This window comes from Lathamus discolor, chromosome 1 (genome assembly GCF_037157495.1).
Source record: "Lathamus discolor isolate bLatDis1 chromosome 1, bLatDis1.hap1, whole genome shotgun sequence".
Taxonomy (NCBI): Eukaryota; Metazoa; Chordata; class Aves; order Psittaciformes; family Psittacidae; genus Lathamus; species Lathamus discolor.
Genome location: NC_088884.1, coordinates 126584942 through 126729120, shown reverse-complemented (window position 1 = coordinate 126729120; position 144179 = coordinate 126584942). Strand labels below are relative to the sequence as shown.

The 144179-nt window shown below is 41.5% G+C and overlaps 4 protein-coding genes and 2 long non-coding RNA genes across 9 annotated transcripts in view; 2 read left to right on the top strand and 4 right to left on the bottom strand.

The window, feature by feature from the left end:
- The window catches only part of LOC136007353 (uncharacterized), an 8341-nt gene extending 7189 nt beyond the window's left edge, over positions 1-1152 (bottom strand). The window contains exons 1-3 of the long non-coding RNA XR_010609649.1: positions 1077-1152; positions 609-672; positions 310-506 (exon numbers count right to left, since the gene is read on the bottom strand). This is a non-coding gene — a long non-coding RNA (uncharacterized LOC136007353). The remainder of the gene's footprint in view (positions 1-309; positions 507-608; positions 673-1076) is intronic.
- Positions 1-12124, top strand: part of SCRG1 (stimulator of chondrogenesis 1) — a 25051-nt gene extending 12927 nt beyond the window's left edge. Inside the window, exons 2-3 of the mRNA XM_065665246.1 lie at positions 10261-10523; positions 12070-12124. Of these exons, the coding sequence (XP_065521318.1) occupies positions 10261-10523; positions 12070-12124 (318 nt within the window). The remainder of the gene's footprint in view (positions 1-10260; positions 10524-12069) is intronic.
- A 3432-nt stretch (positions 12125-15556) lies between these two features.
- SAP30 (Sin3A associated protein 30) lies at positions 15557-22780 on the bottom strand. 2 transcript variants are annotated; one of them, XM_065694518.1, is made up of 4 exons: positions 22141-22754; positions 20689-20811; positions 17987-18085; positions 15557-15886 (listed from the first exon to the last, which is right to left on the bottom strand). In XM_065694518.1, the coding sequence occupies exons 1-4, from the start codon at positions 22456-22458 to the stop codon at positions 15764-15766; spliced, it is 663 nt and encodes a 220-aa protein (XP_065550590.1). In that variant the 5' UTR covers positions 22459-22754; the 3' UTR covers positions 15557-15763. The 2 variants fall into 2 exon arrangements, with proteins under 2 accessions (XP_065550590.1, XP_065550598.1); XM_065694526.1 differs by lacking the exon at positions 17987-18085 and having other exon boundaries at positions 22141-22780.
- An 11844-nt stretch (positions 22781-34624) lies between these two features.
- LOC136021884 (uncharacterized) lies at positions 34625-36837 on the bottom strand. Its single transcript, XR_010615936.1, has 2 exons — positions 36304-36837; positions 34625-35638 (listed from the first exon to the last, which is right to left on the bottom strand). It is a non-coding gene; the product is annotated as an uncharacterized LOC136021884 (long non-coding RNA).
- HMGB2 (high mobility group box 2) lies at positions 36470-38808 on the top strand. 2 transcript variants are annotated; one of them, XM_065694537.1, is made up of 5 exons: positions 36470-36628; positions 37065-37235; positions 37393-37538; positions 37627-37801; positions 38264-38808. In XM_065694537.1, exons 2-5 carry the CDS (start codon positions 37086-37088, stop codon positions 38420-38422), a joined length of 630 nt encoding a protein of 209 aa, XP_065550609.1. In that variant the 5' UTR covers positions 36470-36628; positions 37065-37085; the 3' UTR covers positions 38423-38808. The 2 variants fall into 2 exon arrangements, with proteins under 2 accessions (XP_065550609.1, XP_065550617.1); XM_065694545.1 differs by having other exon boundaries at positions 36484-36544.
- Positions 38809-49093: 10285 nt separating this feature from the next.
- GALNT7 (polypeptide N-acetylgalactosaminyltransferase 7) lies at positions 49094-122841 on the bottom strand. Of its 2 annotated transcripts, none has more exons than XM_065694507.1 (12): positions 122708-122841; positions 91008-91465; positions 72563-72729; positions 66557-66687; positions 66267-66346; positions 64161-64343; positions 60607-60724; positions 58501-58623; positions 57564-57782; positions 55443-55541; positions 54000-54128; positions 49094-51341 (listed from the first exon to the last, which is right to left on the bottom strand). In XM_065694507.1, exons 1-12 carry the CDS (start codon positions 122831-122833, stop codon positions 51204-51206), a joined length of 1971 nt encoding a protein of 656 aa, XP_065550579.1. In that variant the 5' UTR covers positions 122834-122841; the 3' UTR covers positions 49094-51203. The 2 variants fall into 2 exon arrangements, with proteins under 2 accessions (XP_065550579.1, XP_065550572.1); XM_065694500.1 differs by lacking the exon at positions 64161-64343 and adding an exon at positions 63812-63994.
- Between the last annotated feature and the right edge of the window lie 21338 nt (positions 122842-144179).

The following is a 144179-nucleotide window of genomic DNA, read 5'->3' as shown; positions in this document are numbered from 1 at the left end:
GGGCCATTGCTGGCTCATGTTCAACATGGTGTGCACTAGGACCCTCGGGTCCTACACTCCAAAGATGCATTCTAAGTTGGTTCCCAGCCTGCCCAAGTGCATGGGGTGCAGGACTTTGCACTTGCTTCTGTTGAGCATCGTGCTCTTTTTGACAGTCTATTTCTCCAGTCCCTTTGAATGGCAGCCTAACCTTTAAATGTATGGTTTCCCTCCTCTGCTCCTGTTCTTTGAAAGCTTCCTGAGGTTGCCACTTCCTCAGTTCTCAGCCATCTCCCTCCCCTGTTGTTCCTTGTTTAAAGCTCTCCTCACCAGTTTGGCCAGCCTGTTGACAAAGATGTTTTTGCCCCACACAAAGTTGATACTTTCCAGTTGTGCTGTACTGTTAGTGACCACGTGGATGAGCGGCAAGGGTAAAAGTCTGAGGTCTGGACAAGCCTTTACAGTCTCTCTGCAACACTCCAGAGCTGAGTGCCCAGCAAGCAGCCTTGAGCAGCATCAGAGCCACCCTGTAACAGACAAAAGGCAGTGCCCCGGTCAAGGACTTAAAAAATCAGTGTGCTATCTGTAATGCTTTTAGTGGTGAAAAAGGAAAACTAAATCAGACTTACAACCAGCAGAAGTTTAGGGCTGGGGTTTTTTTGTTTGTTTTGCTTCTTCAGTTTTTGTCTTTAACTACAGAGAAATTAGCACAGGTGTTAGAGGCAAAGGTATCTCTCTGTTTTCTATCAGACTCCTGGCACTAACCAACTTCAGCAGCTGCAGAAGCAGCTGCACACACTCAAGGCCAGGTGCCTTGACGTATTAACAGCTAAATCCTAGCAAAGCGGTAAAAAATACCCCAAACAAATCCAAATAACCCCCCCCCCAAAAAAAAAACACCAACCAAACAAAACCTCATAACATTCTGAATCAGCAAAGAATCAGATCAGCCATGGATTTTTAGGTGTCAGACAGCCAATATCTGTGATGGCTGCTAACTGGGAACAGTTTCCCAATTTAGACAATTTTTTCCATAATACATTCGGATTCATTTGCCAGCCTGAGACACCAGACTTTATATTTATACAAAACATTACCTCTTTCGGCCTGTCTGGAATTGATAGTCCATAGCATCAGCAGGTTCTCGATACATTGCATCCTCTCTGCCTTCACAGAAAAGCAGCAGCAGCCTGAGCATGCCAACAGACCATTGATCTGAGGAAATACACTAGAAGATTACTTTGATTACCCCAGTGCTTTGTGTTGCATATTTTAACCAAGCACAGGCTGCAGAAAAAGTTGAGAAAACTAACATCAAAACCAGGAAACCAAAAATCAGAATGAGAAGAAACAGAGGAGCTCTGAGACTCTGGGAACAGATGCTGGAAGCAGCACCCAAAACTAAAGGGAAGAGACAGAAGAAATGTTGCATGAACAAGAACTGCTGTCTCCCAATTTCTTCAGAACAACGAACAGTGCTCCAGAAAACTCAGATGAATCCCCCAGGCTAATGCAGGTACAAGGTATAAAGCAAAGTATCAGACGCAGGAACTGCAAAGGCAATGATAGAATATTTAACAGCACAAACATTTCCTGAAAACAATCGTCAACAGAACAAAGAACGCAAAATTAAAATGACACAAAGTAAAAGCACGAAAAAACCTGTTTCAAATACTTCTTCTGACTGACATTATAGACATTGAGTGATGGAAAGCCTGACATGAGGGGTGCAACGCAAGTTATGTTTGTTTTACATGTGTGAATATTTGCAAAATGAGCATATAAGATCTTTATCCTTGCTTAAATATCCGTTCTGCTGAAGAGTGACTCCAAGGCACCCACTGTGATCCTGTAAGCAGTTAACATCTTAGCTGTGCTGGCACTGTCATTACTGCAGCATTAATTCTCTGAGGTCTTTATGTATCCCTACAATACTTACTTCAATTCCCTTATAATCTTCAAGTACAGAAGACTTTCCCACTGCGTCATCCTTCAAAATCAGGTTCTGAGGTTCCTTATAGATCTTCTCATATAAACACTATGTCTTAATGAACCAGCTGACTTGCATGTTAAATGTTATCTTCTAAGCAGTTTTAACGTGAATGAAGGATCATCAGTATTTCTCACTGTCAGCCTGAAGAGATCTGAGGTTGATACCAGTGGTACAGTAAGATGCAAAGTGATTTTTGTTTGCAGAAAAAAAGCTAAACCTCCGTGGCTCACATTAAAAACACAAAGCACATTTAAAATGTTGAGTAGTTAAAAAAAAAAAAAGAAAAAGTGAGATTATTTTCCCAAGGCATGTTATACAAATTTAGTCTAGAGTAATGCTGTATGTCAGAGAGCACCACACGTTTGCAGCTGCATTTCTGTGCTGCCTTTTCTTTCTTCTTTCTCACCCTACCAGGGGCCGTTCTCCTTTGGAAAACTACTTCTCTCCTACAGATTGCTGCTGCTGCTACTACCCTGTCACCACCCCCTCCTGCCTCCATCTGCCACTGCCTCCTCATGGGCCGTCACTTCTTGCTGGCTCCAACAGCTCCAGTCAGGGGAAAAAAATAAACCAAACCACAAGAAAGGACCTCTACTTTGCATCTTACCCCTAATATTCCATACCTCTTTAGACAGGAATAGGGGTGTGTGTACTTCTAAACCACGGTCTCTAAGCATAAGGAATGGAATGCGATTCATGATTCAGTGACTGAAAACATCATCCATGGAGCTATGGGGGGAGAAGGTAAAATATCACCAGCTAAACATCAGCTTTGTTAGAACTGTCTTTTCTCAAAATGCAGCAGGGCGTTTTCTGCAGGAAATATCCCACACGCACTTCACTTCATAAACAAAACTATCAGTACGCTGGACTGCTGTCCAAACAGGGCTCTCAAAATACCTTCTGGAAACACGGATTACTCCCTGGAAAACACAAGAGAAATGAAATGGACAGGAAAGGAATAATCCTAATGCAATTTCATTACATCTTCTCATAAAACCTTCAAATTATTAATACCAAAATTTATTTGCAATTAACTAAAAAGGCATCCAAATTCAGAGCATCATCACAATATGCTCTCATTCCCTCCTCCGAGTTCTAGCCCTGCTTGCAGCCAGTCCTCTGTTGATGTACAACCACACCAGGCTCACAGCCTCCTCCCGCGGTACAAGGCTGCTCTGGAACAGTGTGTACTCCCAAAGGCATTAGGATAATCTCGTTTAAGGCAGGGACAGCCATGGCCAGGATCTGCACCAGAAAAACACTTCTGTTGGAAAGGAGAGGCAGCGCCAGGCATTTTGTCAGCCTGGAAAGGCAAGAATCTCCTGTTCTGACAGCAGCTGCCCACTGCTACCTCCTCCCTCCTCTTTTAAGTCACCATGCCTGCAAGAGAAGTGGCAAAAAAATGTCTTGCCTGACATTTCCAATCTGAATTAGAGGCAGAGGTACAACTATGCATCCTGGTTTCTGCTGTCCCAGCTGCCTGTCTCCAGCAGAGAGGGGGAATGCCCAGCTGTATGGGACCACTGTGAGTAGGTGGGTGCAGTTTCAAGAGCTTTGCTTCTAAGCATCTGTGCCTTTCGCATACTCTGCTTGCTGAGACAGCAGAAGATGGGATGCACATTTCTTATAGATGCCCTAGTTCACTTCTGGCATATGATAAATCCAACTGAACAAGCCCTAAGACATCAAATTATAAACTGAGTCAGCGTCATGGTTTAACTGTTAGAGCTGAACCCAGGACAGCCAGCTAAGCAGAGGCACCTTTTTGTACTCCTAACGAACCTCTGTACTGGAAGCAGCCCAACAGATAGAAAAAAGTAAAATTCTTATGAGACAACATCAGAATCAGAATGATGTGAGCCAGATGAGAACCAGAAAATGTGAGAATTACAGCTCAACAGCTGAAGTGCAACCATACTTCTCTATTCACATCACAAAATAGATCTAGGAATAGAATTAGGGCCAAAATAGCAAGACAAATATGAGGGCACACACTTCACCCTCAAGATCATTCTCTCATTAATACATAATACCTCAATTCCATCTAAGAAACTCGTTATGTGTTTTCATGGTACCAGATTATTTAATTAGCTATATTAGACTAAAATTACTTCCTCTGTAATACCGTTCAATGTAATGCTTTACTTCTCGATTAAACGGTTGGTCAGTAAGGAACTCAATGTGTGACACTGTTGAGTATACTGCACTAGCAGTCTCGTTAAAGTAATTATAGTTTTTCCAATCTTCTCAGTTTCAAAAACCTGAAAGAATCCCAAAGTCAGGAAGTAAATTATTGCCTGAGGTTGCTCTTCTCTGCCCAGTGCAAGATAAGGCATCTGTCCAGCAACCATGTTGTTCTGCCTATGCATTCCTGGGAGCCATCTCCTTCCTGCTCTCTCCAGCCTTCTTATGCTCTACAGCAAGACACCTTCTGGATGATATGCTTTGCTCTCTGAGAAGACACTTTCTCATCTTGGATGAACTAATTGCTTCCTGCTGGAAAGATGTTGATTTTTTTGCCCCTAGTCTAGGTTGCCAGTGACTGAAAGAGGTAGGTCTTGAAGCCAGCCCATCCTCTTGCCCCTCGGTGGACAAAAGAGCCATCAATCGAAGGCAAAAGTCAAGACAAACAAAGAGCTGTTTGTACAGCATCTCCCATCAGCCCTCCCTCCCTCTTCTCATCCCCACCAGCTCTAGCTCTCTCTGGACACATCTAAAAAGATACAGCTGCCAAGAAAGTGGAAGGGAGTGAAGCAGAAGAGAAAGGTATGTCTTGTTCCTGAAATTATCCTTGTGCACTTGTTCTGCTGATATTAGTTACAGAGTCCAGCATTAGAAATATATATGGGAACATGCCGAAGATTTGGGAGAAGCAGATCTATCGTAGGCAAGAGATGCTCTTCAAGACAGATGCACAGATACAATCCAGCTAAAGAGAATTCTTTTACTATCTTGCTCTTATTCAAAGGTGGATGCTACATAGGAACATCTGAAGTCATTAAATATACTATATTGCCTTCCAGTGCTCAATATTATTGCAAAATTGGTGAATATGGAGAGAGGTACATTCACATGAATTGCTGTCTTTAAGAAAACGAAATGGGTTTTAATGAGAACTCACTTTCTGGAAAGAATCATGGTATTGATGCTAATTACAAAGCAGTAATTCACTGAATTCATCCTCAGTGGCATAGTTGCTGTCCTTACAATGCACCAACTGTTCAAGCAAAACAGATTTGAGGGATTTTTCTTTTTTTTTTTTTCTTTTTAATAGAAAAGAACTTCTTCATAATATTATCAGTTATGCAGCTCTTGTGTAATGATTTCTTCAGGTTGCACTAATAAACCCAACTATTATGCACTAACACACAGGCATTTCTGAAATGGAAACTTGACAAACAATAAAAGACATTTTATTTTGAATAGATATCTATTTTTATATCTTGAACTCGATGTGCATTAAGGAGTAAATACATATTAATTTCATGTTAAGTGCAACTTGTTAACCCAGCACATGCCACTGCACAGACTAAAAGATCTTACACCAAAAGTGTACTAATTACATATTCTTTGCTTTCAGCATCAGGCAACTGGAGGAGATGCAGCCTGCTTAATAATGCTGAAGGCTATATTTAATGGTTGATAGACCAGGCTGTAAATCTTTATCTTTTTGCAAACATGCAGGATCTCTAGAGATGCTGAAATACACATTTCATGCCATTTCTCAGTTTTCACTATTTCTATCCCCTAACACCTGAGCTCCTACTAATACCATGTGACCTTTAAAGGGCAGTACATCTTGTGAAGTATTACTCTATTGTTCTTGGCCAAGAAGGCTGAAACTTGTGTTTTAATCTTTGGTCTTTTCTGACTACCTCTGCATCTAGCAGATCCAAAGACTATATAGTGCCAAATTGCCTGGCAGAGTAATTCAAACACTTTTAGCTGAATGAGCAGAGGGTAGCACTGATTCCTGACTCACTGTGCACATTCCAAAACTAAGCATTTTCCTTTACACAAAACTCCAAATTATTTCAAAGCACTTGTATTCCCAGCTGCACTTGGTCTCCAACTTTACGTACCCCACGTCAAAGTAACTGAAGTAAGTAATTCACTGGAAAGAACTTATGCAAATGCAAGGAGATTGTTTTCAGTATTTTCAGATGGCTTTACTCCTGATAGAATTTCAAATAATATAATCTTGATTGAGCAACCTGGTCAGGCCTAGCACAATTGGCATTGCTACCTTTTCAGAAGGTTTTATACAGTAAAGAAATGAGAGAGGGCGCTTGAGGCAATGAGGCTTTGAGTCACCTTAGTGATTGTATTTGTTCACCTTAATTCCCTGATCTGTTTTATGAGAAAAGACTGTTTCTGTGGTATGCAAAAGCAGATAAGGTCTTTAATGTGCATTTGAAATAAATATGCGTGTACTAGCTCTGTTATTTACCCAGGCAATTGGTGACATTCCATCATCTGTGCAGTCCTATTTGAGAAAAGAAGTCGCAGCAGTTTGTCAGAAAAAGATGCCGCATCTGAAAGGTCTTCCGAGTTTATCAGCATCGATCCAGTGCAGGGAGATGATGAAACACTTCAGGTCCTTGGCAATCTTTCATCTGCAAATAGGGAGGGTTCTCTCACAGGGAAGAAATAACCTTTTGGAGAAAGGTCTTTTAGTCAAAAGATTCCTTTTGGTTATGATCTGGGGGGGGGAAAAATAAGCAGAAATAAAATAATAACAAAAATAAATATTTATTCTGAATAGCAGCAATGCTGAGCATCAGTAAGATGCTTAAGTGACCTGTTAACAAAGCTGTGTAACCACTGCTCACCAGCATACTGACTTTGCTAATACTGATTTTGGCAGTCACCCACATAAACCCTCTCAACGATGCACTACAGCAATATCCTGTTATATTCCAAGGAAAGTAGTGAGTTACCTTAAATCATAGGTAATGATTTTTTAATCTAGCAATTTGACAGTTTACAGAAAATCTGCCCATATTCAGGACAGAATGAATTCCTACAGATTTTGAGCAAGCAGGCAGGCAGCTGGCAAGAGACTCAAATGAGCATTCCAGCTGAGCTCCAGGTAGGGAAATATCACCCATATCATTAGGAATGAAAACAAACACCAAAACCTTACATAAGAGCAAGACATCATGAACACCTCGTCCTCAGGGGAAGAACTCACAGAATAATCTAATCACAGGAAACAAAGGCATGAACCCCCAGTTTCCTAAAATATCTCTTTCATGGAAATTTTCTTCCATTAAATGCTTAAATAATTAAGCTCAATTATTTGAACAGAAGAATGTTAAACTGTATTCCCTGACGTTGGCATTTATCAAGGTATAGTATAAACAAACTTGCTTTCTACAGGCATTAGACTTCTCTGAACAGAACCCTCATAACTGCAGTGTTTATACTCCTACAAAATAAAACCATTATTATAATACTATAGATTCTTTACTCAAGACTAAAAAACAACATTAGGCAAAGTTAGAACAATGTTTACATTATCTGAGAAGTAGTTTTGAGGTCTAAACCTAATAAAGACAGTATGTTATTCAATACTGCACTCTAAGGTAATTAAAAAATAGATCCCCAAGGCCCCATTACTAGTGGTTTATAGGCATCTCCTACTCAAAAGTTCACATACAGGTTCATGGAAACTAAAAGGAATTATTCAATGAATTTTGCTTCTAAAACGGAAGTTAAAAAATACACAAAGGCTTATTTTCATTTTTTAATATTTTATTTGGCTACTGGTGTTCAAAAAACAAATTTGCTCAAAATCCCATGGAAAAATATAATTGAAGAGCATCAAGGTGTCATATTTTATCCCTGGTACAAACTTAAATTCCCAGATTTTCTTACAGTCTCTGGCATGTCATTCACTGGCTAAAGAAATGGAAGACTGGAAAGACAGCTATGGTGGTGATATAACTACACAGGAAAAATAACTACAAAAAACAGTAAAAGTATACATATAATAGCTTTTTGTTTGTTTTTAACGGTGATCTCAAGAGCTGAAAAAAGCAACCCAAGTGGGACTCCATTAATTGGCCTCTATAACTGGCGTGCCTTATATTTTTTCTTATCTAGATAATAGTTCTGCCATCTTGCCTTTGGTCAGACATTGCCTTATGCCAGGTTATTTCTGGGTTAGTCTAGAGCAGCCTATTCTTCAGCCTCACAATAAAGACTACAGCCATCCTATAAATAACACTGTAGTGTTAGGGGATTGACACCAAAGTGCCTTTGTGTTCGGGGATTGTCACCAAAGTGACACCAAAAGGGTGAAGGGCAGCACAGTCTTCCTTCATAAAATGGTTAAGCTTGAAAGTGACCTTAAAGATCATCTAGTTCCAACCGCCTGCCACAGGACGGGACACCATTCACTAGAAAAGGTTGCCCAAGGCTCTGTCCAACCTGGCCTTGAACACTTCCAGGGATGAGGCATCTACAACTTCTCTGAGCAACCTGTTCCAGTATCTCACCACCATCACAGTAAAGAACATTTTCTTTATATCTAATCTAAATCTGCCTTCTTCCAGTTTAAAGCCATTCTCCCTTGTTCTGTCACTACATGCCCTTTTAAAAAGTGCCTCTCCAGATTTCTTGTAAGCCCCCTTTATGTACTGGAAGCTGCTCTAAGGTCTCCCCTGAGCCTTCTCTTCTCCAGGCTGAATAACCCCAGCTCTCTCAGCCTGTCTCCATAAGAGAGGCACACCAGCTGTAGGTAGTCTCCTCTGGACTCGCTTGAACAAGTTCACTTCCCTCTTGTGTTGGGGGCCCCAGCACTGAATGCAGTACTCCAAGAGTGAAGTAGAGGGGCAGGATCACCTCCTTTGACCTGCTGGTCACTCTCCTTTTGATGCAGCCCAGGATACGACTGACTTTCTGGGCTGCAAGCGCACACTGCTGGCTCATGTTCATTTTCTCATCGACCAGCACCCCCAAGTCCTTCTCTGCAGGGCTGCTCTGCATCTCTTCTTTGCCCAGCCTGTAGATGTGCCTGAGATTGCTCCAACCCAGGTGTAGGACCTTGCACTTGGCATGGTTGAACTTCATAAGGTTGGCATCAGCCCACCTCACAAGTGTGTCAAGGTCCCTCTGGATGGCATCCCTTCCCTCCAGCGTATCAACTGAACCACACAGCTTGGTGTCATCGGCAAACTTACTGAGGGCGCACTCAATCCCACTGTCCATGTTAATGACAAAGGCTTGAGGCTGACACAAGTACTGTGAGGAGCACTCAGGGAGAGCTCACCATCACTTTGTGTTAGTTTTCAGAACAGAATTCCTATTTAAATTCAGTAAGATAATAGATCCCTTACATTCAAGCATGAGGAAAGGTAAAAGCCCCACTCTCTTTCCTAAGACCAATAAAGTCTAGGTTGAAGCATTGCTCCAAATGCCAATTTAAAAGTGAATACAATTCAAAGGTGTTATCAGAAGCTCTGTGGCATGGCCAGGCTCTGTGCAAAGCAGCACAGAATAGCACAGCAAGCGTTGAATAAGCTCATGCAGATGACAGAAAGCCTAGTCACTGACAGGAGAGTTTCCTAAGGGATAATTTATCCCACCTTTTACAAAGCCAATTAAATCATAATGACCTCCTGCAGCAAGACTCAACTAAGTAGGTTGCAGTACCAAAAAAAGATAGAAAACAAGAGAAGAAATTCTCAGTAATGCAGTTATCATACCAGAGCCTGCAGTCCAGGACAGTGGCACCTGGCAGCCCTGCAGAGAGCTTCAGCTCTCCTTGCTGTTGTTAATGCTTCAGCTTCTCCAGCAGCCCATGTTGGAACATTCAATCAGCATACAGCTTTTCCACAGCTTTGATGGGGAAAGATAGTATTATTTCTATGTGAGTGATTCTTGTTTGGAGAAGCAACACAGCGAGGAAGGCAAGGAAACACAGCCAGACCTTTTCCCCTGGTTTAGTAGCAATCGATAGAGTCACTCACACCACCGAGAGAACACGGTCAGCTCAAAGCAATTTTCTCAAGGTGAGAGGCCACAGAAACAACAAAATTGCCAGCAACAGAAGCTCCAATTCCCAATGAAAGGATTCCCAAGGTTGTACAGAACGCAATGAATATCAGTTCTGCTGCAATATTATTTACCTCCTAGGAGAAAACACTCTCCAGCACTCAGGCTCAAACGCCTCTAAAAGTTCACAGGAAAAAATGACAACAGAGAGATGCAAGCCAGAGAGCAAACTGGGGGATCTGTTCAGCAGCTATACTGGTGTCACGTACCTTATTTCTCTTTAGCACCCTGCCACAGGAAGCTTGGCAAAAATGAAGATGGTCTCAGTGCTGCTTCTGCTGAGCACCCTCCTGGGTACCCCTGCGGCACCTTCCCGGCATCCTTCTTGTCACAGGAGAGCCCTCAAAGACCACAGCTGTGACAGCATCCCCAACGGCACAGAGAACCTTCGCCAAATCGATGATGGTCTGCAAAATCACTTTTGGGAAGGGAAGGGCTGTGACGTGATCTGTTACTGCAGCTGGAATGAATTGCTCTGCTGCCCGAAGTAAGACCACACTCATTTTATATAAACCCGCACTGCTCTGTGTGACTGCTCATTATATATCCATCGTTTTACATGATGGAATAAGCAACCATTTTAAAGAAATGCATCACCTCACATGGTTTGAAATAATATTGAGAGAGCCAATCACCTACTCCACTGACAGTTTTCAGGGTTTTTTTTCCAGGGTCTCACCTAGGACTTGCTTATGGTGTAAACCTCCATATCCTATTATAGGGGACTTCAGCATTTAAATCACCCAACTTTTTACTCTTCCGTTAGATCTAAACTGAGCATGAGAACTACACCAAATCCTTATTGACAGCACTTTGCAAAGATTTCAGGACCATAAACAAAACTATTAGATTTCTGTTACACATTAAGGAACTGTATCGCTAGTCTAAGGCATATGCACATATGTCAGTTGAATATATGATTCTGTAAAGACAGCTGTTTAAAGTAGGAAAGCAAAAAAGGAGAACAGAGGCTCACAAACAAATGCCTTCAAGGGAGGGTAAAGATTCAGCTTAAGAACATAAACACTTCCCCAGCTTGCCGGCACTGCTGACAAAGCTGAATGGTGAAGCTCTCGCTGAACATGGGTTTTGCTGTTGTTGTTTTACAGAAAGAATGTACGTCGCAACAAAATTAATATTAAGTTAATAAACACCACCAGCCCATACTGGCTTGAAGTAATAAAATGTATTAAGATGTATTATGCAATTCAGCTTTCCAGCAACATCTTGTATTCAGGAAATTTAGATTAAAAATATCAACACTGCAAAACTTACTAACGCTTCAGGGACACTAGAATGTAATGGCATTATGCAGGCAAGCAAAAATTACTTTATTCTCTTTTTGTGCTCCTCTTACTACACAAGTTTCTGATGTCCCCTAAAATCCAATAAAAGGCAACTTTCCAGCACACCTGTAGGGGACTACGTCTGAACCAAGTGAGAATGACTTCTGCAGCTACACACCTCATGTTCAAACTGAACAGTTTAAGTTTCTCATCTTTCACTTTCCCTAAAACCAGCTATGGTATCCTCACCCTGAAGCACACTTTGGGTGTCTAGCTTCAATCTCTGAACTGTGAGCAGCCTAATAAAGCCTCTTACTTTGATACAAATACATAAGGTTTTACTTGAACCATCCTGAGGTACAGACAACCTACGCTGCAGGACTACTCTCAGGACAAGTTGCACTAAACAGTATGCATGTGCATGCTTTCGGCTGTTTTTATATAATATTATGTTTTTTATAAGTTTACTTTCTCAAAGATAAAATTCCAGGGTGGAGTCTGCGCTGTTCAGGCAATAAAAAGTTTTGCCATCTCTTCCAGATCAGGCCAGCAGAGGTAGAAATGCAGTATCTATCTACATCTAGACCTGCGGCTGGATGTGCATTGCTGGAAGTGCAACCCACAAACACCACAATCTTATGTATACCCCATCATAAGCTAAAAAATCAACAACTAGACATGGATGCCACATTAAAGCTCTGATAAGCCAATGATCTAATTATTGAAATATCTGATAATATCTTTCAGGGATATTTTCTTTGGACAGAAGATATCTTTTGTGATCCCCTGCAACAGTCAGTGATGGATATCAAGTCTGCCAGTGAAGACAACAGACATCATTCTACAATCACATAATAATGCTTTCAAGGGGGAAAACAAAACCACCACCAGAATAAAACTTCATTCTAACCACAAGACAGTGCCTCTTTTAACACTGTAGAAAAAAATCTTTTCTATACCTTTTCATAATCTCAAATACGTAATAAGTTCTCCTTTCAAATTTGGTAGCTGACTTAAATTTCCATAATGGTGTAAAAGACTGTACAAGCTTGTAATGCTTTCTAATATTCATCCCCCAGCAAAAAGCCTAACTCTTGTTACTCAGCCCAACATTCTCAACAAGTCTGGATGAAGAAACTTCAAGCCTAAGCCTTCATGTCATTAGGAAGGTGACTCTTGTAGCAACTCACTGCTGTACAGCTTCCTATTGCTTTGCCATCACACACTTAATGCTGCTTTAAGCTGAAGCTACTCTGTCCCCGGCACTTCTGCAGACAGGCTCCCACAGTCTGTCGAAACATCTTAAAATTACATGAACCTACGAAAGGCAAAATTTCACATTTAAAAGTTCCATGGGGTGAAGGTGTGGGGGGAAGTAGGCAAAATGCACATTACTAGTACACTAAAGCAGATTTATATGTGTAACTGGTCACCTGCATTAACTATGCACTCTGTAAAACCTTAAATGGCTTAACATTGAGCATTAAAAATGCTAGGACACTTACAATAGCATATATATATATATATATATATCCAGAAAGACATCTAAAGACAGGACTAATTTAGTCTGTTAAGGCAACATAAAAATCCACACTTAAGCAGCTTTTTAAATCAAGCCTTGTTTGAAATACAGTACTCCACAATTAAGTTTTAATGCTGGCTTTTTATTTTCGGGCTAGCCCTGTAAGGCAACAGCTAGGGAAGGGAAGACAAAGAGGTATCTCAAAATATTAGAAGCAATCATCTTAATGTTTAAGAGTTATCATGATCTAGGCTGTAGATAGTCACCTCTCAACGCCTATCAACACCAACTGCAGTACAAGAGAAAAACTGCCAAAAGTTTATGTCCCTTTGTAAGTTTAAGGAAAACCACCTGAACAAGGCAGGCTTATAGGCAATAAACCCGGCTTATTGCTTTACGTACAAAAACTCTTTGGCTATCAAGTCATATGGAAGGTGTGTAGTACTGAAGCAACTATTTAGTCTTTTCCAGTCAATAAGTGCACTATTTATCTAATAAATGGTTACACCACAAAACCTGCTACCACCAGCTTAGCAGACTTATTTCACATGCAGTATGAAATATCACAATGACTATTTTTCTTCCTCTGTTAGTAAACCAGGGTTGGATGGTGAGGGAGGGAGGTGATTATACATAGCTAATAATAAATGTTTCAAGTAAATCTGTGCATGCTATTTTTGCCAAGTAATTTTTAGGCTACTGGCTGTTAAACAAACAGTTTGTGTCACCAGTCTTTTTAAGCCTGGTTTGTGTAATTATTCTCAAGTCTTTTAGGCTTCCTACCAAATCATCAATTAAGGGTAAAAAGAACCCATAAATCTGACAACCCACAGTCAAAATATCCAAAGTCAGTGCTCTGCTAAAAAAACCACACGGTATCTGCTCTTGTGCAAAGTCCTCTATAACCTTCTAGCAGTAACAAGGGCACATAACTTCTATCGGTTGTGCCATCTAGTATCTACATGAATCATGTCACATATGCCTGGCATTCACAGCTTTCCAAAGCAGCAGTAGCAAAAAAAATAAGGCAGATGCAAATCTGGGTGGTAAAGTCAGTAGGCGGTTCTCAGTCACTTTCCTTCCGCCACTCCTGGAAAATCCATAATCCACTGGAGCAAAATTCTGCTGCTTTCCACATGTGGCAGGCTATGGTCACTTCAGGGTACTACCTTAAGACTGATTTCCCTTAGAAACTTGCTTTTGTTTCTCTCCTTTCCTCCCAAAGCTTCTTCTATGCGTCCTGCCAGGCCTAGGCAAGAACACTCACCCCTGCCCGGCACTCAAGAGAAAAAGCTTTTGTCCTTTGGATGTCCTACCCATGGCCAGGCTCCCCTGGCTGTTTATACTTTAAATGTGACAAGCTGAATTTGTGCAGATATTTAGCAAACTTCACAGTCTCTCTAGTGAAATGGGCACTACAACAGGTCTTCAAAGGAATACCAATTTTAGCTGCTACTAGCGAGGTATCACTAACTGCCTTGAACTGCAGCCAACACTGCAGAACTTTATTGTGGAAATATATAAGACACTGCAAGTGAAAGAAATAGGGCCACTGAGAGCTACTGGGAAGGCAGCCAGTTTGAGGTTAGGTTTTATGGTTTATCATCATTCAGTTCAATGCAACTGTCACAGGTTAGAAAAAGCAAACTGCAGCATCTTAGTTATAGTGATGCCAGCAAAATAGTGGTTTTCAAAACACAGGATTAATATTGAGCAAATTAAACCACACAAATACAGCTTTTTCATTTTTGCCCAAATTAAGAAAAACCTTTACAACATTAGATTTGGCTAAGAGTTGCAACAAACGCTAACTGAAAAAGCTGAAACTGTGTTCTCTTCTGCTTTAAGAACTGTTTCCCTTCCACTTTTTCTTCAATTTATGTGTCATTTAAAGAAGAAAAATCATATTCCATACATCACACATTTAGACTGGTACAACAGTTAAATGACAATAAAAAGTCAGTCATAATATTCAACATCAGACTTTACTAAGATATTCAGTTAAAAGCAAAAGTATTGCTGGATATTTCTCATATGTGTTATCATAAGTTTTGTTTGGTTTTTTTGGTTTTCTATTTTAACAGGCCTGAGCTAATGCATGCAATGAAAAAGAAACAGCATGCCTATTAGAAGATACTATATTGGCCCAGCACAGACTCTGTCTTCCATTCTCCAATTAAGTTCTTAGCAGCAGTCTATCTAGATGAATGGAGAAGTCAGCAGCTAAAGGATTTCTTAACCAAGTGGAAGGATTTCTCGGCACAGTAAGCTGCAGCAGTCTTTTCATGCTACTTATAGCTTTGAAATTTGAGAGCTGCATTTTTTTCCTCATTTTAATATAGGAGCAGGAAGGTCTCAGTGCTTGGAAGCACATATCCCAGCAGTGACAAGATGAATACATACACCAGAAAAGCCCCCATCAATTCTTGTTTCAAGGGGAAAAATAAAACGTCATTCAACCGCTTCTGCCCAGCTAACAACTGGAACTGTCATTTAAAGCCTTTTACCTTAGGAAAAGGAACCTATTGCCAAGTCTGCTACAGCTTTGGGTTTTTTTAAAGGCATTGCACCATGAGAACTTGAAGTACATTCATAAATATATTCTTGGCACACTTTAATTGAAAAATATTTTAATATTATTACATAGTTAGTCAAAGCTTAACTATTAGGTACAAGTAACTCAGTAAGTTACAGACACACCCACTCGAGCAATGGTATCAGTGATATTTATTTAAAATAACTTTTGCTGAGGAAATTTGTTTTCGTAAGAGATGGTTTTCAAACAAATCAGCAAGGTTATGAAAAATAAAACAGAGACAAAGTCTCTGGGGAGAAAAAGTTACAAAGAAAGCTTCTGCATATCAACAAAACCTCAGTCTTTTGATTTGCAGCCTGAGTCTCAGTCCCAACCTTTTCCGTCTAATGAACCCCACTATCCATCTTTAGATCTGGCTTGTTCTTTTCATTCTTCACCGAGTAGATGAAATATGTTAAGGTGTCCTTTTCATTCACTGGAATTGTCCTAAAGTGGCAGCCAATTATCTACAAAGGAAGAATGCAAGGAAATTAAATAACCACTCCTATACGCAGTAACCAAAGTTTCAGACTGAAATTGAGTACATTAAACTTTAAAAGATTAATCAAGCAGCTTAAAAAAAAGCTACCTCTCTTCAGAAGTCCTTACAGTAGTAAAAAAGATAAACAGGAACCATTTTATTGAGAACTATGAACTAAATATAGCAAATTGTACACCCCAATTTCCAAATTAAGGGGGATGGAGCTCTCAAAACAAGCATAGGAGTACCGTTACATCTGTGCAGTTTAGCTAAAAAAACTATAAAGCAACTAATAACTGCAGAATATCAACAAAACAACAGCACAGAAATGGGAGGCTACTGCTCATCACTCAGGTTGGGGGGCATGAGGGTATGTCTGTACCAAGTCACAGACAGAAACATCCAAGACAATTCAAGAATCTTCAGAATTTATAACTGAACATTCAGATCTTCAAAATACTATCACTGAAAATTCACTGTGCTGGAACACTAAAATATGATGATCTCGAAACAGTTTTTGAATCATTTTTTTTGTTATTCCACTCCATTCCAGAAGTCTTTCCCTTCAGCACAGTGAACATCAGCTCTAAAAGACAGCATGCAAAGTATTATACCTGCCCAAGTCTCTATTCTCTGGCTTTTTGCAGAATATTTTGTTAGACTGAAATTAGCAAGCAAGAAACATGGAATTGCTCATTTAACTACCACTATATACTACTAGCTATATAGGATATAGGTATAAAAGTTTAGCCTAATTAGCAAGTTAGGAAGCTTTCTAAACCCCATCTTCCTGAAAAAAACCCCAAAAAATAAAGACATCACAAAGAAGTAGTTTGACAGAGTCCTTTGAAGTGAACTTTAAGTAACAGCCAGAGGAGTGTCTATGGTATGTTAGGACAGGTTAGAAGGAATCACATGGACCGTAAACTACACAAGTTCTGCGGCTAATGTTCACAACAACCTGCACGTCAATCAAACCAAGCACATGACAGAGGCAGCTTTGCTGGTGCACACCATGCAGTAAGAATAACCCAGCACAAATATCTAGAGATACCTAAAGCAGACACTTAAAAATGCCAGCTGTGCAGAACAAAAACAGCTTGTGCTTTTCCAAACCACGTTACTGCTACTTCAAAAGCTAGCTGTACCTCAACTCGCATATAAGAAAACAGAAGTCTGATTTGATATTCTTACTCATAGTGGCAGCAGCTCAGCCTTGAGATCTCCCATACATTTAAGAATCTCGCCTTTAATCCACACAAATCAAGGGGCAGACCAACAAAATATCTGCACTGGAGTATAACTGAGTACCTCTGCACATAAGTGAAACAACAGTAGCTATACTTCCCTTTTAAGAAGAGGATAACCAGCTGTCATGGCTTAAACCACGACGCCAGCTCTCCCACATATTTACATCAGTATGCTGTAACTGCATCTTTGCAGCGCAGAATTCCTTAAAATTATACTTTTAAACTGCAAAGATGCTTATGTGCAGCTGTACTCACACAGCTCCAGCACTTTTAGGAATCTTAATGAAAACCCTTTATTTTGTAAAGTTCCATTTTTCTGATGGCAGATCCCAGTGATTTTAATCAACAGAATTAATTAGCAGCAGAACCCTGTTTTTTTCAGGTTTATGTACTTTACATATACAAAAGAACACGCTTGCAGTAACTAGCTTTCTAAAGCAAACTCTGAACCTTGCTAGAGCTTCACTACCACCTCTCAGTTTCTCGTTCTTTCAGCAGGACACTTCAGGTGAAGGTGTGACTGATGCACAGACTGTAAATGCATGATTCTACGATATTCAGGGACATGCAGATCATCTTACTGCTTTAACTCAACACTTCATGTTTTTAAGCAGCACACACTCCTTTCGGAAGAGTCCCGCCTCTGGAAAGAACTTTTACTTTTGATTTACTTGGCTCAAGAGCTGTGGCCAGTGAAGGAAACTAGATAAGCAGTTCCCTTTTGTTCTCCTAAAAGCCAGATTACACATGCTCTTTATGCAAGTATCACGTTGTATAGAAAACCACATGCTATGGCAAGTTGCATTTTCTATTATGGAACAAACCCTCATACGTACTTCAACAAGCTGTGCTTTGTTAAGTCCTGGTCTGGTCTGTAGCTTGAAGTGTCTTTTGTACCTTCGAAGTGTGTTTACTTGTAACTGATATAAATCAACCTAGAAGAAAAGGAGGGGGAAGGGGAGGAAATCTAATGCAACTGAAAATGATTCAACCATTAATAGTTTGCCTCTCAAAAACATTTTGGAATCTCACAGACACACAAATGAAAACAGTCAGCCCAGCAGATCTCATTTTGACAAAAAACAGACTCCACCCTGCACCTTCCAGCAGAAAGGATAACACCCCAGCCCAGTTTAAAAGCGTTTTATCGTTACCAAGCATGGCTCTGCTGCCCTTCAGCAGTGGACAGTATTCAGAATACACTGGGTTTTCCATTTGTTCCCCAGTTCAACCATGACAACACAAGACCCAGTAAGAGCTTTCATACATCATCTATGAAGATGCTGATTCAAAGGAGGGCCCTATATTGTGATTTTTTTTTTTTTTTTTTTTACACAAGTTCCATGCAAGTTATGGCACATCCACACCATGAAAGAGCATGTATTAGAATCAGGAAAAAGTCTAGAGTGCAAAGTTTTTCTTGGCTTGAGGTAAGAGAAGAAAACAGCTGCTCTTGCTCTCCAAACGTACTCCTGCTATATAAGCACAACGCAGGAGTTATGCGCACGGGTGTAGCTGGCCAAACTGTTTTTCAGCGCAAGTGGATAGTTGACAGAATTGCACAAGGTCCTCTTAGGGATACAAATACACAACCATAACCCAGTACTCTGCCAGTTTTGAATCCCATGAACTCTGATCAACAGTCACTTCTCCCAGCAACAGCTTACCCTCTTCCCGCCCTCCTTGATAATGGAAGAGAGCTTAACCAGATGACTGAGTGGGAAAGTAAGCTGAGAAAGCAGGTTGAATGAGAAAGTCTGCTAGATCAGTGGCAATTACAATAGCATTCTCCAAACTGACTGCACTAAAGATTGCTTTTGCTTTAAATTCATTTAGCAGTCTCACCATAGAACACTTAAAGAAAAGCAGTGCTACTGCATACTTGGTAATCTGGCCAGACTTAATGGGATGCAGCCTTCCATAACAGAGGATGGGTAGGTATCTTTTGGTGCTCTAAAGCTTACATGGCACAAATTCCACTTCCCAAGTCACAGTGGGGAATCCACACCCCAGAGGATCACACAGAAGAGTACTGGCAGCTTTCCATCAAGTCACAGAAGATACCGGTACTGCAGAAGCCTCTTCCCCTCCTGTAGGAGCCACTTCTAACAGGTAATGAGATGGAAACAGGAAAGCTTTACAAGTCTTCAGAAGAATACTTTACTTTTTCCTTAGTAGACTGGATAGCAATTGAAAATAAAGAAGATCAAGGGACAATGGGCACCTAACACATGCAGTAATCGTGTGGGATGAACATACTGCCCTTATCCAAATGGCCAGCTGAAACTCCTCAAAAATACTTCCCACGCAGTTTTATTTCCCTCAGTAGTGCCATTAATAGAAAAAGCTTGCTTTCTTGTCCTAGAGATATCTATCAGTTGTGACATGTTTAATAATTCTTTCATGAGAAAACAAAACAGGCTTGCAAGAGAGCTGCGATTACCACTGTGCCAGAGAGCTACCTGAAGTCACACAGAGCATTAGCTTCAAACAGAACTCTCAAAGAAGCAGTCCCAGATATTTAACAGACAAACAACACAGCCCAACATCAAACTACTCCCAATCCCCTAAAATCCTCTTAGCTGGAGCCTTCAGACTGGAGCCACGTGCCTTTAGACACAGATTCCTCTACAGAGTTTCACCACTTATGCTGCTGCTATCTACAGATGCTCACCATAAGGATGCCATTAAATTAACACTTACGGAGCAATGTTTGAATGCTTTAAAAAGCTCTCTCAGAAAGGACCAGGTAGGCATGGCAGCCTCTGCTCAGAATTACCACACTGAAGAGCACCTGCTAAGCCAGGCTGTAGCAGAAATAATCCAGAGCACGTGTAGGCGAAAAAAAAAAAAAGGGAGCCTTTGGTGCAGCCTCTTCTACTGTGCTCTGAGAAAGGTTTTAAACTCTAGCTCACTTTTTTAACGGGTGAAGTTTTACCGGTCTGCAGTGGAGAAAACAGGTGGGAAAACCACCACCTTCTTGTCTAGCACAACTCCCCGAATGTCTCTTCCCCCAACAACAGGATAAAACACAGACTTATTATCATTGTTAAACTCTATGTTTAAGGTGACTAAGGCAACAGAGTAACTGCAAAAGCCATCTCCAACACACTGAGCACAGAGTAAAGGATCAGAGGGATGGGGCACAGACAACATGCCAAGCCCCACGTACAATTCCCTTCAAATTGTCAACTGCTGTGAAGACAGAGTTTGTTGTTATGTGGCAAAGCACCACTCTGGAGAGCACCAAGTAAGCACCAAGAAGAAAGCTGGAAACAGCTGTTTTGTGAGAGAACTAGCAGACACTTAAAAATCACATACAGACTCTTGTTCATTCTACTATGCACAATTAATACAGAAAATATACTGGAAGATTTTGTTCTATTAAGAAGAGTGAATCAAGAGTCTTTCCCACACACCCCAAAGTAAAGAGAGCTGTAAGAAAGTGGTGTCCGTGTGGACTTGGTAGTCGTTAACAACAAGCTTAACAGGACAGTTAGGAAAAAATAAACATCAAACCAAACAACTACTTATCTACCTCTGGAGTGTCGATGTCTTGCACGGGTGAGTCACCATCATCATCGCTGCCTTTCCTCTTTCTTCTATTTCTCACACTCTGAATTAAGTTTTTGTGGAAGTCACAAATATACAGATGTCTTGCCTGGAAGAGTAATTCGGCGTCTTTCAGTCAAACTCACGTCAGAATCTCCCACTGACAATATAAATGCACATACAGAGACAACCCTTCAGCAACCGCAGTCACATTAACTGCGTTGAGAAAGGTTTTCTACCGGGTTCTGCTCAACAGTGTGCTGTGCCGCAGCTCACTGCCACCGCCTTGGCCAGGGGAAGCCGAAGTGCTGCAATCTACTGGTTCAGCAGTAACAGGCTGAAGACACACACGCGTACAACCCTCCCTCCAGCCATGCACCGCAACTCTGGGATCGGGAAGCAAACATACACAAAACAAGCTTTCAGGTGTTCTTCGGAGGATAAAATGCCGGCTCCCATTTCCACCTATAGCCTCCCACCTCTTGTTTCACTTCCACTACCTAGGCCAGATCAAGCAACACACTTTTTTTGGGTATTTTTCCCTTTCCTTTATCAGTTTCCCTTTGCGGGTCTGCACACTCCGGAGAGCTCTTCAGCACGTACCAACACCGAATTTCACGGCAAAGAAAGCACGGACCCCGCTTAGGGATTGCGTCTGCGGAGCGAGGAACTCCCGGCCCGGGGTGGGGCAGTTGCGGGGGGTCCGCGGGCCGAGGCGCGGAGTACTCACGTCCGCTACCGCGCATTTTAAGCGACCTTGCCCCCGCGCCTGAAAAGCCTGTGGTACGGGGCCAGAGGAAGCACACCTCCGAAACGGGGTGCTCCCCGCTCCCGTGCCCGGCCGCGCCGCGCCTGATGGCTGCCGAGCGGAAGATACAGTGGCAAGGGGAGACGTGCAACATTGCAACACGAGGCGGAGCAGCCGAGCGCTGCGCTCGCCAGGAACAGACACAAACTAGCGCGGCGGGAGCCATGCGGGCTCCGCTCCGGGGAGGCGGGGCGCTGCCCAGCCACGCTGCTTCCCGCTCCAGCTGCGCGGGGGGAAGCGCAGCCCGTGCCCCCGCTCCTGGGAGCTGGAAGGAGACCCCAGGAGCAGGCAGGAGGGGCCAGCGCTCCCCCCCGCTCCTCCTGCAGAGGAAGAGCGCTTTCAGGCCGCCCTGCTGCAGCGCTAGCCAAACTCCACCGTGCTACGGAAAAAGGGGCGAAAGGGGAAACAACACTTCCCCGCCGCCAAAAGCCAAAACCAAACCTAAACTTTATTAAAAGCCCCCAAACCAACTAAGGCATGGGAGCACCCGGCCGGAGGGAGCGGGGACTAGGGTCGGACCCGCCGCCGCTGCCCAAGCACGCACCGCCGGGACACACCGGCCGCTTTTGTCCGCCTGCCCCGCCGCAGCCCCGGCCCCTGTGCGTGGCATCCTCCCCTGCCCGGACTTACGCTCTTGTCCAGCTCGATCTTCACCTTCTTCTGCGAGATGCTCTTCTGGATCCGCTTGCTGAAGCTGGCGTTGCCGGCGGCGCGGCCGCACCGCTCCCCCTCCTCCCGCAGGCAGCACAGCTGCCCTGCCCCGGGGCCGCCCGCACCCGCAGCGCCCACCAAGCCCGCGGCGGCGGCTACGGCCGGACCCAGCCCCGGCGGCGCTGACGGCGGCGGCACCTCCACGGCGGAACCCGCACTGCCCACCACCGCGGCGGCGGCGGCTGCGGCAGGGTCCGCCCCGCGCTGGGTCACCTCCTCGGGGGCGAAGCCGTTCATGCCCGGCGCCACCGCCGCAGCCGGCGGGAAGCCCAAGGGACAGAGGCAGGATCCCGCCCCGCACCGAACTTCCCCGGCGAGACGCCGCGGCCCGGGGAAGCGCTCTCCCGCTCTGCACCCGCTCGCCCGCCTCCTCTCAGCGGCGGCACCGGGGTGCAAACCCGGCCCCGAGGGCGGCCAGCCCGCACGTCGCGGGAAGGGCTCTCCCCGCAGCTACCGGAGCGGCAGCGGCGCCCCGCGGGTCGCCCCACTTCCTCCTTCCCCCCCTGTCATGTGGAGACTCTTCAGCTGTTTCCTATGTAACAACAGCAACCTGCCCGCCGCTCCGCCCCGCCCCGCCCGCCGCGCATGCCGGCTCCCCGCCGCGGGGCGCCACGGGAAATGCAGTCCTGCCCCACCGGCCCCTCCGCGTCCGCCGCGGCGGGAGAACTACCGCTCCCGAGCTGCTGCGCGACGCCGGCGGGAGCGCGGGCGGGCGGGAGCGCAGGGGGCGCGCCGCGCAGTGCCGGGCTCTCGCCGTGCCGCTGTGCGGGGCTCAGGCCGGCGGGGCCGTCCCGCCCCGGTGGCGGCTCCGTGCTCCTGTGCGCCCTGCCCCGCGCTGCGCACGCTGTGCCCCGCCGTGCGGAGGGCGGCAGCGGCTCAGCCCACTTTTTAAAAGGCCCCGTTCGTTCTCTTCCCCTCCGTTCCCCCCTTGTCGCTCCTCCCCAGCGGCGCAGCCGTTGGGATTTGAAAGGCAGCCATGCGGAGCGCTCAGCCCGGCCGGAGGCGGGAAGGAGAGAAAGGCGCCGGGCGGAAGGCAGAGGCCGGGCATTAACCGGCTCTGCCGCCCGCACGGCCGAGCGCGTAAACGTGCCTCCGCCAAGGGCGCATCGGGCGGCCGCGCTTCCCCTCGCCCGGACTCTGGCGGTGCTCCTCGCCGCCTCCCCCCTCTGCACTAGCTCCAGCTCCGGTGGTTCCGCCCCCCGGGCCACTTGTCCAGGATTTTCTACGAGTTGGGGTTTAATTTCTTGTCGTCCCTTCTTGCCTCGCCGCCTCCTTTCTTTTACACTCTTTCTGTCAACCATTGCCGGAAAGCGGGTCCCGCTGCGCCGATCCCGCTATCACGGGCAGCTCCCTGGGAGCCGGGTCGCAGCCCCCGGTAGCTGCTCTGAGTCGAGAACAGCCCGAGCTCCGGCCTTTGTTAAATCTGTTTTTAAACCACATGCAACGAGGGGTCCGCCTGGCGTTCCTTTGGTAAAGATCTCTGGAAACAAAGAGGAATTGCGAGTTTCCACTTTAGTCATTTAAAAGAGCTTTTTGTTACTAAAGGTGACTTTTAACAACAAAAAAAGACTATGAATGCAGAATCGTTTTCGCTACTAGTGAACGAAGACCTTGCTGTGCACACGGCTAGCTAAAACAGATACTGTGAAAATACTTGTAAAAGCAACTATTTTCCGTTTTGAGAGTACAAAAACTACGAGCGAGATGCATTGGCATTAAGCCATGTAACGATTCAGCTGTCGACAGCAGAGCGGCAGAAGCAGCAAGCTGACCTTCTCTCTTTCTTCCAGCGCTTTCAAAGCAGACGCAGTAAAGGGTGAGGTTTTGCTTTCCTTTTGAGCGGCCGCAAATACTCCCTTAAATCTCAGAAGCGGCATCCGAGCTGACCGTACTCGAAGCGTAATGGTTTAATCACCGAAATATTTGACCATATCGCTTGGCCTGCGTTTCCAGCTTGCAGGAGGAGGAGAGAGAAGTAGTGGGGAGGCCGGTGAGTGATTCGAGGAGACACAGATCCTGCGTAAGCCAAAGTTCTGCGTGAGCCGGGAACGCGATTATAGCGCAGTTTTGGTTTGTGCTGCAGATGGCTCCTTAATCTGATTGCATAACCTGGTATTAGAGAACAAGGGTAGGTCCCGTTTCACTCACCCGCCGTTGTAGCTGAAGGAAGGATACAGTAACTGAAGCTAAACTCAGCATAAAGTCACTGGCAGCAGTTCCCTAGAAGTCACGTTTCAGGCATTAGAGAAGGGAATTGTGTAAGAGGTGGGAAAAATACCGAATCCGGGTTTGTTTGATTAAAGACCATGTGGAGTGCCTGGGTTTAATTCCACGCTCTGCTGCTGTGCAGTCTTAGGCACCAGAAGTTTAACTCATTTTATGTTTCTTGTGATTTCACACTTTCAAAAATATAATAATGTTAAAAAAACCCAACAAAAAACCCAAACCAAACTCAAACCCTACAACAAATCAGTAACAATGATAGTGGGCCTTAAGGAAAAACATAGGAAGCATAACCTGGGAAAAGTGGGACAAGGGTGAGTTCCAGGAATTCTTCTGTGGAAATCTGGATACTGAATAGCAATTTCTAGATTCTTAGGCTATGTCTTTAGAGGTCCCCTTCATTTCTTCAGACGTATTTGACCTTACTGCATGCATAAAACATGTCAGTCTGTGTCTGGCTGCTGTGATTTGCTGCAATGGGAAGATCACTTGCGCATTTTAAATGTTTCTGATCCTCTTTGTACAGTTTATGAGCGGTTAAAAGCCTGATTATGTTACCCAACCATGCTTGCCAGTATGCTAATTTTTAAGTGGAATTTCAAGTAGAGGAGTATCATAGTTTCATGATTAGATCACAATAAGACAGTTGTGGGGCTGAGAATGATGGTTCTGCTTCTGCAGTAAACTGTGCATTTTCACACCTGTGCCCTGTCCTTCTTTGTGCCTGCAAAAGCATTTCTGTGGCTGCACGGCAAACTGGATTGTGTTACAACTAGAGCAGTGACAGGAAAATCAGTGAAGTTTAACCCTGTTTAACCATCAGTCGCGTGATGTCCCAGGACACAGGAAGGTCCAGTGGAAGGGCAGGACTGTGTGACCCATTCAGGGGGATTATTGCCTCATTTGGTATGAACCCCTGCTTACAGTAACAAAGAAATCATGCCACTTTTAGTCTTTGTCATATGTGGGATCAAAAAATACAAAGAGCTGCGGGCAGAAAATACAAAGGGCTGCAGCTAGATGGGCTTACCAGGCAGTATCAAGCTTACTATAGGTTGGATATGCAAACTTTCATGAAGCTTGGGCCTCATGAGCTAAAAAAAGATCAGTTGTCACAGAGTTTGTCATCTAAAATTATAGTTTTATAACATAAGCTCTAGTAGTGATTGGTAGAATTATTCAGGTACAACTAAAACATATAGGGAGAGATTTTAAATAAACATAAAAATACGCAGCATTGCAGCAATACACTGATTAGATTAAAACATTAAATATTAAACCAGTTCAAAGGCAGCTACAAACCGGAAACTGCATGAGATATCAGTAGCACTTATGGGCCATGCACACAAGCAGAACTGAATCATACGGAAGGCAACAGTTATCTGCATCCCTCATAGGTGCCAAAACCACAGCATGTACTACTTGAAAGTGGTATGCAGTAGGAGCAGGAGCTACAGCATCCCAAAAAGTGTGCCTGAATCCATAGCTCACATGCTCTGAAGCTGGAGGGACTCAGTGGCCCCTCCTGGCACTGAGGTGGGCCAGGCACAGGTGGAGCTGGGCAGCTTGTGCCACTCTCAGATGCCATATGTGCCATATGTCCAGCTCCTGTTGGCTCTTGACTGATGTGTTTTGTAATTTGAGAGAGAAGAATGATACCAGACTCATCACCTAGGATATACTGCAGGCGTGCTGCAAACGTATTATTAGTAATTAATCTTGGAGTGCAAATGTGGCTTGTAACTGTGTACATCTTCACATGATAAGGTTCAACTGGGGATGACTCTTCCACAGCACACATTAGCGCACTTGTGTGCAGCACCTGAAATTATCTTGTTAGCAAATAATAAGAAACCTATTGGTGTACCTTTTTTCACAGCAAATACGCATTTTCTTTGTTTTGGATTGTAATTTGGATTGATTTGGATTTTTCAAACGTAAAATAAAGTACTTTTAAAATTCCACAAATTCCACCACATGCCCTGATGGTTTTGATAAAAGAACAACCTACTTGATAGGCATTTGTGGGCTGTGATAAAGAACAGTGACTAAACCTCTCCTTCCTTATCAGAAACAAGTCCTATTCTTTTTATTGGTCTCTCTTTTTTTCTGATTTTTGAATTTCTGTTTTTCCCTTCCCACTCCTGCACCAACTAACTACTACTGCCTCCAACTAACCAACTGCCTTTAACCAACTAACTAACTGCCTCCTACTGTTGCTCTACCTCCAATTTATCATACAAATCTCTTAAAGCATAGAGCCCAAAGAACAGGAATATTGGGACTTACAGACTGTATATTTTTTCACTTCTTTATATGTTTTACACTAGGATAGTAAAAATGTAACTTCAGGTAGTTAATTGTATAATAAAACTTAATCTGCTTTAGCACACATAGAGGTTATTGTAATACAGTAAGAGAAAAAAAATCATGCCTTTAACCAAAATAGTGATATTGGTGCCAAACTGGTATTTCCAGGTTTTCTGAGTAAATCCAGCTGAAGCCAATGTTCCTTTTCTAAGCATTCTGCCTTGTACAGTGGAAACTAAGGGTGTATGAAAGAGTTTAGGTAACACAGGCTGTTATGAAAAGATTTAAAGCAGTAAACAGGGTCCAGAACTAAACACTGTATTTTAAGAATAATCTAGGTGTTACGGGATTAAAACCAATAAGCCTGCATACTGTAAAAGCTTTAAAGCTTTGTAATACATGCCCCTTAACAGTTTGTGCCAGTTCACTTTTGCAATAAGCCATTAGTTACAGGAGGCATCAAAGGGCCTTCTGTTAGAAGGCTTCATTCTTACAGGCAGAAATAACAGAAACTTTAGATGTTCTTTGTTGACAAATGGTTGGTGGGGGAGTTATTTAACTATGAGATAAAGGAGATACCTTAGATATGGCAACTGCCCAGAACCAGAGAAGCCAACCTCCAGCTTTGCACTGGGGTACTCCTGAAGTTTCAACACCCGTCTTCTAACTCCCTCTTCTCCTCCAACTCCATCTTCTCCTCCTCCCAAGTTCCGCTTCTGCCAAGTTGAAAGTGTACATCCATCTGCTTGTTTCAGAGACGCTGATGACTTGTCCATCTAGATTGCTTTGATTAACATTTTGTTTCACACTACATGAGATCTCACAGTCAGAAAAAAACCAAACGAAATCATTGTTAGTGCTTTTCTAAAATGTAATGCAACTGTCTGGAATGTATAGTGGAAAAGTATCATAGAATCATAGAACAGTTTGGGCTCAAAGAGCCCTTCAAATCTCATCTAGTCCAACGCCCCTGCAATGAGCAGAGACATCTTCAACTAGATCAGGTTGCCCAGAACCACATCAGCCTGGCCTCGAATGTCTTCAGGGATGGCACATCCACCACCTCTCTGCGCAACCTGTTCCAGTATTCCACCACCCTCATTGTAAAGAATCTCTCCTCTTTTAGTTTAAAGCCATTAGCCCTTGCTCTATCACAAGAGGCCCTGCTGAAAGGTCTTTCCCCATCTTTGTTTTAGGCCCTTTTAAGAACTGAAAGGCCACAATAAGGTCTCCCTGAAGTCTTCTCTTCAGGCTGGACAACCCCAACTCTCTCAGCCTTTCCTTATAGGAGAGATGCTCCAGCCTTCTGACTATTTTTGCAGCCCTTCTCTGGACCTTCTCCAGCAGGTCCATATCTTTCCTGTACTGAGGACTCCGTAGCTGAAATCCTCAGCTGTATCACCTCTGGAGATTTTGAGCAATAATGCAATAAAAAATTAGCTATGAATAATAGACCGATGTAGTATATTGCTTAAGAGATATTTCTTAATCCATTGAATATAAATAAAAAGCTTGGTCAGCTTTGTTTGTTTTAGTTTTGGTTTGTTTTTTTTTTTGTTAGCTGTAACACAAACTGTCATATCTTCTCAGCAAATTTTGCTGGTCTCTAATGCATTGCTGATACCACAGAAAGCACTGAATACTCTTTGCTGCAGTCTTGTGAACCCCAGTTTTCTCCTTACAGAAACTCAAGATTTGACACTGTCTTTATTCACTTGCTTTTTGAGTTGAATAAAGCATATCACACGACCTTCACAGTTTTGTCAGAGCCTAGAAACTGCTGTGGTGCTTTGCACCATCATGTTTTCTTCTGATCTGGATTCATTCTACAGAAAGGGAAATGGGAAACGTCTGTAGCCCTGACGCTTCTTCCAGTGTCCTTGTCTTTGGAGTGCAGTATCTCGCAGTCTGACCCAGCTCTTGTTGATGTTTATAGCAGGTTTTAAGTGCCCCTTGGAAGCACGCTTCCTCCACCTGAGTCCAGAATGCATCACTTAGAGGGTCTCTAGAAGGCATTTGGTTTCATCAGTGAAACCAAAAGAGAGTCCAATACTAATACAGATATTTTTATAAAAATAAAATGAGTAAAATTACATGTGGGTTTGGGGTTTAAATGTTTTCCTGACTTCCTGCAGAGCTCATTCTATGCAAAGCGTATAGGCTTGTACTCCAACAAATTGAAACATCATCATAGTTTTGAACTGCAGTTGGCTTTTGATGATGTTACTTGACAGTAAACCCTTAACTGAGAAATGCTATGGGAAACAGATCAGATAAAATGTTCTCCAGTCTCAGCTTTCATATTACAAAGCTTTCAGCCTTTATGGCTGCAAAGGTAAGTAAGTTTGAAATCCGGTCAAGGACATACCTAAAGCATAGAACACACAAAAAACCACTCCCACCTTCCAGCTTCAACATTCTGGTTTTTAAACAGATACAGGTTTAGAATTTTTCTTTTTAATCCAAGTTTGCTTGTTAATCTTTATTAACATTATTAACACCATAGATGTGACCCAATTCTGCTATTAAAGCTATCCACAGGCACTAAAAGATCCTTACCTCTCTCCAGAAGTGACTGCTGGAGCACGATTTTACATGATCCTGTAAATTATGTCATAATTGGGAAAATAATAATGCAGATCTTTTACCTCTTAAACAACTTTAACTTCTTTGTTCTGCGATTATCTCTTTGTAGTTATGTTATGAGAGCCTGTCCCAAAATGAATCATATCTTTACAAAGTAAATGTTTAACTACAGGAAAAGGAGAATGAAGATTTTATGCTTTTAATATTTATGCGCATGACAATAATTTAACAACATATAAATGCTAATTATTAATATAAATTTAGTGATGGGAGTGGACTCATCAAGATAGATAGCTTCTCAAGAGTTTACACTGAAGTCAAGAGTTTAGAGGTTTTAAGGATTCTTGTTTTCAACTTTTAAAAACTGGAAAATACATGGTTTAGGCTGCAATTTAGTCTTTTGGTAACTTCGAATAAGCTGCCCTTTCTTTGACATGAACGACTTGACATTTTTTTGTTTATTTCTTCCAATGCACAGCTGTGCTGCTCCCTATTTCTTTTTCATTTATAGTATATGTTTATCCCTGCCAGTACTTGTGGAGAGCTTCTTCTTGACTTCACACACGCTCAGACTAAATGATGAGGGTTAATCATGGGCCCAAGGGTTTATTATCAGACTTCCTTAAGATTTACTCTCACCTCCCAACAGTTGGGGCCATGAAGTAGAAGCATTAGCTTTGGTACTACAGACAAACACATTTTCTAGTAGCACAAGATCTCTGAAATAACCTTCCTTATTACTGTAAAACATTTAACAGTATGGAGTAGGGTATACAATGGGATGTTCTAGAGAAACTATACTTTTATATCATTAGTTGCTGGAAAATCCCTCAGCGTCTATGACAATCAACTATTTCAAAATTTCCTGTGTGTTTTCTTACTAGTCTCAGATTACCTGTGTATCCCATGATCATTCCTCTGACACGTATGACAGCACTATTTGCCAGAAATAACAGAATAGATTACTCTACCAAGACAATGTCTACATTAGCAACAGCACATGACCAAAACTTGAGACCCGTTTAAGTTTAATGAGACTCATTGAAATTCATTTAAGTTTTCCACCACCTGCATGCGAGGCCAACGTGCTAATGGGTATCACAGTGCTCAGGAGGAACACGGCTGTTAGCAGTCAAACCTGCTCTTGTTTCTGGCTCTGCAAGATAGGAGGGCACTACTCCTCCTTCCTCTTGCAGCTTGTGGTACACATCCTTGTCAACTCACACTATCATTTCTCTTTCCTAAGAAATTTTAGACCTACAATTATATAGGAAACAGCTTCTGCCACCAGGTTCAGCTTGTTTTTTAGGTTTCTAGCCCTCACAACCACACAAGAAAGCAGTCCCTCAGACTGGACAGGGTACAAACAAAACATTCTGGTTTGCTCTGTAGAAGTTTCAACATTTGTAAGTCACCATCGGTTATGAAGTACTTAATTCTGGCAGCATGAGCACCAGCGGCTAGCCTCACATGGGTGCTTGGACTATTCGGGAGATGGACTGGGACTACATTCTCTTCCAATCTGCTTGCTGGATGCCCCACCTCCAGGGCCAGACACAGTCCAACCCTTTGTCTTACTGCTTAGAAGGAGAGAAAAAAACCCCCATCCTAGAACTATGTTCTCCAATTCCCAAATGATACAACATTAGTAATTACATTTTACTTTTTAAATCATGTAAACCACCAATGCTTACCAAGGCTGTAAGAGTTTAGCGGGTGCTAACAGAAGGGTAAAAAGCTTTTTTCTCCCCCATTTAAACTGATTTCAGAGTGTAAATTACAGCTTTTTTTTTTTTTTTTTTTTTTTTACATTTTAAAGCCCCTCTACACTGCCTGTGAAACTATCTAATGGATGAACAAAGGCAAATTACTGCTTTCTTCTCACACCCGTAAAAAGGGATTAAGAGTATAGCAAAATATAAAGGAGTTCTATTAAGATCTTGAGGCAAAAATGTTACATGAGTATTACTTTGAATGTAAATAAGAAAGTAAGTGAAAGTTAAGTCTAGGAATACAAAAGTAAAAATATATACGTGTGTGCATGTATCTATATCTATCATCTATCTATCTATCTATCTATCTATAAGCTTGTAAACCCAATGCAAGAAAAGTTCTTGTCAAATTAAGACTGAAAAAGTTCAGTTAACAATTACTGTGACTAGGAACAGCTGGTGATCCTAGTATTATCTGCATTAGTATCAGGAGAGATTTCTTGTACTTATTTCCTATCATATAACCACTGCAGTTTCGGTCTCCACTCCACAGATGTCCCAGGTAGTGTCTAATGTAGGACACCTTTGTTTCAGGTATTTGGTACACAGCACAAAGTCAAAACAAGTTCCTGAGCTTTCATTCTAAACCAGCCTGCCACTTGCCTATGAGCTGCTTAACTGGTTATGCAGGCTTTACAAGAGCCTGCATAATAAAACTACAATGTTTAAAGGGTAAATATATATAGAATTTTTACAAAATACTTATTATTTGCATGCTACAGCAAAATGGGAAAAGTTCTGTTATCTTAATGCAATTCTTTAAGACACTGACAGAAATATCAGTTTTGCAAACTTTTGGCAGCTGCAGTTATATATGTTTTTATCAAAGTACAAAGAAAATAAATGCTTATAACTGGAACACTACGGTAACATAGTTTCATGTTGAACTTGGGTAACCAGTAGCCTAGGTAGATCTGTTTTTTCAGCAGCTTTTCATCCTAAAGCTCCTACCATATATCTATTATGAGATGCTCAAATAAAATAGGCCAAAAACATAGTTGCTGCCTGTAGACTTTGAAATTTATATTAAAAAGTGGGGGGTATTTTTGTGTTGTTTTTTTTTTTTTTTTTCCTTTTCTTCTAAATAGTGACCTATTTAAATGCTTTTTGTATCTTGGATTTTAATCTTTTCCTGTATAAAAAAAAATGCTGATCAAAGCTAAATTTGTTCTTTCTTTCATCATTTTGCATTAGTGAAGCTAGGTGACATTGAGAGCAGCTAACTCTCTTTCATTAATCATCTGTCAAACACTGACTTCTCAGGTCCATAAGAGAGACCCTTTCAGCAGTAATCAATCCAGACTGATCACTTTCCAATGCAGAATTTTACTGCCATTAAGGCTACATTAAAGAATATTCCGTACAGGAGCTTGGGTAACAGCAGAGTCTCTGAGTAAAGACAGTAGAGCTTCTTCATCCAACCGACTGAATTAGAACTGACAGTGCCACCATATGATACACTTACACTGGAATGGAAGTTTGGTCAGGGTTAAGGTCCTGGAACTGTAGTTTGCAATTTCCTCAGCTGAACGGTATCTGTTGCAATGGATCCGCTGATGGAAATGTTAATTCAAATAGAAGGTCTTTATTTGTTACTTTCTTCCCCTGCTTTGTCCACCCTGACAAAAGTACCCAGAGAAGCTGCACACAGAAGCCAGGAGATACAGTAGGATGTGAAGTTTTATCACTCCAATCACACATTTTTGTTGTCCGTGACATACTTTTTTAAAAATCTATTCCTCAGCTCTGTAACCTGGTCTCAGCCACCTCGTCTTTTCCTTTTACCCACTGTTTCTAGTCACTACACCACTTATCTCTCCTCATATGCAGTTTACTGAGGATTAAGTGAAGTTTACAATAGTGCCCAAAATTGTAATTGTGGAGATTAGAAACTCCAAAGGGCTCAAAGCCAGGGAGCTATAAAGTTTAACAGTCATTTCATGAGTTGAACTATTCAAGCAGAAGTAAGCTTCAAGTCCTGGAGTCTACAGTTGCCTTTCCCACAACTGTCATCCACATGCGGTTAATAAATTAACCACACAGACTGACTGAAGTCAATACTGCACAGAGCACTGCTTTAGAGGAGTAAGAGTGACTGAATCTCTCGAGACAGAATTTGTGGTTTTGTCTGAAAGGGAACAGCGCGGTGTAATGAAAAAAAAACAGTGACAGCTTATTGTGGAACCAGGCGCACAGAGAAGCGCTTTCCAGGCATGAGGGTGCTGGGAAGAAGGCTTTGGGACTGACAAGTTTCTAACATCGGCATTCTTGTGCGCAGCTTTCAGCATAGGCGCTGCTGTGGAAAGATTCCAGTATCGTGTTCAAGCGTGGAAAATTTTCAATACTGCCTTCCTTGTTGGAGGACAGATGTTAGAGTACAACTGCTTGGTTTGTTACGCTGCCCTGTGTTGCATGACATTGCATGACATAACCCTCTATGTATATATGCAATAGTACAAAAGCTTTCTTTCTCAGAGAAGAGAATCTAGAAAAAGAATATCTTTAAAAGAACAAAGAACCCCATTTCTTTCTTAAAACATCTGATTAAATCATTTGAAAGCCGAGTCCCCCTTTTTTCCCCATAGCAGTAATTAGATTTTCTCACCCTACCTGCTTTTCCAGAATTATTTTTTTCATATTCTTGGAGCAGATATGAGAACAGATGCAACAGGGGAAGCCATACTGCAATTACATCCCATAATTTCAAAAGACCGTTTCAAAGTAATTTTTTCCCCTTGTTGTATTAATGTTAAAAGGAAGAGTAAAATATGTTAATAAACTTAACATGAAGCTTTTTTTTTTTTCTTTTTTGTTCAAGAACTGACAGAGAATGGATTCGGAAGGATAAAATGAGAAAAATTCTTCTCTCCTTTCAACTGTTAAAAATAATTCCCCATGTGTGTGTGTAGCCATCCTGATAACTTGTCAGTGACAAACTCCCATTGGTTGCAACTTGCTATTTTAGAAGCACAGACACTGAGAAAACTTTGTTTCCTGAAAAACAGCAGCCCACTTCATTATTTTTCCAGCTGCATCAGTGATGATTCAGAAGTGAAACCGATTTTGATGGAATTAACCTACACCTTTAAATAGCTGTAAACAATGCAGATGGTACCTATGAACTTGTTTGAATGGCATGGTACAGGTAAATCTGGTGGACAAAGAATGGTTTTACACCAGAGATAGTAATAGCTATTCCATACACACTAGAGTTGCAAGATTTTACCATCTGTTACAAAACTGCTTTATAACTAAAAAACACTCTGCAAGAAACTGTCATCTACAGGTGGTTTACCACAAAGTGAATGAGTAACCCATCTGGCAGCTTAATTCACCAAGCAAAATAGTGCTTGCCAAGTAATGTATGAAGTAAATGCATTTTAAAGCTACATAACAATTAAAATAACTCCTTCACAGAATTCAGTGCCACAGAACTGAGAATATGAATTTGCTATTGAGCAGCACTGGAATGGTTTTCAGTAATAAAAAAGCCAAAACTGGAACATGGAATATCCTCTGTAAATATTTATTTTAGAAGATAAGTGTAAGCTTTGTTTGTACATTAAACACCATCAAAAGGAATAGCCACAGAAGGCAGCCAATACAATAATTTGGATAACTGGCTTCTGACAGGCTTTGATATCTGCAAAGGCACTACATCTCTCTGTATTGCTCTGACCATTTACCTCCTAGTTACCCACTCTTTGTAGCAGATTCTAACTTTTTCCTAGTTACATTATGCCTATTAGGGCTGCAGTTTGGGCAAATACATAACGCTTAAAATGAAACAGGGATCAAGGAGTCATTTACTACGTTAGTGAACTACTCTATGTGAACACATCAACACACAAGAAAAAAAAAGGCAAAACATCAACAGACAGCTTGAAGGACTGAACCCAATAAGTACTTCTTATTCAGTGTTGCTTACACTGAGCAAACCTGGAATTGGGGGGAGCCAACAGATCAAGATACTGACTGCTGTCACACCTGAAGTTACTCAACACACTCAGATATCTTAGGGATTCTTTCTGCTTTCAGGGTTTTGTTTTGGATTTTTTTACCATTGAGCTAGGATAATGTGATTAAAACTCAACTGAAGTCATGGCCTCTTCAGTAGTTATAACCTGCTTTTCACCAGTGCTATAAACTACACCTGAAAAAAGCAAGAGTGTTAGAAGGTGCTCAGATGACTAAGGGTATTTACCTAAACCGATGTTAGCTAGAGAACTGGATGAAAGCAATCAGAAGAAAACCAACATCAGCAAAGCCCATATCGTGTAAACCAGGGTCAAATCACGATAAACTGAACTGACTGAATGACTGTACGTAAACTTCGGTTTTATCCCCAAATCGAACGGGCCAGGTTCACTTAAGAACATTAACACAGACCACAGGCGTTACAGCTTGGTCTGAGCGTTGTCCCCGGGCTCTCACTGCTGCGGCTTTCCCTTTGCAGAAAGCACAAAACACGGAAAGGCGACACTTTCCCTTCCCAACACAGCCAGCCGCGGCATCTTCCATCAGACCTGCCAACAAGAACGGAAGGAGCAGGCAGTCTCTCCACACCAGGCCTCTCTGATGGCCGGGTGCTGCAAGCCGGGCCCGGCACCTCGGCAGCACCCCGAGCCCTCCCTGCCATGTAACCCCGTGCCTCGCCAGCCGTTACCCCGCGGCGAGGCGGCTCGGGGCCGGGGGTTCCTTCCATCAGCACCCCGGAGCAGGCCTCGCTCGGGTAGCTCACCCAAAGTTAAAGCCCAGCTTTACGGCTGTGGCGGCTGCTGCTCGCCAGGCTCGGAGAGCCCCGGGACCACCGCTCCGCCCCGAGGGGAGGGAGCTACGGTGGCTCTCCCCGTCGCGGCGCGCCCGGCTACTCTCCGGGACAGAAGAAGCATAAACGCCGAGACCGGGACAACTGTCCTCCTCCGCCGGCAGGGCCAGCCTGGGCCCCGCTCGCCCTGCCAGGGCCCCGCCGCTACCCATCCCCTTGCACGACTACCCCAATCCAACGCGCCCCACCGTCCGCCTCACTCCCTTTGTAATTTTAAACCACGCTACAGCCTCCCGCTCCGCCCAATCAAACCGCGCGCAGACCCCAGCGGCCAATCGCGCGGGCCCCCGCGGTTTTTTAAACCGTCCCTCTCCCCCAATCGCCGCCCAGAGCTCTTAGTCCCGCCCCTTCCACTATCCTCACCCCAACCGGTTCCAACGAGTATGAGCGCTAACGACCCCCTGCGCTCGACCTAGCCGAGGAACTGCTCGGCCACTGACGTCAGAGCAGCAGCCAGCGAATCCCGGGCAGCTCTGTCCCTGGTGGGCGGGGCTACAGGCAGTTTGAACCGGTGCGGTAGCCAATCCGCTGTGGCAGGGGGCGGGTCCTCAGGCGCCGCGGGTCAAGTTGCTGTGGCGGGTAGAGCTGTGGAAAACAAGAGGCTGTAAGTGCGCCGCCGGGCAACCATTCAGCGGTAGCCGCGCAGGAAGCACAGCGCCTGTGCCGCCAGCGAGCTCATCCCACCCAGGCAAGGCCCCGCTCAGCCCGGCCCGCGGGAGGGCCCCGGGAGGGAAGGAGACGGGGCGCAGGGGAGGCGGGAGCGCCGCCGCCTGCCCTGGGCGCGGAAGGAGCGCGGGGCTGCCAAGGCGGGCTGTGCGGGCAGGGCTGAGGCGGGGATCCCGCCGGGCGGGGGGGCCGGGCAGGGAGGGCGGCCCCACCGGGGCGGGCTGGGGCGCGGGCGGTGGCTCCGCGGGGGCCGGCAGCGGCGGGAGGCGGGTGGAGGCGCCTGGTGGCGGGAGGGACCGCGGGGCGGGCGGGAGGGAGCGAGGTCGGCGGCGGGGGAGGGGCCGCGGCCGCGGGGGTGTGCTCAGGCGGGAAGCGCCGGCAGAGAGGCGGGAGGCGCGGCTCCGCCCGGCGCTGCTCACGCCCTCGGGCCGCCTCTCCGGTCCTGCCGCCCCCCTCAGGGACCCTCCGCCGACCGCGACATGGGCAAAGGCGACCCCAACAAACCGCGGGGCAAGATGTCCTCGTACGCCTACTTCGTGCAGACCTGCCGCGAGGAGCACAAGAAGAAGCACCCGGACTCGTCCGTCAACTTCGCCGAGTTCTCGCGGAAGTGCTCTGAGAGGTGGAAGGTGAGAAGGGCCGGGCCGGGCTGGGCTGAGCCCTGCCGGGCCGGCCCCCGCCTGTCCTGCGAGCTGCTGGCAAAAGATCCCTGGTGGCAGCTGTTGCTGAGGTATTAGTGGGTCACCGGGCGCTTTATCTTACGCTTTTCCCTCCACGTGTCTGCAGACAATGTCTAGCAAGGAAAAAGGGAAGTTTGAAGAAATGGCTAAAGGAGACAAAGCTCGTTATGACAGGGAGATGAAGAACTATGTTCCTCCCAAAGGCGAGAAGAAGGGAAAGAAAAAGGACCCCAATGCTCCTAAAAGACCACCGTGAGTGTTTCTGTGACCAAAAAAAGAGGAAAAAAGTATTATTTCTACTAGTCTGGCACTTAACTTTAATCACTGTCTCTTATTTTAGATCTGCGTTCTTTCTTTTCTGTTCCGAACACCGTCCAAAAATTAAAAATGATCATCCTGGCTTGTCTATTGGAGATACAGCAAAGAAATTAGGTGAAATGTGGTCTGAACAGTCGGCCAAAGACAAACTGCCATATGAACAGAAGGCTGCAAAATTAAAGGAGAAATATGAAAAGGTACAGTGAAAGTGATAAAATAATGGCTAAAGTTGTAGAGGTGAATGTGTGACTTTTGTTTTCCACCTAAACCATGTATGGCTCATACCTACATAGCCTTGTCAGGCTTTAGAGGGCAGGGTATGATGTGAGAGGTGTCTGGAACCCTTGCAGTGAACCTGGATGTGTTTTTTGCATGCCTAGGGATTTTACCCATAAGATGCTTTACTTCCAGAAGACAGGACACCTGCTTGGTAAATTACACAGTCATGCTCCAAACTGCTGTGGTCATGAAATTCTTGAGCTGTCCAGGTCATGTGTTTTCTTGCTAAAAGATTTAAGTGTGAAAATCTCAAGGCTGAAACCTTGCTTTACCGCACACTGTAGTTGATCTGCACAGTAAAGTAGTATTAAATTACTGAAGCAGTACAGACTTGTCTTCAGAACTATATTACCATCAACTAAACAGCATTTTTCTTGCAGGATATCGCAGCATATCGTGCCAAGAGCAAGAGCGACGCAGGAAAAAAGGGCCCAGGTAGGCCTGCAGGATCTAAGAAGAAAGCGGAACCAGAAGAGGAAGAGGAGGAGGAGGAGGAGGAAGAAGATGAAGAGGAGGAAGAAGATGAAGATGAGGAATAAATGAATGTCCCGCTGTAAAGATTTATGCTCAAAATCCAATATTTTGCTAAGAATGTGAACTCAAGTGCAGCTCATTGTTAGCTTCAGTATAAAAATCTGTACAGAATTGTGTATAGGTAATGTGGTTCTTTGTAGGGAGACCTCTATTTTTAATGTAAGTAGTAGCTGAGGGCTGCTACGGTTCGGTTAAAAATTAAAAAAGAAGAAAAAGTTGTGGAATGTTTCTGCATATTTAATGGTTTTGTTGAAATTCAGTGACTGATAGCTAGGTGTTTCTTTATAGCTAAGTAAAACAAAGGAGGTAGCTTAATAGCTGATCTTATATTTTGTAGTATATTACATTGTATTACTTTTTTAACAGTTTTGTAATAAAATGTTGTACATGATGATTGTTGCATTATTGATGTTTTAGAGCGGCTGGCTGCCCCTAGAGCACTGCAGCCCTGTTCAGGGAAGTGCTCTGTGTTCTTGCACTTGTCACAAAACTGACAAGTGTCTGGGAGCATTGACTCCTGGAGTCTATACAGGAACCTGAACGTTTCAAGCCACAACTCTCTCCCACATTTACTGCCGTTAGCTGCTGTCGATGTTTTCCTTATGCTAGCATTTACTTAGACCACCTTGTGAGTGAAAAAAAGTATCTCTGATTTCAAGCACTGAAGTTGCTGATAATTTTTCATGGATTGTTTTTCCCAAGCTACTGAAGCAAAGATCATTGAGTTTTGCCTTGGTGTGTTCTCTGAGAATTGTGAATCTTGGGAACTTTTTCTCCTAGAGCTCAGGACCACAAGCCTTTTCTGCTGTCCATACCAGGACAGGAACGTTGGCTGTTAGACAGATGTGGTTAGAGGTATGTCTTCCCAGATGTTCCCTGCTCCTTTCGTCTTCCCCTGGCCCCAGTATTAGTGGCTTCTCATAAAATACACAGCTTGCAGAACAGCATGACAAATGTTGGAATGTTATTTCCACACATGCCCATAGATTCCTGCAGAAAAGGGAGGAGGAGGTAGCATTTGTAAAGAACATGTGCTCCTGATATGCTCCTGTTTGTGTTGGTAACAGTATTGTCACATAAGATTTCTTGGTTTTCAGGGATTTTTTTACTCAACCTTTAGTATGTTTAAAAGTCTAAATCTAGATACCTAACTGTGTTTGCAAGTGGGAAATGTTAGGTGCCACAGCTAAACTAACAGCTTAAGTTTAGTTTGCTCAGATAAATACTAGGCAATAGCTTTTACCAAGCCTTTGAAAGCCCAGCAATGAGAAGTGTTTAATGTCTAAAGTAGTAAGTACTATAAAGAGCAGGTTTCCAGCTTTGTTATTTAACTGTCTCCCTATCGTCCATCAACTTCTGAAAAGAATCTGCTTACAGTCATTGTGCATGTGTAAGATAAAAAGTGGTTTCCACACTGTAACCATGGTGAATGTCACTGTGGCTGGTTAACAAGAGCATAGCACTTTCTGAAGCAGGAGCCTGGACATAAACACTGTGTATTCCTGAAAGTATGGAAATAAGGTAACTGTATAGGCAGTGCAACCATTTTCATACTAATATAGGTACTAATCTTTGGAAGCCTTGGAAACCCAGAGTTGCTTTTTCCTCCCCACCCTGCTTCTGAGATACAGATACTTACAGTACTACCAGAAAGACTGGCTGCTGTTTCACTACTTGGCCTCACCGGAGGTACCCTGCACAGGCGGGATCAATGGCTCTGTTTTGCAAGCTCAGCTTTTGGGAAGCCGCAGGTGTGAACTGGCGGAGGCAGCAGGTCTGTGTGCAGTACATCCAGTGCTGAAGAACATTTTCTCTTGCAGAGAGCTTGCAATCCTAGGGCACCTTTATCCTTAATTCAAAGACTCTTCCAGATAGAGGCAATTCCCTGTCATGGTATGTAGCTGAGACTATGCCGGTCTCCCTCCCTTTCAGCATATTCTGTTCAGGTTTCCCTGTAGAAATGCACCACCACATCCCCTCAGCTCTCAGACTCCCTCCCCAAACAGAACAGCAATGCTTCAAGGAGTCTTTCTGATTAGATTTAAATAATTTGCAGTGGAGCAGTGGCATCAGAGTGAATTGGCTAATTTGATGATTACATGAAATGTTTTTTACTTCTGCTGAAGTCCTTTTAAATGGAAACAAAATACAACCCTTCAAGTGTCCTAGAAAGCTGCACAGGTTATGGAATTTTAAATATTGTGTCAGAATAAGAGCACATCTAGAGGTAATTCAGAATAAAGGAGCTCTCCTAATATTTTCCTCACTGAGGTAAAATGGCTTCTAAGTAAGTGCTATTTCATTTAGCATTAATTGGCTAATTTTGTTGCAGCACAACTCCTGCACAAATCAGTGCAGAACCACCTAATATTGCCACTCTGCTGTGCTATGTCTTAATGATGTGGGTTACTTTTGTTTGTGATCTCATTTACAAATATATCCCGATTGCTGGGGCATGCTCTATTGCAAAAATAGCCCATTACACAGCTCTGCTAGCCTGACCCACATCATTACACAGATCATTTTGGGTGCATGCCACGTCAGCATGAGCTGCAGCAAGCCACGGCAAAGCTCTGCATCAGGCTGATCTATCAACCAGGAATGATGTCATGACTCAAGATAATCAGCAATTTAAGAAGAAAATAGTATTTTGTCCTTTCGATAAGAAGGATGTTGAATACAGATTAAAGGCAAATGGAAAAGAGCATGTGGAAATTCCTACTTTCAAATTAAGCTTTGAAAGGTACGCTATGTCAGGTCAGGGGGTTCAGAGAATGCCCATCTGTGAGCACTGAAAGAGCTAGCACTGGAAAGGACTAGTAAGTGATCAAAGTGTAATGGGAATGTTCAGAAAAGATAAGGCCTCAGGAGAAAAGCCAAATTAGTTTTTCACATCCGTGTTCAATATGGACAATCTTCCCAAATGACTCACTGGAAACTTTTCACTGGAGGTGAACTGGGAGGTCTGTCTCAAATAAAAACTAAAAGCAATGCCTGAAATGGTTGCAGGCATCAGGGAGACTGATCACATTGCACTAAAGGTCCAGCATAGAGGCATACGACCCAGTGAACCAAGCCAAAATACCACCAAAAGTAAGACTGAGGTGGATAAAGAGCAGGTATGAAAGAGTAACAAATGTAGGAACTCAGTCTTTAACAAGTCAAAGTTATTTCTAAACCAGAAGAAACCTGCACCTCAGCAGGCCAGGCACAGCAATGTATGGCAGGGAAAAAGAGCATCAGAGCAGCTTGAGAAAACGGACAGATTAATAACAATTTACAAACACATCCGTGGTGGTTTAACCCCACCCAGCAACCAAGCACAACCCAGCCGCTCCCTTGCTCCCTGCTCCAGTGGAATGGAGAAGAGAATCGGAAGGGCAAAAGCGAGAAAACTTCTGAGTTGAGACAGATAATAAAAGTATGAAAAGGTAAATAACAGGGAGAGAACTAAAACCCAAGAGAAACAAGTGATGCAAATTGAAAACAGTTGTTCACCACCAACAGACCACTGCCCAACCTGTTCCCATGCAGTGGCCCTGCTTTCTACGCATACCATATGGTATGGAATATAGTCAGTGGGGGTCAGCTGTCCTGACTGTGTCCCCTCACAACTTCTTGTGTCTCCTTGCTGGTGGGGTGGTGTGAGAGGTAGAGAAGGCCTTGACTCTGTGTAAACACCGCTCAGCAACATCTAACACATCAGTTACCAACATTATTTTAGCCCTAAACCCAGCACACAGCACTGTACCAGCTACTAGGAAGAAAATTAACTCTATCCCAGCTGGAACCAAGTCAGCATTAGAACCAGGAGGCCTGCCAAGCTCTCCTAAGGACAATAGAAGCTCAAGATAAAGTAGCAATGCCTAGAGAAGATTTCAGGAAAATAAAACTACTTCTTTTTTCTTTTTTAACCTTGTAGAGGAGCTGCAGGAAGTTTTCATGACAGCAATTTTTAATTGGAGAGGCATGGTGGAGCATCTGTCTCAAATCCAAGTGTAAAAGGTTCTGAAACAAAATGACAGGACAGATGGTATTCATCCAAGAGTTCTAAGGAAACTTAAGGATGAAATGGCTGAACTATGAACTGTACTTTGTATTTTTTCACTTAAAATTGCCTTAGTTCTATGGGAATGGAAGGTCACAAATATGACACTGATTTTTAGAAAGCATTCTGTGGAGGTACGGGGAACTTCAGACCAGTAATATCCATATGGCAGGTTGGTAGGTGCCGTGGTACGCTGAGAGTTGTTGTCCAAATGGCTGAACAGGACTGGCAGTTTCACCAGAGGAAATCCTCTCCCGCAGACATGTAAATATTCTTCAAAGAAATCAGTGAACTTGAAGGTGAAGGAGATCAGGTAATTCTGGCCTCCTTGAGTTTGGTCTGGCCCACTCATGAAAGAAAGAAGTTGTCTTTGAAGGCCTTGCAGGGATAAACAGCTGGTTAACAATACAGGAGCAAAACAGGAATTAGTCATCAGTTTCACCAGTGGAGGAACATTACCTGTGAAAACCCATAAATTATTTTTGGAGATGAGGTTTGTGACTAGTGGTTGCTTAATATATACATCAGTGGCTTGGAAAAAACCAGTGAATGGTGCTGCAAGAAAGGTGAGAGCTAACAGCTGAGAACTGCAGAGCTAGCCTGCAGCCTGAAGTGACAGGATAATAAAACCAGCAGGTGAAATACGGTGTTAATACAAAGCATATTACGCATTAATATGTGCTTCTCCAGCACATGGGAAGGGGAAAAAGCAGGCCGAACATTTATGTCATGGGTAATGTGGGTGGACAGTAAACTACATTACGTTAGTCTGGAGGAGATGCTGAACCTGTAATAGGTGATTCTGTGAAGACATAATAGATGGTTGCTAGAAAACCAGATATCTAGCATTCGCTAGGCGTTATTAGGGAAAGAGTTAAGAGCAAAACAAGTATTTAGTATTTCCTTACCATCTTCCTAAAGGAATGTACAGATTCATTGTATTTAGATCAGCTTAGGACAAAGCCTATTTACAAAGTTGTTCTTATTTTCCCAAACTAAAACCTATGGTTTGAAGAACTGTAAATATATTTAGAACAGCTACAGAGCAGGGAACTTTCTGCAGCATATGCAGGCTTTAGAGCTCAAAAAAACACAAGAGAAATTGCAAACGGGTATGGAGAGAAAATCAGAAAAAAATGGAATTGGAGTTTTATCTTTAGCTTATGATCTATTGAACTGTTTTGTAAGTGTATCACAGGCATCTTGTATATAACATTGGTAAATAATCTAGTACATACTGCTCAGTGATGGATTATTTGCTGTGATGGTGTCTGTCACTGTTCCTGCTACACTTGCCTTACCATCCCTAGTGTATATTTATTCTTGTGTTTGTTTTCTCATTTTGGCTTGTATTTCTTTCCACATCTTGAAACAGATAAGTGTTTTGCCAGCAACCCCTGCATTTCCAGAATTGCTGGGCCTCTTGTATGAGCTGCATCATAGCTCCATCTGCTTTTCCATGATTCCATTTGAATCCAGTGTCAAGAATCCCATAACGGAGCCCAGATGTCGAGCTCGCTGCTGCATTCTCCAATGCACGCAGCCCTTGAGGGATGCATTAACTCTGCTGACTGTTATGGGATGCGCATGAGATTCAGACCTACCCTGTCAAAAATGTGACTGCCTATACAAATTTCTCTTCATCAGTGCAATTAAGTAATTGTCACATGCCAGCACCAATTAGTAAGTGAATCTGTACTTTGCTCTGACTATCCTGATATCCTGAGGTAAACTATCCAACTCTCCTTAGTGTTGGAGAGGGTCTTGATGTTCCAGGACTGAACATCATTATATATTATGTTATATTAATTATATTATATTATGTTATAATCTATATATTCAGGAAAATCTTTACAGCCAGCGTATCTGGTGCTCCACCTAGAAGCTGTATGGCTATTCTCAATGTTTCCTGGCCCAAACATCTAATGGTAAAATTTGTACCCATAAAACAGTTCTTCAACAGAGATACAGGGGTGGTGTTTGTGTGGCCAAGACCACATCCTTCTAAAAGGCCCTTTGAAAAACATGCTGTGATGATGTTATTGTCAGTGCTGCCACCTTGAACCCCGTTCCTGGCTGGCTGGACCCAGCACTGACCTAGAACTGAACACTGCTTTGAGAATTCAGACCTTTAGCAAGCCTTCATAGTTCTGCTCTAGCTCACTGATTTGTCTCAGCAGAGGAGCGGACTGCAGCACCAGCGTGCCTCTTCGCAAACCTTGAAACTTTCTGCATAATCAGATCTGACGGGTGACCGAAGCCTGCCTAGATTCAATCAGCAGTTGGACAAATTCTGAACGACCAAATAGAAAACACCATCTCTAGCTCAGAAAGTGCTTGAGTTGTATACTGCCAGAAGTAGGAACAATGTTGGACAAGTACCCTTATGTTTGCTCAGTTCTTATCCTAAGGCAGGGGCTTTTTTCAACTTTATCCATTAGACAAAGGGTTCTGATATTTCTGAGCGTGTACTCCACTCTTCTCATAGTCATCACATGGAAGATAACAGGATACTATAACAGGCAGAAGAACCAAGCAGGAGTGGTTCCTGTCTCCAACTGGGAATGGCCCAGTTCAACATTACTTCATCCCCAATTGCTCTAATACCAGCAGTAACCAGACCGCACTCTGCTATAAGGTTACAGAATTGTTTTGTGCAGCAGCACCCCACACCATCTTACCTTCACTCCCAGACAGCAAGACAGGCAGCTTTCCCTTCCATTAGCTCTGTTATTAGAGTTTCCTTGACATCTTCAGGACAGGCAGGACTTCGGGGCATTCCTCAGTGCCATTGAAACAGCAGGATAACCAGAAATGCTTCTAGAACTCGGTGTGCTTTTTCTCTGGGTCAGCTCTTCTTAAACCTCCCTTCCTATGAACCCACAAGAATCCTCCAGAAGGGTTCTACTCTCATCCAGTTCTACTTTTGTTCATTGTTTGTGCTGCTCAGAAATAAAGATACAAAAATGCAATTGTGGCTGCCTGTTGTGCAGCTGTGATGGCCCTGGGGACGCTGGCAAGGGGCTGTAGCCATCCTGCAGGCTCAGGCTATCAAGACACCAGTGCGTGGGGCCTCCTGAGCGTACCACAGAATAACAGGGGGCTTCTCCAGTGGGAAGAGATGTGTGGAAAGCATGGCTCATAGAGGGCACATTTCACCCAACAGCCCGCAGAAATGCGGGTACCAGCCTTCATGGCTCTGGACCAGTAAGGCTCTTACCTGTAAGTGCCAGTGCTGTATCTCAGAGAACACGCGCGCACCCACAAAAGACCCAGAGTACTTCACACTCAAAGATCCACCACCATTTAATATCAGGGCTTGTTCTACAAGAGACTACACTATTTTCCTGTGGAAACCCTTCCGAACTTTCAACAGAAAAGGCTGTATTTTGTTTCCGATTTCCACTCTAGTGCCCTCAAGTGATTCAGAAAGCCTATTCAAAGCAGGACTAAGACTCGGCTTTAACAACTGTCTGGGCATGCTGCCTTTTTGACTGACACACACTGCCACCAGCAGCCCTTTCCAAGAAACTGAAGTATCGTCTCTCCATTAATTTTCCCTTCCCCTTTCAGAAGCCCTGGGATGCTCAGCCAGAGGGCTGCTGTTGCCATTATGTGCATCTTGGGCATTAGCTTGTTCTGTTCTGGTTTTATTGTGAGCTAGTGCTACGCTGCTTCTCTCACCTTTCTGCTCCTTCTTGTGCAGGAAACATTATTCTTGTGCAGGAGACAGTACTCTTGCAGAAGAAACATCACCGAGTTATTCGAACTGGCAGCCCACCAGAGGCAGTTCTGCGCTCACACTGAATGACTGCATCCACGAGACCTGTGGGACCTAGCTAGCCCTCAGCCCGGCTGTACTTGCACTCCACCTTGGACGGGGCATGGTTCTTATCCCTAAAGCAATCACATTTCTTTTCAGTAAAGCATATTACTGGGAAAAGATGTCTTCTAACATGCAAACATACCTCTTTATCTGGGTGTTTGAACAGCTCTAATTCCTGTTTACATGCTTGGATCCTTGTCACCTTTGTCCACCTGTTAAGGAACAACCAGTCAGTTAAGGTCGTTCAGACCATAAGCTATGCCACTATTTTGCTGAAGAGTCTCTGTCTTGGCACTGTTCGGAACAGCCAGAGAGCAGTGCAACATGGAAAAAACCCTACGAGTTGTGCAGACAGCTTGTTTTTTCTTTTATGAGGACCCATCTTACATGGTAATGGGGAATAATTAATCTGTTTCCCAGTGCAAAGAACGGATGTTTTTAAGATTTAAAAACCAAAGGTTACTAACCATTAACTGGGTTAATGAGATGTATAATCCACACAAACACTTCTTCCCACTTCTGCTGTGCTCCACACTAGCTGAGGGCACAATGAGCAAGGCAGCACGCACCAATGCACACGCTTGTGGCAGCAGCGTGTGAGAGAAGATGGCCAGAGGCTCCCCGCAGTGAAAGGAGGGCCAGAGTAGCTTAGGACTTCAGGGGTCACTCACAGTTTGTATACTTTTTGTTCTTTAAACCCGAAGGGAGGCAACATATTTTGATAGCCTATCGCTTTTTCTAACTAGACTTACTCTATGTAGAGAGTCCTCCTGTATATTGCCAACCAAGGCGCACAACTACAGGAGTTCAGAGGAGGCTTGCAGGCCAAGTCAATAAGAAACAGAAACACAGCTAGTTTGTTTTTCCCAGGTTGTTTCTTTTTACCTGTTACAACTAATGGATCTAAGCTCACCGGCAGGGAACAATTAATGCTTTTACAAAAACAACCCAGTTTGTTTTCAGTGATGTAGCTAATTTCCTCTGCACTGCCTGAAATTCCCCTCCTTATTCCCATGCCTCCACAGATCTTGCACAGCTTGATCATTTTTAACCTAAAGAGGAAATTGCGCTTGATGTACAGCAAAATCTACCAAAGCACCTTTTGTGGTTTTATAGGCAGAGGTATGTTTTTTTCTTTTCTTGTGAAAAGTCTCACAGATCAGACAGAAGCATAAACTTTTTACATCCCTGACATCGTGGAATAGATCTCAGGCTTCTTGGTCTAGTTTCAGAGTACTAAGTTGTTAACTTTTGGCTTTAGGGACTGTGACTTGGAGGCAGATGGTAGGGAAGAAGCAGATAGTAAAGGAGATTGACTGGCATTAGGGAAAGAATTGCTTCTAGGATGCCATCAATGGGGACAATATCTCTGGTATTGCCCAAAGGGTTTTGTTGGTTTTCCTGGTTCTAGGATCCTGGTAATGAAGAAGGATGTCCCCTCCCTTCCTATCAATCCCTGTTTCTGTACATAAAAGGATATTCCTTCCATGAACTGGCTGCTACTATATCCCCAGGGTTTTGCCAAAGGAGTCTTTAGAAATGTGAATACGCAATAGTGTGCTGACAGACATGGCTGGGAAACAAGAATACCCTATGTGAAAAAGTGCTGTAGATTTCAGCATATAGGTTTGTTCTTAGGCCAGAACTTGCCCCAGTTTAATTGCTTACTCTTTTGCTAGGAAACCTTTACAGAACAAAAAAACCCCAAGAAAGTACGTTTCACAGAATCACAGAATCCCAAGGGTTGGAAGGGACCTAAAAAGATCATCTAGTCCAACCCCCCTGCAAGAGCAGGGTAACCTACAGTACATCACACAGGAACTTGTCCAGGCGGGCCTTGAATATCTCCAGTGTAGGAGACTCCACAACCCCCCTGGGCAGCCTGTTCCAGTGCTCTGTCACTCTTACAGTAAAGAAGTTCTTCCTGATGTTAACGTGGAACTTCCTATGCTCCAGTTTACACCCATTGCCCCTTGTCCTATCACTGGATATCACTGAAAAAAGCCTAGCTCCATCATCCTGACACCTACCCTTCACATATTTGTAAACATTGATGAGGTCACCCCTCAGTCTCCTCTTTTGCAAGCTAAAGAGACCCAGCTCCCTCAGCCTCTCCTCATAAGGGAGATGTTCCACTCCCTTAATCATCTTTGTGGCTCTGCGCTGGACTCCTTCAAGCAATTCCCTGTCCTTCTTGAACAGAGGGGCCCAGAACTGGACGCAATATTCCAGATGCGGCCTCACCAAGGCTGAGTAGAGGGGGAGGAGAACCTCTCTTGACCTACTAACCACTCCCTTTCTAATGCACCCTAAGATGCCATTTGCCTTCTTGGCCACAAGAGCACATTGCTGGCTCATGGTCATCCTCCTATCCACCAGGACCCCCAGGTCCCTTTCCCCTTCACTACTTTCCAGACGTTTGATAGAAACACGTTTGGTGGTGGAAACAGAAACAGACCAAGTTAAAACATAGAGTCAGAACATTACCAACTAGTCCTGCTCTTCGGTTCTACGTTAGAGAACACTCTCAAATTCATTTCCTATGACCATATTAAATCTACCTAATTAGATCAGGGCAGGTGATACAAAAATCCAAAGGCATCCATGCGGCAGCTGTCAGTGGGAATTTAATTTTTCATTTCACTGGAAAAAAACCTGAGTCCCCACAGATGTGACAGAAGGTGCCTAGATAAAAATTAAAATGAAACACTTTAAATCTGTAAGTTCGTAACATTGAAGTTGTCTAAATTTTGAGATATGGGATTGCCATAAAAGTAATAGTCCAGTTTTACTCTGTAAAAGTATAGTAAACCCAAAAATCCAAATCTTTTATTTACTTCACCTAAAAAACAAGCAGCCCATAGGTAAGATATACATAGGTTTCCCCAATTTATCCCTAATAAATTTTTTAAAGATTTATACAATTTCTACAGAAACATACAGTGTATCAAAAATCTGCATAAATCAAATTTATAAAATATGTAGAAATGCATAGTGATATTATCAACTTACAAAGCAAATATGGGAATTATTTTTTTCCAAGCCGGCTATAGTAGGAAAAAGTCATTACAGCAACAGCTTCTTATGATCTCATGTTTTGTAAGGTTTCAGTCTCACATACAGACTCATATTCACATACAGCATCAGCGTTCAATGAATTGCACAAAATACCCATTTAAAATGCACACCTGCACAATTTATGTGCCACCATTCTTTCTCTTATGCATAGTCATATGATTAAATTAATCTACCCAATACACAAAAATTGAGTCAGTTTTCATACACACAAGGAACAAGTACCGGCACACCCCCTTATTTTCCTTTTTTTCCAGTTTCTCCCTCCTTTATTTTCTATTTTATCATAGCTCTGAAAGGACAGACGAGAAGTTTAAAGAAACTAGGAAAGATCCCAAACTAATAGATCAGTGCAGACAGCCCTATTATAAAGATCAAAATCTGTCACCGAATATGATACATAACCCTTGTTAACACCAATGGAAGCTGCATGCAATGCTATTCTAGACTTCAGGGAAGTATTTAGTCATATTTAATAGTGTGACACGTTCTAGGCATGACTCTTATGAAACCAGTACACTGATGTCAACATTTAAGTCACAAAATCTGGAATAAGGAAGTGAGGATAAGTCATTTCTCCTCCACCTCTCTGCTCATTCAGAGTAAATATTTATACTCCTAAGGGTGTTTGCATCAGCTCCTTTCCAGAGCATTTTTGGAAACTTCTTCACATTCTGGTCTGTATACTATAGCACCAAGTGGTTGTATTTTGTGTTTGTAGTCCCTCAGGAGAAGTTTCCAATGACTTCTATTCTTCCAAAAGAAGAAGAAAATTAGTATGAACAAATGCGGTTTCAGGATTTCCATTTCTCTTTTCAGATCTAAATCTGGCATCCAAACTAGTTGACAGATGTCCTCATAAAGAATTACGCAGCTGTGTTAAGATGCGGGATGCTTTTTCCTAATTCAAAGTTTTAGTCCACCTCTAAGTGATTTCCATTTAAAATAACAAATCAAATGAAGCATTGGATTCTCTCTAAGTTTTACATAATTGTGCAGCTTTATTTCTTTGTTTTTTAATAATTATTTTTTATGTAAGGCATGGTTTAAACAAGCAAGTTAGTGCTTATAAATTCTGAACTGGAATTGCGAGGGTGCTGACTTCCAACAAAATGTACCACATTAGCACTAAACGTGACATTAAGCTCTTCTTTGCACCGTACAAAGTGTCCAGTCGAAGTAGAGCAGCCGAACTGGCAACAGGAATTTGTCTTTGATCACACAGTAATGACACGGGGTAGTATGGCTGGTCCCTACCCCTGGTGACAGCTCAGCAAAATCCATTGTTTAATTTCCAACAAATGCTTTTCTTGTGAAGGAGAGAAATGAAAGAGGCACTAAATATGTTGAAATTCACCTTCCAAAAAAGCAGCATGACTGTGAGAGAAGGCCACCCTGGCTAATAACCTGTGGCAGTGCTTAGTAGGATGTAAAATTAAATAAAAATATACAACAGGTTGATAATCACCAAGTTCTATGAAAATCTGGTTACTCCAACCTTTTCAAGTGTGTGTAAAAAAACTGCCTTCAGACCCCTGAGTGTAATCCCAAAGAAGACAACAACGCCTTTAGCTATGTTTCTGTGAAACATAGCTAACAGCACATTAATTTACCAACATCTTGAAACAAAAAGATGTAAACATCTACAGAGTTTAAGGTAAAGCAGTTTTGTAAACATTAACTGCGGATGATAATGTTATTGTAATAATCACAGTTCCTCTATGTCCTTCATCCAACCCAGGAGGCTCGCAGCTGTACAAAGTTAATAATTGCAGCAGTTTTCAGGCTATTTTGAGTCCTGTACAAATTAATGTGTCAGTAGGTAGGTTTTGTCTCTCTACACACTAAGGATGTTGTTCATTTCCCATTTTTGTGTTGCTTTACTGGAGTCGCACTCTGAAATGAAAACTTGATGGAGGACTTCTGAGCGATCCAAGCACTTCCCTGATGGAATATGAGTAAATCTGTGTAGATTCTGGAAAACAAAACCATTAGGAACATGTGAGTTTGGTTTTTTTCTTCTTAACTTTAGTATAGCTATTTACAAAATCAAGGTTCAGGGTCCCAGAACAGATCAGTTGTATACTCATTTTACTGTTTATTTAACCTAGACTTTCACAGCCTTTGTATTACTAAAGTTGGACACATGTAGGCCTACCTGAGACACTTCACAATTCTCTTAGGCAACAAACTGCTAAGAAAATGAGGGGAACTGTGCCTAAAATATTTCCAGCCTTTTCATCCATCCTGTAACCAAAAGATTGACACTTGAGGAAAAGCTCTATGAGAACTGACTTCATTGGGCAGACCTTCCTTTGGTTAGCCCTTCACATAAAACAACTGCTCAACACCAGCATTAACCACACTGGAGAGAAAAAGCACTAACTTTGCTCCCTGCTTGGCTGGTAGAAGGAAGAAAAAAGGGTATGAGAGCAAGTCTGGCCTCCAGAGCAACACGACTGCCTAAGAAACTGCAACCTATTGTGCCTAGCACATTCAGGCTGAGACACACACTTGGCTTCTTCCACATCTCTGTGCTGCCACGCTCAAGTCCCACGCATTTGCAGAGCAGCCTGTGGCTCCCCCCCTGCTTGCTGACCCCTGCACCAGATGCAGCCACTCACTGACTTGTATCTAGTGTGGAGAGCACTGGAGCAGAAGCAAACTCTAGGCACTGCAGCCAGGCTGGGGCTGCACAGCCCTGCCCTGTGCACCTAGCTTCCCTTGGCATAGAGACCCTCTCCCCCATCACTCCCACACACATGTCCATGTCCAGACATTGGTTCAGCTTGATCCCTGCTACTGCCGTGTGGCCAGACATGGGGAGCCTCTACTTGGAGAGGTAAACAGATGCCTGAACAAAAGCAATAGGCAGGCTACCACCAGCTCTGTTCTGGGTGTTTGCTTATGGGCACCAAAGCTCTGCTGCTGCTCAATGCTCAAGCCATACAGAGGTTACACTCACCAAACTGGCACACAAATATTAATTCCAGAAACAACTGACCGACCAGCAAGATAAAATTTCCTGGCAGCTTTCTCTTACAAGAGGCTGCCACATTTTTCAGCAGTTCATAAGCATTTCATTCCTTACACACTCCTAATTAGAAGAAAGGGTCATACCCTCTGTACTGCACAGCAGAGTGTGCCAAATTTCTAGTATTTGCTTAGTTACACACCCTTGGTGGTCCTTTTGCTCTTACCCCACCTTTCTTTTTTGACCTCTGGAAGCCAGTCACTGTTTTGTTCTACAGCCCAGGCCATGCCTACTGGGCTTCCTTATAACTTGCAGTAATAAGCTAACAATTACACAACTCACTACCAGTGTGGAGGAAATGGATCTTCTTGCATAAAAGAAATGCTTAGAGAAGAGCCAAGTAACATGCTGTGACACACTAGAATGGCTGGAGAGTTAACAAGTCTATATATTACTACAAAATTAAAGCAGAAGTTGCAAGGACTGAAACACTGCTTATCAATTTTTAAGTTTCAGGTTTAAAGAATTTTGGCTGTCTATATGGCACAAGAAAGCTGTGTGGAAATTACTGTGCTTGATATTTCCTCTTTACATTGATTACCTATGTAAAGAGCAGAAAAGGTGGAGTGGCTTAGAGAATAATAAACAGATTTCACTGCACTCAACAGTGCCTGCTTCTTTCAGACAGACACAGTCCAGATAACCAGCTAATGAGCCAATTAATACGCAAGATGCCAGCTAGACTGAAGAAAAATTGACTCAGGATAGTTTCTTAGACAGAACCAAGTTATGTGTGCTTATATCCAAGGATAACGTCACACTTACGTGCATTCAGTTTCCTTTTTTAAAGAAGAAATAGAACCTTCAACATTTTCTTAAACAAGTAGTAATAGAGGACTTACAGATGTAGTGACTAAATAGACTGCAGCAACCCTCACACATCTATCAGCCAACATTCCAAGTCTTTATTAATTCATATTTTGCAATAGCATTATAATTGTTCCACACCCAGAACTCACAACAGAGCATGTTGTTAGAGAATGGCTGATGAACAGGAAAAAGAAATACTGAAGATGGCAGAAACAACACAAAAAGGCAAAGAGTAATGAATTCACCTATTTCTATGTAGGCTTAAAAAGATCTGTCTATAAACAGAGCAACACTGCAATATAGACTTCTTAAAATTAGATTTAATATTGAACCTAGCTGCTAAATGCACCCCAGAATTTAAGTAATCTTCTTACAGTACGTTAGATAAAGAAAATTTCTTGACAGAAAGCATAGAAGCAGAGAGGGTGATGACACTAAAAGCTTTTAGAAACTCCGTCATTGTTAGTAGACATCCTCTTTACCTCCTCTGAGGCAAGTGCTAACTCCTAACATAACCTGTGGCAGCAGATGTAGCCTCATGAGACTCTCCTTAAAGATTTTGCTACAGAAACCAGCAACTAGAACCACTAGGAAAAGCATCTTTTCCTAGAGGAAGCTTTCCCAGCAAGCACGGATTTTTGAGTTAACAATGTGCAGTTAACAATTTACTTGGTTCAGTCAACCATGTCATAGAACTTTAGTTTCAGATACATGTAAATAATAAAAAAGAGGTACAAAAAACCAGGATGCAAATTATAATCTCTTTTCTGCTATATATCCGTTACATACCTTGAAGTATTGCCAGTCCTGGTATTCATTCTGATTACAGTGTGTAATCATAATTTTGGATCCATCTGGTCCTTTAGTTAAGCACTGGTCGTACTGCATGAGTTGATTAGCTTCATTGATTCGGAAAAGCTAACAGGAAGAAAAAAAAAGCCACCCTTTAAGCAGCTGACTCAAAATGATGAGTATTTTAGAAACACTGAAAATACCAACTAAATTTCATCATTCAAAACATTCTGTGGTGTCATTACACCTAACTTTCAGGAGGGTTCTTAACTTTACATGATGTAATGCACTTTTACTGTCATGACACTCAATTTCAACTTTCTTCTCAGAAAAGTAAGAAACTTACCTAGCAAGACAAAAATGGTAAAAATAAAGGGATTCCTATTTGGGAGACTTGTGAAAGTGTTTGATTAAAAACCTGTGTATGATTTGATGGTCAAATAATCCACTATCTTTCTGAAGGTCTGGTAGCAAGTCCTAGGGGCTGGATGGTAATTTCATTTGAATGGCATTTTACCCATGGAGGAAATCAAACTAATGTGTCCAGATAAAGAAAGATTATCCTAGCTACTTCTTATGAAATCATTGTTACAGGGTTTTTGGGGGTAACATATAAAGAAGAAGTAGTTTAGGGAATTTTTTCATTAAATTTCAAAGAGATATTTCCAGGGGCTACCAAGAGCTAACCCAAATACGGCTTTTCAAAAGCATCATTCTGCATGTGATTTCATGACTGCTGTGACAAAACTTGCCTGGTTCAAGTCTACGTCAACATAAATAAGGACTTAGAATTCTGAAAAGTTTTCCAACTGAAAAAAGGGATGTAAAGACAGAACAGCATGTTTTTGTGGTAGTGTGGGTAGGTTTGTGAAGATACAGTTCAAACACGATAGCAGCTTGGATTGCAAACATCTATTAGCAGTTACATTCTGCCAATTTGTAAATGAAGCAGACATATGTCTGTATTCAGTTTCTTGTCTCCTGTGGTGGAAGATGACCTACTGCACAAAAGTGTTTTATACCTCTATTAGAGCAAAACAACTCTGTGAAATAATTGTGCCAAAGTGAATAAGGGGATTGTTTCCTGAATGATTAATTATTAAGTGAAGATAAATGATGAATCAGCAGCAATGCCAGGAGCTGCAGTTATTCTAATGCAGTGATATGGTTGCTGTAAGACAGTACAGTTCTCACTTCCTCATGTACCTGTTTCACTGAAGAAGAGATTATGAATTTGCCTTCAATTTTATACTGTTTGTGTTTATAATTTTATTTTCAGATTCACGTATTTTATCAATGTCAGTATGCTTATGGAAAGTCCCCAACTCCCATCTCTGAAGCTGGTGCCTAAGTGACTTTATGTACAGGCTGAACAGAAAACTGGCCTGTTATTATCCACAGCAAGTGATTCTCCTTCAGACCTGCTTCCAAGCTTCTTACCTGATTTCCTCCCATCCTGTGGCATGGCCCAAGCTCAACAAAGCCACCGTTGGTGTGCCCCATGCTATCAATGCAGTAAGCAGTTTCAAAGCCTCTAATCTGGAAAAGAGGTTTTGCACTCTTAAGTTAGTCTCAAGTTAAAAATAAGCACAAAGGAGCTCAGGAAATTCTCACTTATCTTTCAAACCAGAAACAGATATGTGACAGACAGATATGAGACAAACCTGTGTATGAAGTTTAAATACTTATGCTAAATGTTCTGAGAGATGGAGCTTCAAGGTGTCTACTAATTTGCAGACTCCTATGTGAGTTAGAGTACACTGATATAGCTAGAGTTGTAAAGCTCAGTTCCAAATTAATGACACTGAGATGTAGGACTTTCAATTAATTTTAATTTATTCAACCCCCTATCAAAGCATGTTCAGTCTCATAGGTCATCATAAATAAAGCAGGAGCTCAGCTAAGTTGCTCTCATCTTGTGGATGAGAGAAACAGGATGCAGAGGAGTTATGCATGGCAGTTATTAACTGCAGCCAGGCACAGCTTACTGACCCTGCTGCTCAGATGTGCCTTCTGCAACACCAATTACACAGTAGAAAAAGAGATAAAATTGATGAGGGGCAGGCACAGGCACAAGATATAGAACAAAAGTCTTGTCAGAAAGCATGCCTCAGTTGCTGATTAGCCCAATCCTTTCTCAAAAGGGCCAACCAACAGCTTTACAAAGACTTTATGACACAAATAACATTATTTCCAGACCTATCTTCTTTGCCAGAGCCTCTTTTTCCTTTGTGACAGTAGAAGAAAGTCCGGAAGACTAAGCTTAGACCTGACTCCCAGAGAAAGGGTTAGAGAAGATGAACGCCACACTTCCATTCCAGGCAGTTTGGAAATGCAATTAGTGTGGTGTTACAAACGGGGGGGGGGATTTCTCAGATGTAGGATAACTAGCAGCCAGTGAAGAAGAGCTGAAGAAAACTTCAGAGAAGTCTGTGAACTTTGACTTTCCTGTTGCTTTACCAGAGCTGCTTGCTTTTATTAGGGACAATTTCTCACAAGGTGGCCGTTATTATTTTATTCTCTTCAGATACTTACACCTCAGTGAGCAGTAACATATAACATGCCTTCCTAAACCTTTACGTGGATTCAAAAGGAGGTCTAAGGCTAATCTAGTAACTGACACTTTGTGCTAGCTTTTAGGCAAGAAATAAAGGTGTCATTGTTCACCTGGTTCCTCAGATACGATACTATTTGTACCCTATTCCACCATGCACATGCTCTGTATCACTAATTCCTCAGGGAAATTAAAGATGACACTTTCTTGGCCATGGGAAACAGCATATATCTGTACTTTCTAATGCTCTTTTGAAGTTACAACTGAAAAGGTATAAACAAACAAATAAATAAATAAATCTGACAGGAGACCTGCAGTAAAGAGCTCCTAAAGGTGTGGCCTAAAAGCCAGAAGGAAACAAGTGAGGATCAGTGAGGTGTCCTGCGCTCCCTTGGCTACATGCCGTCTCTTCCTGCAAACCATGTGAAAATGACAAATTTGTAACCACATTCTTAATTTATTGAGAATTATACACTGTACACTAATGCTGGAAATGACTGTTAAGGAATGGCATCAAATTATTCTATGCAGATAAGTGATTTACCGAGTCTGTAACTGTATGAGTACATCTCAGGCTGGCAAATACAGGCAAAATGTACTCCTCCTGGATTTAATTATCTGTTCTCTAGGCCTTCACAGAAAAAGATTATCACCTTTTTATCTTCACCAATACTCCTACATGCTCAGGATTCACACTTCTTCTTCTAAAATCCTCTAATTTTCAATTATGGGAAAAAGAGCTTTAGACATAACTGAAGACAGGGCTAGAGAGAAAATCATCCTTCAAGGACCTATGGAGCTAATTAAAAAAAGTTCACACCTCTTAAAGTGTATATAATTCTTTTCCTAGGGTTATATTTCTATAGCTCTCTGGTTAGTATCATATACCTTAATATAGCAATAATCAAAGAAACTGTTCTCAGTTTGGTGCCAAGTAACAATCAGTTCCTTTTGAAGTCCCATTTTTTTAGCTCCTAAAATAAATACAGGTTGTGTGCTGTACTTACCTCTCCCCAGTCCACATTTTTAGGTGGCAAGGGATAGTATGAAGTTATATCATATGCTATTTCTTCCATAAACCACTTAAAACTTTTGCAGTTGTGATCTTCACGGAATTTTTTCAGCTCAGATATATCTCCATAGGGTAGTGCTTTTGTTTCAGGCCGACTGGCATAGAAGTAGTCTTTGTATTCATCCCACCACACTTCTACAACTCTGACATAGTTCTGTCAAGAACAAGGACATTGCTGTGACCTCAAAGCATACACAAGAAACAGGTCAGACACAACTGCATGCTAATTTCAGAAATCTGAGTATTTCTCCCTTAAAGAGTAACATCATGAAGTTACTATAGAGCACCAATGATTTGTGACCAGAACTGCAATTCAGAGTTTCTATTCACCTTCTTCAGTTTTAATACACAGAATGATGCATTAGTCTACTAGGCATGAAAAAATTAAGTCTTAAATGGGTCAGCTGTGACACATCAAGGAGATTTTACCTTCCTAAGTAGTTTATTGCTGCTTGGACAAGGGGGAAAAATGGATAGCTCGCCTGGTGAACAAGCCTCTTCCTCACATCTTTCTTCTCAGTTTCTTTGATGGCTCTTATCTCTGTATAACCTGTACCTGTTCTAGATGAACACCTCACTTTGTACAGTTCTTCTAGTATAAATGTCCTGGTGTTAAAAAAAAGTCTTAAGAGATCTGACTTATGGCACAAACTATTACAAGTTTTCCTTTAATCTACATCCAGCATAAATTGAACAAAACTATAAAAAGCAGCAGGACTGGCACAAGATTTCCCTTCTATGGGGAAGGCCATCTCAGCTTTAGACACTAAATAGCTTTGGATGAAGAGCTCTCTAAATTGCTGCTGATAATTTAAATAGCTGTTGTTATCTAAAAATCAAAAACCACCTTCAAGGTTGCAGCAAAATAGTACCTTTAATGTAGGAGAAGACCCAACGTACACAGGAGGAGGATTTCCTTGCCAACCCTGGAGACGGTAGATATGTCCAACACGAGAACAGGGAACAAACAACAGTTTTCCCCCACACTGCCAGATCTACAAGTTAAAGCAAAGGTATTATTAATATATATATGCACAAGAATGGGGTTTGGATGAGACGGTCTCCAGAGGTCCCTTCCAACCCTAACGATTCTGTGGTTCTGTGAATTTAAGACAGACAGATAGGTAATAAATTATGGAAGAAATATCGATTACTTTTCTTACTATGCTAACTGTATGATATATTTAAATATTTTTGCTTCAGATGTAAGCATAAACATAACTGGTCTCTGAAATGAAAGGCTTCACTGAATGCATCTTCAACTTAGCCACAAAATTACTCAGCTAAATTACTTTTTTGAAAAGCTTTTAAAAAGTTTGCCATCTCATTCCATTGCTACTTTAGAACAACAGTAATAAATGAACCAAATCTGGAACTGGGTCATTTTTATTATGACAGAATTAGTAATATTTTGATTTTATTAAAGCAATGCACATACCATCACTAAGATGGGTTTTGGTTAGATGCCCATCACATTTAGGTCTTTCTTAATAAAGACTATTAGGAGATAAGGATGTCTTTGGTAACCCAAGTACAAGCAGATTTTTCTTTAACTATAGTAGCTGAAAATAAAATATGGGTGAAACATATTACCATTCTGAAATTCCCTCCCTCCCACATGCTCTTGGATAACCCATTTATGAGGGAAAGAAAACATACCGAAATCTGAATTTGGTTGCTCATAGTTTTCACAAGTTTGAAATGTAGCATTAAATCCAAATTCAAGATAACTCTGGGGATGTTCCAAATCAGTCCAAATTTCAGATTAAAAAATATGACTTAGCAGTGTTAGAAAAGATAGGCAGAATAGTTTACTTCCTTTGTTGCATCATCATATTAGTTTTCTTAAGTTTCACAAAAAAAACCCAATTCAGATATGCAAGGCCACTATATTTGCTATCTAGGAGTCAGCATGCAAGACTGGTAAATACTGTTTAGTTCTCCTAAAGACTGGTTATGATCGACATGAAACCAATTTGGAGGTTTCTACATAATCACTTCAATTACAAAGCTACTGTATGCAATTTCAATCATGATTTAGCTCTAAGCAAGATGGAGAATTAGAAGGATAAAGACCCTGTATGTGTAACATTCTCAATAACTACCTTTTGCATATGGATTTACAGCTGAGCAAGTGCACTCAGGGCATTCCTCAAAATCGTGAGGAGCAAGAGCAGCTAGAGGAGCTCTGAATGTACTTTCAGTAAAATTCAGTTACGATTTCACAGATCGCTACTGAGGGTATTAAATGTCTCCACTTTTGTTTGTTAATTGGGACAGATTCCTGCTGTCTGCCACTTGTGTCATTATGAATATTGAAGCTGATGATTATCATCTTGCGTTTCCTGCTAACTGAAGGGCATGCATATGCCTAGGAGTGAAAATAAAATCTTCTTCAGTGATTATGAAGTACGCAGTTAGCACTTCAATTGTGAAGACATCTCTTGTAAAGAACTTCTTGAAATTTTAAAAAGTATATGAGATCATTTTCTGCTCATAAAAAAGGCAGGCAGAAGGAAAGCAGGGCAGATTACTTCTTGTTGCATCATTATATACTTTACAGGCATCTATGCATAAACTGAGTACTACTTGTTCTCTATAATCACTTTCATTGGCAATGGCATTTTTCTCATCATGAGAGCAGTCCTGTAGTCAAATCTGCAGATTTGCCAGTCTGCTTTCAGATTAGACATTTCAGGGCAGGTATGATCCCAAACCATTAACAAAATCTAGATTACTCAACATTTGGGTCTCAGCACCAGGCCAGCTCTCTAAACACTTCTGCCCCAAAATCCACAAGGAAACACTGAGGGGACGCATCTCTGCCACAACGTCTCCTCACAACGAAACCTTATGGGCTGCACGTTCACAAGGCAGAAGTGGCGCAAATCGGAGGTAGGTCTTTCTGCCCTCCAAGCAGAAGTATTTACCAAAAAAAGATCTAGTAAACTGAATTAGCTTTCCATTTTTAGGGTTACCTTGTAAGAAATTTCAAAATTTTCACCACCCCAAATCTGAAGGCCTGGATCATAGAGACCTAGTTCAAAGAAGAAATCACGTTCAATGGCAAACAATCCACCAGCCATTGCAGGGGACCTGAAAGAGGAAGACAGTGTTAAGTCATTCTGCCAAAAGGATATGATAACGCCCAGAGAAAGCATTAATTAAGGGAGTAAATTACTGTTAACATATAATAAAGATATGTTAACATATGTTAACATATAATAAATGGCAATGCACTGAAAAATCATGAAGCTTTGTCATCAGCTTCCATCAATTTTCTGAAGTGACATCCATTTAACTTCTGGTGAAGTCACAGTTTTTATTATCTTGTCGTTTCAGTTTGGTTTAGTCTTGTTTGTTTGTTTTTTCTTAAATACAAAATTTTGGTTAGATTTATTCAGCCAGCCAGCATGCTTCTATTAAAATAACAACAAAAAAGATAAGAATCACTGTGACAAGACATTTCTCTCTTGAAAGCTGTTCAAGCTTTTGAGAATGAGACTGCACAGCAGACTTAACATTTACATTCTGAGCAGCTGCTGCCACATTGAAACACTGTCTATTAGCAAGCAACAGAGTTTTTCCAGCTAAATGATACCTTTCTGTTTTCTTTCTCTGTCTCTTTTCCTACTGCTGCCATATGAGACTTTTTTCATTATACTGGAAGGGCCTGGATTCAAGTTGTAAGGTTTGCATTTTGGTTTATTTATTTATTTTTTAAAACGGCTTTGCAAATCCCTCCATGTATGCCAAGGTTCAATTAACTAGCTTTAATGTGTCAACAAGATGTTGTGGTTTGGATTAGAGCATTTTTGCACAATGGCTCTACCCAAAATTCTTTGGTAGCTTGCTCACAGTGAAACAGCAAGTACGATACGTTAATTCATTTCCAGTGCACATACCAAGCATTTTTCACCTGAGGATCAATAAGTACATAAAAACCCTAATGGATACAAGCTGGAATCCCTACTAAGTTGGCAATAAAAAAAAAATTAAGAAGCTGGTGAGGAAAAAGTGAATTCTTTCTGACTTCAGATGATCTGCAGTACTGAAAGCAGGAGGATCAAAGAATCCAGATCATGCTGGTGAGCCAAGTAAAACACAAATGAAATATTCCTTCATGACCAAATTATTGAGAGATAGGTCATTTCTAGCACTATTCAGTCTCTCCATTCCATTAGATTTTTAACTTAGTGGTGCTCCTTTTAACAGCAATTTCCCTTCTGCACATAAATGGAGATCTGCTTAAGAAAAAGTAACCCGAAGGGTTAACATACACCCCCTTTGCATAGCAGGGGCAGGGCAAAAACAGAGCTGCTGGGTGTACCAGCTTAGTTAAGTACAGTGGTTATCAGTTCAGATGACCTCCAAATGACTTCATCAGTTACACCTAAATGTCCCCTCCTACTTGTCTGCGTACTGTATTTGCCTCCGCTGTTGCTTTTGCATCACAAGGGTTCAAAGGACTGGAAGACAGCAAGCGCAGCAGGGAGAAACATGTTGCACAGCACAGCCCTGTGGCTTTCCTGCATTTTTTGGTTTTCCTCAGCGCTATAAAGACTTGGCAAGTGTAGAGGCCTCAGATGGTGAAGTTCCAGTCTTGGCCTCCAGCGTGCTGTCAAGTGTGTTAAAGAACACAGTAAAACCCACATAAGCTCCGTAGTTTATTTTATAGGATTTGAAGAGGTAAGCACAATATTACTGAAAGAACGGGCAATTCTCACATTATGAAAAGTTAGTTTCTGTGCTTTAAGCTGTTGAGGTTTTTTTTGTTTGTGTGTTTTCTTTTTAAACTAAGCAATCCTGGCTATGGTTTCAGCAAGACTTTTACTTGGTCTTACTTGCCTTGGTATTGCTGCAACAAAATGCATACAGCCTGGACATAAACAGATGCAGGGAATATCTCTTTTTAAAAGAAGCACTGTAACTCTTGAAAGTATTATTAAAAATAAAGTAATCTTTTAAACCATTCTGAGAACATGTGTTCTGTGTTTCTGGGAACAGTTTAAAGGATTTTAAGACCTGTTTGGATAGTAAACACAGAACACAACAGCAACGTTTGAAATAGTTTATCCCCCTCTAAGAGAATATTAAAGTTCCAATGTGGACAGCCTTGCCAGAAAACGGTATTATTTATACTGTATACAAAACAGATCAAAGCTTCATAACTTCCTTGCATGTGTTGCCATTTTAGCAGAGAACAATCACGGGTGAGGATAGGGAATTACCAACATCAGTTCTTACAATGTTTAAATCATATATACGAGCAATAGAAGACATTAGATTCTGAAGATGTGAGGACTGCTTTCAAATGTAGTAACACGATTAGTTAAGTGTGAAGGGGAAAGTAATAAAAACCAGCAGAACCACAGTCTCCCAATCTTGAAAAGCCATTCAGAAACTTAAGCTCCTAAGCTAGGTTTCTAGCCAGTTTCTGTGTGCTGGGAAGAAAACATACCCCACTACAAACCATAAGAAAAAGGTGGGACTTCTATGAAAGTTACTGGAGTTTTCTTAGAAAATAATGTGGTGAGGTTTTTCTTTCTTTTCTTTCTTCATTTTTTTTTAACTGTTATGTGCATTAAATTAAAATTCCCAAACATACTGAGACCTTAGAAAATACTAAGCCAAGATTCTTAAACAATATGCTTCTTTGTCAGATGTGGTCTATTATAAAGCAAATGAGAGAAATATGACAAAAGGGATTTTCTTGATGCACATGCGTAGTCCATAAGCTGTATGCATGCATCAAGCCATGACAACGGGTTACAGATTTTATGCATTACCATCTATTATAAATACTCACAGCATGCTTGTTATTTCAAATCAAACGTTTAAATAAGCACGGTTGTTCCCAACACTACTTCTTAAAAAAAATATCATAGCTAAGTTAAGTTTTCCCTGGAAACAGAATCATTCAGCATTTTATTTTGCCAAAAAAACCCCCTATCATTCTAATGTGCACCCTATTAACCACACAAGAGCAGGAACAGAGAGGCAAGACAAGGTAGCAAAGGTATTTTGAGCAAATAGTCAGTTTTGGCAAACAGGTCTGGTTAAACAAAGCAGCTGGTGTGGTTAGAAATATGGAGATTTTCAGGATAGAAGTGCATGCAAGTTTTAGTGGATCAATATTGACTTCAGGAAAAACAAGAAACGGGTAAGTGATTTAGTGATTACCGATACGGTTCAGTTTTTGTCTTTCTGCTTTCCTTCTCTCGCTTGGTCAAGGGAACCCTCTTCCACAGCATACTCCAATCCCACGCGCCTCTAGCAAACCCATCTTCGTCACCACCCCCTTGGGGCACAATCTTATAAGTGTTGCCATCTATGACATCTATAAGTGGCACAGTGCATGTGGTTCTGCAGGGTGGCGGATGGTGGCAGGGAAGATGCAGTTATGTGCAAGGACCCATGTGGCACGCGTGCATGGGTCGTAGTTCGTGGGAAAAGAGGTGGGGGAGGGAAAAACGAAAGGGTTTAGGCAATTATTCATTACAATTCACAGTACATAAACAGCTCTCTTTACCGATAAGGCTCAGTTTTATGCTTTCGTTTGGACTTTTCCTTGTGGCTTAACGGAATTCGTTTCCATAGCAAACTCCAGTCCCATGCCCCTCTGGCAAAACCATCTTCATCCCCACCTTGTTGTGGCTCAATGGAATAATCATTTCCATCTATGTAATCTATTAGAGGTACAGTACATGCAGTTCTGAAACATTTATAGAAGGGAAAGAAAGAGCAAAATACAATTTCAGAAGAGTAATCTGTCTAATCTGCAATTAACACCATTAATTATTAAGCTTATGGAGCAGTGTATACGAAAAGTCACTTGTAAAGATACTACCAAAAAATGAAGCCTCATTTGGATTAAAAAAAAAGAAAAAAAGAAAGAGATAGTGTTTCTTTATGCTGTTTTAAGGGGTTCTGAAAGCAGAAGAATTAGGTCTGAAATGCTAATATATCAATTTATCGATACTTTTTCCTTTATGTGCACATCTTGACATTGGTCTTCTAATAAAGCACTGCAGGAGGCAAAAGAGTAGCCCACAGGGTTCTCACAGTATTGTTATTTCCCATAATTCCTATTCATGTCAGATCTTATCTGTCAACACGTATGGCAAGCTCTTAGCTTTCACTAGTATGAACATGGATTTTCACTATTCTGTCCTAGTCAAGTGCTAACCTCTCAGGATAAAAAAAAATATTACTGGTGCTCTCCTAGCAGCATTCTTCAGTAGATTTTTTCCTGTTTGATTTGCAATATGCTGCTCATTGTGATCTGTCACATATATAATATGAAAAGGAAATATATAATATTAAAATATATAATATATAAAAATATAATATGAATAGGAAAAGACATTATCTTGTTATTCTCCCCGCTTTTCCACATGAGTTTCCCGGTGACCAAACTTGGAGCATTTCCATTGTTTTAAGTCAAATCCTGTAAGATCGAAAAATCGGTCGGGGAAAAGAGAAACACTAACTCTGTGCCTTCTTTGAGGCAAAAGCAGTGGCATGCTGCACCCAGGGTTGGAAGAAAGCTGCTGAGCACTGCCCTCTGGCATCACGTGCCCCACCATCACTGGTCCTCCGGTAACTATTGCTTTTGAAGGTGGTGCTGGAGAATGCATTTAAAGCTGCCTGTTCTCACCAGCCTCTCTCACGCAAAACAGTAACACACATTTCATGAAAGCACACAAGCATTTCCACCTTCTTTCTAGTACCCTGGCCCAAATAGTTTTAAAGGTTGAGTTACAGCTTTTCAAATACACAAAACCCACGTCTTCATGAAAGTTCTGATAGTACAACAGGTTAATGTATAGCTTTTTTAGGATTAAGCAGTTATCTTATGGGTTAAAGAGTTTAAACAAGCACATAGGTTCCTAAACACACATACCCCCTGACCACACAAGCTAAGAGCACAGTAGCACACAGCAACAACAGCATTTCAACAGCTGGAAGAAGTGAAGCCCCTGGGGATTCCCATCCTCTGTCACCTCTCTCAGATCCCACGCACACAGCACAGGCATTTCCACCACTTGACTCCTGGCAAGCGCCTGGGCTTGTGGCAGAGACAGGCTCAAGCTCTGGCCTTGGTTCACTACAGACAATCCTCTGAAGTGCTCCAGAGAAAACAAATAAGACCACATTGCAAGACCAAAGAGGAGAAAGTTATAAAATTCTTGAGACCACAATGGCTTCAAATCCCCATTACATTAAAACACTTAGTGCTGCTTTTCCTCTACCAAAAATCATAGTTTTGTTTAGTTCTTTTGTTTGATCAGGCTCCTTATTCAGCCAGAACAGAACATTTTTATAACAGTCCCTCAGATCATTGCAAAAGACAAGCGTTGTCTTATATTTAATCTATACTAAGCAAAATATTCAGTATGCCTATTAAAATAAACTACCCAGAGATTCATTTGCCTGACTATTTTCCTTCCTCCTCACATAGCTTTTATGCTGGGAGAAAATAAAATCATTATATAGCAAATACTAACATATTTTGATATATATATGCGTTGGTATAGATACAAAACATACTGACTATAGTTCAAAAAGTGAAGATCGTTACTGTGACTTTTTCTTCCTAGGGGATCAGACACTAGAAATAACAGGAGAACATTACCTGTCCTTAGATATAGGAGCTATAAGTGGCGCATACCAATTAATTCCCACCTCACAATGGGCATCCAGGTAAACCAAAACCTTCAAAAGAAATAAGTAATGCAATTTATATTTCTGTATATGAAATCATGATGACTTAAGTGTATTTACCCTGAAATAGTTTCATATTATAAACAAAAAAATGAAGCTTACATGAGTTAAATGAATCCCCTCTAACCACCACCACCTCACCTCCCCTACCCAACATTCGCCTTCCCCAAAGACAAGACTTGTGTGTGAATTGGCTCCTACCTGTCCAAGTTTAGCCTTCTGGGCTCCAATGCTCCTAGCTTGTATTAAACCTTCTCTCCTCTCATTTCGAAATACCTTTACAAGGCCGTTCCACTGCTTAATATACTCATCCAGCCTCTCTTGTAAGTGTGCTATCAAGTAACAGAGGAAAAAAAAAAGGTGAGGTTTAATAATAAAGAGCTTTGCACTCCTAACACAACACAAATCAACTCTACTTAAAAGTATCTTGTACTAAACCTGAAGATCTGAAGACATGGAGCTCTGACTTCATGGCAAAGGTTTGTCTCTGGCACGCTTGAAGAAAAAAGCAGCTGAAGCAGTTGGCCACACCACAGGGGAGCTGGGTGGGTAATTCCCAGTCACTTCAATAGATCACATTGTGGTTTTCAGGTCATCTCTAGTATTTCAACCAGGCAGAGAAGTTTCTACACTTCAGCACATGGTCTTTCCTTATCGGATAATGTCATGTGTACAGTTGAAGGTCCCACTTTTCAGTTAAATGTTTGTCCTCACTCACTTTCTGCCTCACAAAATGTTATCTTGGTCTATTAAATCTGGAAACCTGAGACAGAAACCCACCATACTCAAACTATTGCACTCCCTCACCTAGACCAGTTCCCCCTTGGGGCTGTGGTGGTCTTATGCTAATCTTCTAATTAAATAAAGAAAAAGAATAATTGGAGGGCCAGAACTGCGGTGAACAAGCTATGCCTAGTTATACTGATGAGACTGGAAACCTTTGGTCAGTATAGGGATGAGTAACCCCATAAGAATCATGATGGGCTACGCTTAAATGGTTGCAGATTTGTATTTCCACATTGGTCTTTGCTAAACTAATCTGGAAACCACATTCCTACCACACAATTTGAAAAGAGGATCCTAGCCTTGCATAATATTGCACAGATGATTCTGTTGAGAAATCTCACAAAGGCAGAAGGGCTGGCAGTAAGGCGCTTACTGTTTGAGGCTACGCTGATTTAGCTACTGGTGTTCATTTAACATCTATTTTTGTACTGAAAAGCTCAAAAGAATTGCCTACAGCTTCAGTTTCCCTCAGTCAGGAGTCAAACTAAGCCACCTCAGCTACAGCTGAGGCATCCATGCACTGGTCTGAACCAGCTCTGAGGGGCTGCTTAAGGCCATGCCCCTGCTGATCTAAGAGGAGAGGGGATGTGCAGAGGTGGAAGGAGAAGGATGTCCCCTGTAGCAGCAGTAAGCCATCAGCTTGCTTCAGCAGCAACATCTTTCTCACCCTGAAATGACTGAAGTCTGGAGCTTGCTGCAACTTACATGTCAGTAGGTTTTATATTCTTGTCGACAGTATTAAAAAATTCTAGATTAAACAAAACCAACATTTAAATAATTGAAATGGAAATGCTATTTTTTAGAAGCATATTTCCAAACTTGAAAATCCAGCAACTCTACCAAAGAACAACCTCTGAAACCACTATCTTTCAACACTCTTATTATCCCTCCTCTTCACCTTTATAGAAGAATAAATTTTCTCAACAGAAAGTTTTACATATACTCTTATTTCCCACACGCATTTACAATCTCTTTTGTAAATCCTTGTGTGTTAGGAAGCCATCCAGGATACATAAATATCAAACTAGAGAGAGAACAATTTTATCACATATGCTGTATATAATAACATGCCATGTAATATATATAGAATATGCGGTACGATAGCTGTGATATAAATTTTTATAGGATAAAATCAACAGAGTTATGAGGTCATACTAAAGTGGTACTAAGAGAATCTTTATACCACACCATTATTTATTCTGCAAATTCCAAGTATGTGTTACAGAAGGACTGTCAGGAATGTTTTAAAGATTTAAAACCTGACTTTATTTCCAGCTCTCCTGCCTGTGAAGCCAAATGTTTTAGTTATCAAATGTTCAGCTATGTAAGGCTCACAGGGAGCTGTAAAAACCTGTCATATTGGTTGTGTAAAGCTTTTCTACAGTACAAGTCTCAGGACTTTGCAGTCCATTATCTGAAACCGTGCCAGGGTTAGCAGCAAGTGCTATTTCCCACAGGAAAAGTGAATTTTCCCTCCTTCCCGTGTTACAAAGCCTGCATGACAGTAGTGTATAAAATCCTGATACTTTTACAGTCAGAAATACCGTTTGGCCAGTGTTAAATTTTGCTCACCTAGAACATGTATTTATGGTATCTGTCAACAGCCTTACAACGTTCTGTTTTTTGTTTAAAAATGTATATTTCACCTTTCAAAATATAACCACTGCTCTGGTCTTCCCTTGTTCCAGGGGTTCTCTCATGTCTCAGCACATGATTAAAGCATGAATCTATGATTTTTTTTAAACCACGTCCTTTCTCCAAAAGATCTCAGGCACTGCAGATTACAAGAAGGGGGGAGGAGGAAGGCAGCTTTCTTTCTCTTGACTTATGGATGTCAGTTTGTAGAAAAATATCATCAGAAGTCCTAAAGCAGCTGCTCAAGTCACCTGCACTGTAATACTACTCATGTGGGGCTCTTGGCTAACGCAAAGCACTGATCAATGCTTCAGTTTCCCCACTACAACACTGTTAAACAAGTTAATAAAAACACTGTTATCTGTCTATTCTCATTACATCCCCTTTGGCTATATTACGGGAGGCTGCATCAGTGGGAAATATAAAGAAAAAACAAGTAAATGCAAAATGTAGACAAAGCCTTTAAATGCCACTAGAAACACTGGCATTTACCTTGCGGACACTCTTTACAGGTGGCATGGGCTACAAAAGTGAGCTTCACCAGCTGAGATATTGACCTCTATGCTTCAGAAAGCAAGCAAGCTGGTGTCTAAATACATAACAAGTAGTGGTCGACGACCTATATGTACAACTGCAATTGTAGGGAGCTTTGGAATATCTGGTGTTGTGAATTCACATTGCCCTTCCAGAGCAACTGTAGCCTCTACTCAGCTAGCAATCACAGTGAAATAAACTGTTTTGATCAAGAAACACAAGCAAAACTGAGGAAAAAAAAAATCCCCATGAGCAGCAGTGTGGTCACACTGACACTGATAGAAGCTGCTGCAACACTTCTTGGACTCTAACAAGTGTTAATACAGAGGTCTCCATTGAAAATATCAGAACTAGAATCGTTCAATTATCTTGGTGTCATCTTCTTGTTACTGTTCCCTTTGTGCCTTCTCAAAGGAGAAAATGTCCCAGCAGAACTCAGCACATCTCTCTGCGCAGTTACCCACTGTCAAACCCTGCTGTTTGCAGAAGAGATTAAGGAAGGGAGAGAGAGTGTTGTTTAGCAAAAAGACTGCTCCCAACTGACTTTATACAAAGAATTATAATGAAAAGGACATTTTCCAAGCATTGGCACTGTTCGTCCCTGTCAGGCACAACATATATAAGCTTCTATGCAGCTGTAACTCCCTTCTGATGAAAGAGGATTTCTCATAAAGGAGGACAAGCAAGGCTTTTTATGAGCCAGCTTTGGAATTGTTTGCAATTGCTATGCTCCATTTTAATTTCGTATGACTGGAGAAGGAGGTGGCTAAGAAATAAGGACAGTCACACTGAGTGTGAGCAAACATCTACTCAGTTCAGCATCTGTGTCTCTCAATGCTAGTCCCAAAGAGTGCAAAACGCTCTTTGCTGGTTGGAAAGCCAGATATGAAGTGTGCAGTCTGAAAGCAGGTGGGGAAGGAGAAAATCCTGTATCTGTGCTGTCAACACTGCTTTTCTTCCGGCTGGAAAGGCAAAAAGCCACCAGCAGCTCTGGTGTGATTAAGAGTGTTTGTGTTTTGCAGTTCTCCTAACAACTGGAGACCTCTTCAGGAGGCTTGGCACGCTTCGCAGCCTCTACTAGCTCATGCTTCTCTCTGTAGAGAAAGAAGTGGAGCAAGATTCTATTCCCTTGGCCATTTTTCATCTAAAATGCAATCTGAATTATTGAAATTAAGTTAATTATGTTTACCAAGTAATAGCCTGAAGCACTTTGAATAACCATTATAGTAAAACAGTACAGTTGCAGCAAGGTGTTCAGAGCCATTCCAGTCCGTGCTTGTTTTCCAGTCACTCGTACATGAGAAAACTGCATCTTGATCTTGTTTCACTGAATTTTCTGATTCAGGAAAGCTACTTGGGAAAATGAAGTGTGGGAAATAGAGAAACAAGGGTCTGCTGGATGTTAGGTCCAGGCTAGCTGTATCTGCTAACCATTCATATATGAACAGAAAGCATAAGTAAAGTTCTGTATTTCAAAACAAATTTCTTGTAAAATCCTGCCTCTATTTAACAATTGTCATATATTGGAAAAACTGTAGTACAAGTTATGCCAAACAAACTCATTCTATGAATTACATATACATAGCACAGAGTCAGCTACAACTCATGTGAAACCCAAGTACTGAGTCCAATCACGAGTAAAAAGTCTGGTAATTTTCTAGAGACCATCAGTGTCATAGTTATGTTATGCAGCTAACTCAGCCCTTGAATGGCTCTGAAGGAAAGCTGTGATCCCAGCTGAAAAGGAAAACACGGCACATGTCTGCTGACCGAATTATTAAAATTATATCCCTTAGGAGAGAAGACATTTTTGGTTTACAGTGTGCGTGTATACCTAAGCCAAATTCCCAACAGCTGTTAAAGGATATAGGAGACTATAATGTAGCATTCAGTATCTTTATTAGACTAAGACAGATGTAGTTAAGTTTACAACACAGGTAACTGTTCCTCTCCTGTAAAAACAAACAGAAAATGATACCTACTTATCTACAGGTATGATGTAAAAATTAACAGACAATAACTACTTTTAACAGCAACTTAGACTCATAAAAGGCGACCTCAAATATGTGACGAGTTCAGTTATAAAAGTTACAGTGCGTATACCCGCAGAAAACAGCTCCTGTGAGGCAGGAGTTGGGAGAAGATAAGATCACTTGATAAAAGAGAGGGTTTCAGAACAGTCATCTGCTTTCCATGCCACTACCCAGTTCAGCTATTATAAAAACAAAGAGGAGGGTAAAGGGAACGTATCCTGTGCTGATGACCAGTTCAAACTTGCCTGTGCTCCTAAAAGCCATGGTCATCACCATCTAGAAGAGGCTGTCATCCTGAATACTCAAAGTTATGTTTTTATTTATGCATCTACTCTTTTTCTCAGTCAACTTCTATTCAAGAACTATGCTGCAATAAGATCTTGAAGAATGTACAGCTTTGGTGCACTGTTTTTAAATTTGTTTAAAACCAGGCAGGCTTCATCTAATCAATTATCTATCTCTAGCAAACCTCTTTCAGTTCTTCTTTGTATTCAGCCTTGATTAATGCTGAAGATATAACTATTAAAGGAAAAAAAATCAGTGCGTGTTTACATTTGTAAGAATCAAAGTCATGTAGGTACATCCTGGCTATAAAATAAGACCAGAATGTATATTACTAAGGAGGAGGAAAATCTCTGGACTTTTGAAAATGTTTAAAAGGAAGAAATTAAAACACATTTAAAAGCCCCTGCCCCCGTAAGAAACAGTAAACACCTTAACATGATGTTTAACTGAATAGGATGTTGAAAATTAAAAAGATATTGAAAATGGATCAGAACAATTCAATAGTCTTAGATGTATTTTTATTATAGCAATACACAAACCAAGAGGGAATCTGAATTCCTATATGGAATAAAGAAATTATGCCTAACAGGTTTAACTCAAACTCCTTCAATAACCTTGAACTACTTGTTTTCACAAGAGCTAAGAGAGGTACTAGCTATCCCAGCTTTCTACTATGTACTACTCCACAACTGTGGTAGACAGCCCTCCACAAATCCTGTATTTCAGTCAGCTGAATACACATGAAGGATTGCCACCTTTATGAAAGCAGTTCGTTGGAAAAGTGCTTTCCCTTCATTGAAAAATGAAAGGACTGTGAAGAAGCAACTTTTCTTGCAGAGTCAACTCAATCCATGGCAGGTAATAAATCAAAAGAAAACTATGTAAAGAAAAAGTTTCTTTTTCTACAAGTAGTGTATTAATATTCCAAATATACCTTTGTTGCTAAAATCATCAATCAGCACGATTTCTGCCAAGTATTTCCTGGGTGTTCTTTTAATGACACTGTGGACTGTCCTCATGAGTGTGGACCATCCTTCATTGTGGAAGACAATGACAACACTGGAGGTGAGCAGGTTATCGTCATAATGCCAGTATTTGCATCTGTAAAAAGATTTGATTTCGTTAGTTTTGACATTGTGATTTACAGAACTGCTTAACAATTCTTCAGTGAAGATTTCATGTGGACAAACATGAAGAGAAACAGGATATAGCAGGTAATGAGGCTTAAATGCATCACAGAGGTATGAGGCCCAAAGAGCAACTTTCTTCCAGCCGGTGAGCCTTTTTCCCATCCTGAAAGAGGTAGGATGGAGCTGGTGAACAACACCACCTGCCTCAACAGCTACATACTTCCTGTAGGTGACTGGCATTGCACGGACCACATGGAAACATCCCCACCACCACCCCACTCCGTGCGGCCAGTAGAGAGCTGTGGAAGGAAAGCCCCAATCTGCAGTTGCCAAGATGAGGGTTGTCTTTAAAACATGAGATATCATGATTTAGGATGGACTGTGCATTTGGCTCACCTACTGCTTAACACAGAAGATAACATGCTGTTTTTTCCTAAGCATCTTAAAATGAGACTTACCCAATAGGAGGATTGTCTATAATGTATTTCTGTTTGCTTTATACAGCCCACATGCAGAATCAGCAAAATTAGCAAAGTTAAAAACACTGCTGTGGCAGCAAGGCAAAATCATTAACTTTTACCCTTTCACAATAAAATAGATTTAAACATAGTAAGTAAACTTACTGAAAGTACAGCAGCAGCACATGAAATTCTCATGTCAGCTACACTGCAAAAAGCTCTCTCCATTTGCAAAAACTCAGAAAAACATAGTTTCTTGTGGGAAAAATGTAATCCCATGGCAGAAAAGATGTGATTTTTAGTATTTATTATTCATGTTTAAACTTTAAAGTGTAACAAATGCAGCTTTAAATAACCCCAACCTTACCAAACCCCCTACTTTTGATTCCCCAAGTAAAAATGCAGAGTCACATGTTTACTAGACATAAGAAGATAAGGACTTTGGCCATATTTGTGTAATTGTATTTTTTTTCCTTATAAACAGATAAAAATAATAATAATAATAATGCTAAAAAAAGTTATAGACTGTCAAGGAAAAAATTTCAGACTTGACCCAATTCCAATGGTGTCCTTCACTGAAAGAAAAGAGAAGGAAAAAAAAAGAGGTGAGAAACCAAACAAAAATAGTGCAGAAAACTCGAAGGAATAAAGTGAGAAACTGAATACTGAAGGGCTGCCAAATTTTAGAAAGAGGCCAAGAATTTATAGATAATTTAAAAATGCAATGCCTATATAAAATTTGACAATAAATGCTAACAAATTTGTTAACACAAATTTTGATCAAACTAAACAGTTTCTGTCATCCCCTGATGAGAAAATGAACACGAGCCGGCAGTGTGCACTTGCAGCCCAGAAAGCCAACCGTATCCTGGACTGCATCAAAAGGAGCGTGACCAGCAGGTCGAAGGAGGTGATCCTGCCCCTCTACTCTGCTCTCGTGAGACCTCACCTGGAGTATTGTGTGCAGTTCTGGTGTCCTCAACATAAAAAGGACATGGAATTGTTGGAACAAGTGCAGAGGAGGGCCACGAGGATGATCAGGGGACTGGAGCACCTCCTGTATGAAGACAGGCTGAGGAAGTTGGGGCTGTCAACCTGGAGAAGAGAAGGCTGCGTGGGGACCTCATAGCAGCCTTCCAGTATCTGAAGGGGGCCTAAAAGGATGCCGGGGAGGGACTCTTCATCAGGGACTGTAGTGACAGGACAAGGGGTAATGGGTTAAAACTTAAACAGGGGAAGTTCAGATTGGATATAAGAAAAAGTTCTTTACTGTGAGGGTGGTGAGGCACTGGAATGGGTTGCCTGGGGAAGCTGTGAATGCTTCATCCCTGGCGGTGTTCAAGGCCAGGTTGAGCAGAGCCTTTGGTGGGTGACATGGTTTAGTGGGAGTTGTCCCTGCCAATGGCAGGGGGGTTGGACCTAGATGATCTTAAGGTCCTTTCCAACCCTAACTATTCTATGATTCTATGTTTTTAACTCATCAAATGCATGAATGGACATTCAAGTAACAGGTTCAATCAACCATGTATCTGGCTATAATATACATGTTTCCAGCAGTCAGATCACAATTGCATAAACTGAATGTGCAAGATTAGTGTCAGTGCCAGTGTCAGAAAGAGTAACATAGGAAATGTAGTTATTGCCTATGTTCATTCCTACTAAATCCTTTCAACTTAAGCATCAGTATTGGTGTGTTCCAGCTTGGTGTGCCATGAAAAGCACTTCTTCATCCATTTAAAATATGATGAATTTTAACTTCACTGTAGACCTGGGGTCAAGTCTTTTTTCCTGAGGGATTACAGGATTATTTAGAAACAAGCAATATAAGTGATTCAGTCCACACTTTCCAATATTCATTAATCACATTTATCAACAATGCATTTAATTTGCAATTGTAATGTCCATTTCCTTAACTGCATCCCTAAATGAGACTGTCACAGTCTTCCTAATTACAACCAGTTCAAATATTTCCTCACCTGGAATTTTCCCTACCTTATCACTAGCCTCTTTCCTACCTATGATAATAGAACTCCTATCACCAAACCCAGAGACACAGAAGTTTTTTATTTCAGTGGGCAAAAGGCTTCCTTTTTTAATCTTTCAGCAAGAAAACTCTACTAGAGAAAATCTGAATTTTCAATACTTTCTTGTACTAAGAAAATATTCTTGACAAATGAAACATTTTAAACTTATGGGTGCATAGACTTCCATAGTTATATTTCTCTATAGACAATAAAAACCTCAAATGCACAGAAACATAGCCATGTTTGGAAAAAAAAAAAAAAAAAATCTTAATCATCAGAAATCACCAGAACTGTTGAAGTTAAATTAAATTTAATGTGGAAAGAACTCCTATAACAGATTTATAGGAGTATTTCACTTATTGCCAGGGAACAGCATTAACATATATTTCACACCCCTTCCCCCTCTCCCAAAAAAAGAAACTAATTGGTAGAAACATACTATTAATTTCGGTTTTGTAGGAAAAGAAAATTACAGAATCAAAATAGTCTATAACTAAGTCCAATATAATAAGGTATTTCTTCTCTTAGGCATGCTGTAAGCAGTCTCTGAAACAGCACGATGGCTGCAAGTACAGTTTGCTGACTAAAATTCTCCAGCTCGATTGTTTCTGTGTCTGAAGTAGTCAATCATATTTATAAGCCATAAATATACAAGCGCTAGACTGACTGTTTAAAATGCACAGTTCAGGCCACTGATGCCTGCCTTCTACAGATCCCTCTCAAAAGATTTCAGCTGATTACAGATTGCAGTACTTCCATTGGTAGCACAAGCATTTAAGGTATTGACAATTTAGCCATCTGCAGAGATAAAATAGATATGCTACCTAGGTGTGCTAAGTCAGCCGTGTAAAAGAGAGGTTTTCCATTATATGTTTAATAACAGACTAATAACTGTGTTGCCTTACACATATATTCACCTGGAATAATTTTGATGATACAGTTATGTTATAATGCTGGAAAATGGGGTGTTAAATATTCAAAGCCAGCATGCCAGCTGAACGCCATTCAAGAGCTCCAGGTAAAAAGTAGTGGAAATTAATAGCACCTTTTGCCTCAAAGCAGAAGGTGGTATCTGGTGCAGGTTGCACTCTGCTGCTGACCTGTAACTTCAGCGGTTTAGCTAGAAAATCATTCTGCTCTTCAACTAAAAAGGCAGCAACCACATTTCAGACTGCCTTCAACAACAGAAACAAAGCAAACACTGCAAGAAACCTCAAAGCTTTTGGTTGCTTATTTCTTCCACTTCCTGCAGTGTAGTTTAGTCATACTTAGGAGCAAAAGAATGCAAAGCATAAAAATGAAAGACAGTAAGTAATTTTAAAAAGCCAAACGTCTTACAAAAGCCTGAACTGAATAACCCATCTGAGTGCAATTTATAAGCATTTTTTGATCTGTATTTAATACATTTTAAAAACAAAACCAGAGGTCTAGACAGGCTTTTTGCTACATATCCAACTTAATCTCTTCAAATCTGTCAGCACGTTTTACTTTTTAAACTTGAAAAATCATGTGTTGCTAAATGTGCCATTTGCAAGCCATAAAAGCACTACATTTATACCTGCAGTAAGATCATACTTTTAGGCTTTTTCCAAAGGCTTTATTTCACTTATTGGACAGTCCCCAGACTGACTCACCAAGCCCATAAGCTCCAATAGACTGCAGCAACTCCTATGCACAACCTTGCCTCTCATCCTGCACTGAGAAGTAGAGGTCTGAGACACTGTAGTTTTAGATATGTGCAGTGAATAAATATTTTAATCTCTGAATCAATTTTTCCAAAGAAATGTGAATGTTGCTCAAGTATTTCAGCGACAAAAATCCAGAGCCTCCACTATCGTTTCCTTCACATCCACAGAAAAGGAAGCAGGGAAGAGCCTTTCTTCAGTGGAGCAGCACTGACATCCAGTGGTTGGCAAAGCAAATACCAAGAGACCGTAAAAGCGTTTTCCTTGTGTTTAAAGCCGAATTTTACAGTACCAGCTTCCCTGTAAATTTTAGGCACCAGAAGAGGAAAATAAAAAGCCTCGATTTCCAGCCTCATGCTTCAGTTTTAAAAACTAGGGTCAAGTAGGTATGGATATCCAGGAAAAAGCTGCAAGCTACTGAAAATTGTCATGGGCAGATTCAAAGTACAAAAGGGTTGGTGATAAAAAGGATTTAAATATGTTTCAGCCTCTAGCTTCCTCCCCTGCTCTGTACTCTCTTTATTAGCTTGCTCTTACTGATGTCCAAAGGCCCCACAAATGTGATCACGGGTACATGCTCCAAGGACTGGATGACCCTACAGCCTCCCTGTTAGCAACCACTAACAGTTGTTAATGAGCAGAATGTAAGGTTGCAGATATATGCTCTAATTTCCTCAAGGTAACAAAAGCACAGGCTCGAAGCTGCTTTTCCTGGAAGAGTAATTCAGCCATCAAGCAAAAATGCAAGAAGTGAACCTTGACAGCAATTTAAGGGTGAGCCCCAGTCAAGATAGATACTTAGAGGGCAGTCTGAGATCTTGAGCCAACAAAAGTGCTTCCCATGTCATCCTGAATTCCTACCTTCCCTAGTTATACCAGCATCCAAGATCGGAGGAAAGTAATACATGCAACCAGCTCTATAACCTGATACAATCTTCATCAAGTCAACTTGTGAATTAAGTTTAGTTAGCTGAATTCTTTAACCAAGTTGTTCTGACTGGGTGGTCTTGCTTAGCATGAGTAGTTGCTTAGCATGGGTACCAAAAGTTGCTGGAGCCTTAGGCCAAAACTGCTTCTGCTTAGTAATGTAAATGGAAGTCTTGAGGCCAATGCAAATTAGAAGATAAAGCAGATACATCCTTAGTAAGGGCAACAACTGGAGAGATAAGAAGGAATTTACCACCCCAAAAGAACCCAATGACAGGCAAGGAGATCCCAGACCAAAGCCAAGAGGCATGTGCAAGGCCCATGAACAATGTTAACTGGTCAGGTGCATAGAATGTAAGGGTATAAACCCTGGGAATGTCTGTGTTCTGGGTCCCTTGCTGAAGGCACCAGCTACAAGCTGTGCCTATTCCTGCAGCAGTCAATTATTATACCATTTTTTAAGAATCTGACATCTGAGACTCTGCTGTGGGAAACCAATTTTCTTTAACAAACTATCAGACTAGCACCTTCACTTACCAAAGGCACACCAGTCCCCTCTCTGGATTTTAAAGCACTGTACCTCTGTGCTTGGACCAAAATGTAGCAGCACAGATTCCACAGGTAGCGGGCAGATGATAGTGCATTCCTGTAGCAGCTCTAGCAGCCAACTCCCAAAAAGCTCCAGCCAGCCATTTCAAGCTGAGAGCCCTGAATCAATACAAAGCTGAAGGTCTTAAATTAGCATTTATCCTGAAATTGTAACTAACATTAAACGGAACTTCTCTTCTCCATTAGTATAAAACTGTTCACAATTTTAATTAGTATTTTATTTCATGTTTAAAATGCTATGAGATTTATAGTGTTATCAATTAGCACCTATTGGTAATTGCTTTATAATATATGCATTATGCACTCTTTGAGAGGGTCTAGCAGTAGCAGAGCCCCAGAAGTTAGGAGCTCTGTTTTCATTTGCAGTTCCCTTTTCCAGCAAGCTCTGACAAAGAGACAGGTTGGAACTAGATGATCTTGAGGTCCTTTCCAACCCTAACTATTCTATGATTCTATGATTCAGCAGACAGCATACTGTTTATACCCTTTAATACTGAATTCAGGGCTGCTTATTATTTTAAATCATCAATTTATTATGACTACTGCAGCAAACTGCATCTACCCCTTAGGAAGATGGATGAGAGGTTCTTTCACAAGGCACCAACAATGTGCTCATCTCATCATGAAGGTTCTGGCTGAGACCGGCTGCTTCATGTCTGCAAGTTAGAGGGATTGTTGCCTAAGTCTAGAGTAGAAAGAAACAGACTACAGAACTGGGCATTTCTTTGTTAAGATATAACCAAGTGAATCTAATGTTAATACTAGATTTGTTACCTATGAAGACTTACAGGGTACTTTTATGCACCATCAATATCAATATAAGGTTATAGTAGCCAGCTTACAAAACAGGGTTTCTGGAAGAGAAGTGCACTGAATATCCAAAGACAGTTTGATCAGCTGAGGAATTTATATATTTTTCCCCTTCAGCAAACAGCAGCAGAACCTCTACTACACACAACCTACCAGCTTAAACCTACACTGAAACATAGTATTCAGCTACTTTTACATTAGCTACAAGCATTGTCTATTTCCAATCCTGAAGCAGCCTGCAATACATCTAGTTATTAAAGCACCTGGAAGCATAAGCTACATCTCCTGTCATACATCCGAAAGTGCCATCATCCAAATTCAGGGCAAGGCTTATACAGGGATCCAACATTAGGGCTGATGGGAAAGTTAAAGGAATAGGCTTTGCTCTTCCAGTTTTAATCACAGAATTCTTGCCCATGGTATCACTTGCCCAACACTAAAAAAGTTGAAGCAATAAACACCACAGGGCAGGAGAGCTGGGGCAGCTTCCTTAGGGAAGGGAAACCCTCATTCTAGAGAGATGGAGTCAAAGCCCTCTTCCTTCCTGTTTTGGTTTAAAGTGGTGCAGTACCTCCCAGTGCATCTCCAGCCCTTCTGCAGCACCGTGACACACCAGGCACTCCTGCAGGGAGGAGATGGTGCAAGTGGATCACTTGTCACCAATGTAGGACACTGCTGCGAGCTAGCTGCATGACAGCAGCTTGCTGTGATGCACTCTCTCTCCCCTCTGAAGGGGCTAGCGCAGTGTCCTCAGAGAACACTGGTAAAAGCAAGCACATCAAGCCATAACTAGTTCCCACCTCAATGGAGAAATTATGAGAATTGCCAAATGCAGCAGACTGTAGCTTATGTAAAGCTCAAAAGAGTCCACTTTGTGCATAATTTTGCATTTATCAAACACTGTCTGGTTTTATCCAATACTGTAAATGAAAGGCTAGAAGGAAGCTTAGGGCAATGGGATCAGTCCCACAGAAATGCTTTCTTTCCACCATGCCTTGCTCATCAGATATTAAACCTTGAATCTCCTGCCCATGCTCAGCTGGTCTGAATTATAACTTACATCATGCAAGTTTATTTAAATGCTCTCTCACTCTAAGTTCTGGTTAACAGGAACAAAACAGAGCACTTGTAAGTTCATTTGATTTTTTTTTGTTTCACATTCAGATTACAACTCGTTTAACAGAATGCTTCCTCCATTTGCCCCGACATTTCTATGACACAAGACAGCAGACAGAGGGTTACGGGAACAGTGGCAGGAAACCTCTCAGGCTTATCTCTGCCTTCTACTACCAAGTCAAGGTTTAAGGCAGATTTTAAACATACTCCAGGTGCTGCACTATACATTTCTATTGAGTAAGAGGCCCTGATTAGAGCATGATCCTCTCATTTCAGATGTGCACACACAGGTAAGAAAATACAACTGCACTTAATACACCTGGTCTGTCTATCAACTTCCTTGTACTTTCTGGGTGAAACATTTCTCTGGTGAAACATTTCTCTGTTGAAACTTATAATTTGAAATGCTAGCAGCCAAAGCTAAAAAGACACAGGATCCATCTTCACTGTAGTTTTCGATGCTGGGCCCCGAAACACTAACAGAAAATGCCTGGTTTTGCTTTAAGGTCAATGCCTGGAATTCAAATCCTTCCTGACCACAAGGAGACGCTCTGACAATATGTGGCTAATTATATTTTAAACACACTTTTTTCCTCCAGGAGCCTTGCCAGCAGTCAGGCAGCCGATAACCTGCAGTGGAAAGCTAGCTTTCCTGATTTAGTGTGACCGCTATAATTCACCTGAATCTCAAGCCCAGCTCTCAACTCAGGCACACAAAGATTTATGTGTGTACCATAAAATTAGTTTTCTTGGTTACCGAAGAGTTCCAGTGTATTATGTGGCACTTGAATAGACTGTTTTCCCAAGGTACCTTGTGAAATGAAACCAGGTCCCTAATGTTCCATTGCCAGTGACATAGATACCAACGGTATTTACTGAAATATACTTCATATACCAGTATCAAATATGTAATTTGCACAGTGCTATAATTAAGGAACTAATGACATTCCTGAAGAAAGCAGGGTCCACTCCAGAGCTTTGCTATTCAACCTCCTTAGCTATGACAAGACTGACTGGAGAACTAACTACTTACTGTAAGAGGACATATTAAATTCATGTCATTTGCCCATTGTAAAAAGACCATCCATTTTTAATGAGCAGCCAAGATTTATCTGCCTTATTTCATACCCAGAGTAATTGCATACGACTAGAGATTTCAGTATATTTTCAACTCCAGCACCAGAAATTTTCTATATAACTTGATTTTTTTTTTTTTATAGCATTCGAACTGACTAAAGGGTTCAAGCTGTCACCATCAAACGACAATAGCAAAATATCCTTAGTAACATCTCTCTGCTTTACTAACACACAGCTTTGCATGTGTGTATTCTTGGAAGTCTTTATTTTTGGCAAGAGTTCCCTCCACTGCTTCTACTAAAAATAATAATAATAATTAATAATAATAATAATGGCCCTTCAAAACTACAATTTTTAAAACCAAACCAATTCTTATTTCCTTGCAATTTATTTTATAAGATCCCATGAGCTGCAAAAACAGTTGTCCAAAAATACATTTCTGTACACAAGGAGCATCATATTCAAGCAAGGAACAGTTACTTTTCCAGGTTTTTCAACAAAAGCTTGTAGCCAGTTGTTCTGTTTGAAGTAAAAAGGTGACCTATGGCGACAAATCCAACTATTCAAGGATGAATTTGTGTGGCCCAGGGGACATTCCCTGTAAAAGCAGTAATGTTATTAAAAAGAAAAAGTCAAACTAGATAAGCCACGGAAGGAAAACACACTTAAAAATATTTATTTTGCCGTGATCAGACTGACAGATGTGTGTGGGTGATACAGCCGAAATGTTGGCTCATGCTGGCGAGCAGTGTTTCAGTATTGTCATACCGAAAACAAAAAAAAATATCCAGTAAGAGTTTAACTTGTCTCATGCCATAAACATTCACAGAGTCACGATGCTTCCGCTCCCAGTCAAACTACTCAGAATGAAATTCCTCCAACATTTGTCAAAAGAAGCTGTCAAAAAAACCCTGTCTTAAGAACAGTCATGAGACGAATACCCTCTGGGTCAGTAAGAATAATTCGTAAGCAAGTCACCCATGGATTGGATAAAACCAGCGTATCAAACCTGAGCCAAGCACACTGAGCACCGAGCCCTTCTACAGCCAGCACAGTTAATTACCCTGGTATGAAATGTAATCAACAGTATGAACATCCCTGGCTGAAGGGGTGCAATGTAACTTAGTTAACAGGACAAACAGGGAGTTTCACAGAGCACCACTTACAGTACACTTCTTGTTTTAAACTTCAATAAAAAGTGCAATAAATGTGACCCAAACCCAGCAAAATATATCAATGGAAATGCCAGATGTGGATTGAAATGTTTCACTAGCTTCATAAAGGAACACCTGCATTGCTTCTCAGTGTTTTTGAGATAAAAGAAACTACAAAGAGACTAGTGCAACTACGGTATTGTAGATACATAATATTTAGAAATACTGAATAGAGATTCTTTGGAACAACCAGAAAGCATCTTGTTAGAGGCTCACACTGGCAATCATTAGTGGTTTTGTCCTTCAAGCAGTTTTCATTCCCTTTTTGACTCTTTCATAGAGAAACCATTATTTAAATGTTTCCCAAGAACTGCCATTATTTCAAGTGTCACAACTTGGCCATAGAAGGCCTGTTTTGAGAACAACCTCTCCAAAACACAGTAACAGTCCATTCCCACATGCAGTAAGTCAAACAGGTGTGGCAGAAAACCCACTTGGCTGTACTAAGACCTTCTGATGGAGCTCCAGTGCAAAAATGAAGAGCGGGGAAGGTAGATGCATGGATTGGCTACCTAGGAGGAGTACAGAAATACTGCTCCAGACATTACCGTTTCAGGCATCACTAACTGGAGTTTCCACAGAGGGCAGTACATCAGAGAACCCACAAGAGAAGCAGCACATTGAGTCCTCAGCACAATGTGGAGCTCATCTGAGGACACCTGTGTCAGAACCACGCTCTAGTTGTGGCCACAACACACTGAAGTTCTAATGCCAAAAGAGGTGGCCCAGCAACACCTCCTTTTGAAAAGGGGAACTACAAAGAAGTAAGTTGGGCTTATTGAAAAGATAAGCTAAGGGTAAAATGCCTTCAGGTTGCCTGGAGCTTTTTCAAAGGTACCATATTAAGAGGCTGAGAGTTTTTATCGTTAATCATAAAAAAAAAAGCCTCAACAGGAACTAGGGAAAGTCAGCATGATTAAAAACCAGATGTTTTTAGACAGACATTCTTTAAAAGAGCAGGGTGGCATCCAAAAAAGGAAAATCGAAATGAGCACCAATTTAGGAAAAACAGAATGTAAATAAGAAGATAGATTAAAAAGGAAAAAAAAACAAAACCCAAAAAAGGTTGAGAAATATCTTTCTGAAGTATAAAAGCTGCTATTGAAATACTTTTTTTTGAACACCACAAATAGGATGCCTGCCAGAAAGTCTGTTGGGCTGATAGATGATCAAAATGAAAAGAGACCACTTCAGAAGCAGGAAAGCTAAATTAAGTATTTCCGTTGAACTCTTAGCAGTGACCAATGCCAGACACTCAGGGAAGAGAACAAAAACAGGGCAAGCACACAGTGATACTTCTCTCTTCAGCTACCTAAAACTTAGTGACTTTGTAAATAGAATCATAGAATAGTTAGGGTTGGAAAGAACCTTAAGATCATCAGGTTCCAACCCCCCTGCCATGGGCAGGGACAGAATTTTTTCAGCATGGCTCTGCACGGCTCGGCTGGGCACGGGTTGGCTCCACACGGAGGGAGAACCGAAGCAGCGGCACACCGAGGGTTCTGGGGCAGCCCAGCAGCGGGATGTGGGGTGTCCCAGCGGGGTACAGCGGGGACAGCATCCCCCTTCCAATCCCTCCTGCTGGAGCCACTTGTGCTCCCTGCTGCCGCTCAGTGTCACGGTCTCCAACGGCAAGAGGAGCCCATGCCCTGGCTACTGTGTACCTGCACCCAGCAGAGCCGCGCGCTCCTCTTAGCAAATCCCAGAACCATCGCAGCAGCATTCCTGGGAGAGGATTTTGTATTTAATGGAATTCAGGCTTTGGATGATGGGGGGCTCTTTAATTTTGGAATTGCAGAACAAGGGAATTCAGTTCCTGCAAATGTGAGTTTCAAAGGATATTCTCCTGACATCTGGGAAAACCCAGTTTAGCCCAGCCAAGGACAGCACCACTTAGCACAGTTCAGACCAGTTTAGCATAGCCCAGTTTACCCCAGTTCAGACAAGTTCAAGCCCAGTTCAGACCAGTCCAGCCTACCTTAGCCCAGTTCAGACTGGCTTACCTCAGTTCAGCCAAATTTAGACAGTTCACCCCAGTTAAGTCCAGTTTAGACCAATATACCCCAAAACAGCACAGATTGGACAAGTTTAGCCCAGTTTGGCCCACTTCAGCCCAGTTTAGAACTGTCCAGACCAGTTTAGCTCAGCCTCGTTTAGCCCAGTTAAGCCTAGTTTGGCCCAATTCAGACCAGTCCAGCCCAGTTTAGCCCAATCCAGCCCAACTAAGCCCAGCCAAGAACTGTTCAGCCCAGTTTGACTTGGCCCAGTTTGACTCAGCCCAGTGTAGCCCAGCCCAGTTTAGATTGGTCCAGCCCAGCTCAGAACAGTCCAGGCTATTTTACTCCTGCCCAGCCTAGTTTAGACCAGCTTAGCCCAGATCAGACCAGTTTAGCCCAATGCACACCAGTACAGCCCACTTTATGTCACTTCAGACGCTTTATCCCAGTTCAGCCCAGCCCAGTTTAGCCCTGTCCAGCCCATTCCAGCCTGTTTAGCCAGCTTTAGCCCAGCACAGCCAATTTAGCACAGTACATCCCAGTTTAGCCCAACCCAGCCTAGTTTAGCCCTATACAGACCAATTTAGCCCAGCCCAGTTCTGCCCAGTTTAGCCTAGCACAGCCTAGCCCAGTTCAGTCCAGTTAGCCCAATACAGACCTCTCCAGACCAATTTAGCACAGTTTAGCCCACTTTGGCCAATTTCAGCCCAGTTTAGCCCACTCCAGCCTCGTTTAGCCCAGTTAAGCCCAATTCAGACCCGTCCTGCTCAGTTTAGCCCAGTCCAGTGCAATTAAGCCCAGCCCAGACCAGTTTAGCCCAGTGCACACCAGCACAGCCCACTTCATCTCACTTCAGACGCTTTATCCCAGTTCAGCCCAGCCCAGCCCAGTTTAGTCCTGTCCAGCCCATTCCAGTTCATCCCAGCCCCTTTAGCGTGCTTTAGCCCAGCACAGCCAACTTTAGCACAGTACATCCCAGTTTAGCCAAGCCCAGGCCACTTTAGACCAATTCAACCCAGTTTAGCCCTGTCCAGACCATTTAGTCCAGCCCAGCTCTGCCCAGTTTAGCCCAGCACAGCCTAACCCCGTTCAGCCCAGTTAGCCCAATTCAGACTTCTCCAGACCAATTTAGCACAGTTTAGCGCAGTTTGGCCCACTTCAGCCCAGACTCGTTTAGCCCAGTTAAGCCTAGCTGGGCCCAATTCAGTCCAGTCCAGCCCAGTTTAGCCCAGTTTAGTGCAATTAAGCCCAGCCAGGAAGAGTTTAGTCCAGTCCATCACATTTTAGACCGCTTCAGACCTGTTGAGCCCAGTCCAGCCCAACTAAGCCCAGCCAACAACAGTTCAGCCCAGTTTAGCCCTGTTTGGCTCAGTCCAGTCCAGCCCAGTTTAGCCCAAGTCAGCCCAGTCCAGCCCACTTTAGCCCACTTAAGGCCAGTCCATTTAGTCCAGTCCAGACAAGTTTATCCGAATTCAGACAAGTTTAGCCCAGTTCAGCTCATTTTAGACTTGTCCAGCCAGGCTCAGATAGGTTCAGCCCTGTTCAGAGCAATGTAGAAAATCAGAGGTATCTGTATGATAGGTTCTGCTGGATTTTTGTGCCATGAATAGCCTGTTTTTTTTTTTTTATAAACCTATTATTTCCAAATGAATGCAACCTAAATTGACAAAGTCTTGCATTATATAAACATTGCTGACACCAGCCTTGTTATCAGACAAACAAAAGGAGGAAAACATGACACCAATTTTTATAAAAGGGCAGTGAGGAGGTAAAGAATTGCAACACTAAGTCTGACTTTTGTGTTGAAAAGAAGCTAGCCATAAATAAGAAAATTAGCAAACCATAGACACAGCTTCTGTGGAAGAAAGCCGTGCCACAGAAACACACCATCTTTTGAGGAAATCAGAAACTATGCAGACACAGGTGAGCCCATTAATAGAGTATTTTACAGTGTAAAAACTGTGTATTCATTCCAATTTTTTGAGGAAGTCTGGGACTATAGTAGCCTTAAGTGTCTGTGCTGGGAGCCAAGCTGTCCACCTCCTCTTCCAGGTTATTACTGAATAATAGAAAAAATTCTTGGCAACTGCAATTAGAATGACTATAAACAGCTGCAGAATAATTCAAGGACACTACCGAGGAAATGAGCTGGCAGGAAAGCTCCCTGTAAGTGCAAATGACTGTATATGGAGTGTTAAACCACTCTTAGTGTGTGCAGTCAGTGATAGACCTGAAACTCGGCACTACTACTAAAAAAAAAAAAAAAAAAAGTGAAACGTGAATAACTTTTTGAGCATTTTAGCCCAGAGTTAAAGAAATTACAAATAGAGTGGTGGGAATAATAAGGAAGCAACACAAAACATTTATATAGTGTCTTGAAGTAGTTTTCTCTGATATTACGATATCACAGGGTGGCAGAGGTACATGACAGCATCCAGGAGGACAGGCTAGACAAACACCATGTTCTTCAGCCTGGAAAGAGTCACTGACTCAGGGTGTCATTAATTCCAAGAGTAGAAAAGCATTTAAAAGACAAGTCTGTGCACAGAAAAAGGTCTATGAATCATGACAGTCCTGTTGCGATTTTTGGCTCAAGTGTCCCAGCTCACTGATTGCCAGGAGTGAAGCTTAGTTCCTTTTTGTATGTTTTCTCCCAAGCATGTGCTCCTGGCAGAGCTAGAGACAAGACTGTAATGAAAAATGATATCTAGTCAGACCCAGAGACCTATAAATTGCATTTTATTTTAAAATACTCTGCACAAGTGGCTCATTATGCTGGAAAAACAGCTCAGTTCTTGTTCTCCCTAGCAGCAATTCTCTTCGGTTCTGATTTTGAGAGGACACACCTTGTTACCTGACAGCATTCACCCTCAAACCTAGGTCCATTTTTTATTTCCGTGACATGATGTGTTTATCCTGAATCCATGACCATCCAGAAACTTTATCACTCTTTTTTTCACACCAGCTCTACCTCTGTACAGACTTCTGATCACAAAAAAAAATAAATAAAATCCAGAGAGCAATCTAATTAATATCCTTCTTCCCTGAGGCTAAAATTAGTTTTATCGCAGGTTTGGTTGGAGGCAGGTACATGTAAAATTCAATATAAAATATAAATGACTGCTCTGAAAAGTAAAAGGCTATCACCTATCAAGATAATAAAAAAAGATCTGAAACTGGTAAAACACACAAAGTTTTAAGAAAAAGTTTTCTTTCTGCAACTGTACAGAGGTTTTGGCCAGGGCCTGCTAAGCTGGCTCTACTTCTCTGCAACTAGAAATTTGGTGGGAAACAGATATTGCTCCACCTTAATCCAGTTTATAGCTCCCCTGGCTCTCCTGCAGAGCGCTCAAAGGCTGCAGTGAGATGATACCATCTTTGAAATTTTGTACACTGGCTTTTATGTATCCCCATAGATTACTGATTTTGTTTAACCAGGCCTATGACTTGCCATATGGCAACAGAAGTGCTTGGCTTCAGCCTCAAAACAGGCCAGCTAAAATCCACAAGGCAACAGTATGCAGTGCTGGCAAAACAGAAATATTCTGAAGTACCTGACAAGCAACTTCAACACACCATCCAACGTCATTCCTCTCTGCAGGGTGCAGCAAGAGTTAAGGCTTTTTGTGGGAGCTGAGACTGCCCAGAATCATCAGCAAAGTTCCTATTGAATCAATAAGACAGCTGACAAATCAACTTGGCAAGGCATCCGACTCCAAAGTCAAATATAAACAGAACTGAATCCCCCTTTATTAGCATTTCTTCCCTCTTCCCCCTCCAGCAGGGACAAGCCCCAGGGCTACGTGGCTTTCAAGCCAAGAAAAGAAAGTTCTTGCAGCACTATTTCACTCCTGCTAGCACTGCTTGGGAAGGCATTTGGCATACTTCACTGAGCAGACCCAACGGCTTAGGGTGACATTTAACAATTTTGATGCTTAAAGAAAGAAAAGGCTCAAGACAGGTCTACCTGGATTTGAATGTCTATGAATGAATAACCCAGCCTTTGCCTGAAAAGGCTGATTATACTGCTTTTTGGTAGGATTAAACTGAATACTGACCAGCCTTATCAACCAAAATGGCTTCTGGACTTTTTAAACAGATCGGTGGGAGGAAAATAAATGGTGCATCTGACCTTTTGCTGCATTTCTCGCTGATATCTGAGGATGAGCAAGAGAGTGTGTCTGTTGAGACTTGAAAGCATATAGCAGTATCCGCCAACCTTACATTGCTTCTCCTCTCTTCTGCTGTTCCCAGGAGACACACGGAATTTATAAACCCCTAACCTACTTAGGGCAATTGCAAGTGTCCGAGGCATTCAACACACAAAATATTTGAAGTTGTCAGAAAGATGGCTTTTGTTCACAATGTTTTCAATGCTGTTTTGTTTGCTTGCTTAGAACATTAAATAATAAAACCTAACTTATTTGACCTTCATGGAAGACTTATCTGCAAGAGCGCTTGGAGGAAACTGTTTCTAAAATCCACCATTTCTGTTCTGATCATGACATGGCTGTACCTCCTATTCCTCAAAGCATGCAAAGTATTTGCTGCTTCTCTGGGAATTTGTATTCATTACCCTCCTTCAAAACAGAATTAAAGACAAACTCTGAGATTAGGCAATAAACACTTCAAGAAGCTATAGGTTTGAAATTATGTGGCAAATACCTATGCTGATGCCTTCCATCTTAGGCAAAAATAGAGGTGAGGGAGCACTTGAGCTCTATTGCCAAGGACAGGGCTACTAGCCTGGGCAGAGGCAGCCCAGTCCTACCAGCACATGACATGCTGCCATTTCTGCTCTACTGTCCTTGCCAAGCAGAGAGCAAGGAGGAGAGCATGGTTCTACTTCTTTCCCACTCTCTCCAGGGAAAGCAAGGACAAAGCCAGCTCTGCTAACATGAACTCCTGGCATCAGCTCCCCTCTGCCCAGTTAATCACAACACTTGACAGGGAAATGGGTTTTCTCTGTGGACTTGTTTAGTCCTGTTGCTTCCTACAAAAGGGGCTCCAGATGCCTCAGCAGAAGCAGCAGTGTCTAGGGAATAACCTTCTATAAGAGAACTGTGACCTATGCAAGTTACCCAGATGATTTCCTCCTTTTCAGAGAAACCTCTTCAGCACAGAGGTCTGTACAAGCACAGGCATGAGTCACTCACAGCTGGCCAGCTCTCTCCTACCTCACAAAATGGAAAAACACCCACTATAAGAGGCCACAGCAGAGCCTCAGTAACCAGACAGTGACCAACCAAACAGATCAGCTGCCAGAGCTGGAAACACACAACCCAGAGTTTGGCACCCAATCCAGGGGTTGGTATAGTTCCATTGACAGGGATGAGGGGCAAGTGAAAACAGACAAGTCCCTCATTTTATATTTATATAACCTCCAACCCAAACGAAAAAATATCAACCAAAACAAAACAAATAAAACTCCCAGCACACCACCAAAAAACCCCAAAACAAACACCCCCCCCCCCAAAAAAAAAAAAAAAGCAACAAAACCCCAACCAAACAACCCTACCAGTCAGTTTGCTCAGAGACCTGTCCTTAGCTGGTATTTAACAAGGAAAATTATATCAAATGCAGTTTAGCCTGAGAGCAAGTCTGGCTCCAGCATTTACTAAAGATCAGAAGAGGCTGTGTAAACCCATCAGCAATCATTGAGCAAATGCTGACAGCTTCCCAGAATTTCCTCACACCAAAGCAGACACCCTCCCAGCAAATAAAAAATGTTTTTTCTAAAATTCCTTCCTTCTTTATGACAAATGTAGCAAGAAAGCATTACCAGACTACTCTTCCATCAGCTCCAAACCCCAAACACCATTATGGCAGATCTATACTTCTGTTTATGTGGGTAATTAAGCAGAGTTATTTAAAGGGAACAATATTTGTTTCTTTTCTATTTACTTAGTTGCAATTTTTAAAGGATTGGGGTGAAACTAAAACCAAATAAACTAAATAGCAGAGGAATTTCTAATAAAGAAAATAATTCCTTCTTGAAGACAGATCTTAAGAAGTGATGGATTAAGAGAAGATATGATAATGAAGACTGTGGCTGGACATGGAACATGCCAATATATGCAATTAGACACTAAAAGAGATGACTTCAGAGATTAATCAATATAGATTAAGTATTCATGAAAGGAAACATTGCAACAGCATTAAAGAAAATATATGGAAACATTTGACATAGTATAGTGATCTTGCCTGTCAAGACAAGAAGCTTTAGGTATTGTACCTAATAAATATTATTTTAAGCATCAATTAATATATATATGGAAAAAAATAATCAATCTGTAAAAACAGAACTAAAAGAAAACAAGAAGTTTGCTTACTCTTCTTGACGCAAGTCATTAACGCTCCGATCTAGTGAGATCATATCACTTGCCACCATATTAAACCCAAACTCTTTAATGCTGGCTTGAATGGATTCTTTGTAATCTGGTCCTAAAACATATGGCTTTGCTTCCTCTCCAGGGCCACCAACAACTCCGTGAGGCTCAGGCTCTTTGGGTTCGAAATTACCAAGGACTCCAGGTCGCAAAACAGGATCTCGGTATACAAATGTCTGAGGCTTAAATGTGAGATACTGCCTCTGGATGATGTTTTGCTGTTTGTTATCACCACCACCATGATGATTTAGTTCATTTTTGGCCTTATTTTTCCTTCGAATGGATTCCAAGTCCACTTCTACACCTTCAACATGAGGCCAAGGTACCACAGGTTTGAACTTCTCATTTCCTAGTCCATGGTCTCCTTTGTTTGGCATGGGTCTGTTGACTTCTTTGTCATCCTAGAGAAACAGCAGATCATACATATTGATAATCCTTCATTTATTTAAATCCAGTACCTTAATGCATTGAGAGTTGATAATAAATATATGTAAGTCAGAAGGGAGAAGTCTCTATATGTCTGTGAAGGGGTTCAATGAATGCTATCTACTAAAGCAACTGCTGCTGGAGAACATTGCCAGCTGTTATCCACACTTACCTTGGCAAGTAGAACCTGGAAATGGCCCAACACCTATAGCATTCCCAAAGACCAAATACCCATGTAGGACATGCTAGCTTGGACATAGCTCAGGCTGCACACCAAACCAATGTGCAGGGAGCACTGACAGAGTGTTTTACAGAGTGTGGTACGGAGGCAGACGATGCCATGTGAGACATGGCGCCCTTGGGGGCCACTCTTGGGCACCAGGTGTTTCTGAGGCTATTCATACTGGCTGCTGAGACCTCTAAAGGGTTTCAATAGTTGCTAGATACAGCCTCAACATGCTCCCACACTGGGAAAGAGTCATGATTACCTGTAATCTGGCACATACACCTGCAGCAGCCTCAAGCCACATCTTATCTGTATTTTTCATCCCCCCGCAACTCACTCCTACCAAGCATCATTCCTGCTGCTGCAACAGCAACAGTTTATTCAGAACCATGAGGTAAGCTGAAGACACTGGGAACAGCCAGCAAATATAAGATGCAGCCCTGGTCTGCTGTGCTGCCTGGCCACACAGACTGACCCGCCTGAGGAAGCAGTGCTGGGGCTGAAGAGTACTGCCACAGGCACCAGCACCTTGTTCATGTCCTTGTTTAAAAGGACTTTTCCATTTCACAGCACTCCTCCCTGCCTCCCCACCGCGAGGTCTGAAGCTCTCACTGAGAGGAAAGACTGGGAGTTTGAAAACTGCTTGGCATGTTCAGCGATCAGTGCGGTTGGTGGGTTAGAACAAGGGTGGCTGATTTTGGAAGTGTGAAGTCCCCAGAGTACAACAGCCCCACCCAAAACATACAGTCACTGCTTTTTCCAATATTACTGTCCAAGAGGACAACAGGAAACACTGCCGAAGGCTCAGATTTCCTCTAAAATTATTTGTAAACACGTTAGATCACACTGAAATCAGCAGAGAAAAATGCACACATTTTAGCAATGTCTCACTATCTATTCACAAATACAGAATCAAACAAAAAACTGAGATCGGAAGGATGTTACCTATTCAAATCTGCTGGAGGCAGTGATAAGTTCACACTTAGATCAGGTTTCTCAGAAACTTGACCAGTCATACCCTGAAAACATGCAGCGTCTCTGGACAAAGTGCTCCAGAAAGCCAACTCTGGGCTGGGCTGCATCAAAAGAAGGGTGACCAGCAGGTCAAGCGAGGCGATTCTCCGCCTGTACTCTGCTCTCGTGAGACCCCACCTGCAGTACTGCATTCAGCTCTGGGGCCCCCAACACAAGAGGGACATGGAGCTTCTGAAGTGAGTCCAGGGGAGACAACAAAGATGACCAGAAGGCTGGAGCACCTCTGCTATGGAGACAAGCTGAGAGAGCTGGGATTGTTCAGCCTGGAGAAAAGTAGGTTCCAAGGGAAAGCTTTGCAGTACATAAAGGGACCTACAAGAAACCTGGAGAGGGACTTTTTACAAGGGCATGTAGTGACAGGACAAGGAGGAATGGCTTTAAACTGAAAGAGGGGAGGTTTAGATTAGCTATTAGGAAGAAATTCTCTGTGGTGAGGGTGGTGAGGCACTGGAACGGGTTTGCCTAGAAAAGTTTTTGATGCCCAATCCCTGGCAGTGTTCAAGGGCCATGTTAGATGGGACTTTGAGCAACCTGGTCTAGCGGAAGGAGTCCTTGCCTACAGCGGGGATTGGAACTAGATGATCTTTAAGGTCCCTTCCAGCTTCTATGATATGACCCATCTGATAGTGAAGGTATTTTCCCTTGTACCTCAGTAGAAGTTTCTCATGTTGCATTTTGTGGTGATTGCCTTTTATCCTTTCAGCATGCACCCTTCAGAAAATTTTATTTCTATTTTCTCTGTAACCTCAATTTTGAGGGCAAAAAGATCCAATTAGATTCATCATTAGACTTTTCTCCAGCCAAACCAAGCTGAGTTCCTCTACCCTTTCCATGATTATGCCACATACTGCAGCCCTATAATCTCCTTAGCAGGTCTTTGCTCTCCATTTATTAATACCTCTCCTGTGCTTGGCAGCACAGAAGAAACCAGACATAGGCTTGTTAATGCTATGCATCAGGAAACAAACCTCATCCCTTTTCTTGGTGGCTAAGTTCTTCCTAATGTAACCCATTATGCAGTTTGCCAGCAAGGGCATGATGCGGACTCATGTCCACCTTTAACTAAACCACACAATACTTGTTACTACGTTACGGTATTTTCCTCATGTATCATTCTGCATTACAAGGCATCAGGAACAAAGAAAAACCCCGTATAAAAAATGTCTAGGTTAACAATGTAACAATGGGAGTCAGACTCTTTAATTCAAAATATTAAGAATTTATTCAAGAAACTTTCTATTTCTCTGCTTGTTCTTTAAACAGGGAGGACATACAAAATGCGGAAGTCTTACATTACTCTGTTCTTCCGTCACTATTTTTTGAGGAACTTCAAAGCCAGCATGAGAAAGGCAAGCATAAAGGCATGTGAAAAGGCACATTTTGCAAGGTGGATGACAGGTCTGTAAGTGGACTGGGAAAGGGCTGGGCAGGGAGGTACCTTCTAAAAACTCTAATTCAACAGCGGTGGATGCTGGATATTGGAAGAATCCAAAGAAAAAGCAAGCATAGAAAGCAGCCAGGTTTACATGCTGCTGCTCCCAGACACCATCCTGGATCACTAATCCAGTCAGGCAGTAATTTTTTTATGGTCAGGGTGAAATTAAATATACTTTCATTCCACTTCCATCATGTATAAAACAGTTATGAGTTTCCACTTAGTTCTGACTCCAACATAATACTTCTCAAAGTAATTTCTTCATTTTGCTGTCATCAGAACTGTGACTTATCTTGTATTACACTTCGCCTCATTATAACTGTTATGTACAATTTGCATTGTAATGCATTTATTTGCTGTACCCTTCCAAACACTAAATATACTGCATTTTTGTAGGCCTGAAAAAGTACTGCCTAAAACAAGACAATTACACAGACACACTCATTCATCTCTTTCCTTCGATTTCTATGTGCCTAGGACAAACATGATGGAAGGTATGTGTTGCAGGCAGCTCAGCACCACTCAGCTGCTCACTCCTTCCTCCTCTCACTGCTCACAGTTCTAAACCACATCATCATACGGGATGCTAAGAAGAAAATTAACTCAATCTCAGCATTTTGTGGGCATTTAAAAAAAAAAAAAAAAAAAAGAAAGAAAAAGAAAAAAGAGAACTAGCAGTGTGCAGACCACAGTTCCTGGAGGTTATTCATTTCTCCAGAGATAACTGAGGCAAAGGTATTCCAAATACCAGCTGGAAAAAAAGCAAAGTCAAACCACAATCAAAGAACTATTTTGGTCATCATATAAACCACAATGCTTGAACACAAATTATGATGGAAGAACAGAGTAATGTAAGACTTCTGCATTTTGTATGTTGAAGACTCCAAAAGTTTCTTCTCTCTCATGAGCTATGACTCTCCTCCCCCCTTTAAGAAAAGGGATATAAAACCCCCTAAAATAATTTTCAATCTGTTCGCCTCACTGATTAGCAACTTGGCTCCACTAAAAACTTAGTATCAAACTTCTAAAAGATTCATACAATAACAGTCAAACTGAAGGCACTTAAAAAAACCCCAAAACCCCAAACCACAACAACCTTCTTTTAAAAGGTTTCCAAAAACAAGTCTTCGGGTTATTTGAAAAACTTTTAAAAGACAAATCAGTGACATCAAAGTGAAAGGAAGGCTCAGAGGAAGTGAGCGCAACAAACACCTGGACACTACACTTCTAGGTTGTCCAAAAACGAGGGCAGAGAAGCAAGAAAAATCTGTGAGTGCTCTCACATCTGAAGACAAACATCAACAAAAATCTCATTACATCTTTATAAAGGGCATATAGTAAGCTATTTACATGCATATAGAAAAATGATTTTTCTACAGATCATTTTTTTTCTGTAGGGCTAGATCTAGGATTTCCCACCAGCTTTTCTAGCTCCAGTTCAGCGCATACTGCTTTGTTTTTTTAAATGTTCTTTTCACTCCTTAGAGCATTCTGTATGAGTCACTGCAATGAGTTTTGGAAACAGTGACTTGTATGAAAAAAAAAATTAAAAAAAGAAAAAAAAAAAAAGAGGTATTTGGTGTAATTTTTTTATTTTATTATTTTTTTAAATTCGGTTTTTCCTCTGTGCAAAAGAGAGGAACGTGATTAAAGGCATACAGAACATAACTGCATCCCTTTGCAAACATGGCTTGTATCATACAGAGTAAAAGGGAAAACTGGGAGAGGTCTTCATAGGTCTGCAAGACTGGTCAACTGGTAGGAGGGTTTGAGTTACAGCTGGCAATAAAACTGTGAATGTGAAAGTTGCATAATCTGCTTTCCTCCAGTCAACCAGTTCAAGACTGGCAACTCCCTAAAACTCCCCATGAAATAATGTCTGAAGTACAAACTGACATTAAAAAAAGTGGATTTGGTTTGTTTCTAAAATGGAAGATTATCATACTAAAAGAAGCTTGCCAATTCAAAGCCATGTCTATAAAAGCAACTTGCTCATCTAGACAAAAATCAGTGATGCACAAAAACTGAAAAGGGGAATAACTAAGTAGAATCCAGTAGTATTCTAATTACCCAAGGATGCAAAAGGAAATTAAAACCTGTTACACTCTCAGAATATACATGTTCATACCTAGCTGACTAAAGAGAGATACTGAGCACAGCAATATTCTCGTGTTCCAGAGAAAAAACCTGTAAAACCTGATGCAGTTTAGTATTTTAGTAACCTAGAAGGCCACTCCCTATGTAGCGCAATTTCTTCAGTCCATCTTTTACCCTTCTTAATTCTCAGCTGCATCAACATCACTGCACTTTCCATGAAAGGTGAATACAACATATGTTCTTCCACCATACGGAAGCATTCAAGGACATTTAACTAAGGATGAATCAATAGCTCTTAGAGCTCCCCTGATGCAAGTTGTTCTTCTATGCAAAAAGGCATCGTTTTCCATAGTGCCTCTGCCACAGATGCTCTGATGGAAACGACATAGCTATCAGTTTAGCAAGGATTTCAACATATTTAAAATATTCTGGTTTGTTTGCCTCAACTTATTGCAGCTACACTCCCAGTTTATTGGGGAAAAAAGGCCACGGGAGAGAAATGATACAGAGCCTAGCATTTTCAATTACTTGAGTAAATAGGAGAGCGTTGTTTCAATTTATTCAGTTACCTTTTTAAAAGGAAAAAACAAAGGAAGAAAAAGGGCTACAAGCTGGATTCACAGATTTCCTTATTAACTAGGCTCATGCTGGGAAGATACCAAAATAACACCTGTTCTCAGCCAAGCTTCTGGCATGATTCTGCTCTGCCAGCTAACAGAAAAGAGAAAAAAAACCCAGCATCTAGCATATTTTGGTTTGCTTTGAATCATTAGTGTGTGGGTCTTACTTACCAGGTTACAGTTCAGGGCATAGATGGAAAAAATAAAGTGCCACACCAAATTACTCAGTCATGCAACTATTTTTGTGCCACATGGTAGAAAAAGACTCCACAACACTCTTATGATCAAAAACCAGGAAGACTTTTCAGTATAGAGGATAAAACACAGATGAAAGAGAAAATCAGCCCATCCAACAATGTATTTCTGAACAGATTTTACTCTAAATACCCGCTAACTTCAGAATAAATAGAATAAGCAATGATTCCCACCACACAGCTGGCTGACTGTCAAAAGGAGTCCATTAGCCTGCACACCTTCCACTTCCTCCACCTGTGGTAGCATTCATCCAAGCAGTCAGAAGTTCTAGCTACAGCAGGACCAGCTGAAGAAGGGAAAGCAAAACCAAAAGCACACACAAATGGAAAAACACGGCTTCACAAAGCAGGATGAAGACCTATGGCACAACTGCTATCACTTCAGAAAATAAATAATTAAAACCCCTTTGTAATCATAACAATATTTTGCACATAAAAGACTGTTTTGAGCTCCACATGCAACACTGCCTTCAAGTCATAGTTTGCAAAACTTCCCATCAAACAATTCCATCACAAGGCAACCACATCGACTCAAATTAGGGCAGAAGCTGAATCAGGAGAATTCTTTTGTCAAATATGAGCAGTAGCATTCAAATCACCTGGCTTGAAAGATGGCTTAAAAAGGCGCTCAAAAGATGCATTCGCTGTCACAGCGCCTGGGCAAAACTCTCTCCTGATTTGGCTGCTTCTCTCTGTATTTTAGAGGCATTCCAAAGGTGATGCAATGCATACTTATGTGCTTGGTATCCACTACAGTGACCTTTAAAACTTGTGTAAACTCAGAACAGAGCATTTATGGGAACTATAGAAACAGAGAAATATAATTTCACACTAAGTTATAGAAAACTTTTGGAGTTTAAAAATACGTGTTTGTAAAAATAACAGATTGCTAAATCACTGTAATTACATGCTTTGTGCAACCCAAGTGAAAAACCATACTGTTGATGGTACTTGCCAGCAGCATTTCCAAAAAAACATCTAATTTATGTTCTTATGTTGATAGTTGCCCTCAATTTTGACACATATACTGACAACATTAAAGTGCACTGCACCAATGCCACGTCTCCATAGTAGACTTACGCTCTGTTAAATATTCTAGGGGAAACAAAACTTACTTAAACATACCTAAATCACATGTATCAGCGCTAAAGCTGTGTAAATTATCTTGTACCAACCCAGAATAAGTTTTGGTAGACAGAAGTAACTGCCTGCAGTTTTGTACCAAACCCACATTACTGCAGTGGTACCTGAAAGAGCAAGCAATCCTACCACAACAACCACCACATCAGTCTACTTTTTGGAGTGTTCAACATAAGACATGATCAGAAGTTGCTTATGACCCAAGACAAAACTCCAAACAATTGAAAAAACCTTTGATGGTCTAAACAACCAAGTATGAAACTATATGTATGATTTAGATCTATGTTCTTTTTGTCAAAAAACCCCAACATAACTCTTAAGAATAACTGAGGTGTAAGGGCCACACACAGCTTTGAAGAAATAAGTGTTCAGTAATTTTATACTGCTGTGTACCGTACTCCCACCTACATCTGAGGAACGAAAAATAACGTGTGGCGGTGTTGTTCATTTAAAATAAGCGAGGCAACTTCCCCCTTTCACCTGCTTCCTAGATTTCACAGAGTCTGTCGAGGTGATTGATATGTGATGCACCGCTTATGGGCCTGCACCATCCTTTCTTTATCCAGCTTGTTTTTTCTAGCCTGCTTTCTCAGTTCCCAAGTAGGTCCTCAAGGGGAACTCGAGAAGGGAATTGTTTTGCCAGGGATTGATACTTGTAATAAAACAGGTCAGCAGCATTACGAAAAATCCCTTTTCCCCACTCATTCCTGGTAAGGCACAACAGGACAGTCGCTGGTACTTACATTTCTACAGCTACACAAGTGGCTTAGTTTTCAATAGGTACCGGCAGATGGCATTCATTAATATCAAATCAGCTCATTAAAAATATTTAAAAAAATAAATATGTGGCATTATCTTTGAGACCCAAATTACCTGACTTAGCTGACGGGCAAAAAACTTCGGGAAGTAAAATCAACAGTTTTCTTCTGTCTTAAGGTTGACATTCCTGAGGCTTTCTATTGCTTACGGAAAAGCAACTGGCATGATCAAAAATAAAAAGGGCACATAATAGGGGAGAGAAGCTGTAAAAATGTAAATTTGGAAACAGCTCGAAGTTCTGCTAATATGACAGAGTTTGACAGACTTTAGCACTCAAGTTCCAAGTGACTTGCATTAATCTACGTGACTGTCTCTGACTGATTGCAAAAACATGGTAAACCAACTTCTTGTTACCTAGTAATGAGTCTAAAAATTAACAACACTAACATCTGTGGTCATCTCTGCTGCTGTTTGAACTCATGCGTGGAAGAAAGACACTGAGGAAGGTTAAGCTTCTCAACCATTTTTAAACGGTTGCTGTTAAGAGTTCCCTAGGCAAAAAAGTCCAACTAGCTCTTCCTGTCTTCTTGGATTTTTTTAAAGATCCTGTCTACTACACCACAGCAAAAGCATTCATCTAAGACAGCGACTTCAGGCTATTGCTGCATACTGCCATGGTCTGCAGACAACATCTCACAAGGTCATCGCATACGAAATTGTACTAAGCTGTGGAAACCCCCAGGTAACAAATCATATGGAGACAGCCTCTGCCCCTTGTCCTTCCTTTTTCTATCCTATCTGTAAATATAAATAAGTATAAATAATTCCCATATTCAAATTTCTAACAATGTAAAAATACTTATTTTCAGTTGAAATAACATGATTGAGCAGCTGTTTGCCTAACAGAGGGGAACACCATAAATCCTGAGTTTTACATGTTTACCTGCAGAGTACCTTGGTTAGAGCTAGATATCCACACATTTAGGTATTTAGTCAGTATGATACCCATCTAAGCTACCCATTTAAATTAAATGGTTCTGTTGTGATATCGTCTTTCACTTTTAAAGGGAACTTGTCTGAGCTAATGGTGCTTCTGTCAAACTCCTTGGCCTTACTGCACACATATCACAAACTCCTGCAGAGCAATGCAGTCCTGCTGTAAGTGCTGTTTCAGCTTGTACTGCTTTACTCCACCCACCCCATCCTTGCTCCCCCACTTCTTTTTCTGATGTCCCTGCTCTCCCACAACACCCTGCTGTACATGTCCCTCCTCCTAGAGGAGTCTCGATCTTCTGTAAATGTTATAGTCACACTTAAATGCACCTGGTCCAGACCAAGTGACTTCCTTTACTTAGCAAAGTTCAGTGACCTTCAGCAAAAGTGCAAACTACCAGAAGACCTGGGTCTGCTTCATGCCAGACCCAGCCTCTTAATGGGGATGCCATTGGCCAACCAGAACTTGTAAATTTCTGTCTCTTCAATGAGATTTAAGAGTACAAACAGGACAGTGAGAACATGGCCTGCACCTGACCTGTCTTACATGGTGCCTCCTTAGGAAAGGTGCAGTACTTTTCAAATTCCTGTGTGATAGGCAGTTCACAATTAGACTCTGCCTGATTGAAAGCAAAGGAAAATAAAGATTCCAAGTGCTTCAGAACAAATTAGTGTCAACAACAGCAGCCTTTTATTGGGCTCATTTTACCAGCATTCAGTGTTTTTGGAATATCGAACCAGCTATTAAGCCTTCTGACTTCCTTGTTGCCCAAGATTCAACTCTTACTCAGCTTTTACACATCCCATACTTCCATTCCTGATACCATCATAGTTTTTAGTCCCATACCGCCCCAGGTCCTATCTGTGGTTCAATAGTCATGCTACACTAAAGAACCTTTGCCAGAGATTCACTTCACTCAAAGCATCCATTTAAGAGATGCCCGAAGACTTTTTGGAGGTAACCACAACCAATGCACCTCTCCTTGTGGCTCTGGAAAGTACCATCTCATCCGAGATAGTAATTAAGGAGATCTAAGATAGAATGACTCAGATATATACCTGAACAAATATTTAAAGAAATCTCTATTTAACTTTGTAACTTAAGGCTAGTTTTAAAGCAGGCAAAATAGCCTCTTACTGTTAGGATTGCAATAATTTTCTGGTAATACATATTTTCTTAAACTGAATCATAAATGAAGCTGCATATTACCTAAGGTGATGTTGCGTTTTACGCTCCTTTGTTTTAGAAACAGACAGATGTTGGCACTATCAGCCTTTACAGTAAAATACCCAAACCACATTTCCAGCTGTTAGCTGCAGAGTAATAGAAAAGTTAGATAACCCTTGATAAGACAGAAGTATGGTCAAGGGTCTCCTAGATCCTCTCCTTCCATATAGCACTCCAAAGATGACAGAAAGGTTTTTAAACTCAGAACATCGAGACTCGTTTACAATTTTGTTACAACTAACTGACACTTTCAGTAGAAGAAAGCCAAAGTGATCAAATGGAACAGAATATAAAAAAAAAACACCAGCATAAAAGCAAGTATCTCCCTAAACACTGCATCTTTTCAGGTGTGTTTGCTCCTTGCTAATTAGATGGCTTTCTGTGTTGCAAAGTCCCCTAGAACCCAGAGACCACAAGAGACCATACACTTTAATTGCCTGCATTGATCCTAACTGGCTCTTAACAGAAGATGACACAAATTGAGAAAAGACAAATACTGTGCATCATACAAGATAAGTCAGGTGAGGTTAAGTACTTAAGACTGCTCTAATCAAGTACCAGCTGACCCAGACACTACACTTCAGCATCATGAGTCTGCCATCAGCTGCATTTCAAACACCCATAACCTTTCTTCTTCCTCTGCACAACTGAGGAATTTCTACGCAGTGCAGCCTACTTTGTCATTAGCGTGTACATAGCATGGTATTTCAACTGCAAAATTCTGTAGGACATTATCCACAGTAACTCATTCTCAGAGACTACAATGTCTCAGAACGCCAAGCCACCAAAGAAGCACCTGTTTGGGATGTTTACCCCCAAATGCACCATACGGGTTGCTATACCATAGATAAGCCTCAACACAAATTAAATTAAAAAAAAAAAAATTAAAAAATGAATATGCCAGTTGACTCACTTCATGCTAAATTGACTCATTTAAAGTATTTCATTGTAATTCAGCTGTTCAGATCACTGTTATGGTAACAGCCAAGCACCATGAAGAGGTCTAAAGGCAAGAGAAGCACCCAGCTCTGGGACACAGTTATTCTACTACGGCACTAGGATTAAAAATTGTCCCAGGTAAGCAAAGCCCACCAAACACCAACCCCTATCTTTCAAAAACAAAGTGTAGTTTCTTGTCTACTCTTGAAAGCAGAGACTCTTAAGGACCCAATCGCTCTCAATTTTCCTTCTTTTCTTGAAGCAATGCTTCACCAGAAGTCTTAGGAGATGTCAAGTTGCACCTACTCACAGGAAGGACAACACTTACCGCCTAGAAAATTAAACCCTGTTTTCTCTTCAGAAACTTAATGGAAATAATTCTTTTCCAATTTCTCAACCTGGAGGCAATCCATGGGGTTTGCTCTTGCCCGTGTGAGAGGTTCAGCAAGGTGACTTGCTCCTTAAGCAGATGTGACAGCTGCTGTGGGTCTCACAGGAGGAGCAAAGCAGTAGATCAACTGATGCATTTCTAAACAAAAAGTGCAACAAACTGGCTCCTAGGGACGTAGCAAACCCCGGAAAAATGTTTAAGCAGATGAAGGCTGTGGGAAGTCTCCAAATGCTCAGAATTCTGGCTGGCTCTAATCAATATTATCATCTCTCATTTCTGTAAACATTTGCTGTTATGTATTTTGTTCAAATGCAACCTTCTGTTCTCTTTTTAATTTCTCCCAAATTTCCAGTTCTGTTTACAGTGCTTTGATTAAGATGGTGCCATTGATTACCCTATTTTAGAGGGGCAGAAGGTGGAAGTAAAATTTTTTTTCCAGCTCTTTCTTCTAGACCAAAGCTGAATATCAGGAAATCCCTTTTGAAAAATGCATTGCAGAAATGGATGGCAGAAAATTCAGGATATTTTTCTGTCTCCCTCCTCCAAGTGATTATGAGTACCACATTTGTTCATGGCTATGTGGTTTGGAGCAGTGCTATGCATGTATTCAATCAGATTTTGAAAACAGTGCTGAATGGCTCACATAACACATAATCTAGAAAACAGTCGAATCATCAACAAAAAGAGGAAACATAACCCTGCCCTTCAACTTGCATAAAAGGGCTTCGGAGTCAAGTATCAGATGCTTTTCTCCATCTGCTCTAAGCTTTTCCTGAGACATGCTTATGGATCATGTGATACAGAAAAAACTCACAACTACAACATACAGTTTTCTAATGCAGACTGATAAAACTGAAATCCATTTCTTTTTAATAGAAAAACAGACTTTCAAGTCAAGGCCAGCAAACTGGAGTGAAGATAATGGTATTTATTCTCAATCATTTACAATAAAAATAATCAGAAGCATACTTGGGGTATAATAAATTGTTTCATAACGTGAATAACCAACACCTTGCTGGCCCATGAAGTTTTTCTCCAGGGTACAAGGAAAAGAGAGGAACATGCCATAATTAGAAAACTGTCCACAATTTTTCTCTCTAGAGGGATCTTATAAATGCTTGACTGGAAAAATTATGAGTATTAAGAATGAAATGGACAATTGCTTAAGACATCATCTCCATCAGAGCTGACTGCAAGATGCAAAAGAGCTTCCAGATATCACGTCTCAATTGATGACTCTTGGACTATTTTGTCCTTTCTTCAGAAAAAGAAATGCATTGATTTTTCATCTGAGCTTTACTATCTTTCTTCATATTGCCAATTAAAGCCTATCGGAATAGCAGATATTCTGTTAGCAAAGTACATTAGTGTACTGGTTTCAGGCAAGCAACCACAACAATTAGTAAAACTGTACTCACATAAGAAAGCAGGTCCCATCTCTTGGCTTAATCAATCTCCTTCCTTGTAGATCCTTAAGACTATTAAACTTCAGTGATTAATAAAAATTCAGAGCAAGTGATACTGACTACCTGAAATTAAATAAAGTGCTGCATTGATATATTGTCAATTTAGTCTAAGTCAATCAATGTAGCTTAACAATTTCTACAGCAGTATTCTACTACCGCCAGCGCACATGCTTTCAAGTGCCTGGCAAACAATTCCAACAGCTTTTGCAATCATATGGAAGAAAAAGAGAAAGCAACCATGAGAAGGAATCATTTCACTGCGTTATTACCACAATCCACATTTCTATCGCTAAGACCTTCTCTTTGGTACTGTCTTGTTTCAGTCTTGCACTCCATGATCTTCAGCAGCATTGCCTTTTCTTTTGTGCCCAGCTGCTGATCTCCTCCAGTCCTATACCTACACTCAAGGCATTGCTACAATTGCTAAGAACTTTCTCCCATAGCTCTTAATAGTTCAGCAACAACAAGCCATCTCTTCTCCATCCCGAAAATCTCTTCAATCTTTTTTTCCCCCCAGGGAAGTTGTGCTCTCCAAGGTGAAAGGCTTAAAACACAGCATCACTGAAGAGATACTGTACAACATTTGTTCTCGTCACTACATTTCAACGTTAGACGAAGCTTGTGACCTTTCTTGTTGAGTCATTGCACTTCTACTTTCTGTCTCACTCTAGGAATATCCTTCATTTTATGCACGTTTGAATGAGATCTTAAAAATAGAACTCATGTTTATTCATACAGATATCCGAGATTCTTAAGGGCTTATCTTAGAAGTCCTGTGTCCAACTTAATTTCCTTCCATAAAGGAAGAATTATTCTCCTTTTCCTGTGTAGTGGTGTTGCACAGTGGACTACTGGGGACAAGGCTTTTCACTTTACTAAGACCAAACCCCTTTTAGGAGTGTTCTCCGTAGAATGAAGAAAGAAATAGATGAAGCTATTTCTTTTGGACTTAAACAATCAAAATTCAGGTAATAAAATTTTATGCTGTAGAGATAAGTAGGTAAAAACAAGCACATGCTTTGAATTTAAGAACTAAGAGACCAAAGAGTTACAATTTATAATCCATAAATTTGCTATTGAAAATCTCCAACTCCAATTATGTTTCCCTCCAGAGGGGAAAAAGCCTCAAAAAGAAACAAAAATTACCATCAGTCCTCATCTTCTGAATGGCTGAGGACAGCTTTTCTGGCCAGCTATGAACATTGCACTGGTTAAAGCCTGCAGAGGAACTTCATCCTTCTTTCTCAAACATCTGAGACAGATGGCTATTTAAAAACCATGCATTTGTTTTACATATGCCAGCAAGTAAATGACATTTACAATACATTAAATCTATCACTGATGAACAATCTTGATCAAGGGATGTGGGTTTCTGTGCTGTATCTTGTCTACCTCAATTTTTAGACACATATGTCAATCTCATTTCAGATTTCTTGCTGTTTATCTTGAAATACTATTACCATTCTTAAGCTTTACAACAGCCTATTTATGTCTTTTTTTAAACACATTTCACAGTTTGATGAACACTACCATTTTGAAAGCTTTTTCAAAGCAGCCAGCTGAAGCCAAAAGCTGCATTATATGAAAATTACACATACTGTCTAAAACCCACTTTCAAAAGTTTCATTTGAATTCACAAAGGATTCCAGAACTTCAGAGTATTTACATAATTACTTTGTGTACTGCCCGCCTAGATAAGTGAGGGGAAATCACTTGTTATGATCAATTGTGTTCTCAATCTCAACTTTCCTTGACCGTTCATTCCTGTGTTTTTTCTATGTAGGATATTAAAAAGAATTTGTGTAGTTTTTGCCAATAAATTAGTTATATTCTACCGAACTGCTGACGTGAGGTAAGGTAATTTCTTATCTGTTCTAAATACATTAAAAACCAATCAACACATACATGCATTTGAAGCACAAGAAGGAAAAAAGATCTGCAACAATACTAAACTAGTAAGAACCAATACATTAAACAGATTAATTCAGTCTTAGTAAATTAACTTTTTGTGACAAATACAGCTAGTGACATTACTTTGTTTTGCCGTGAAGTAAACACGATGAATATTGAAACCTGCTTCATAGATTTGCTTTAGAGGTCACATGCGTGATGTGTGAGCACAGCCAGGTTCTTTGCATCTTTTAGGTAGCCGGCATGAGTATGACAATATAACCCACAAGCTTCTTGAAATGGACTCCATCGAACCTGTCTGCTCTCCAGTATGCTTTTAGCCTTGCACTTAGCTCCACATTCTCCAAAGCAACATCTTTTATTTCTAACATGGAGGTCTCCACATTCATGTTGAGATCACAAGACCCAGTGGAGGGGCAGACACACTGCACCTGGACCTCAAGGAACAGAATCCCTTGACATTTACTTTGTTAGTGCAGACAATCCACACTGGTGTCAGCAATCTAAACTCGAATCTATTTGAGACTAACGTTCAAAACATTACTCTCAAAGACATCTTTGAGAACAAACACCCTACTGCTTTCTTTTAATACGGCACTAAGGAACAGCCTTCAGTCTGGAACATCTTCCAAGGGGCCTGCCTGCATCTGCCAGATCCAGAAGAGGGTTTTCATGTCACTTTTGTGTTCTCAGCTCAGGTACACTCCGACTGGCATTTCTGGCCACGTCTGGAGAAGATGCAAATGAACGACATCCTCCCATGTGCAACAATTCCTTTGCAACTGGACCACAGCATTCTACTGATTAAATTATTTGGCATACAGCATACATACAAAGAAAGAGTATCCTTCTTGTTTGCAAGGAGAGGAAGTCAGTGTTCTCAGCAACAGCTCTAACCACAGGATACTCCCACCACTCAAACAGCATAGCAAGAGGCATTTCTCTGAAGCTCTGTAATCTTTTCAATAACTGTTTGCTCCTTGTAAACATTCATGTTATGAAATCACAAGTCTTGATAATTCAGATTCTCCATGTAAAATTTTGGTTAAAAATTGATCTCAAAACAACAGCAAGCCTTTCATCAGGTTATACCTCTCTCCAGTAACACTGTTTCCATCTGAGTAATTTCCACTAAAAATCCTTAAGAATGCGTGGTCCTGTTAGGCTTCAAATGGAGCTGCTAATAAATGCATTTATAAAAACCGTGCCCTTCACTTACTGCATCTAACACAGAAAAGGTATTAGCAAAGCATACTTATGATCTATCCTGTTCATTAAATGGGTGTTTAAACATCAACACAGTTCACTAAATCAAGATCTTTATGTGCTAGCCTTGCACTTCTGACAAAGACATCTATGTTAAACCCTGTCAGAAAACTCATATCAAAAGCCCTCTGTAGTCCCCGAGAAAGACAGTCTATTGTCTCTAACATGGCAAAATCTGGCCAGCAGCTGGAGAAGGCAGAGGCAATAAGGCAGTTCATAGTGAAGTCTGGCTGGGGAGAACCTGCCTCCCAAGAGGAAGAGCAGCAAAAGATGTCAGTATTTCAATCTTCAGTGTGGAAGAGAAGCTCAAATACCAGAGGAGGATGAACTGGCCAATGTACCAGAGCAGGACAGTAAATGAAACTGTTATATAGAAAATGGTAAGTAAAAGCAACATAGAAGAGCCTCTTCAGTAACAGACAAAACATTCACTGTGATTGTCAAGAAAGCCGGTATTATTGCTGTCATTAATCAGTCACCTTTTGGGTTAAGGTCCTTTAAAAGCTCTTGCATACAGAGACTACAGCAAAACACAAAAGGTACATGCTCTGTTTAAAATCATCTTACGTGAGCTACGCAAATCAACATTTCCTCGATACATTAGCATACAATGTAGACTGGGACAAATCTTCTAAGTTAAAATAAAACCAGAAATAAAACCAGATTGAGTCACCACCCTGCTAAACAGCCCAGTAAACTAAAACAGCCAAAAAAGCAAAACAAACAAAACCCGATGAGAAAATCCACTATTCCCACCCCCCCACCACCCCCCCCTTAAATTACAATGAAAGTTTTACAGTTTTAAGTCTCATGGGAAACAAAAAATATCAGGGATAGTGATGAAGAGGAGTCAATGTGTTCTTTGATGACATTGATGGCAATATCCAACTGGATATTAAAAGAAACCCCTTGCACCAAGAGAACAGATGAACAGTGAGACAAGTTAGGCAGAACAGTCATGCTGTCTTCCCCCCTCCTTGTAGGTGTTCAAGGGCAAGGTGTACAAATCCCTGAGCAGACTGTCTGACCATATAGCTGACCCTGCTTGGAGTGGAGGTTGGACTAGGGACTTCCTCAGGTCCCTTTCAGCTTGAATAACCCCCCGAACTTATTCAAGAAATTCGGACAGCCTTTCTGACATCAGTAAAGCTGGAACTTCTGACTTTGCAACTTGCTTCCTTTTAAAAAAATAAAAGGTTAAAAATAAGCTACTATGAAGTTTTCTGGTTTTAATGATTTCAACATTAACATTCAGAAACTCTATGCATCTCTTTAGCAGCGAGCAGCTGAAATCTACAAGCAGTAAAAGTCACTTCAGACACAGTATTTTACCTGGAAACAACATTTTCCTTTTGTTTAGTATGGCATTTCCAATTCTATAATTCCTGACAGCATGACAGCTGTAGATTTGTAAAGGAAGTCAGATTTAGATAAGACATAGAAAAAAAAAATAAAAATCACTTGCCTACACTTCTGAGTAAAGGGATTCAAGGCTGACTTCCAAGGTTTATTTAAAAAGCAAAGTTTGGAAGGCCTCTGAATGTCAATACTATGATGTATTACATTGACGTTTATCTTCCCAAGATTGCAGATACATAGTAAAACCTGAAGGTGATATTTTTCATCTCTGCCGTAAGGAGAACTGGGGAATACCAGGAATACGAATCACAAGATGCACCTGGCTCTTGCAGAAAATTGATGACTGTAGACAAGCTGCCTTTACTTTTTTGTCTTCACTAATTGGTGTTTGATTTAAACCCCTGTCCGATAGGTGTTGGGTTTTTTAAGCTGATGTTCCAGAGTAAGACAGGTTCATTTTCATAACCAGTTTACTTTTCCCTTACACATTATTGTCCTGTTTGTGTGCCAATACAAGCACCTTCACACTCACATGTGGAGCTGGATCAAGGACCACCCCCCCCAGCCCAGCCAGCTGTGCAGCAAGCCAAATGACTTTGACATCCATATGCAGGGTGAACATCAGTGCTGAGCTAGTTCAAAACAGGAGCATGGGGAAAAAAAAAGGAAAACAAAAAGCTGCTGGAAGCAAGGGGTAGCTGAAAACACTGAGGAAAGTGCCCTAGTAGTAAACCACACAGAACACAGCTGCCTCCCCAGGCCTTTAAAACTAGAATTTGTACATAGGCATGCAGCAGAGATACAAGGACCCTGCAGTTCTGCTTTTCCCAAGTGGTTTCTGGCCATCCTCAGGACCAGAACAAGTACCTGCATGGTGCCCAACTTAAGAGAGCATCTGCAGCTTTTATACCTTTAAAACAAAACAACACAACACAACTAAACAAAACCAAACCAGCAAAAATACCCCAGAGCACCTCTCTGAACTTTTCTTCTCCCTTGGAGGAAATCCGCTTGCTGTGCTAAGAAAAGGGAGGCATAAAGGCAGCACACTTACGTCCCAACTGAATTTAGGGCCAGACACTTGTGGTGCACTTAAGAGCGTCAGAAAAAAATATGCAGGCTTTCTTGGTTTTCCCAGCCACCACACCACACCCAGACCCCCTTTTAGTAATAATCCAAGTGTTCCTAGGCAGGGAATGCCTGTAACAGTAAAACATGACTCTTTTGGGTGGTCTGGGCAATGGCTTCTGGTCCCCTTCCCAAGGCACCCAGGCCTGCTTTTCCAGTGTTTCTTGTGGTGTCAGTGGCAATGCAGGAACACTGTTATGTTTAAACAAAAGGACATTTCTGTTAAATATCCTTAGCAGCATGAATCTCCCTTTCCTCTTCTCAACCAAAGCTACAAAAAGATTATTTTCTCTGTTAGCGCAGAACTAAGGAGACAGCTGCATGTTCTTAATGGGAAGAGAGGGAAGATGACCTAGGTGAGGGCACTTCTCTCCTTCCATGAAAGCTCCAAGCCTCAAGAGAGTTCTCATTAAAAATACATAAAAATGGCGACTCTTCACAGCATGGTGATTTGAGCATGTATTTCTAAATCTCCAGTACTACCCTTTCCTTAGAAAATGCACACAATTGTCAGGCAAAGCTCCCTTCCACATAAGTATTTTCTCACTCTAGTATCCAATCTTTTAAGCCACTACTGCTAGTTAAGAAAAGGTGTTAGCAAATGTGCCAGTCTAGCATTGGCCACATTTCTTTAGTCTGTAGACAAAATAAATCAAAGTAAGTAAAGAAACCAAAATTTTAAAAGCAAAACTGTATTAAGGGAAATGAACATCACAGAGGTTAACATGCATTGGGATAAAATCAGCACTGGTTATAGAACATTAGAGTTGCCAGAGCTGGATTTTTTTCATTGCATTTAAAGCTTCTTTGAGTCCTACAGCTGATACGGTATAAATCAGCTAGGCAACATTAAGGTCTGACAAAATTAACAAAGGCATACAGGGGAGAAAATAGACTTCCTGCAGGAAAGTTGTTGGGGTTTGGTGTTAGACTATGAATAGACTGCCTATATATACACTGCTGGAAGGTTTCCATTTGTAAAGCCAAAGTGACTTACAGAAAGCCAGCTACATACAGGAATATTCAAGAGTTCAGCTATAAGACAATGATTCTATATCTGAAAACTTTAATTCCTCATTAGTAAAACTGGGCTTAAAAATAAACACCCATACAGTTTAGTAAATATGTAAAAAGTATATTCCTCTGGACTTAGGAAATATCAGGTTTGAGAATGAAAAAAGGAGGACTATAAAATACAATTATATGCAAAAGCTTTCTTACCAATGAACACTACAGCATCACAGTCAATAGTTTAACACAGTCAGTTAAACTATTAAAATGTATTTTTAAAGTATCAACCTAGAAGGTATAATGAATTCTGCTTGCAACATTAGGCCTTTGGTAATAATAAGTAGTACATTATGGTTATAAAATAAACCAAATTCAGAGATATTTCTGCCTGCTTCTTAGAAATTAACAACTATGAAACATTCCTGAAAATTAGGATTGCTGGGATTAGACTGCAAACTGTATTTTGACAAGTCATCATTATAGACTAAATTCTTGCAAATACCATACAAGATAAAACCTGTTCAAAAACCTGTTCAAGCTGCCCCTCCTTCGCAGCAAAGCTAACTGGCCAAGTCTATCAGTGAAACCTTCAGTGCTTAGCATTTGAGGCTGTGAAGACTTCTTTAATCATAGACAAGAATTGTAGAGTTTAAAATTAAACAGAGGGGTTTTTTTCCCCATAAACCTTAGCATTTTATATCCTGTGACAAACCTGTTAGAAGATAGATTGCCCAAGCTATTACAGAGGATAAAGTCAAGAAAAGTAGTCTGATCATTTATCTTTCTTCCTTAGTTCCAGATATCCATATCACTTAATACCTTACTGCAATGCAAGAAAACTCTTAAGCTGTTGAACAGCGGTTTATGAGAATAAGCCTAATTAACTCCTCAAATTCCCACAAAAAGTGCACAAGGAACTTTAAGTGAAGTATTCATCCTTCAGCTGAGGATAAGACCCAAATAAGAATCTGGAATAACAAAGATCAATGCACCTCATTACAGTAACATGGATTTCTGCTGGCCGTACCTTCACCACCTGATGTAAAGATACAGAACTGATAAAAAAAAAAAAATCATTTTAAAGAAGAAAAAAAAAAAGAAAAAAAAAAAGTATTGTTTTCAGTAGATATAAAAATTATGTTATGGTCTGAAAATCAGTCTCATATGACTTACTGTAAGCCCAGCAGCATCTCTGTTCTTAGCTTAACAGCAAAACCATAATGAGGTACCTCTGATTACCTGCAGTCCCCGAACACAATTCCCCACACAAATATATGCAAGTCAGCCTGGGTTTAGAAATTATGCACCCCTGGGAAATATTGCTAAATCAAGGCACGAGGCATCTCTCAACCACAAGATCTAGGCATATAGGAACCACAGAAAAGGGACGTAGGACAGATGAAGTGTGCTCAAGGACAGCAGATTTCAAAGAATTCTAATTATTTTTAAAGTAGGCCAACCCCCAGGACATATCCATTTCATCCAGAAAAATTAATCCAGCCTGCTCCCTGCCATCCTCTTTTCCCAAGGCCCCTCAGGCATACACAAAGATTAAAGGCTACATGAACTATCCTGGCAGTCTGCTCCCTTTTATCTCAACAGCTTGACAACTCCCCTGTCATCACCAGCCTTGGTAGAAGATAATAACGGGAGCAAAACCTGTTAACTCCAAGAGGTGACTGATATGACTATTCATGGAAAAGGTAAGTCTGCTGTCTAATACTGCAACTCTATCTCACAGAGATTCCTCCCCCTGTCTACATGAAATCATGGCAATGGTACTGACACTTCAGACACATACTCACTGCTGTATATGAGCACTCAAGGGTCTCATCATACATTGCCAGAGCTGGGCAAAAGTAATCATTTGCTCCAGATTTGATATGAAAGTCTTCTCCCAGTCTAGATTCCACTGTCATGGATAGCTGCTCTTGAGGCTGTTTTTTCTGCTGGTGACTCTGAAGGAGGAGCTCACACCTGAATCCCATCAAAGAGCTTCACAGCCTCACTGTCAAGCCAGCACTTTTTGGCCTCCCTTAGACTAACTTGTCTTCTACCGTTGACATCGCTAAAAAATAAGCAAGTGTTCAAGACAAATAGATTGGTATTGAAAAACAGAGAGAGCGACAGAAAACACAAGGAGTCTTCAACTCTTTAACACTGAGATCACACAAATGCATCCCAGAAACTGATCTGCTGTCTTACTTCAGATACCCAGAGCTGAAAAACATCCCCAGAGAATACTCTTTACACACGCAGTAAATCTCACACCATATGCTGATATATTTCATTGAGTGGAATATCAGTATCTTGAGCTCAGGATCTCCAAAAAGCGATACAAGATGCTGGAGAAGATTCTTTTCCATCACCAGCAGAAGACCCATTCTTCTGAACTTGAGAGCTGCTGGCTAAGAGCTCTCTCCTCAGAGGCAGGTGATACACTTAGAGACAATCAGTAAAATCTCATACTCCCTCAAAAGAAGAAAACAACAACAAAACTCACCTCCCACCCTTTTCCACCTCTGCAGGTAATACTGTTTTTAAGCTAATCACTAGTGAAGGTCTTGGTTCTGTGGAGGAGGAACATATTTCATAGAGGGGAGGGAAATGTGGAATAGGCGAGAAAAACCCAACATATTTCACAGTCGCTGTTCAAAGCTTCTCAGAAGCTTTGGTATGTTAAATAACACTTGTGGGAGATGGATTAGCAGAGCCAGAACAGGTGAAGCAGTCTAAGGTACATAATAAATGCACCACTGACACATGCATAGCTTTTAAATGACATATATTATGAGCCTTGAAGAGCTGACTTGAAGGGCTCATTTAAGTCAGAGTGTAGCAAATCTTGTTTCAAGACTAAAGCATGCAGGGAACAATTTATTTTCCCTGAAGAACACATTATCTCAATATTGTATTTCTTGGTCTTCCTTCCTCAATAGATATGTCATGAGAAAACTCGTGACATTACCATCTCAGATGCTTTTAAGAGGTGGCTTGGTTACTTTTTTTTTGGGTTTACTTCAAAATATTGCAGATGAGACATTTTCTACAGCCAACTTAAAATAATGAATACCTTTTTCTTAGACATATCTAGAGTTCTCATTATCTAGCTCAAAACAAGGTCATTGCTTAATTATCACAAATCCATAAAGGTAGGAACTGCGAACTAAAATGGGGTGCTGTTATGCTTCTGCCCTATTGAAATGCTAGCCTATTGAAATCCTTGTTTTTTTTCAGTCACCCTTAAGAGGTGAATCTTTCACTACAGGTTAAAAAACAAAGCAAATTTTAATTCCCAAGTAGTGACAAAAAAATATTCAAAAGGCTATATGGGATTACATTGAAGATATTGTATTTTTTTCTAAAGCACACTATTTAACATAATACTTTCTGCCTTATTGATAAAATCAGCTGCGTTCACCTAAGTGATAACAGTTCTGAGCCATTTTCACTGCCCATTTTTTAAAAGACAAGAAAGTACGTAAGAAATTTTGTACCATCTGCTTATGCTTTAATTTCATTAACAGTTAGATTTTGAGACCTTCAACCTTAAAGAACGTTTTCCAAATGTAAACAGCATGTAAACCAGTATACTGTTTTTACCTTAGACCTTCCTACAGTTATTTCCTGCTGCTCTGGGGTTTACTGCACATCAATGCCAACTGCTGCCATTTGCAACCGAATGTTCCGCAAGGAAATCAAAGGAAAATAAGCTGCACCTTAGGAAATCCAGAGCAATATAAAAAACATTACTGGAGTCAGCGGTTAGAATGATGGATTCAAGGAGACATGGTAAGAGAGAAACTTAAAAGAAATACAAACCATCATAGAGCAGCAAACAATTAGTTTATTACAAAAGAGGAGAAAAAAAGATGCAATTTGTTCCACAAGTTGCAAGAAAGCATGTTTATGCATGCAGAAGCATGCTTAATTCCTGCTTAATACAATCTTTTTTTAAGCATCAACTCTTCATTACAAAAAGAAGACATTTTTGTTTTAGTAACAATGTACGTATACAGCCTGGTAAGAATAGTATTTTTATTCCCATGTGGGAAGTCAACGGATTTTCAGAATATAGGAATTTCATGCTATAAAATGCATCCCTGGGAAAGCACCAACCTATTTCAAAACCAGCTTGCATTAAGCAAACGAATTTGTTTTTTCAAATTCCAGACCTACAAATTCGATATTCCAGTGAGTAAGCAAACATTTCAAAACTGTTCTGTCCCAAGCAGGGGAAACACAATAAGGATATTTGTTTGAAAAACAAAGAATTCAAGCGCTAGCCTTCTCGTCTATATCTTTTCACAATTATTAACAACAAAAAATCCCTTTCCTACAAAACCACACACTTTCCTAGCAAGCTCCTTCAAGGAAGTTACGATTAAACTAATAAATCCCAACCTAGAAATCTGCTGTAAAGCAGAACTTTAACCTTTGCTTTAAGTTCACATAAATTTACTGAGTTTAATTCTCCTCTCCCCTCCCCAACTTGTATTAGGTGATAGGCAAGAAAAATAGCCCTAAATTAAAACTTCACAGTATCACAGGTTCCAAAGATATGCATGCTGCTGTCTTCTTATTGCTCTTCTTTTTTGGACCATTCCTAGCAAGTTCTTCCCTACTGAACACATTCCCTTGGTATTGCTATTAATCATGGTGGCCGGGGGGAGAGGGGAAGAGGGAAAGGAGCAGAAAACCTCACTCACCTAAACAGCATTTAGATCTAAAGATCTAAATCTAGAGCATTGTGAGGTGAAGGTGCACTGCTGAAGGCAGATACAAACAAGATAAATTTCCTTTAATTCACAAAAAGATTAAAGAAAACTGATGGAGAAGGCAGCCTTTTAAGTAGCACATTGCTATTTTTAAACTAATCTTTCACAGTAGACGTTTGTTTTCCATACTTGTGGAGGAAATCTAGTAATTAAATGTAACTGTTACCAGACTTTGAATCCTCTCAGATTATATGGCCTAGTTTCTGTAAAAAGCATCTCTCTCCCCCACCCCGCCAAGGTAGAAGTCAAACCTATTAATGTAAGAGCTTATCCTGCCCTATTTCCACTTGGCAGTCTCCTGTAATGCTGATTTAATATCTGACAAAAATAGGACAAAGATACTGTCATTTTTCATTAGGGAATGTCAGCTCAATACAAGCAATTTTAACTCTGCTGAGCTTCGGGTGAGGGAAGGTGCATGCTGTTTGGCCATGTGGCGAAAAATCCCATGTATATACTTCTGCATATGACATGCCTTCTCTCAGGGCTGGCAGCCTGATGGCCCACTGAGCTTCTTCCGAGAACTAAATTTACTAGCACCAGAATTAGTACTACGTCAGCTTAGCCATTATATTTTAATTCACCTCCTTTAAAATAAAGCTAACTATTACCTAGATTTTTATTGCAAAAAGTAATTTCATTACATGCTATTTTTAATGCCCCATCAGGCTGGCCACTAAGCAGCACAAATCACTTCTGTTGTTCTAGGGTTTTTTAAACAAATGACAATCTGCCCAACTGGCTGTGTTGATCCTTCCTGATTTCTGTGGTCATACTGTGGTTTCTCCACTAGATACTGCAACAGTGGAATAGTTTTACCTGTGCGATCCCCCAGACAGACACTATTACTAAGATCTTGTTGCATAATCTTATCCAAGAGTGCTGAGGATACTGCCCAAGGTTCTCTGGGTGGTCTGTATCTCCTTCTCCTGCAAGGGGATTCTTGAAAAGCAAACACCAGCCTTAACATAAGACCGTTGATTTTTCAGCTATTCAGTTCTTCTACATTACTCACAAATGTTAACACTTGGGGCTAGAATAGGACAAAGGAATCTTGTCACAGACATTGCAGAACTGCTCTCTCTAGAGGAGCAGACATTTACATAATTAATAGTCTAGAGATAACAATGAGTTCTTTACCTAACTTATTACAGGGGATCTTAATTACAAGCGAGTTCAGGAAAGTTTTAATACAATCTATGTATGTGTACATAAATTGTGGGAACTATGTAGGCTTCTTTTCCCCCCATTTCTTCACATTATTTTTAGTGTGGTCATTTATTTGCAATGTAACTGGAAGCATTTGTTAAATGATTTCACTTTTAATATGACAGGGATTGGGGTTTTTATACTCTCCCAAGGGTGACAGAATATTTTTACAAGCTTTATCAAGGCCAATTTAGATGAAAGCACACATTAAAAAAATTAGCATTTAATATCTCAAAACATTTTGCCTATTACTGTCACTAGCAACACTAAAGATTAAAGTAATAAACAGAGGTGGTGGAGGAAATGATGCTTACTTCCTACAATGGCTATAGCAAGCTCACTTCATCCTTGCACACAGATTTCAAACCAAACTCCTTGAATTTGCCATGGTGTTAATTTCTGCTGAGTGTCACACAAGTAGTAGTGATTTATCACGCCTTTGACTGAAGAAGGCGGCATGCTTATGTCTAGCCCTGCACCTGTAGGGAGCTTTTCACACCCAGATGATGAATGACTGTGTTGAGCTTTCAGGTAATGCTGGCACGCCAGAACTGACCTGGTGCTCCTAGTGTTAGGTCTCACCCAATTACAGAAAGGCAAACCAGTAAAAAAAAAAAGTAACTAACATGTAGATAACTATGCAAAGCAATTGGAGTGAGATATTATTTTGCTATTTCATCACATGTGTACCACAATGCATCACATTTTTACCAAACTCAGACAACTTGAATCCCTTCACTGCTGAACACCGCTCCCCCAGTTACATCAGATTTATCATCTTGTTCCGATTCCCACCTTTCATCCAGTAATGATATCAACTCCAAATTTCTGCATCTAGGTTTCTTTTCTAAGCACATTTGTCCTTACTCCTTAAGGGAAAGTGGAGAATTTGCACTGGGACTTCCACCACAAAGAATCTAATTTAAACCACAGTAACACTTCAAGTTCAGTCTACAACTTGTCATTAAGTTTTCAGTGACAATCCAGCCAAGGTACACAGGATATTAGTGGTCTCTGAAGGAGGGGAGAAGGGGTGTCACCAGAAAGCTCAGAAAATGTCAATTCAGCTTTTGTTTCTTTTTTTAACTCCAAGTCCTTCACCTCCACACCATAAATTCTCCACCTTCTAGTGGCCATGTGCAAATTGTAATGTTTAAACTTGGTTGTTGGTGAGGGCCCCCAGCCCCAGCTGCAAGCCCATCATCTGGTTTGCTGAATCAGAGGGACATGCCAAAATCATTATCTGCACCAGGGTCCTCAGCAGAGCCTCCCTTCCCGATCCAAGGAATCCATCTCACTGTGGCATGGCTTCTGTCACACCTGGCAGCCAGGACAGTTAGCCAGGAGATGAGGGTATAAATGACTAAGGGTGGGAGACCTTGGCCTTAAAAGCTCCTGTTAAGTTACAGACAACTGAGAGCACACCTGGCATAGGAGATGTGCATGCTTCCAGGGGTGGCAGGAAGAAGAGGAGAGCTGTCCAATTACTTACGCACACAAAGCAAAAGCAGCCCTGGGAGCCCAGTCCAGAAAACCATAAAGCTGTTGATAAACAAATACTCCTTAAACAAAGGCCCATTTAGAACATGTCACTTACAGACACAGAAAATTAAACACCTTCAATATGTGGCAAGACAAGTTAACAGCTGGTGGCTCAGATGCAGTGGCTATGGGCTAGCTAGAGTTGGTAAATACCACAAATCCTGTAGTGCTTCAAATCTGAAGCACCAGGTTCCCAGACACGAGCCCAGGCAGCCCATGCCAAGATTTCTGGGAGTGCTCCTCACTGCACATGAGAGCTTACCTTGTGGGCTTTGCGATCTCACCACCACACTTCTGACTTGTGCAAGGTCAACCACGCACTTCCAGTAAACCTTTTGCTATTGCCATAGTCTCCAGAAGGGGACTAGGAACATGCTGGACACTGTTTCTTACCGTCCTTCATATGGACAAATGAATAGGGTAATTTCTGTCAGCTTCTTGGAGCACGCCAGTGAGCATTAGGGGAAGTGAGAGACCACTGTTCACAGTACTGCTGCATAGACTATGAACAAGCAAAGCTGTACTTCCAACTTCACCTCAGGTAGGTTTAACAGATGTTAAAAAAGCCCCAAACAAACAACAAAAACAAAACCCCCAAACCAACCGACCAAAGAACCTCAAACAAACATAAATCAAAACCACTAACTTCAATTGTACATAGCTTTGAAGCTTTGGAATATTAATTTGGTTAGATTTGGAGAGTTAAAGTTGACCTGTGCTACACTTACTCCTCCAAATACATAGTTTTCAACCTTTCAGTTACAAATCTTTCTCTACTGTTTCAGTCCATTAATTCTGCCTGCTGTACTACCTCCTCCTTGGCGATGCCAGCTTTTAAGGCTGTATCTCTGAGACTGATCATTATCGACACATCTCACTGGAGATCAACAAGTACTATAGCTGGGGTCCCTACAGCAATCTTCTTATGATGAATAGCTTCAAACCTAGGTCCAAAACTGTGATACTTTGACCCAGAAGACCAGAAAGTACTGGAAAACATCCAAAAGACCCCACAACATACACATTATAAAACATATTGATGATTCTACTTAATCTCTTTTTTTTTTTTTTTTTTTTCACAGCCATAAACAAGAGTGTCCCTGCCTAAACTTTTGGTACCCTTGTAATCCTTACTATCATATAGATATCCTTATTAAAGACTCTGAGAACAGACCTTAATACGTTTTCATTGTTTCTATTTGGTTTAGGTTGGAAACTAAAAGCTCTTTAGGGTAAGTATGATTTTATTCTGCTTGGATATTTCGGATAATGATAATTTGTTATTTATTAATGCTAATTTTTCATAATGACAATTTATTAGAAATGGTAATTTCTAATAAATACTTAGGCTCTCCATCCAGATCCTGCAAGCACCTTTTCCTCAAATAGTGCCTTGCAGAAACAAAGCTCCACAGCAGAGTTACCTGGAGAAGACCTTTGTCCCCCCCAACTTCTGAGCATGCTTTCAATGAACACATACACCTGTAGCAGTCTTCTATCAGGTAGGAATATCTTATCTCCAACTGTCTGTATTACTGTTATTACCTCTGTGTTCTCTCTCTTCCTCCCTAAAACAGCCACTTTTCCACTTTCACTTTTTCTTTTAAAAGCTTTCTGTATATTAATCATCCTTCATCTCCAATAGATCTCTGAAATATTTTAAAGTTATTAGAAAACACATAATCCAATATTTGAAGGGAGGATATACTTTTTTAAAGTACATAGTTATAACACTACTACAAGATCTTCAGAATTACTTATTCCTGACTGCTGCTGTAAGCAGAAAAATATTCAAGGTTATAAACATAAAAAGAACAACACAGCAGAACTTTTCATCTTTGTTTCTTTAATGCCTCAGTGTTATTAAAAAGTGGCCAGGGTTACAGTGCAGAGAGGGAAAAGGCACTGCCCGAGGTTAGCTATAAATAGTTAAACTCTATTTTAAGCTGGTTTGAGGTGGAATTCTACATCTCTTTGCTAGCTCTTTCAGAGCAAGCAAAGGGAGGAGGGTTTTGCACCAGAAGAAGAATAACTCTGTTATCTCTAGCTTAACAAACTTTCAGGCAACTAGCAACAGAGCAAACAGGCACCTGTGCGACTGAACATAGCTCACACCGGGCGTTTCAGAGAAGCAGTTACAATTAAACTCGGAGTTCCAAGGTGCTGGCACTGCACCATCACAGTGTGTGTCTCTAGGTGTTGCAAGAAGCACACCCTAAGGCACAAGCCCACCCCACAGGGACCGCACTGCCTCGCCTAGCAGGATGCAGGATACACAGGCCCTAATCTCTGGACCTACTCCTGGGCTCTGGCAGTGCCCCAGAAATATGCTGGCGCACTGCCAGTACCAAGCCTGCTCACCAGTGCTTAACTAGGACTCCTCACCTGAGCAGCTTCTGAGAAGGAAAGCAGTTCAGACCACGACATGCATGTAGTAATAACAGCACTGTTTCCCAGAAAATGAGGAAGCAGCATGTGTTACCCTCTCTCATATATATCATGACAAGTAAACAGCTGACCTAGCTAATGAACCAGATATTCTGTTTAGATTTCATCTTTGACAGTGTTTACTTAATAAATAATATTTGTTCCCAACAAACACTGAATTATTTCCTGAAGTAGCTGTCATGGCTATTTCCTCCCCCAGCCAAGGCAAGCGCAATGAAGGCAGCATACTGCTTTATCAGGGGCTGGACTGTAAAAACCTCTTATGACTCCTTTAATGCAACACACAGCAGCTAGAGAAGATTTCCAAATTAGACCTCTCATGCGAATGGAGGTTGATACAAGGGTTCAGCTTAAAAGCCTTTGAGTGAATGCTTTCAGGCTTGTGACAAAGGACAGCATGATTCATTACAGCACCTGAATAAGTTGATACAGCTCACACACTGTAGGACTGCAATATTTCACTCGTCACCCCAGAATAATCACCTGAAGATGGTCACTGCCCTACACAGCAACACAACCAGACCTCCTTTTTCTTTCTTCCCAGAGGATGTCATTTTACAGGTCTGTTACCCGTTCCTAAGCAGGAAAAACAACTCAACAGGATTTGATGCAAAATGTTTACTGCCTGATGTTTTCTTTGGGGGGGAGGTATGCAAATAAAATTCCTGATTTTTTTTTCTGTACACAGGAAAGCCTATGCTGTGTCTAGAAAAACAGATTACAGAAACTTCACCACTTAATAAACTGTGTATCTCCAATATGGCCTATTATCTCAGCAGTAACTGCCAAGGCACAGCAAACTGTAACAGCTTCAGAAGACAGAGCATCTGTTGAAGGAGTCCAAAGTCATTTCCAGTTTTCAAAAGCAAGAATTCAGTCAGCTCACTTGCCTTCCACAATCATTCAATGCAGCCCACTAGGAAGGGCCAAGATCATTAGTGAACATATCACAAAAGATCACTTTTTAATGTAAGCGCTGTAAAATTTTATGACTTTATCAAGATTAAATGAATCTTCACTATTCTTACTTCTAACAGATCTCCTAATCCCAGTTATGTTCCACAGCTCTAAAACATCTGGTGAAATGAATAGAGCACTTTGACTCCTTCCAAGACCCTGGTGTTGCAGGGTCAGATTATTCTCTCTTGACTAACATATGGCCTGCAAGGTTCTCTCTACAGACCTGTTTGTTCGCTGACCTCCTGAAGCATTTCTAAAGGCTACTGCCCCTTTCGGCAGACACACTGCCCACCCCGCGCCCCATGGGTCCCCCCTCATTTCAGAGATCTGCACTGCCAGCACCATCAACCCGACGCCTTGGGGCTGTTCTTCAGTTACCCGACCTGCTGCTTCTCCTAGGCAAAACGTGCCGTTGGGTTACTAAAACGTCAGAAAGCCGATCCCCGGGAGCGGGGTGGGTGGAACACCTACACCCTTTGCTGAAGCCCGGGGGAACCTTTGCAGGATGCTTACACCGCGCACACCAGCGCGGTTATTTTGGGGGTGGAAAACCCCCAAAGGCGGCGCGAACCCACGCGGTTTGGGTGCGCAGGGCACGGCCGGCGGGGAGGTCCCGGGTAAGGGCCCTGTCGGAGCACTGCCCACGCCACCACGCCGGCGGCGGACACCAGCGGCGAGGTCCCGGCCCGGCCCCGGCGGCGCTGCGAAGGAGAGCAGACACCCGCCGGGGCCCATCGGAGAGCAGCGGCACCGGTCCTTTCCGCGGCCCGGCGAGGGCAGCATTACGACGGCGGCGGGCCGAGGCTCGGCGGCGCCCGGGCAGGGACGCCGGATCCGGGGGATAGCTGGGGCCGGCGCCACCGCTCCGCGCTCCCCTCTCGGGCCTGCAGCGCCGCAGGCCGCAGCCCTGGCAGCCCCCCCCCGCCCGCTCGCAGCAGCCGCCGCCGGTCACATCCCGGGAGCCGGCCCCGCCACCCGCTCTGTCCCGCCCGCCCCCCTGCCCGGCGCGGCCGCACACTCACCCGCGTCCGTCCCGGGGGAACCGGCTCCTCGGCGCGGGGCGACAGCGAGGACCAGAGCAGCAGTAGCCCCAAGAAGCTGCCCGCCAGCAGCACGGCGCGCAGCAGGAAGCCCAGCTTCAGCCGCATCCTCCCGCCCGCCCTCTCCCTCCCGCCGCCGCGCACGCAGCGCCCGGCCCCGCGCACCGGCGGGCTTCCGCCCCCCGCGGCCCCACCGCAACTCCTCCTCCTCTCCCTCTTCTCCCCCGGCCGCCGCTGCTCTCCGGCAGCCGCCCGCCTGCGGAGGCTCCCCCCCGCCGCCGCACGTACAAACTTTGTGTGTTTTTTCTCTTCTCTGTTTCGCCCTTCTTTTCCTCCCTCCCTCCCCCCCGCTCCCCGGAGGGCTCCCCCGCTGCCGGCTGCTCGCCTGCCTGCTGCCTCCCCGCTGTGCACAGCGGCCGGGGCGATGCGGAGCAGGAAGTAGCCGCCGCCGGAGCCGCGGTTCCACGTGGCCGCCCCGCACCGGGCAGCCGCTCCCTCCCCGGCACCCAGCTCCCGCCCCGGCGGCCGACAGCGGGTGCGTGCTCCCGCTGCACCTGCTCCGGCCGCGGGGTTAACGGCGCCTGCACCCCGCCCGGAAAGATGGGACGGAATGGGAGAGCTCGAGTCGGGGGTTGGCTTTTCTCAGCCAGCCGGATGGGCAGCTCCGCTCTGGGCACCGACTTGTAAAAATCGAGGTGCAAAAGCTCAGCTCCAGTGGTTGTCACAGGGTAACACAGGCCCATTAGTTATTGTTTGCAGCCTGGGCAGACTAACACCGAGAAGTCAACAGATTTTTCTTGAGGGCAGCAGATTAAGTACGAGATTACAGAGATGTTATCAGCCCTTATCTTGCACGTAGTTTGTTACTAATTTTCTGCACTAAAAGTTCGGCATCCTGTTTCCTCCTTTGAAGGAGTCTCGCACGTGCACGCACGCATGCAAACCCGATAATGTGAGCTCTTCACAAAGCAGTGATGCAAGAACAGTGCTTCCAAGGTAATACGTTTGCCTTTTCTGTGTATTCAGTGCTATCCACTTGCTTTGATATTTTTCAGATCTATTTCTTGTGTGCACTGTGAGGTTATCACATCCAAGGATCCCAAGAGTTAACTTCAATGATAAGCACTGTAGAAATAAAACAGTATATTACACTCTGAACAGGATCACTTTGGAGGAAAAGAAACCCCAAACCCCAACCCCATACCTAAGTGACTTTTGTAGTTGGACACACCTAGATGCAGAAGTCTTTGTTTATTCATATAAGTTGTGCTATAGCACTGTATGATCTGCCACCTCCCTTCCCCCTCCCGTTCTTCAAGAGCACAGCTCAAGACGTAGACAAACACGGTGTTCAAAGCATGGGCAACAGCTCTAATCCTTAGGAGTGTTTGCAAAGCCCTGTGACTTCCAGGGGTCCCCAGAGGTGTTTTCCCCAAAGCCCCCGCCCTGTTTTAGGTTGCAGTAACCACACAAACAACCCAACACAAAAGTTTATGTGACTGTTCTCAGGTAGATAACAGCACAAGCCTGGGAGGGATTGGGGTTTTTTTTTCGCTGGGAAAGGCATAGGGTTGAGGTGCCTGGCTTTAAGCAGACCCCTTGGCTCAGCAAGCCCAGTAGGAAAGGGCAGGCTGGGGCTACAAACTGTGAAGCTTTGTAGGCTGTCAAAAAGATATGGAAATGTTCCTCACAACTCTTCACCGCCTTATGGAGACCTTACTGTGGCAAAAGGTGCTCTTTCCTCCCATTGTTTTATTGTCCGTTTTTGGGATCCCTTTTCATTGTCCTGTGTGGGTGCTGTGAGCACAAAGAGAGTGAGAAGAAAAAATAAGTTACCTTTAGCACTGCACAGAGGGCTCTGTAAAACTGGCTACATTCAAGTGATGTGATACCACTCTGCTGCTGCTTGTTGAAGCTGATAGTGACAGGGATAGAGCCCTCTGCATGCAAGTCAATACAATGTGAATTCACATTTGTAAGGTTGCCTGCAGAAACCCTTTTTTTTGTTTGTTTGTTTGGGTTTTTTGTTTGTTTTTAAATGGAGGCTTATGTTCTGCAGAAACCCATGGGTGAACCGGCCACCCGAGATCCTCACAGAGTGCTGTACACTGTACAAAACCCAAGAGTTTGGTTTTCGACAGCGGAAGTGTCGCCATCAGTGAATTCCCCCATTAGTTGTCTGAGGGCAGTGGTTTCTGTACTGGGCGTTTAAAAAACCCCTTCCTTTCCCCCCAAAGTGAAGTTGATGCCCACTGGGAGGCAGCACGGGCCAATGGACAAGGTGTTCATGCCAGCCAGCCCCACTCCATTCTGAAACTACTCCTGACAGCAGACTGGAAAAAGCATCATGCTTCTGTTTTACTATTACACCTGCCTGCTCTGGTCCCACCACAACAGGGAGCGTCATCTACGTTTCGTCCTCACGCACAGGCCGTACAGTCTGACTGCAGAAGCATCAGGTTAATACTGACCTTGGAAGTAGGTTTTTTAACCAGTTTTATCCTCATTAAGGACGTGTGGAAGTTTCACACTCTGCGCTTGTAGTTTTCCCTATGTAGTGAAGTGCCTGGAAAGACCTGCAGAAGATATTTTAGATCTTGCTGAATTCATACTGTCAAAGACCTAAAACTCAAATTAAAATTGGCTTTGGATTGCCTCTAGTAACATTCAAAACTACTTTCAAAGTCTTTTACAACCTGGACAGGGGAAAGTGAGGATTAAACATGGATTTTTGCCTCTCTCAGTTGCAAAATACTGTAGAAACCATAATGCTTTTTACAATCCATCCAGCACTAAAACAAGACACAATCCCCGCTGTTATTAGGGAGTTAATCAACCCCTGTCAGACCGATATACTGTCATTCAAATGTTTCTAACAGACTGGCAACTGTCATAATATTTGTATCTATATGTGGACATCTCTGCTGCTTGCTGCACAGAAATCATATGTTCACTTATCCATATGCCTCCAAATAAATATCCAATGGTGTCTAAGTCTTTACAAAGCCTTGCTGCTCTTGAACTAGAGACCTACAATGACCTGGAGGTGAAGTATCCGATTACCAATCCCCTAAGCCAGGCAGTTGCCTTATTGCTGGGGATTTGGGGGATGGTGCCTGGAGCAGGGTCACTAGCAAATGTCAAAATCTCATACAACTGCTAGCACTAGAGAAGCACCAGGATCTGGATACGCCTCTTAACTCTTGCCCTGAACATTTGGCCATAATAAAGCACTCCGCTTGCTCATTAACACAGTGCTTGAAAGGAAATTCCTACAGAACTTTTGTACCTATTAAGATGAAAACTTAAGAAAGTTCCGTAATACAACAAAGCTGCTCTGAGGGCTTTGCTGTTCATTTGCAAGTCAGGGACCAACTTCTCTTTCTACTGAGTGCAGTGAGTACAAAACACAAATTGTGGGTTTGGTTTTGGTTGTTTCCCCTCCCTCCCCCCCCATGTAAATAGGTCCTTTGAAATTAGCCAGGGTGTGCTGGTGCTGGCTGGGGTAGAGTTAATGTTCTACATAGTAGCTAGTGTGGGCTATGGTTTGGATTTGTGCTGGAAATAATGTTGCTAACACACCCGTGTTTCAGTTGTTGCTGAGCAGGGCTTGCAGAGAGTCAAGGCATTTGTGCTTTTCACCCCACTCCACCAGTGAGGAGGCTGCAGGTGCACAAGAAGCTGGAAGGAGGACGCAGCCAGGACAGCTGACCCAGGCTGACCATAGATATACCATACCTTATGGTGCCATGCTCAGCATATAAAGCTGGAGGAAGAAGGAAGTGGGGGGACCTTTGGAGTGATGGCGTCTGTCTTCCCAAGTAACCATTACTTGTGAGAGTCCTGCTTTCCTGGAGATGGCTCTAAACACCTGCCTGCCCATGGGAAGTGGTGAATGAATTCCTTGATTTGCTTTACCTGTTAAACTGTCTTTTTCTCAGCTCATGGGTCATCTCACTTTTACCCTTCTGATTCTCTCCCCCATGGAACTGGGGGGGGGTAGGTAGTGAGCAAGTGGCTGAGTGGTGTTAGTTGCCACCTGGGGTTAAAATACAATGAATTGTAGACCTCAAGCAATCTCACTTTCTTAGAAGTTTCCAGATCTAACTACCAATGCTTCATTTAATACAGTATTTCACTACACAATATCCTCTAGGCTTCACGTAAGGCAAATTTGGTCATGCTTTCATTAAACAAGAAAGTGATAGAAAAAGCCAGCTGGCAGAGAGTAAGTTGCTTTCCTAAACTGAATACCCTCAACACAAGCAACACCTCTGCTCCAGTGAAAACTTCCAGCTCCCTTTTCACACCTCTTCTGACCTTCCCCACTCCAGAGCCAGCTCTTCTAAGGTCGTTTGCATTTCAGCAGTCATCTCTGAACAAAGCTGATGCAGTTTTCCATATTGCTACACTGACACTGATGGAAAACTCTTGCTGTGTGCTGCTAACTGAACTTCTGGGGTGTCCAGGTGGAATCCAAGACACTCCTTCCCTAGTCTGCATTGGAGAAGGTAGAAACTCTACATGTGGCTGGAGAAGCCTGGCCAGATTTACCTTAATTTATGTTAACTCAGGCTCATCCTCCCTTCTGACACTGTCCCCAGCATTGAATGATTTGCGGTGAGATTCTGGATTAATGAGGTGATACTATGATGGAGATAAAACTATGCCCTAAATATGTACAATGCGTGTATATTTAACATCAGAGTTGATAAAAAGGAACTACAGGATTTAAAATTCTTAATTTCTGGGATTGTTTTAAAGGTACTTGAATCAAATAAGTGACTCTCAGTAATATTTAATATGTGCTTTCGCAAATTAGACTGGTGCTTTCTTCATTGTTTTGCTAGCCTTTAGTACCATTCCTCCTGTAATTCTCATTCACCCTATTTTTTTTTTTTTAAACCAGAGGTTTAGCAACGTGTGTCCTACCAAAAATGATCCTTCAATATTTCAGGATTTGAATGGATGCTTTTGGCAGAGTGCAGTTTGCCTCATTTGCTTTTCCTGTCATTTTTATGAAGAACATGTTATGAAGTTCCTGTCATTACGGTTAGCCCCCATACTCCTGTCATGCCTACTTATTTGGTTTTTCTCCTGATATACCACCTCTGGCTACTCTTCTCTTTTCCCACACAACAGTAAATGAGCTCATTATTTTGTACTGGTCTGGATTCTACCGATGTTCTGAAGACTGGAATGTAAGAAGCTGGGTTTTTTTTCAGCTGCCCTTTTTGGTATTGAGTACCAATCAGCGTTTATGAGCAATGTTGTATTATTAATACTGCTTTTGTCTGAAGAAATTTAAGTTCTTTCAGATTTGCAAGTCCTCAAAACATCCACACTATGATGAGTGTTGACAATCCTTGACAGATTTAGATCTCATTAAAATAGTGGATGGGATGGTCTGTTATGTGGGTGTTTCATTTAAGTTTGAAGAGAATTGGATTGATTCTAAGTGCGGGTTTGCCATTTTAAAAGTAAAAAATATTTTAAATATCTATTTTATTATTCTTTTCTTTTAGGAATTCTCACCTGTAGTTTGAGCCAGATGTAAGTAATCAGGTCAGGTCCAGAAAATATCCTTTTCCAAGGTATCGTATTTCTGAGTATGAACAGAAATTAACTTGTATCATTTCCTGAATCTGGGACAGAGAAAATTGAAATAGGTTGCTGCAATTTCTGTTATGCTGGAAAAAAAAAAAAAGAGTGGTGTAACCACCCACATTTCAGATGCTGATTTACTTTTCCAGAAAACTTTAAAAATATAGAATATTAGTGGAGTTAATTTGATGAAATTGTCAGGCTGAACAAGATCTGCAGTGCATGTGAGGTGCAAAATGGAAAATTTTGCAACTATAAATTAATGAGATTTTCATATTTCTGGATTTTTACTATTTAGTGATAAAGTGTTGATAATCTAACATATAACTGGTAACTTGGGAATTATTGATTCAGTATCATACTTGCTATATTGGCTGTAAAACTTCAATAACTTTGACAGGTTTTTCTTCAGGATATATTCTGCCATGTTGCTCAAAATGAAACAAAACCTAACTACTGAAGATAATAAACATTTATAAAGCACTCGATGAGTTCAATAAAGCCAGCGTGTCAAATCTGAGCAAGATCAAACCCTATGAAGCTTCATAGACAAATAAAAAAAGACACTTAAGACTTATATAGAAAAGCATGGACGTGCAACAGTTGCTAGCCCCTAAACCAAGTATCTTTATCTTATCCTTAGTCACAGGGTAAGTGTGCAAAGTATTATTTCAGAAAGTGTCATCGGCCTTTTTTACATAAATAAGTAAAAGGTAAATTCGTAATTACTGGGAAAGTCCAGTCCAGTAGATAGGCTTATACATTAACATTGAAATAGTAGAAACTGAGCAACATCACAGAGATCATCTGGACTCTGTTTTTCAGACTGGGGTCCCTGGATGCCTGGAGAATGGGGAAGGTCTTTACAATAGAAAATGACAGCAGGACTATTGCCTTTAGTCACTTAAAGTTTTCAGGACAGAGCCTCCTCCTTCACAAACTGATGACTGGAAGTTGAGAGTTTTAGTAGCAATGAATCATAAAAGCATTGCCAGACAGCTCCAAGCTTTCTTACTTCTTCCAGATTTCATAAGTTCCAAGTTTGATATTACCAGCAGCTGAGCTGCTATTTGGAGAGAAATTCTTAAACAGTAGATTATTTCTATTATGTATGGTCTGACACCAAGTTGTATTGATTAGTAATTCAATGAAATGATTCTGTTGTAAAAGACTTATTTTGCGGGAATTGCTTGTGGAATTGCAGGCAATAGCAGCTGTTGGATCGTAACACTGCACACATTCAAGTCTTTTACTAAATATAATCATAATGAAACAGATTTCATAAGGGCTTTAGTACAACATGCAGATGCATCATTTTGTGGTAGTTTCTCCCTTTTCTCTGGTCCAAAGTTACATACAGATATCCTTATTTGATATGAATTAAATGATTCCCAACTTGTGCAGTTTTAACTCAAGTATCGAGATAGATACTCCTTTCAACTTTTTGTTTTTAAATGTTTTCCATCCTTCTCTCAAACTGAAAGCTAACCCCCAAAAACCCACAGCAACCCACAGCTGAAAAAACCACCCACCCAAAACCCAACCAACTTCACCGAAAAAATTCCTAGACCTGTCAAAAAGACTTTGAAATAAAGGTGAAGAACTGTAATGAAGTCATCATCTTGGCAAGCTGAACTCTGCTGCCTTTTAGTCACCTGTGACAAGTAATAGTGACAATGGCAGGATCTCATCCATCTTCCAATACTGCAAGGTTTTCAGACCTCTCAATTCACTGCCACTCAGACTGCTTTTTCTAATGTATAACTGCAGTGACTTAAAAACTAGTGGGCTGAGTATTCCCATTAAACCAAAAATTGTCTAAAATTCCCTGCAATTAGCAAGAAGCAGATTTCTATATTGTACTTTCATTTTAATACTGGCTTAACCGGATCTTTGTTCTGAGTACTTTGATCAACTCAGGGACATCCTTTAAGTTCAGAATTTACTTGGAGTTCACAGAGTAAGTGGGAAAAGACTAATTTAGAGTTTTGTCCTTAAAAAAAAAAAAATAAATAAAAAAAAAAAATTATTTCACTGGTTGTAACTTGAGAAAGACACTTATAGAGCAGATTACTGCAATTGATATTATTTCAAATTAAACTGAAGAATCACTGGTGTTCTAACAAATGAAAGCTGCTCCTGTAAATCTTAGGCCAAAGTGAAGTTTATTCCATTCCTAATTGGCTATCAACAACTTTGACATATTTGTATGTACTTAAAAATGAACACAGCATGTATGTGATGAATTGGTTTCCCTCCAGCAGAAATGGTGTTTTGGGACAAAGTAGAAGCAATAGGAAACTTCATATTCTGCTAAAGCATGGTGATCCACAGCAGGGCTTTTGTAGACTCTTGACTAAGTGCTTGGAAAACCTGCTTGGCTTCTTACTAACCTACAAGACACAGGAAGCTAAATCATGTCTTCAATATACTTTAAATCTAACTAATAATATGAATTAAAACTAGCGTAACAACTTGCTTGTCTTTCAGGCTTATATCCAACCGCTCTCTTCAAACTTGGCCTGCTCGGCCTTTGGTGTCAAGGTGGATTAACAGAAACAAGGAGAAAGAGGCACTGCTCCTTGCTACATTTAGGTCAGCCCTGATACTCTCTTGCTTGTATCTAGGCCATGTCTAATTAATCCCAGAATATTTCATCACTGCTGGATTACCTCTGTCAGCTTCTCCCACGGAAATCTGGCAGCAAAAATTTTTACCTTAGGTGAGGAATTTCCCTTTTCTAAAGACAAATGGGTGTGTGGTTTTTTCATCATTTAACTATATAATGTTTTTGCAACAACTTACTGAGCCCTTAGGACATAAAGCATTTAGTAGGGTGAATACCTTCACTTGAAATTAGTGGAACGTTGCCACTGATTTAAATAGAGCCAAGATTTCACCTTGAATTGTTTTCAGGATAAAAATTACCAGCTACGGCTTTCTCAACTTTAAATTTGATGCTGCTTTCAAAAGAATAATATTGTTCTTCTTTTTCTAAGCTAAATGTGCATACAAGGTGTTTAATGAAACTCAAATCAGAAAGATCAGATCTGCAAAAATAAAGTAAGTACTCCACCTAAAATCCTGTTGCAAACCAGGAGAAGTTAAGGAGCTGAATTGTACTTGTGCACTTCAAACTGCAGCCTGCAGTATTCCATGGTATTATTAGAATTACATAAACAGTTTGCAGAGACACTCACATCAGCGTGGGAGGTTCTTAAATCAAGATAAGCTTCACTGTAGAGCAGTGGATATGCATCCGCTGACCACTGAAAAATAACCCAGCACACTTACTGAAGTAGGGATACACTGCATCCGTGTTCCATGTATCACAATAGTGATGCACAGAATCACAGTACTAAAAATAGAGCACTAATGGCATTGCTAAATTTATATGCATTTATGCTAGTTGGTGGGTGTCTCAAGCAGTGCCATGTTAGCATCCTGAGGGCAAAGTATTGTGACTTTTCAAACCAGTGCTCTATAAACATGCATTAGTCTAGTATGCACAAGTCCAGATGATTTTTTTTATACCTGATGGTAAAGTACTAGATGAGAAGACATCTTACTACTTGCAGAAGAAGAAATACCTGTTCTTGGAGATCTATTGATACGCACTTAAACATACGCCAAGAACAGCACAGACATTTTTCTAGTGGGTGAGGTATCTTTTTTAACCCCACCCTTATCTTTTCAAATTATGTCCTTACAATCTCCTTTAATTAATCATCAAAAGGATTTTCACTGCACTTGGTACAGCACTGTTGTCAAAACCCTCATTAAAATGCTTCTACTGATACCTTAAGAATTATGAAGTATTACAAATGTAAATAGGATGCACACTTTTCACATACTTGTTTTCCTTTCCTATGAGAGTTGATTACTAAAGCTATTCGTAAATGCTCGATACCAACACATTCAAAAAATCCATATTGAAAAACTTCTCTTTTTAAATTTCATTTGAGAAATAGTCAAATCAGTATCAACCATGAATTTTGCCTAAGTTAAGATTTACTTGACCTTCAAATGTGCAGTTGTGGGTCAGCTGATACCTCTATTAACATGCCTTACATCTACATACTGTGTTTGAGAAGCCATCTTATAGTTTAGATCACATTAGAAGCAGGAAAGCAGATTTTCTTAGATGTAGAATGAGTGCATCTGCAGCAAAAGTGCATAGATACGTATCTCATTCCATAGCCAATGCTGTGAAAATGCCAAATTCCACTGTCTTGCACTTAATGTTTTAGGATGAACCCACAGAGGTAATAAAATAATGTCAGTCATTTTGATAGGTTAAAAAGGCTGGTGATGCGATAGTAAAAATAATCTGAGATAGTGTAAATCCTCACAGTTCACATTGCTCTTCCACTAAGGTCGCCTGCTGTGATACAGGACTTCAGCATAGGAGATGGACTCTAATCTTTTCCATTGTGACCCACATTTCTGGCTGTATTTTAAGTCCAACAAATGGTAACAGTTTGCACTAAGGCAGGTAAACTGCCTGGGTTCTAGTTATGCAGCTCAGTTCAGAGCTGACGGATAACTAGATTGGTATAAGTGTTTCAGTCAGTGACAGGCTTCTTGATGCTATGCATTAAGTAAGATAAAAATAAGCTTGATGGTGTGGCACAGGGTATGTTACTGATTGTAGTGTATTTTTCCTTTTGCTTCAGAGATGTTACCTCTTCTTGTGCTTTATCACTCATTGCACAAAGGGTGGTTTAATGGTGGTAACAATACAATGACACCAAACTGTTCTGTAAACTTGTCATTCCCCATCATGTGCAGTGTCCACTAGGCTACTAAATTTTCACCACTGTTTTCTGACCAGCCTCTCAAATTCATCAGCCCTAAGCAGACTGTTAGTGAAAGTTACGATTGTTGGATTTATCTATAGTCTTCGTGATATCAGCTTGATGATACAGAGATAGATGGGCAGTGGGAATTATTTTTGTGGATTATACAAGCTCTGAACTTGGAGTATTATTGCCCTGTACACAGCAGAAAAAAGCAAAGCTGTTATTCCAAAAATTTATTAGTCACTTTAACTTAAAAAGTGACTAGAATCTGGATTTTAGACTGTTAGGCATAATTTTCATTAATTAAACAAGTAGTTATTGCTTTGCAATTTAGACAGAGATGCACTATTAACTTCGGCAGGAGTGATCAATTACTTGCACTCTCTGAAAGAGTAAGTGCATATAGTACATGTAAAATGCATGCAATTATCTTCAAAAAAGCTTTTAAGTTTTTTCTGAGTGGCTGCACAACTTGAATTGTTGTTGAAATTTAAAATACTTCATTGTATGCCTCCCAGAAATTGCTTCATCTGATACGTGTCCTCTCTGATCATTCAAAGCTTTCACCAAATCCTTCCTTCCCTCCTACTGCCCTTTCGTTAGTCTGTCATCACTCCCTATCTCTCCCCGCTAACACCCCCCCCCCCAAAAAAAAAAAGATTGCTTTATACAGTATAAGTTCCTCGTCAAGCTACAACCTTGATACCAGGATTTCCAGTTTCCTGGTCAATTATCTGGGTACAGTTGAATAATTCTCTCCCTTCAATTATCTCCATTATGAATCCAAATGTTCCACCCTGCACCACGGTGCATGGACAGGACCAGCACCAGCATCAGCATCTACACTCACTACACAGACTAAGAAAAAGCCAGACCTCTTTAAAGCTTCTGGTGTTGCAGCCTTCTTCCTGCTACTTGCAGGCGTGGGAGAAGCTTCTCAATGTGATCAAATAAGCCTCCATCACTTTACGGTAATACCAGTCTGTCACTGATGCATCCTGAGACCTAGTATAAAAGAAAAAGAATAGGCAGATGGATTCACAGGCACATGAATTCATTTATGGCTCTCAACTTCTGACAGGCAAAGTCCTTAACAAATACCTGCACCCCGCCCAAGTTTATGACTTTGAGGTTCCTCACCTCTGCACAACAGCACATGCCATCATTACAACAGTTTTCATATTAAATGTGCTGACACCCTGGATTCTAAAAGAGTGGCGGAAGTCAAGCAGGCAAATCTTTACGTAGTTCTCTGAACACACTCAATTTTGCACTAAACATAAGCTCAGGGGTTCTGAGTATGTTCATCCTGATGTGTTTCGTACCTAGATAAAAAAAGACGGTGGGTTTTTTGTTTGCTTGTTTCTTTTGACCTAAGAAAGTCCATTGCTGCTTATCCCAGACCTGCAGTACTGTTCCGTCTGACTTTTTAAATAAAGTTATGTAGTTACAGAATGACATTATGTAAATCAATCTGCCCAGAAATACTTAGCAGATGCAACTGGTTTTCTTCATTCGCCTGTGATGCTGTGTTTCAAATTCAATACATTATTTTATGTATCCTGCTGACAGTGTTTATTTTTACAGCCATGAAACTCTCAGTGCTTGTCTATTCTTCCTCAACGCTAACAGTGCTCTGAACATGGCACTGGCTCACTGAAGCAATGAAAATGAAATAAGAGTCATCTTTGAAATGAGTCTGCTTAACGTCAGGACAGAAATTCCCTTGTCTTCTGGTTTTGAAATTTCAGAATGCAAAATGCAAAAAGATCCTGGGAGCTCTGCAGGCTCAGCAGGGGAATACAAAGTTTGGGTACTGTCCTGCTGACCTGGTTTGGCTCTTTACTTATCTTTCTCTGCTGTCTTTTTGCTTTGTACACTGTTTGCTGTGTGTCTTTGTCCCGTGTTTGCTCAGTGCCTAGCACAGACTAGTCCAGTCTGTAACTAGAGCACCTACAGGATGCTGCACAGACTTACAGTCTCTTAATCCTAGAAACTGAGAACTCAAGCACGCACACACAACCTACTTACCCGAAGTTTGAGTATGTTTTCTATAGTTGTAAAAACCCTGCAGGCATTTCAAAAGGCATATCTGCACTAGTTGGAGTCAGTATCACCTGCATGCCAGAGCTTTCCTCATAACCTACAACTGCCATGGGTCCCCCCTCAAGTTTTAACATTCATGTCGTCCTGCTTCTTTGAGGACACGTTTGAAAATGAGTTTCAAACTCACAATCTACCTTTAAACCAGTAATAAATCCTGTTTCAATTTCTGATTTCAATAAACCAGCTTGCATAACAGTAATGGAAGCTGTGACTTGCTAAGTTGCTTAATTCCCTAAGATCCCTGAGGCTGTACTACCTGCAGGTGTTCGATTCTTTTGACTGGGTATTTAATCTCCGATAATATAAGTACCTTTTGTGTATCAAATACTATATACCACTTTTTCTGTTTCTATTTTAATAAGCTTCCACCACTATTTTTATCCAATCATTCTTAAGGTCCGCAGGCCAGATGCTGACTATGTATAAACCATGCAGCTCCAAATACATCAAAGGAACTATTCATTTGTCCTGGGATTTGGCTTCCTACTTCCAGTTTTACCAGACTTTTCTTCAACTAATCTTACAAATACCTTAACCACATCCACTTCCTACTGTACCCTCTCAATCCCTTTCAATTACCTCCTTCTTAACATATAACCCCTCTGTAATTCTTTCCTTTTAAATCCTATTTTTTCTTTTCTTTTTTTTTTTTTTTTAATTAGCTAATTGTTAGAAGCATTTGTAACTCTTTGAAACTGTACTTCTGAATGCATTGTGGTATGTTGACTCTAAAGGCTAAAGTTTCTAAGCAGCTTTCAGAATAATGAGATTTGTGTGCATGACTCCCTTGCACTGCTTTAAAGATTTACTCTTTAGAGTTAAGAGATTTTACAAAAAACAGTTTCTTTGTGCTCGTGGCTTGTAAACAATGTGCTCAGAGCGCGCAGCCTTTACCATGCAGTTACCCTTTTCTCTTCCCAGTTACTTTTGTGCCTGAGGAGCTTGTGAACATCTATCCCTAACATGTAACTTTATAACCTAAGGGTGCTTCATCCTTCGCAGCAGCTCTGTGGTGTTTGTCCAATTTGCCTTCAGTCTGCACTTAGCATTTGTATGCGTAAAATATTTGCACTATGCATTCCTCAGGCAACAACAGGCGACTCATTCTTTTCTTCGCCTGACTAACATTTCCACCGGTAAGTGGCAGCAACTTCTAGGTATCTCATGTGAAGTTTCAGTCCAATCTGAAATGGCAGACACATGTGCCATATTTCTCAAGTTAGCAATGCCTACAATGTTAATCTAAAATGCCTGGGTACTGCAGGCTGGCTTGGTTGCCACAATAGTTCCTGACATTTCACAGTCTGTTATGCTTTGTATTATTATTTCACGTCATGTTTCATGACAAGTAAGCCTACCTAGCATCGAATTACTGCCTGCAGTATGCTTGACCTGGTCATTTGGGTTGGGCTTGCTGGGCCTAAGCTTGGAGGCCTTTGTTTGCTCTTACGCTAAAGCCATAGCACAGGTATGCCAGTGTGCCACGTGGCTAGCTGGCTGCGCCAAGCAAGGTGGGTGGGCTTCACACTGATTGTGCCAATTGGTCCTGGAGTATTTGCATTGCCTGAGGTAAGCCCGGCACTCCTCCTTCCACATCTGCTGTTGGGTGTGCTCTCCCCTGCTGCTGCGGACAGCCATCAATCTGAACCCCAAGGTTAGTACTCCCTGATGTGAACCAGGGCACGGTCACATATGGTTGCTTTTTTTAATCCTGCACAGGCCTCCCCCAGCACAACTAAATCACCTCTAAGCCTGCCATTTTCTTCAGAGCTAATCAAAGCATGCGCAGAAGCACTTTGCGTCCTGAAAAAAACGTTATTCTACCGCTTCCTCCATACACCACATTCTGAGGTCTAAGTTTTTGCCTTGTTTATAGCTTTTCAGTTAACTAGTTGATTCTATTAATAATGAGCTATGTAAAATATAATTACAAATAACTGGAGAATAAGAATGCTACGCAAGTCTCCTGTAAGGGAGGGAGGGAAAGAAAAAGGCTACTTAGCACAGGTTTTCACAAACGGCCTCACTTGCCCTCCCCTTTCCTCAGGGATTATGGGACTTTAGTGACTTTATGATGACCCTGTTATCATGAAGTTACACATATACTCAAGTCATAACCAAGGTACTAAGGCTTGTGCTGGGTCTGTTCTTCACATTGCCGAAAGCTGTGTGTCGGCTTTTCCATAATTAAGATGGCACTGCTCACTGATTGCATTTAACTGTCCCTTGACCTAACAAAAACAAAAAGCCAACCAGTTAAAATGCTAGCTGCAGAGCTTTTAAAGACCCTAGAAAGCATTAGGGTTACAAGAATACTATGCATTGCAGATAGACCTGAAAAGCTGAATGACAGGTAGGAAGACAAAGCATAAAGAAAAGTTAAGAGTTGAATATTTCCACTTGTTAAGGTGTTCAGAAGGCTTTCTTAATTATGCTCTATTTCTTCCTTGTAACAACTATGCTTTTATAATTATTTTAAAAATCCTTAACTTCTTAGTGATACAAGTTTAACACCAAGCGTGTTCTGTAGGTATTTTAAAGTGGTGGTTTAAAAAGTTTCCTGCATTCAGAATGACCTACTTGCTTAGTATGCACTGGGAGTAGAGGAGGTTGCAGAACCAAGGATGTGGCTAAATCCTCGATACACATTCCCATCCAGCACCTTTTAGTTTATTCTTTTTAAACACAGAGAGATGGGGGCCGGGGGCTGGTGTTTTTGCTACATTTGCTGCCTAGTGATGGTACTTGGCATAGCTGCTTTAGGAGAGGTGAAGGAAAGCAAGCCGGGGTTAGGCTTTTGTTCCTTGGCTAGTGTAGCGTTTCAGGTCAGTGAGCCAGCCTGAGCAGTTTGCTGCTGTGAATTCAGCCTCTTTCCCATATTAACTGCAGCAGCCTTAATACACCTCTGGGGAGGAAAAACTGCTTTTCTTCTCAAAATACTTATCATCAGACACAGCTTATACAGGTTTAAGGAATTGTTACACAAATGCTTTAAGCATGCAAGAATGAACTCCTGCAATCATATACAGCCTTAAGCATGACAGTGTGCATCAAGAATTGTAATTCTTCGTAAAGCTTTCCAATGAGAGGATTATCATGCCTGGATCCAGTAAAAGGACCCAATAGTTCCCATAAATTCAGCCTGTCATAAGTGGTAGGACTAAGCTGTCTCTGAGGATCCTAGATCTGATACTGTAACCAGTATCCCCGCAAGCAGCGTGCTGTGTTTTTCATCTGCTCTGCCAAGCACCGAGGTGGGAGAGTGCATTAGAGAAGCCAAATGAAAGATACTGATGCTAGCTCTTGTGGCTCTGGACCTTTTTCTGGTGAATTTTAGATGCTTGCCACTGGCAAACTGTTTTGTCTTGCCAGCTTCAGAGTTGCGCCTCTTCCCCTTTCTTTGAGGCTAAAGCTTTCCAGGATTTCTAAAGGTCTCTGGGGACCTTCTCCGGACTCAGCTGGCTTTTCCAGCAGGAAGCACTTTTGTTGCTATGGTAGAGTGAGCCAGGGCCCCCACCCCACTCAAGAGGTTTAGGGACTTCTGAGGCATCACTGCCACAAGAAAGGCAGCAATCAGGAGAAGCTTTCAGGTATCACAAGATTATATATGCGCTGCATGAGTTATCTGACATGGCATCCTTTGCCACATATAGGGTTTTTTTTTTTTTTTTTGGTATTTGGTAACTCAAAAGATCCATTTTAGGAGCTCTTCTATACTTAATTAACTTCACCATGGCTTGAGAGCATGCGCTTCAGTATGGTGGGTTGGTGGTGTACTCTGCAAGGGGAGTTACAGCAGCTTCATCTCATTGGAGATACGCCAAGCACCTATAGGTAGTCTCCTTGTAAACTGCATTTCATGAAGAACTAGAGGGCTCCTTGCCCCTACCACAGGTACAACTACAGTTCACAGAGTCACAAATTGTCTGGCACTGCAGATCCCAAGCGCCCTCCCTTGGGTTCAACTTTGCTTAAGGGAACATCTCCATGCAAGTACACTCATATTTGGTCCTTGCACACATCTGTTGCCGTTATGATTGACAAAGCTTAAAGAGAGGCCTGCAATACAGCTTTGGGACCGGATGCACCCTGATGACAGCAGCACAAAATTCCCTTGTGCCTGTTTGCTTTGCTCACAGGACACAGCCAGACCAAGAGACATTTAGGAGCTTCTGTTAACCCTCTCCAGTAAAGACTAAGTTCTACTAAAAATAAAAAATACAAAAACTCCACAAGAAGCTAAACACTCGTTACACAACACATGCTATAAAAACTCAGACCTAAATCACTACTGCTTTTGGAAGAATGTCAGTCAACACACAGTTAACACAGCCCCTCACAGTCTAATCCCTTAACTTAAAGAAAACTACTTAGCACGCAAATGAAAACCTTAGTTAAAGACAAAGGTGTAAGATTTAAATGTGTACACATACTGACAAGAAAAGTCTTAAACCGCTGTTAAATTGTCTGTAAATTGCTGGTCTTCTGGGTAGAGTAAATATTTTGTGGTGTACGGTTGTCTCTTCATCTGAAATGCAAACTGTTTTCTTTATTACCGATATAACACTTATGCTTTTATTAAAAATGAGCTGCCATATTTGCGTATGCCAACCACTGTGAGTAGACACCAAGCAAAGAATGTCGCGGCAAGCAAGTAACAGAAAAATGTTTAGTTTGCCTTCCTTCAAACATGCGCTTTAAAAGGGAAATATTTTACCCCAGGTTTACTTTGGTGGAAGCTCTCAGGGAACTGAAAGTGTTATTCATGGCTAGACTTTCTTTAGTTTCATCACATATGCAGTGTCAAGCCTGTCCTGAGAACCACCACAGGTTCAGCCTTTTAAGAGTAAGCTAGCTGAAGATTATATCAATAATGGGTCAGATGAAAGACTGATGCAAGAGAAAGACTTTTTGCATAGAACAAAAGTTCAGCAACATCCCGTGTACCAAAAGTAACTAGCACAAAGGACATGGGGTTTCTGTTTTTCGCTTTGAATTTACTGAAAGTTAGAATATGGTAGCACTTAAACCAACACATGCTTTTCTACACTTTGCATTTCTTAATACAAAAGCTATATCAGAAAGAGGGAAGAGGCAAAATCCTGTTGCTCACCTAGTCCATGCCACATTGCCTATCAGCCTAAGAGACTGCTGGTATCGCCTTTACTGCAAAAAAAGTACCTTCTGCTTATCTCAGCAGAAACAGTAAGGAGCACAGCAGCAACACTAACAGCACTGAGCATGCTGACTGCCACATGGGGTGGGAAGCAATGCCATTTTGTCTTTGCTCAGCAAGGCTCACATTGCACCAACATCCTTGCCAAGCAACCAGCAAGCAGATATGGCAGGCTATAATTTCTTGAGTTAGAGCTTTGGAAACAGGTTAGAGCTCCCAAAAGGTTGCGGTACAGATCTTAATTTTGTAGCATGCTGTTTAGAAGAAATAAACTGAAACCAACAAATGCAGCTTGATGTGATCTTTTTATAGTCCTATATACATGGTTATTAAAGACCTGTGCGCCAGTCAGCTAGTGTCCTTTGTTGGTACCACATTCAAAAGCTCTTAACAGCAAAGACATCTGCATTCTCAGGGGACCACACTGCAATTTTGTCTCCCCACCCTTCTCTCCCTATCTCAGCTGCTATTTCAGAAACATTTAAATAAATAGCTCTTGCTCTCTGGTCTAAGCAACAACTGCAAGTGACTTCATAAGTTCATGACACTTGCCAACATCAAACAGTTTAGTCACTGACCTGATTTTGGGTTAGCGACGTCTCCTTTCAGTTGCAAGTCCTAGTGCTTGGAAAGCCAGGGTGATGTCTTCTTAGAGGGCTGCAAATGCAGGTTTCTTGGCATGAAAATGGTGGAGCTACAGCTGATCAGTAATCAGGAGGTACAAACAGGAGCCCCTAAAGCAAAACAGCTCAAAAATAAAACGACACCCCTGAGAGTGAATCTGCAAAGGCTTTACGTAACCATTGGTATGATCTGCTGCTGCATAGAGTTGGTGAGGACCTGGGAGATACGGGATTGCTCAGGTGGCAACACCCCCCACATCCTGACTGTAGCCTCCTGTGCTGGTGCCAGCATGGACCCTCTAAGGTCACCCAAAGTGTGTGGGGTGGCCTAAGGAAGCACTTTGGAGAGAGGCACTGTTGACTGGCTTCCTGCTCTCAATTTAGGCTCTAGGAAGCACTGAGGAGATAGGATAACCAAGTAATTTACTTACAGTACACATCTTCTCCCCTACTTTAGGCAGTAGCTACTAAGGCAACCTCTTTAGCAAGGGGCTGTGAGTTATTAGCATGCAGGTATTACTCCTGGGGTTAGTCCCCTGGCTGAGCTTTCTCAGCTCTTCCCACTTGTCTGTCTGTCTTCCTTACTGTTGGGAGTTACTTTCCCTTTATTTGTCAGTTTTGCTTCCCCCTGCCAGAATGAAAGTTTACCCTGGAATTTCCTTAAAGTGACTTACTAGCTCTAAACCACTAGACACATTTAAATAAGCCAGTGGTGAATATCACTTAATAATCACTTGGAGACAAAAAACATTTGAAAAATCCTGATTTTTTTCCCCACCTCACCTTAAATCCCCCATCCCCCAAAAAAATTATTAACCAAACACATCCAGCACCCCACTAGGCATCCTCTTCTGCATCCATTCCCCAAAGCCTCCAGTCAATAAGGTCACTACAGTCTCCTTTCAAAAGCAAGGGGGAGACCCTACTGTTGACCAGATCTGTCTCCTTCCTACCCAGCTGGGGCAATGCATTGATCAGAGCTCACAGCATTACCAATTGTGCAGAGAGGCAACATGCATCTGACTGGTGCAGGGAACGGTGTAAGTGCCACCAGTGAGCTAATAGACAGCTAATGTATGGAGCTACTGCATGAGCTGATGGTGTCACAAGCTTTCCATTATGGAAATTCAGGCTGTGGGAGGCTGCATTCTGCAAATGCTTCCGAATAGCTGCTGCTAACATAGAGCCGTCTCTGGAGGCTGAGATATTGTAGCTGCTGCTGACCTCCTCTGTTGGAGCAGTCTTCCTCCTGCCCAGCTGTGATGATCACAGACTGCTCTCACCTTTTCCTATCCACAGGCAGCAGGAGGGAAGGAAGTCAGAGCCAGGCTTGGATGCTCCTCTGCTTCCAGACCAGCAGGAATACAAGTGGCAACATCTCAGCCTCGAAGTAAAAGACAAGTCAAAGCAGAAACCCACTCAGCCTCCTTGTCTGTCTTCCTGTGCTGAAATGCTGTGGGTTTAGTTGATAAATGTGCATCCGTAACTGCTGTGTAACTCCTGCCTATCGCTTTTCCCTGCAACCAGGGACAAGCCACTTATTTCAGACCAAGACACAGTCCTGTCTCCTTTCTTTTCTCCCTGCTTCAAGTCTTATTACTCTCCTGATGCGTCCTTACCTGCAAAAGCTCGTTAAAGCTTTTTCCTTTAAGCTTTGCACCTGATGTTATCAAGGGTAATTAGATAATTGATACACAATTCACATAAGACTATCCTGTTTCTTTATACATGCTTTCCTCAGGCTGTGAGCTTTAAATGATGCAAATGGGAGAATCCTCTGCTGGTTTACTGCATTTAACTTTAGGCTATGTTAAAAGTAATGCCTAATTGGTTTTGATGTATCTAAAGCCCTTTATTGTTCTTTTCGTAATATTTTTCCTTCATTCTTAGTTGTTCCCTTGCCAAAGGTAGTGCCTATCATGTAAGTGACTCTGTCCTCATTAGGGACTTGATAGGAGTTTTGTTGTTCATAAAATTCCCCCCCAAATGTATTTTGTATTGTTATAATCACCACTTCATTTTATCTATCTTCATTCTAGGAAAGTATTTACCAAGGTTTATTTAGTAGAAGAACTGCCTGTAAAGAATTAGTCCCAACAATTTGACTGGAAAGTTTCTGTAGAAAATAGTTTATGTAGAAAGAGTTCAGTTAAGTCCTGCCACAACTCTGTCAAATGCAGTGGATGTCAGGGATGAATTTAACCAAGTAGTTTAGATTAGAAAGTTTTAGGGTAGAGGTACAGCACTGAAGAACTACAGTGTATGGGTATGCATAAAATTAAACTACAAGGCTTAAAGAGATGCAAACACAAAAAGAAAAATCATCCATTTAAAGACAAAGAAAGGTAAGAAGCAACCTTTCCTTCCATAGTCTTTGAAGATGATTGACTCTTACTGTTCCTCTGTGACTATTAAACTTCTGCAATGTGGGTACCCTCTTTCAGCAAGCTAATCCTGTTTAGGAAGATGAAGTATATTATATCTTATCAGCTGTAGGCAGAAGAAGAACCAGTGGCATTGGGAATACCTAGGTATGCTGGTTTTTTTAGGCATGGAAAGGGGACAACTAAATCTTTATTTACGTGAGTTTTTACTAGGATACGAGTCCTCACTGACTTTTTCAATGCTTCTGTATTTGTCACTTGAGGCCTGTGACGTGTGTACGCCTGTTTTGTCCTCCCTTCTATATCTGCCTCTCATTTCAGTGGCCATCCAAGACATGATTTACAGTATTGTCAGAGCTAACAGTGCTCTTTGTTGGAGAAGATGACTTTGGTTTCTCTTTCTGTTGATATTACACAGCTGGTGTGGCAGGGGACTGTGGGAACAGCAAGCAGCCGTATGGCCCTGGGCAGCCCTGCGGCTGGGTGGGCTTGTCTGCTCTTTCACTCACTCAACACAACAGGTTATTTTAGCAGCGGTAGATGTACGACAAATAGAAAGATTAATGCTGTGGCTTCTGAGAGGTATTTATTCATTCAGATCATGGTAATTTTTTTTGAAAGTGTACTTCAGCAATTTTTTACTTTGTATTCTGTAACGTAATACATCCAAATATAAAATAGGGCAGGTGTACAATTTTTATTCCATAATTCAGTTTCTTAATTACAGTCTGGTAATTTACAGGCATGTGCTCCCTGTAA

What these genes read in the sequence shown, in the direction of transcription:
- SAP30 (XM_065694518.1), bottom strand. Translation starts at nt 22,458, where the DNA reads ATGAACGGCTTCGCCCCCGAGGAGGTGACCCAGCGCGGGGCGGACCCT. An exon ending in AAGACATCGACACTCCAGAG is followed by an intron (nt 18,086 to 20,688) that starts GTAGATAAGTAG and finishes CTTTTCTTCTAG; the next exon opens with GTTGATTTATATCAGTTACA. An exon ending in ACAAAGCACAGCTTGTTGAA is followed by an intron (nt 15,887 to 17,986) that starts GTACGTATGAGG and finishes CTTCCTTTGTAG; the next exon opens with ATAATTGGCTGCCACTTTAG.
- HMGB2 (XM_065694537.1), top strand. Translation starts at nt 37,086, where the DNA reads ATGGGCAAAGGCGACCCCAACAAACCGCGGGGCAAGATGTCCTCGTAC. An exon ending in AATGCTCCTAAAAGACCACC is followed by an intron (nt 37,539 to 37,626) that starts GTGAGTGTTTCT and finishes CTCTTATTTTAG; the next exon opens with ATCTGCGTTCTTTCTTTTCT. An exon ending in TAAAGGAGAAATATGAAAAG is followed by an intron (nt 37,802 to 38,263) that starts GTACAGTGAAAG and finishes TTTTTCTTGCAG; the next exon opens with GATATCGCAGCATATCGTGC.
- GALNT7 (XM_065694507.1), bottom strand. Translation starts at nt 122,833, where the DNA reads ATGCGGCTGAAGCTGGGCTTCCTGCTGCGCGCCGTGCTGCTGGCGGGC. An exon ending in AATGACTTGCGTCAAGAAGA is followed by an intron (nt 72,730 to 91,007) that starts GTAAGCAAACTT and finishes ATCTTTTTACAG; the next exon opens with ATGCAAATACTGGCATTATG. An exon ending in AAAATGTGGACTGGGGAGAG is followed by an intron (nt 55,542 to 57,563) that starts GTAAGTACAGCA and finishes CCTCTTTTCCAG; the next exon opens with ATTAGAGGCTTTGAAACTGC.